At 47.2% G+C, this 144179-nt stretch overlaps 1 protein-coding gene across 1 annotated transcript; it reads left to right on the plus strand.

The window, feature by feature from the left end:
* Nucleotides 1-19728: 19728 nt before the first annotated feature.
* Nucleotides 19729-89109, plus strand: LOC119164790 (carbohydrate sulfotransferase 5-like). Its single transcript, XM_075873783.1, has 5 exons — nt 19729-19879; nt 24281-24416; nt 25674-26551; nt 85277-85525; nt 86608-89109. The coding sequence occupies exons 2-5, from the start codon at nt 24383-24385 to the stop codon at nt 86875-86877; spliced, it is 1431 nt and encodes a 476-aa protein (XP_075729898.1). The 5' UTR covers nt 19729-19879; nt 24281-24382; the 3' UTR covers nt 86878-89109.
* The last annotated feature ends 55070 nt before the right edge of the window (nt 89110-144179 follow it).

A 144179-nucleotide genomic window follows, 5' to 3' on the forward strand; every position in this document is an offset into this window, starting at 1 on the left:
CGCTGTCGAAATGCTCAAGTCCTCGGACATTGCCGTCGAATATTGTCGAAGTTTTTGTAGAAGGTACTCGAGCATATGCTCTAGTGGATACTGGTGCTGCCGTTTCCGTGATAGACGCTAAACTTTGCCGCAAGCTCCGTAAAGTGACGACGCCTCTTAATATGATGTCCTTGCAAACAGCGAATGGGGACCCGGTTCAGCCTGTAGCCGCCTGTACTGTCCGACTGATGATCGCGAAGGACCACTACACTGTTGAGTTTATTGTCCTGTCGTCATGCTCACACGACATCATCTTGGATGGGATTTTTTATCGCGTAACCATGCCGTTATTGATTGTGCAAGATCGGAGCTTGAACTTTTCCTGTTTTACGACCAACCAACCAGCCGCATTCAGCCCGCCGTACACAAACTCGTCGTCAAAGAAGGCACTGAAATTCCTCCGACAGCAGCTGTGTTGCTCCCCGTGTTCTGTGACGGCATTAGGAACGAAGCTGCATTCTTTGAGCCATCAAGCCTCTTCCTTAGTCGAAGATCACTTCTTCTGCCTTATTCAACCCTCTCTATTTCTGAAGAAAACAGTGCTCTTTGCCTCATCAATCCCCTTCCGTATCCCGTTGAACTGTTTCAAGGTGAATCTCTTGGACACGTGCATGCCATTGATAAAGAACAAATTTTTACCATGCCGCCAGATTGTTCCGGTGACTACGACGCCATAAGTGCCCTCAACCCTTCCAATATACCACCTTGCGAGCTTTTCGATTCATCGATTGCCGACGGACTATCGCCATCTGAACGCTCTGAGCTCCTTCAGCTGCTCTACCAGTTTCGTGAATCCTTTGACGTTGCTCAACCTACTCTTGGCCGAACTCCCAGTTTCTTCCACCGCATCGACACAGGTTCCAACGCGCCAGTACGACAGCGACCATACCGTGTTTCCGCCACAGATCGTCAGGTTATAACCGAACACGTTGACGATATGCTCAAGCGCGACGTTATCCGACCTTCCCAAAGTCCATGGGCATCACCTGTCGTTCTTGTTAAGAAGAAGGATGGTGCAATTCGCTTCTGCGTTGATTACAGGCGCTTAAATAAGATCACTCGCAAAGACGTATACCCTTTGCCCAGGATTGATGACGCCCTTGATTGCTTACAAGGTGCCGAGTTTTTTTCGTCGTTAGATTTGCGTTCGGGGTATTGGCAGGTGCCCTTAGCAGATGGTGATCGTCCAAAAACAGCATTCGTGACACCGGACGGGCTATATGAGTTCAATGTCATGCCCTTCGGCCTCTGCAATGCGCCGGCCACATTCGAGCGCATGATGGACTCGGTTCTGCGGGGTTTGAAATGGAACATATGCCTCTGCTACCTCGACGATATCGTCGTCTTTGCACCCGATTTCGCAACACACCTTGTACGCCTGAAACGTGTCCTCACGTGTCTGAAGAATGCGCAGCTCCAACTGAATCTAAAGAAATGCCACTTCGCTGCTCGGACGCTCACCATTCTCGGTCACGTCGTATCAAAGGATGGTGTTCTTCCCGACCCGGCTAAACTACGCGCTGTTGCTGAATTCCCCAAACCAACGACTGTAAAACAGTTACGCAGCTTCGTAGGATTGTGCTCCTACTTTCGTCGGTTTGTGCGCAACTTTGCCTCCATAATTGCCCCTTTGACCCAACTTTTAAGCAGCGCCAACGACATCTCATCATGGTCTTCCGAATGTGATCACGCATTTACCACTCTTCGCCGTCTCCTGACATCACCGCCTATATTGCGCCACTATGATCCCACGGCTGCAACTGAAATCCATACAGACGCCAGCGGTGTCGGTCTCGGTGCAGTTCTCGCTCAACGCAAGCCTGGATCCCCTGAGTATGTCGTCGCCTACGCCAGCAGAACGCTCAACAAGGCTGAGGTAAACTACAGTGTTACCGAAAAAGAGTGCTTAGCCATACTTTGGACAATTGTGAAATTTCGCCCATACTTATATGGCCGCACCTTTGCTGTAGTTACAGACCATCATGCCTTATGTTGGTTGTCGTCGCTGAAGAATCCATCAGGTCGCCTTGCTCGTTGGGCTCTGCGACTTCAAGAGTATGACATCCGTGTCGTGTACCGTTCCGGCCGCCAACATGCTGATGCTGATGCGCTCTCGCGATCACCACTGTCGACTGAGGCTGCCTCTATATCTTCTATGGAACACGCGCTGTCCGCTCTTGACATCGACACAATGACCTCTGCACAGCGCGACGATCCATGGATAACTTCGCTTCTGGACGTCTTATCTGGGGTACCGACACTTCCCATCACTCGAGCAATGCGACGCCAGGCTTCGCACTTCACCATTCGAGGTGGCCTCTTGTACCGGCGCAATTACTCACCAGACGGCAGGAAGTGGCTGCTCGTTATTCCCCGAAAGCTGCGCTCTACAATCTGTGCATCATTTCACTCCGACCCGCAATGCGCTCACGCCGGTGTCTTCAAGACCTACGAGCGTTTAAGGAAGCGGTACTACTGGCGTGGGATGTTTACTTTTGTTCGACAGTTTATTCGCGGCTGCCACGAGTGTCAGCGACGAAAACAGCCACCGAATGCAGGAGCAGCTCCACTACAGCCGCTTGCGTGCCCTGACCGCCCATTCGATCGCGTCGGAATCGACCTTTATGGACCACTGCCATTGACCACAGCAGGTAACCGGTGAGCTATCGTTGCTGTAGATCACCTGACACGGTACGCCGAAACCGCTGCTCTTCCTACGGCGACCGCTCAGGACGTCGCATCTTTCATCCTTCATCGGTTTGTGTTGCGTCACGGCCCTCCTCGCGAGCTCCTCAGTGACCGGGGCCTTGTATTTCTATCCGACGTAATCCAAGCACTTCTCCGTCAGTGCCATATTGTACACCGGATGAGTACTGCTTACCACCCTCAGACGAATGGCCTGACTGAGCGGTTTAATCGGACCCTGGGTGACATGCTCGCGACGCATGTGGCATCTGACCAAACGAACTGGGACCTGGTTTTTCCGTTTGCGACCTACGCGTACAACACCGCTACCCAAGTCACCACCGGCTTTTCTCCATTCTACCTTCTATACGGACGTCAACCATCGCACACAATTGACACTTTGCTGCCATACGCACCAGATGTATCTGAGTGCACGACCGTGTCTGAAGCCGCCCGTCACGCCGAAGAATGTCGCCAACTAGCGAAGCAGTTTACTACGGCTGACCAGCAACGCCAGAAAAAAACCCGCGATGACGACCACCCTCCTGCCGCCAAGTTCGCCCCTGGAACCCTTGTATGGCTGTATGTACCACCCTGTGCACCTGGTTTGTCTACCAAGCTACTTTCAAATTACCATGGCCCATACCGCGTGGTAGAGCGCACATCGCCCGTCAATTACGCCATCGAACCACTTACGCCACCCGGTGACCATCGTCGGCGTGGACACGATATTGTTCACGTGGACCGCTTGAAGCCGTACTTCGACCCGCTCGTTCCTACTTGTTAGATCGCCAGGATGGCTTGATCTTTCTCGACGGGGGCAATTATAATGAAGGAATGATGATAACAAAAGGAAACAGAAAGCATCATCGCAGAGTAAGGCACCACGAGATCGGCGCTCGAGCTCCTCCATCTTCCTCGTCCTGTCGCTATCTCCAATCTCCCACCTGCCCGTTTGGTTCGCCCAATAAACCTCTTTACACTTGTATGTTTTTACCCGCCTTACTGCGAGGAATTTTATGGCCCTTATACAGCCGCTAATCCCAATCATTGTCCACATTCCTTGTCCCATCAACTGGCACTCTTTGGCCATCAAATGGCCCTTGCGCCAAAAACACCATATATCATCATCATCCGTTTACTTCCAAATTTTCTGGCGGCGAGGGTTAACCCTGTGTTAACCTTGGGTAGTTATATTCGGTTATAGCAGCGATGCATGGCTGGCGCCTCCAAGTGTTCACTATTCAACCTTGTAGCGTCCCTTTGTTGGGCTCGGTGGTGGGTGGCCACCATCGCCACCGAATTTAAAATGCTTCTTATGGAAAATGCTTTTATTGCACTCCCTGATCGCCGCCTGAAAAGGTGGCGCACCGATGACAGCTTCTTTACTGCACAGCTTAAACAGACCTTCCGCAAGTACCATGTAATCCACAGCCAAAATGAGAAGAAAACAGTTCGATCTATTTCACCATTTATTGTCTCGAAAACGCTCGCAGATGCAATTGGCCCTGGCTATAAAGTAACTAAGATGGGCAAAGGCGATCTCCTTCTAGAAGTTCGCGACAAGACTCAGTACGACAAGCTCACAAAACTCGTATCATTTGATAACATCCCAGTATCAGTGGGCCCACATAGGTCGATGAACACAGTGCATGGTGTCATACCTGATGATGACTTCCTCGAGCTGTCTGAAAGTGAATTACTCGAAGGCTGGCAGGAAGAAAATGTAGTGAAAGTGCAAAGAATAATAATCAGGCGAGATAATACACACACCCCAACAAAGCACATCATAGTTACTTTCGGTACAAGCAACCTTCCTGACTCCATTGAAACTGGTTACTGCAAGCTTCGTGTCAGACCTTATGTACCAAATTCTCGCCAATGTTTCAAGTGTCAGCGCTTTGGACACGGATCCCAAACGTGCAGAGGGCGTGCTAGGTGCGCAAAGTGCGCATCTTGTGAACATGTATCCGAAAAGTGCCCTTCAGAAGCCTGTTGCGCTAACTGTGAAGGAGATCATGCTGCCCATGCCCTGCATGGAAAAAAGAGAAACAAATATTAAAACTTAAGGTCAAGTTCAACCTGTCATTTCAAGAGGCACGTCAACGTTTTTCTACACGCTATCATTCTGAACCTTCCTTCGCCGACGTGGCGCGCCGAGACGCCATGCCACGTCTTTGGGCACCCGCGAGATTCACGCCAAGTCTGACTGCGGTCGTGCCAGAAGCGCCTCCAGCTGGAGCAGCCTGTACTGCTCCGCCACCTTTTCAAAAGCGCCAGCAGACTTCAGAGTCTGCTGGACCACGGACCACAGCAACACTACAGTCAGGTCACTGCAGTCAGGACACTGCAGTCAGGACACTGCAGTCAGGTCCGAAACTGCCATCAACGTCCCTGCCAAGCAGGCACCATCCGCCACTTTAGAAGAGGTGATGGACACAAGCCATACTCCTCCGGCGCCCCAGACGCCGAAGGAAAGGCGCAGCTGTTTGGAGCGAACCATGAAAGAGAAACGCCGTACTACAGGGCTTTGCGGCTCTTAAAGCAATTCTACGATCCCTGCCACAAGCAGGGTCTTTACCAGAAGTGAAATTGCTGCTAGATGTAGAGCATCTTCTCTTGTCGTAATCTTGGCTACTGGACTATCTAACTGGTACAAAAGAAGTGCAATATTCCAGTGAAACTGCAACGGTTTGCAGAATAAGAGTGGAGATCTTCGGAAATTCGTCACTCAGCACGGGTTTTCGATTTTGTGTATTTCCGAAACAAGAGTATCCACTAATTTTCGCTTGTCCAATTATGCGGTGTACCAAGCAGAACGTCTTGCTGCAAAAAGCAGAGTGATGTTGTGTGTGAGACGCGATATTCCATCGACACTTGTGGCTACTTCAAAAACAGATGCGCCGGAATTTGTTAGATGCAAGGTGAAGTTTGGTAACGTTACTGTAACTGTAGTTAGTGTTTACGTGCACCCTCAAGCAAATGTTTCATACGCAGAGTTGGCTGCAGTGTGTAGATCTGACCACGATCCCATACTTATATGTGGTGATTATAACGCGCACCATGAATTGTGGGGTAGTGAGCGTTGTAATGTAAGGGGATCTGCTATAGTAAAAATATGCGAAGGGCATGGTTACACTATACTAAATGATGGTTCTCCGACGTTTCTACGGTGGCATAACTACTGCAGCGTACTAGACATCACTGTGTGCTCCTCTGAATTAGCGGCTGGAGCAGACTGGACTGCAGACGCTGATACAAGGGGAAGTGACCACTTGCCAGTATTCATATATCACCCAAAGTTGAAGAAAACGAGAAGTAACCGCACAATAAGAAATACAAATTGTACAATCTTTTGAGACCTACAGAGACAAAATCTTGAACCTTGTTCTGACACAGAAACGTTTGCATCGAAGATAAAAAATTTCTAACAAAAGCAACTCGTGCAGTACCCATTCCAGATGGGTATTCGGGTGTTGACGCTGAGTATGAAAGGCTTCGGGCAATACGACGCCGATCTGAAAGAAGATATCGCAGGTCGGGTAATTTAGAAGATTTCAAGGTTGCACAGAAAGTACATTCTGCAATGCATAACCAACTGCAGAAGCTTTCAACCAAAATGTAGCAAGATTTATGTGCCTCACTTTCTCCATTTACCTCGGCGACTCAACTGTGGAACATGGTACGCACCCTCCGACAGCCAGTAGTCCACTCGAGGCCATTACAGGCTCTAGCGCTGTCTCGAGGAGTTAGCGAACGTGTGATTGCCGAAGAATTTTGCGATCTTAACTGAGAAATGGAGAGACCGCTCAAACTAGCGAATATAAATCCTCAGCAGAATCAGCTTCGTCGGTTGTAACAAAGTTCTCTGCGATCAGTTCATCAGGTCTGGATGACAGCTTCACACCAGAGGAGCTCCAATATGTGCTGTCTTCAGTAAAACGAAGAAGTTCACCAGGAACAGATAGAGTTACATACGCTGCTCTTGCTAATTTGTGCAAGAAAGGAAAATTACACCTGTTGGACATCTATAATAAAAGTTGGCAAGAAGAAAAAGTTCCGGAAAGTTGGAAGACATCAAAAGTAGTACCGTTGCTAAAGCCAGGGAAGAGCCCTATGCAGTTGGACTCGTTTAGCCCGGTTAGTTTGACAAGTTGTTTTTCAAAAGTGATGGAAAAAATTATCAATGAACGAATTTTATGATGGCAGGACATGAAAAAACTACTACCAGAAAGCATAGCCGGCTTCAGAAGAGGTAAATGCACAATGGACTGCATTCTAGGTTTGGTCACAGATGTGGAAAACCAACGAACGCAAGGAAACATCACTGTCGCTGTATTCCTTGATGTTCACCAAGCATACGACACAGTGAGTCACGTTCACGTTCTGGAAGGCCTGGCGTTACAGGGATTGAAGGGCAAGATACTGCGTTAGATCGCTGACTTCCTGAAGCACCGGAAAATTTTTGTAGTTACGCAGGAGGGCCCAACGTCAGAACGTGTCGTCAACCAAGGAGTGCCACAGGGCAGCGTGCTAAGCCCTACTCTCTTCAATGCAGTCATGGCGCAGCTCCCGTATAATCTTCCACCTAACATCAGATGTTCAGTATATGCTGATGATATAACTATAGGGACGTCTGGTCCATCGCTTTTGGATGTACAACAAACTCTACGAGAAGTATTGGATTATGTAGACCGTTTTCTAAAAAAAGAGGTATGGCACTGAGTCTGGCTAAAACAGCCATACTTCCGTTTACATTAAAAAGACCTGGAAATTTCCAGATTATTCTGCAAAATCAGCCTATTCAAATGGTTAAAACTCATAAAGTTTTGGGAGTAATTTTAGACCGGAGACTAACATGGTCGCCTCATGTCCAGTCCCTGGAACAAAAAGTGAATCAGGCCATTCGAATCCTCCGGCATCTCTGCGGGGCCAAATGGGGTGGTACTACAGAGTCATTATAAGCCCTACATGTTGCCTGGATACGCCCCATCGTAACTTACTCACTGCCTCTGCTGCACGGACTTCCAGCCTCTTTCGAAAGGAGACTTCACTTGTTATTGGCAAGGAGCTTGAGGGTATGTCTGGGTTTACCACGGTCAACTTCCAGTGCTTTAGTGTAAGCGGAGGCTCGAGAGCCACCTTTGGCAGTACTTCGAACTAAAGAAACATCTCCAAATTTATTTAGAATTTTCACGCTACATGAAAGTCATTTTTTATCTGGTGCACTAACACAAAGGACGGCAACGAGACTACAGGATACTATATCATCATTTGAAGCACTAGTACCAGAATTGAAACAATGGAAACCTTCAAAACCACCTTGGACGCTGCCACTTCTAAACGTTATCCGTGAAATAGACGGCATAGAGAAGAAAGCAGACATGGCACCTCTAGTAGCGGCATAGTTGGTACTTCATCAGCTTCATGTAATGCATTATGAAAAAACGAAGATATATACAGACAGATCATGCACAGAAGAAGTGTCAGCCTGTGCGGTCTTTATACCCGAAATTCAGAAAAAGATGATGTACAAATTATCGCACAAATCTTCATCGATGACAGCAGAATTGGTGGCTATCTTTGAAGCAGTTAAGCTTATCTGCGAGAATCCTGAGCCACGAAAATGGGTGATATGCACTGACAGCAAACCTGCTCTTCAGCTAATCAGAAATTTGAGATCACCTTACAAAATTGGTGAAATAGCACAATGTATCGCAGAAACTGTGGAATATGCCTCATCGCAGGGTCACAACATCGTATTCCAATGGATACCCAGCCACATTGGAATAAAGGGAAATGAAGATGCTGATAGCCTCGCGAAGAAAGCATTGAAGGAAGGACGGGATTGCGCAATCCCTATGTCTGGGGCGGATATTCGACATTTTATATCGCAAGGAGCTAACCATTGTTCGATGGAGAGGTGGTTTGAGAGCCCTAAATCAAAGGAAACGGTACTTTATTAAGTTGATCCACACAGAAAGTTTTCCATAGCAACAGACCTCCCACGACGCTTAGAGACATTGATTCACCGACTTAGATTGGAAGTAGCATACACAAACAGCTTCCTGCACAAGATACATCGATCCAACTCACCGGAATGCCATTGTGGTCATGCAGAAGAAAATTATCGCCATATTCTTTTGGTGTGCGTTAAATACGCGAATGAAAGAGAACAATTAAAGAACAAATTAGCAAGTTTGGACAGACGGCCCCTCACAATAAAGAAACTACTTGGACCATGGCCTGAGATGCATCTCGAAAAAAAGGCAATAATCCTCCTGACAGACTTTTTAGTGGAGACCGGACTGGACAAGCGCCTATGACAGACAGCCAGAGATGGGTATTATATAAAATGTGGTCATATATATACTGACATTAAATTAGTGAGGTGTGCGTGTAAGTAGTTTATGACTGTGTGAACTGCGCGAAGAAAACTGTGTATTGGCATGATATTTGAACTGGTTTCAGTGTGGTATTATGTTTTTTTCTTTTCCGTATTGTTGATTTTCGGGTACCGTTATGTATTATTATTTTATTTTTCGCTGCATAACTTTGTGATATGGAGTAGCCGAGGCAATAGGCACCTCAACCTCTCCACAGCAAAACAGTTGAAACGGAACAGAACAGTATTACAGGGCCCCACACATGCCCTGTAACTTAAGGCAACGTTTCTGTACACACAGCACTTAACTACAATTAAAATGAAGAAACAAATTTTACAATGGAACGTCAGAAGACTCCTGAGAAACCTTGACGATGTTCAAGAACTTTTACATGAACAGTCACCAAAAGTGCTGTGTGTACAAGAAACACACCTAAAACCCAAAATCCCTGATTTTCTACACCAGTATATCACTTTTCGAAAGGACAGGAATGAAGTCGCCATGTCATCTGGTGGTGTGGCCATTAGAGTCAATCAATTGATTGCATGTACTCATCTACCACTCTAAACATCTCTTGAAGCAGTGGCTATTCGTGTAGTTCTCCTGAACAAACTCGTCACCATCTGCTCTGTCTACATACCTCCACACTACAACTTGAAAAGCGTGAATGCCAGTCCCTAATAGATAAACTTCCAGAACCTTATATCCTCCTTGGAGATTTCAATGCACATATCAATCTATGGGGTGACTCTCGCTGCGATGCTCGAGGTCGCCTGATTGAACAGTTCCTTTTTACTTCTGGCGCGTGTCTTTTAAATCGCAAAGAGCCCACATACTACGGCCTCGCCAGCAATACCTACTCGTCAATAGACCTCGGTATCGTCTCACCATCCATCCTTCCTTTACTGACATGGAATGTCATCAATAATCCTAACTGAAGTGACCACTTTCCCGTAACGCTAAGCACACCGATATCAAATGAATTTCGCCCACAGGCCCCCAGATGGATCCCTGACAAAGCTGATTGGGAACAGTTCTTGCAGATTACTCACTTAAGTTGGACTGACCTATCTGGTTTAATCATAGATGCAGCTGTACAATACTTTTCTGCTTTTGCCCCGCCGCGGTGGTCTAGTGGCTAAGGTACTCGGCTGCTGACCCGCAGGTCGCGGGTTCGATTCCCGGCTGCGGCGGCTGCATTTCCGATGGAGGCAGAAATGTTGTAGGCCCGTGTGCTCAGATTTGGGTGCACGTTAAAGAACCCCAGGTGGTCGAAATTTCCGGAGTCCTCCACTACGGCGTCTCTCACAGTCATATGGTGGTTTTGGGACGTTAAGCCCCACAAATCAATCAATCACTTTTCTGCTTTTCTGACCGACGCTGCGATGAAATGTATCCCACAAACTTCTGGACTACCTGGCGAGAGACGTGTACCGTGGTGGAACACTGAACGTCGCAATGCACGCAAACAACAAAACAAAGCGTGGAGATTGCTACGGGACTCGCCTACAGCAGAGAATTTTGAAAGCTTTAAGAAAATCAAATCCCAAGGCGCCGGCACAACGCGCCGGCAGGCTAGGAGAGAAAGCTGGCATAAGTTTTTATCACACATCACTTCATACACACAGGAAACTAAAGTTTGGAACATGGTTTGCAAGGTAGCAGGACGACACGCATCTTCACTACCTCTCGTAGACACACAAGGGGACACCTTGGAAGACCAGGCGAACTTCCTCGGTGCCCACTTCGAAGAGGTGTCCAGTTCGTCGCATTATACTGCAGCTTTTCAATGACACAAAAGAAAAATCGAAAAAGAGAAACTACAGCGAAAATCCTGTAAACATGAGTCGTACAACAACCCTTTCAGTTTGGCCCAGTTACAAGCATCGCTACATGTTTGCAATAAAACAGCTCCAGGTTCGGACCGTATAGTATACGAAATATTAAAACAACTGCCTTCTGAAACACAAAAAATCCTGCTTTCCCTGTATAACTCTATCTGGTTTTCCGGTGAAATCCCCTCTGCCTGGAAAGAAGCCATTATTATTCCGATTTTAAAGCAAAGCAAGGATCCATCTTCTGTTAGTAATTACAGGCCAATCGCACTTACAAGTTACATGTGTAAACTTTTTGAAAAAAATGATAAATCGCAGACTTGTACATTACCTTGAAACGAACAATCTGCTCGACCCATTCCAATGCGGGTTTCGGGAGGGTAGATCCACCACCGACCACCTCGTACGTATCGAGGCACAGATCTGAGACGCCTTCGTTCACAAACAATACTTTCTTTCTGTGTTCCTCGACATCGAAAAAGCCTACAATGCGACATGGAGATACGGAATATTAAGAGACCTGTCCAATCTTGGTGTGCGTAGCAGGATCTTTACTATTATCGAAAGCTACTTGTCCAATCGTACATTCTGTGTCAGAGTCGGCCGCATTCTTTCCCGAACATTTGTGCAAGAAACAGGAGTGCCGCAAGGTGGTGTACTTAGCTGTACTGTTTTTATTGTCAAAACGAATTCATTGCGCCATTCCATCCCACAAACTATGTTTTACTGCACATATGTCGATAACGTCCAACTTGGATTTAAGTCTTGTAACCTAGCAGTTTGTGAGCGGCAGGTTCAGCTTGGCTTGAACAAGGTCTCCCAATGGGCGGAGGAAAACGGATTCCAATTACCCCCCCCCCCCAAAATCACGTGTGTCTTGTTCTCTAGAAAGAGAGGCACTCACCCCGACCCTGACATACAAATGCATTGTCAACGCTTGTCTCACTCTGGACACCAAACTAACCTTTGAACCACACATTAAGTATCTAAAAAACAAGGGCATCAGAACCATGAATGTTCTAAAAGTGCTGTCACGCACTACGTGGGGGAGTGACAAGAAGTGTCTTATGAATTTGTGCAGGAGCCTCGTACGCACTCGCTTGGATTATGGAGCAATATCCTATCAGTCTGCGACACCTACCGCCCTAAAAATGCTTGACCCTATTCACCACCTAGGCATTCATCTCTCTACTGGTGCCTTTTGCACCAGCCCCGTTGAAAGCCTGTACGTGGAATCAAACGAATGGTCACTCCACCTACAGAGATGTTATAATATGTCTTTTCTATATTATCTCAAAGCAAAGGCAGACAAGGACCACCCTTCACACTTCACAATTGATGACATGTCTACTTCTGTTTTGTTTGAAAACCGGCCATCTTGGAGACAGCCCTATTCACTTCGTGTGAGGGGCCTTTCTGAGGAAACCGTTGTGTCACTCGAATATCGTTCGATGGCTCCCGCAGCATATCTGCCACTATGGTGGTGGCAATTGATAGATTGTGATGTGTCCTTTTTAGAGATTACAAAGCACGCACCCATTGTACATATCCGCACATACTTCGTAGAACTACAACAAAAATACACATGCCCTGAGTTCTTTACGGATGCCTCAAAGTCCAACACTTCTGTTTCATACGCAGCCATTGGCCCCGCCTTCTCAGATACTGGCGTCCTGCATCCTGAGGCAAGCATTTTCACAGGATAAGCCCACGCAATACTTGCAGCTGTTAAACACATTGCACATATAAAACTACAAAAAGCGCTAATATACACGGATTCTCTGAGTGGGGTGAAAGCCTTGAAAACACTTACAAAACGCAAAAGCCCAGTTCTTGAGTCCCTTTATTCACTCTTATGCACAGTCTACTCATCCAAACAGCATGTTGTAGTCCGCTGGGTGCCGGGGCACCGTAGTTACAGGGAAACGTTTTGGCAGATCAGCTGGCTGCATCTGCAAGCAACGATGCCGCTTATGCATCAATACCATTCCCTGCACTTGACATGAAACCTTTCCTGAAACTAAAACTCAGAGGTTATTGGCAAAACTTGTGGGATAGACACACAAGTAATAAACTAAATGTTATTAAGCCACAACTTGGTCATTGGCCACCCCTATCAAAATCGTGAGATACAGAAGTGACACTCACAAGGCTAAGAATAGGGCATACATACTCTACACATTCATATATTCTGTCCGCCAGCAATCCACCGTTGTGTACGAGATATGGAGAACCGCTTACGGTTCTCCACATCCTCGTCCAGTGTAATGAGTTGGACGCTCTAAGGAAAAAGCACTTTTTACTGCCCTACCGACAGCAGCTCCCAATACACCTTGGGATGCTTATCGGTAGGGATCCAATTTTTAAAATTCACTCATTGTTTACGTTTTTAAATGATGTACACAGTTTTCACTGCATATTTCAAGGTGATCTGTAGCAGGACCTGGGGTCACTACATCTCCGCCAGTCTTATTATCATGATCTTTTGACATTACTCTCACTGCATATATTTCACGCCACTGTCATGATTTTAATACTTAAGTGTTTACCCGCATTAGCGCGAGGAATTTTAAGGCCCCTATACAGCCACTTATCATTTACAATATTATTGTTCATATCTCTTTTCTATCGAAATGGCACTCTTTGGCCATCAATTGGCCCTTGCACCATAAAGCGCCACACATCATCATCATCAAATCCTACAGCGGGTTTGGATGGGCTCTTGTTAGTAATCACCTGAACGTAATGCAAAAAAAAGGGCTCATGCGCAATTATAGTTCGATAAAAATTTTGGTTTACTATACGTATATAGAAAGAATAAATATAGACAAAAGCACCAAGGTCAACCGGAATCGTTGCTCTACTCTAGGTTACTTCTAACGATATGATGCGCTTAAAAGAGGAGGGAATGGGGTATTTGATTTACCTAGAAATGCCCGCAAGAAATTCGGATGGCTCTGTCCCACCGCGGTGGTCTATTGGCTAAAGTACTCGGCTGCTGACCCGCAGGTCGCAGGATCAAATCCCGGCTGCGGAGGTTCCATTTCCTAAGGAGGTGGAAATGCTGTAGGCCCGTGTGCTTTATTTTGGGTGCACGTTAAAGAACCCCAGGTGGTCGAAGTTTGCGGAGCCCTCCACTACGGCGTCTCTCATAATCTTATGGAGGTTTTGTGACGTTAAACCCACACATCAATCGAATTCGGATGTCTCGCGAGCGGGATGTCACTGTGCGCCTTTTTGTAATAATAGACCCGAAATCCTCAGTAAACCCAAACTAACTGGCATCCTTGTGCATTCAAAGCGAATGAATGAATTTGAAATTCGTAGGCACTAGAAGCACCCACCATATCATACAGGGGAGTCGTCCAAGATTACATGACTTCTGCAAGACAGGCTAGCACTGACGAGATTGTTCTGGAAAGTTTCGTGCTACCAGGATAGCTCAATAATATGGCAAGCGACTCCATTTCCGCAAAAGGTGCGTTACGCTTGTGCTGCAGTCTGAAACAAAGGTTCACGCAAACTTTACGATTTGCATGACAACTCATCCATCTGGCTCCGATTCAATCTAGGACGCTTGGCGGTCGCATTTCAAAAGAGGCAAAAGGCTGGAGGACCGTGCATTGTCCGATGTCAGTGCACCCTAAAAAATGGCAGAGTGCTTGAATTCGGAGCTCTTCAATGCGCTGTGGCTCATAATTAGATGCCTGTTTCGGCACTCAAGTCGTCAATTATATTGCTATATGTGTTATCCATCTGTGCTGAATGTCGCCCTGTGCCGCTGCTGAGTATAGATTCTGTGCAGATCTATCGCGGTAGTTTGTCGCTGGCAAAACTTTGAAGCCTGACATTGCTTCTAAGGTAGCACGCATCCGACATATATATCCAATCTGGAGCGTCCTATTGAGGAGATCACAGGAAGGGCTGTAGAGTGTCCACTGCTTTAGCCTCATGGAGGTGCAGTCACGCCCGCGAGCCGAGACCAAGGACATCGAAAGGTACAGAAACGATAACATGTTCATTGCCGGCGTCTATCAGGCTGTGGACTTCTCCGACACCAAGACAACAACACATCTCGTGGACACAGTGCGTGACTCGACGCACGTGACCATAATGCAGCAAGGTGGAGACGTGGGCGAGTTGGATTTGATTTACCTTGTACAAAGACACTGCAAAAAAAGGAATCACGAGAAAAAAAGGACAAAGTACGAGCACTGTATAACAGCTGAAGTTTGATTAAACAAAAATAGACCCAGTGAAAACCAATGCGTGTATAAGCAGAAAACGTTTAAGGTGACGTCAAAGAAATTGTTCAGTTTGCGGACCTCGCAGTCGGACCACGCGCCCTTTCATTTGAATGGTTTGTTTGCCTACTAGATTGTGTGGTTCGCAAAATGAACCATTTCTCTGACGTCAGCTAATTTTTTGTATGCATGCGTTCATGTTCATTGTGTTAATTCTTGTGTCATTAGACTCTACTTGTCAGACAGTGGTCGTACTGTGTCCCCCCTTTTTTCTCATGCTCCGTCTTTTTGCGCTGAGTTTGTACAAGGTCAGCGAATTGTACGCGCAGAGAGTTGAATATGATAAAAATTCACACACGTCTGGCAGGCGGAGGAGTCACTAAACAAGTTGTCCCAAACATTTGTGCAAGAGACGGGAGTACCGCGGTGTGTGTGTGTGTGCTTAGTTGTACTCTTTTTAATATCAAGATCAATTCTTTGCGTCTTTGCTTTCCAAGAATTACGCTTTATTGTACATATCTCATAGACGTGCTAATCAGTGTTAAATCATGCAATATTTCAATGTGTGAGTAGCAGGTACAGCTAGGTCTGAACAAGATCACAAAACTGGCAGAAAAGAAGGCTTTCAGCTTTAATGCTAAAAAAAGAGTACATGCGCCCTGTTCTCCTGGAAGCGGGGCTTTTATTTTGACCCAGATATGAACCTGCATAGTCAACATCTCTCCGTAAAGACGGAGCACAAGTTCTTAGGCCTAATTTAGGAGAGTAAACAAACATTGAAATCATGCATGAGGTACTTGAAAAATAAATGCAAAAGCAATGAATGTCCTAAAAGTATTACCACACACTAAGTGGGGCAGGGACAAGAAGTGTCCAATAGATCTTTACGAAAGCGTCATACGCACTCGCATAGACTACGGGGCAAAAATCTATCAGTCCGCCACACCAAGTACTTTGCAGATGCTCGATGCTGTCCATCATCTGGGCATTCACCTTTTTACGGGCGCCTTTCGCAGTAGCCCCGTAGAAAGCCTTTACGTTGAATTGAATGAGTGGACACTTAATATACAGAGATGCTATTGTTCATACATGGATTGCTGTTAAAGAACTTCAAAGAGAAAAAAAAAACGTTTATGATGACGAATCACTGTTTCGCATTTTTCAAAATCACCAATCTTGCCACTAATTGATTTATGGACCCAGCAGATGATTACAGCTAAAAAGTAAAGCTATAGCCTTCCTCATAATCTACCCCTCTCTTTCTCTCACTCTAGTCAATAGCAAACACCACAGAAGTTTAGGTGCTTACAGTAAGAAGAGATGCATAAACTTTTGTAAGTCAATTTTGCCTTGTCCACACCAGTACACTGTGCTCTACAACCTGCAGGCTCAGGTTTCAAAACTTGTCCTCTCTATAAACCAAATTCTTTACACTCTCGCGTCCATGTTTATAACAAGTTGACCTAATATTTAGGCCGGTTGTCATTTGTTGTCATGACAAGCACCGGGGACTTCGGGCTCAGTTACATCATAACTGATAGCCAGCTGACCCTTGCTGCCATCACAGTTAACTTGCAATAGGAAAGATCGGGTATTATCGTCGTCTTCCGTTGCATGGGATCAAAAGTCCTCCAGAAAAGATGGCTCTTCTTGCAAGAGAGAGATAGAGGATTGATTTATTGTAGAGTTGGAGAAGTTTGCTATAATTTTCACCGGACATGCTATTCCAGCGACAGAGTTATGACTCTGATATATGCAGGCATAAACACATAACACATACTGTCATCCACACGCACTGCACTATTTACAACGTTTCGTTCAGGCCTTTGGGCCACAAGAATGTGAGTAGCGCATTTGTGGCATGTAACGCAATGTTGCTGCTCTGGCATGGCCCTAGAATATCTGTCAACTTCGATTTTTTTGTCCCGTTGTAGCTTTAAGGCCATTTTCAGATGCTGTCTCCCGGATGCGTGTATCGTGCACTCACAGAGGACGGGATACATGTCTTCTATGACGTTGCATTGTGCACTCTATGGTGAGTATGACAGTCCCATTTTGTTTCTGATGTAATGGTATAAGCTACGTTTATTCGGATGTGGTGTAAACATGTTTCGTCTTGCCTGTTGAGGTCTCGCGGCATACTAAAGGTACACGATAGATCGAACATGTACAGAGGCCCATACTGGTGGCTAGGGTCTCAGAGGGATCGCTGGAAGCGCCGAGCATGTGCCGTCATTAGTGTTGCTGCGCCTTGATTCGAGAAGAGTATCCCAACGATTTCTGCCGAAGCATGGTGTCCAGATTTGGCACATCGTCAGCCCGGACTTTGCCTTGTGTTCCACAGTGGGCATGTATCCACTGCACAACAATTCAGTGATAGAAGTCGCAGGCTTTCTTGCGTAAGCACTCGATGTCTGTGACAAGTTTGTCCTGCGTGCATGGACACTTAAGCGACTGAATCACTGCCCTTCAGTCAGTAAAGATGACCCAGTACTCAGTTGTCAAGTCCACAATGTAGTTAAAGGCAGCCCGTAGTGCCGCCAGCAGTGGCGGTAGATGAGGTGCAGTGACTGTGGCAGAAGATGGTGACATTGCTAGATGGAATCCAGACGACAATGACAGTTGATGTAGACGTAACAAAACCGTCAGTGTAAATATGACGGTGAGCTCTGTAGCTGTTTTCCAAATACTCTAGAGCGAAATACGTGGGTGCTGGTCCGGGAGTGCGTCCCTGGCTCTTGAACCCAGGCACGAAGGTGACTATAGTCCACGAAGGAGTTTTTCAAGATGGCTTCATATGCATTGATGCGATTTGATAGTGTAGCGGGAGGAGGCTGTCTTAAACAAGCGGATGATCACTGCCTGAAGGACCACTGTCTAAAGCAAGCGGATGATCTGGCACAATGGTGGCATAACGCAAGTGGATTTGACAAAACTCCTGCAGCAGAATAACATGAGCTGAAAGGCGCCTACTTTCAGCAAGGGTTCCGATGCTTGATGTTTTCTTTAGTAGGCCAAGACACACCCTCAGGGCATTTGCTTGAGCTCCAGTCGGTGATGTATATTGGTTAGAGAAATTGCCTGTATCGCGGGAAGGCTGTAACTTCGAAGACCTTCGCAGAGAATCCTATACATTCGCAACATTGCGTTAACAGAGTAGCCACCGGCATTGCTTGATAAGTGGAATATGCTTGGTAACAGTGGATAGCAAGTGAAATATACGCAACTTTTTCCTTGAGTTTCCGAACGTGAGGAGTCCACATCATTAGCTGGCCGATAGTCACTCCCGCAAACTTGACTTTTGAGGTACTAAATGGGAAAATGTGCTACCTTTAATGTATATCGTGAGACAACACGCCTTGTAAAAGCAATGGCGGCACACTTTTCTGGTGACATCGTTAACCCTCGTCCGAGTAAGAATTTTACCATTGAATTGAGAGCTTTCTGCGATTTCGCTCGTAGAACATGCCTGTTGCAACCACTGCTCCACACATAAACGTCAGTGTATAGTGAGATCTCAACCTATGGAAGGATACACTTCTCTAGTCCAATAAGAGATATGTTTAATAAGGTCGGGCTTACAAAACCACCCTGGGGAACTCCTTTATGCACTGTGTGTGGATCTGTGTCACCTCCTTTTGTGAACATGTAGACTAACCTATGTGTGAGGTAGTCCAAGATCCAGCGATGCGTATGACTCCTTACTCCTAAAGACTTGAGGGCGTCTAAGATAGACTCATGAGTCACGTTATCGAACTTTCCCTCGATGTCGAGGAATACGCCAATAGTGATAGATAGACTGATGAGTCACGTTATCGATTGCTCCCTCGATATCGAGGAATACGTTGATAGGGATGTTGCTGATTACTTTGTTGAATTTTATGTAGCTGACGACATTGACTACATTGTCGATGCTGATGCGGCCTTTTCTAAAGCCTGTATGAATTCTTGTTCATAAGCAACCAGTCTAGGCATATCGGCACCATCTTCTCCATGAGCTTCCCTACGCAGCTGAAAATAGCAATGGGAAGATAAGAGTTGTGTCCTGTGGGAGACTTGCCGGACCTCAGAATAGGAATAACACGAGCTCATTTCCAGGAAGATTAAAGACAGCCCCTTTCCTAGCTGGCATTGAATATGGAAACATTGTTACAACTGATATCTGTTACTGTCGATGAAACGGTGATGGTGTATCCGACTTCAGGCAGTTCGTATACGAGCACGACTTTCCTGTGATCGCCCTCTCAGAGTGCCGAGTGCACACCGGTATACGTCTTCTTGCAACAGATAGAAATTCCGGTCTATTGGTTTACTTTGTCTGTGGCATTGACTTTGTCTTCGACTATCACAGACGTTAGCTTGAGGCAAAAAGAAAAAAGGTTAAACATTCATCGACGTGTTTCCTCGTCTTTAATTTCGAATGATCCGTTACTCAAAGGCGAATAACAAAAAATGAAACCAAATTTGACATTTTTACGCAGAGACATTTAAGAAACAGCTGCGGTGCCAGACGCGAGATGTTTCGCACGATGACTGGACCTTCTGTCACGTTTCCAGTTGGATCGCGATCGAGACTAACAGGTGCGCCCTTTTGTCACCGGATAGGGCTGTTGACATCATGAACGCGATTCGTATTATGATGATCAACCCCTATGGTGTGTGATGCCGCCAAACGCCACCTCCTCTAGTGGTGAGTAATTGAATTCACGCAAGTTTTTGTGGCACACACCTGTTTTTAGTAGTAGTAGTAGTAGTATTTTTATTTACAGTAAGCCGGATACAGAGCTCACTGCAGGGGCAAAGGGCTAAAGGCGAACAGCCTGACAAAGGCCCTTGTCCCTCCGTAGTCCGTGACAGTGCAAAGCTTAAACAATATATATATTCAATACATTGGTTTCAAGCAACCTGAAATTGTAAACACAAAATTCAAACATAAATAGCATAAGAAGTTTACATAACACATTTTAAGAATTAGAGGTCACTCTCGTTATAATTCACAACTAAACAATATCAATAAAACAACTCAAAAACAGACACAAAAATGCATGTGGATACAATGAATTCCGCTGTATACACTCGTGAAATTGACATAGAAGTTTATGAACAATTTAATCATTTGCAGAGGCATGAGACTCCATTACGTAGTTTCGATAGTGTAGACCGGTGGTTATGAATAAGTTCTTTATTTGTTTCTTGAAAGTCGCACTACTAGCCCTAAAGTTCGATTGATCTGCAAGGGTATTTAAAACCTGAGGTACCTGGTAAGCAATACTTTGTTTTCCATACTTGGTTCTTGTTCTAGGAGCTCGTTTCTTTTGTTCTCGCATACTGTAGTGTGGTCTTTCTGTGCAACTTTCTTCATATAGGATGATAGTTTCTTCATTTTGAGGATGATAGTTTAATGATATGAGGTACAATGAACGATTCGCTGAACAGCTTAAAACATCCCGTGACGGAGCACCTACGCATAAATTGCTATGACGCTGCTTCCACGCTTGTGATCTGTGAATCAGGTTTCTTGCAGAGTATTATGGGCGAATTATAGTCTCGGCAGCGCCCGGTGGAAAGCATGACTTTCAGTCATAATTCAAGAAAAACCGAAGGCGTCAGCCTGAGCCACACACACAAAAAAAAACACCACTGCTTCCTCATGGCCTCAGTTACCAACAAGTTACGTGGTTGATAATTCTAGTTATATATAAATTAGTGCTCACAATGGTCTCCTGATGATGATACATATGACAGAAGAGAAACAGGAAACAAGGGAAGGCGAGGCAGGACGGCTAGCTAGACTATGCGGATTCGGCAGCTTAGCTATACATAATGCCCTCGTCTTGCTGCCCTAGCTGTGAAGAAAGGGGAAGAGTGAAACACACGTTTCCAGATCAATGCACGTGCGCTAAGAACATACGTTTCAGATCAATGGATGTCCACTATCTACGGCGCATGTTGCCTGAGTGCCCAGTATGTAAACAGCCAATTGAGGGAGATTATTTTGAAGACTCATTTCTTTGTTCGGCACAACATTGGTTAAAATCTGTAGATATTCAAGAAAGGAAAGTATAGGGGATCTTAATTATATTGTTTTAAGTGTGCTGTTGTTTGTCATGAAGATTGAAAAAAAATCGCAGCATATCTACGGAGGGAATGATGATGAGTGGGGCGAAGCTGCGAATGGTTTTATCGGCAAACCGTGAATCATACGCTGGCCGTATCCATCCATCCATCCATCCATCCATCCATCCATCCATCCATCCATCCATCCATCCATCCATCCATCCGTCCATCCGTCCGTCCGTCCGTCCGTCCGTCCGTTCGTCTGTCCGTCCATTCGTCCGTCTCTCCGTCCAATCGTCCGTCTGTCCGTCTGTCTGTCCGACTGTCTGTCTGTCTGTCTGTCTGTCTGTCTGTCTGTCTGTCTGTCTGTCTGTCTGTCTGGCCGACTGGCCGGCTGTCTGTCCATCCGTCTGTCCGCATGTCTGTCAGTCCATCCGTCCAACCGTCCGTCACTTCATCTAGTGAACATTTCAAGTAACCCCATCTCGCATGTTTTCATCATATACAAGTGCCGACATGCAGCGGACATTTCAAGAACTAAAACAAAAAGGGGCTAGTGCATACATACAATATTACGATTTTAGCGAAGAAAACTGTCTGCAGCTCCATCACATGTGAAGTTAAACACATATAACATAGTAGTGAGGCCGCTTATTGAGTATGGTAATATTGTGTAGAACCCACACCAAAAAGAAATTATACAAAAACTAGAAAGTGTACAAAATAAAGCATTAGGATTTATATTATCGAAGTACTCTCGACACCAAAGCGTAAGTGCACTTAGAAAGGAGGCTGCATTGTCTACGCTTGCGTGTCGGCGTGTTGTGGCAGCACGGAAGTTTTTTTTTTTTTTTATGGTCTATCATGCTCGACCACATAAACATAAACAAACAAGACTACGTGCAGACACTGCACCGTCACACCATCAGAACCTGTCACAATAAACACATCAGGCCTTATCAGGCCAAAGGCGACACGTTTAATCATTTTTTTCGATGGGCTTTTGAAACTTGGAATGCTTTACCAAGTGAAATTGTGGAATGCCGATCTGTGGATGAATTTATTACAAAACTGGAATTCTTTCTTGATTGTACGTAGGCATGTACTTCATGAGGTAAATTTTTGCAGAAGCTTGTCAAATGTATGGTGCTTCTTGATGTGTGATCCAATTTCTGCATTTTTTGCGTTGTTCTTGATCTATTACTGAAGCAGTATCTACTGAGGCATTGTGTGATCTGCTTTCGTTTTGTTTATCTTATTATGTTCATGCTCATGTATACTTTTCTAACCACTTTCTGTATGGGCCTGTACAAAGGCCTACAGTATAGTTAAAAAAACCGGAGACCCACGTCCTTGAGAGACACTAAAGCAAATAACAATTTACGTCAGAGTAAAGGCTCAAAGTATGACATATAAAACGACACATTTGTCAACAACAGTGGCCTACTTATTGAGAAATTAAGGTAAATGCACACGAACGCAAGCGCCGCAGTAGGACATATTCAAAATGATCCCGATGACATTAGACGGACCACCTACAATTAATCACTATTAATGAATGTAACTGCACTAAATAAAGAACCTTCCGTGCATCGAATGACGCAATAAAATGCTGCTTGTTCGTTTCTGTTTGATTCAAGGATAAAAGAACCACTGGACCTTACTATAGGAAATGGCGCGAGTGGTTCAAAAAATCAATTTTTGCGTGGTTATTCTGGACAGGTGGTGCCATCTAGCGGGACGCAGTTAAAACAAAGGCGCCTGCTATCTCGAAGCCAATAGCGGGAAATTGATCAATGGCCGTTGTTGCTGCTGTGGCCCCTGATGCTTTTGATCTGCTGCTACTAGCGAAGCAAAGCTCGGCAACGTTGTGCTTGGCAACAGAGACGTGAGTCGGTCCGGTTGGTCCGCTTCTTGAGGCGGATAATTTGAAGTGCATTAATCCGATGCGAAGCCCTAACACGTGATTTCGTTTCAAAATAAGCCCTTACTTGTCACAAAAGTAACCCTACAAGGTTTCTGGACTGCCATTTCAACAATCAACGCCGACCTAATAGTTGACTTTAGTGTCTTTTTAGGAAGTGGAGGAGAAGACAGTTTGCCCCAAGCGGGTACCACACCTGCTAACCCCCGACTACGCGCCTGACACTCCCACCGAGCAAGTGACATCTGTTAGAGAACACGCAAAATGCTCGACCAAGACTCTTTGACTTTCTTACGGATGCTCAGTACGCACAACAGGATGAATAATCCTTGGACAGGGGGTCTTCCTAGAGTGGTTTTATTCTCTTCAAGTGCAGCACAAGATGCACATCACCTTGTGCTGCCGAAGGCCGCGCCGGCCGCACAAGATTTTCCGTTTCATCCGCTGGTTGAAATGTAGGATCCAGCGAAGCCTTCAGTTGCTGTTTTTTTTTCATCCAGTCAAGCCTTAATCTTCTGAACTCGTGCTTTATTATGAGAAAACATACGTATACTGAAGAACTTAAGGACTCAAAAAGCAAACGTGGCATTTGTTTCATCGATTAATGTGGCTGTCGAATACGTATAAGAATCAGAAGTTCCGTGTTTTTTTTTCTCCGATTATGAAACTCGCACCGTAAGTTTTCAAACTTAAGTCATAAATGCCCTGAAACTGCTGACTTGAAACAAAACGTAAATTTATATCATAAATATATACATTTCACGGATGACAGTATGAACAGGCTGATGCATAAAGAACTATTAACGCATCCACAAAGAAATACCGCGAAGCCTTTTCATTAATTTACAACTTCGCTCTGCATAGGCTGCAAACGCATCGTACTAACCATATGATACTGGTGTTTCGTTCTGCATATTCTACCGATATTAATGCAGTGACATATGTAGGTTCAAAAATATATATACGGAAGTGAGCTCCCACGACATATGTAGGGTCTTTCTTCCCATGACAGTTCACACATTTTAGATTAAAAGTTTGCGTCAAGAATGACGTAGATATTCTCCGTCATGCTTGTTCTCCCTCATGCGTCTTTTTTTTTTCTTTCTACAGCTCGCGATAGGAACATAGCGCTTTTGCGTACAGTCACATGATTTTCATCAATTCAAAGCGTCTGTTAAGCCGAAAAACTCCCTGACTCCTTCCATTGCGTACATGACAAGCAAATACAGCCAAGTGCGTGCAAAAGGTGAGTGGTGAGTGAACAGCCATACACGAAACGTTTATCGCTAGTGCCTCTATTAGTTCCTCGGACTTGCTTCTCCTTTCTTCGCCATGATGTTCTGTATAAGGACCAAATTGGTTACACCTGCCAAATAAATCAACATGAGAGAGGAGACAAAACACAAAGTACCGCCGGATCAGTGCTGAACCAACTATCTTGGTGTTGTTGTAGTGCGCCTTTCGTTCTGTCTTTGGGGCTTATTATTTGCCCAGACAAAATCACTCCTAAGCAAAATTGGTAATGCCTCCCCGAGCATCGTATTTTTTTAATGTAGAATTAAAAGTGCTCTAGGAAAGTCTGTCGCACAAGGAGATCATGGTGAAGTTTCAGAGGCACGGCTCCGAGTATGCAGAAGGAAATGCGCACTTTGGCCAGCCGGCCTTGGTCGTGAGCATCGTATGTTTGCATGAGATTAGCCCATGTTTTCCGCGTGTTACACTGCAATCGCAGTTTTCATCGAAGCCATAGACAGCAAAACACAGTGGTCTTTCCTTTACATTGATGAACTAATGGAATAAAGCGGACAAGGCATTCTGTGATAGAGTGGCCATAGCATTGTGAACGTAATATTGACCATGCTGATTATTTGCCTGAATAAAATAGAGATGCCTATGTAGACGCCCTAGTGATACACACCATATATTCACTATCGTTTATATGCTCTATAAATTCATTCACTCATTCATATCAAAACTTAATTGACAATATTACTCCTGCCAGTCTTTTCAGACCGAGGTGGGCCGTGTTCATTGTCGGGCCGAACTTCAGGGTGCCCCTGCGGACCCTCTGGACAGCTTGTAGTTAATCTTAATATCATAAGCTTCATATCATCTTCTGCCAGTTAAGGCAATTATCTTAGGGGTCGGCCACAGTGACGAGACAGCCCACAGGCATGTGCCTCATTTTAATGATGCCATCGTGTGTGTAACATTATTTCGCAATTTTACTTTCTTGTTGAATTTTATTTGAACATTTTCGTGGAGTAAATAATCCTAGTGCATAAAAACTGGAGGTAACAGAAAATAAATATCTAAAATTCATTCACATTCACCACAGCAAAAAAAAAACACTTTACTTTGTCAGAACTTGAGTGCATCGAATAAGAAAACTTACCAATTGCTTGAGTTGCTTATCGTCCTACAAGTAAAAGGCATTGATAGCTGCTGCAATAAGACAAGCTGATATGATAATCAAAGTTCTAACGTCACCTTCTCATTTTAGCATGGATTCGACTGCTGTGGCTGCTGGCTGGAATCCTATTAGGGACAATGGTCTACCTCTTTGGGTACGAACCGAAGTATGGCTCTTCGTACCCCTCTCGGAACAGCCGCGTTCACACGATTACAGAGGTCGCTACCCTCGATGGTCATCACCTTCATCAGCCTACAGAAGAAGAAGAAATAAAATACGTCCCGACGCCCATCGACGTTTTCACAAGCCCCACTCCACCTTCGAAAAAACCCGACCGTGTGACCAAGGTTACTCTAGGACATTCATCTGTGATCGTGACTACAATGCCTTCGAAAATAGTTGAGTCAAACACTACAACTGCCACCCCGATCAGTGCTAATGTGACAGCGACCCATTTATTAAAACATCTATCAAGACATAGTGCACATGACCACTCTAATACTACATCACTGTCCACAGCTTCATGGAACAAGACAAACACCTCATTTCACAATAACATAACGAAGTCTGTGAAAGCCATGCTGCTGAAGCAGTTCGTAAACACCTACCCGCAACAAAAACCCTCGAAAGTTCATAGGATACTGGAAGTCGCCTACTTCCGTTCTGGATCCTCCTTCTTAGGCCAGCTGCTGTCGGCGAATCCTCGGACGTTCTACCACTTCGAGCCGCTGATGACGTTGCCCATCGGTAACCGGCTCTACGGCGAACAGGTGCCGCGAGGGCTTGATTACATCACGGATTTCTTTAACTGTGATTTCACCAACCATTCGGACCACCTTCGGCGGGGCATGCAGAACCTGCACCCGTTCAAGCAGAACACTTACCTGTGGAGCGTGTGCAAGGGCGTCAAACGGGTCTGCCTCGATCCCGAATTTCTCAACGCTGTGTGCAAGGTGGCAGCGATGCAGGTAAGGTGAGGTGGTAGAATTCACTGACAAGAATTTTCATTAATGGTACTCTGTCAGGCATGTCACCTTCCCAATTCAAAGGGCCGAGGGACCGCACAACAAGTCGGCTAATGTTGGCAGTAGCACTGGTAACTTTGCCCAAGTTAGTTAGCTATGTATAAGTCAATAGTGAAATAGATCAAGCCCAAGTTGGCTAAGTTTTATTAAATTGGCCTGCAAACATAAGTTTTAACCACTCTAAAACCTTTGTTTTGTTAAAGGTCAATGAATAGGTTACCACCTTGAATGGGAAAGTGCTTTATGCCAGTTTCCACCAGGACAGCAGTGACATATTTCTGTCGCAGAATGACGTCGAAAGCACACACACGTTCAAATGGCAAACGAAAATTTTCCTCAATTGGACTTTTGCCGTTACCGTCACACAACACACACGCACACACACACACACACACACACACACACACACATATATATATATATATATATATATATATATATATATATATATATATATATATATATATATATATATATATATATATATATATATATATATATATATATATATATCAAGAGAACAAACGGCGGTAATGGATATCATAGTTGAAATCGAGAAGAGGAAATGGAAATGGGCCGGGCATGTAGTGCGTAGACAGGAGAACCACTGGTCATTGAGGGGTAACTAACTATATTCGCAGAGAAGGCAAGCGGGTTAGAGGGAGACAAAAGGTTAGTTGAGCAGATGAGATTAAGAAGCTTGCGGGTATAAATTGGCAGCAGCGAGCACAGGACCGATGATGATGATGTGTGGCGCTTTGTGGCGCAAGGGCCAATTGATGGCTAAAGAGCGCCATTTCTATGAGTAGAGATGCGGACAATGATATGTTGCGTGGCTGTATAGGGGCCTTAATATTCCTCCCGATAAGGCGGGTAAAAATATAAGTATTAAGATCATGACAGTGGCGTGAAATGCATAGTAAAAAGGGTGACAAAGGTTTAGATAATAAAAACATGTAAAAATATTTGGCACTAGCACAAGTGCCTCATCAGCGCCCTTGTGTCCAAGGGCTGCGAGGCAAGTGCTTTTAAATGTAGTCACTGCAGCAGCAACCTCTCTTGAGAAGTCACGCTACGCAATGCCTGGGTATATCACATGGTAAAAACCGACATCCCTTAAAAAAGCTAGCAATGATTTATGGGTGAAAAGTGGTTCCCTACCGACAAACACTGCGGGGTGCAAGGGTATATGTTGTCGGTAGGGTAATGGGAAGTGTTGTCTTCGTAGAGTGTCTAATGATTTACGTTGGATTAAAACGTGAAGAACTGTTAATGCCTCACCACATTTGTCACACAATGGTGGATCGCAACCGGACAAAAGATGTGTGTGTCGTGTATGTGTGTCCTATCCTGAGTCTTGTTAGTGTTACCTCTGCTAGACGTGATTTTGATACTGGTGGCCAATGGCCAAGGTGTGGCTTGATACGTGTAGCTTGTTTTGTGTGTGTCTATCCCACTTGCTCTGCCAGTAGTCCCTGAGCTTTCGTTTGAGAGACGGCTTAAGATCAAGGGGCGGGATTCATATGGGTGTGGTGGCACTGATTTCGTGGACGGATGCAGCAAGCTGATCCACCATAGCGTTGCCTTGAACCTCACGGTGCCCTCGCACCCAGCACACTACAACATGTTGGTTGAGTGTGTAGAGTGTGCATAAAATGGAGTAAAGTGAGACGAGGACAGGGTTTTTTTTTGTTTTTTAAGACTGTGCAGAGCCGTTACCACACTGAGGGAGTCTGTATAAATTACTGCTTTTTGTATTTGTAATTGTTTGATGTGTTTAGCTGCCACAAGTATCGCATAAGCTTTCGCTGGGAAGATACTTGTGCCTGGATGTAGAGGGCCAGCATCCGAAAAGGAAGGGCCAACAGCAGCGTAAGACACAGAGGAGTTGGACTTAGAGACATCTGTAAAGAACTCAGGACGTGTGTATTTGTGTTGCAGTTCCAGGAAGTATGTTCGGATATGGGCAATAGGCACATGTTTTGTAACTTCTAGGAAAGACACATCGCAGTCTATAGTCTGCCGCTGCCACGGTGGCGGGTATGCTGCAGGAGCCATTAAACTGTGTTCAAGTGACACAGTGTTCTCGGCTAGACCATTCAGGCGAGCTGAGAAGGGCTGCTTCATCGAAGGCCTGTTTCGAAACAGAATGGAGCTCGACAAATCAATAATAGTAGAGTATGAGGGGTGCTTCTTGTCTACTTTCACCTTAAGAACATAAAAAAGGACATGTAGGTTCTCTGCAGATGAAGCGACCACTCATTTGACTCAACGTAAAGGCTTTCTACGGGGCTGGTGCGAAAAGCACCCGTACAATGGCGGATGCCCAAATGGTGCACGGGGTCCAGCATCTTCAAAGCACTTTTAGTCGCAGACTGATCGACAACGGCCCCATAACCTAAGTGGGTGCGAATGAGGCTTCTATACAAATTCATGAGACATTGCATGTCACTAACCCACGTAGTGCGTGACAACATTTTTAAAACATTCATGGCTTTTAAACATTTTGTTTTTAAGTACTTGATGTGCGGAACGAAGGTCAACTTGTTGTCCAAGATTAGGCCTAATAATTTATGCTCGGCATTTACAGACAGACGTTGACCGATCAGTTCCATGTTGGGTTCTGAGTGCATGCCTCTCTTTCGGGAGAACAAGACCCACTTGCTTTTTAGTGGGTTCAGTCGGAATCCGTTTTCCTCTGCCCATTTGGAGACCTTGTTTAAACTTAACTAAAGCTGCCGCTCACACATTGCCAAGTTCCATGACTTGAAGCCAAGCTGAACGTCGTCGACATATGTAACAATAAAACATATTGCGGGGGATGGACAGGTGCAAGGAATTCATTTTGATAATAAAACGTGTACAACTAAGTACACCACCTTGCGGCACGCCTGTTTTCTGGACAAATGTTTGGCAGAGAACACTGCCCACACGGACACGGAAGGTCCGATTGCACAAGTAACTCTCGTATATGGAAAACATTCTACCACGCACGCTTAGGCGGGACAGGTCTCTTGGAATTACAAAGCGCCATGTTGTATCATAAGCCTTTTCGATATCGAGAAACACAGAGAGAAAGTATTGTTTAAGGATGAAAGCGTCTCTGATATTTGCCTCGATACGAACAAGGTGGTCTGTGGTGGATCTACTCTCTCGAAACCCCCACTAAAATGGGTCTAGCATATTGTTTGTTTCAAGGAAGTGTACAAGTCGGCAGTTTATCATTTTTTCGAAGACTTTGTAGAAGCAGCTTGTAAGTGCAATAGGCCTATGACTCGAAGCTAATGAAGGGTCCTTGCCCTCTTTCAAAATGGGAATAATAATAGCCTCTTTCCAGAAGGTAGGAATAGTGCCAAAAAAACAGATAGCATTGTACAAACAAAGTGAGGTTTTTCGCGTTTCGATTGGTAGGTTTTTTAACATTTCATACACCACACGGTCAGAACCTGGGGCAGAAGTACTGCAGGAGTTTAGAGACGTTCGGAGCTCAGCTAGGCTGAAAGCTTGGTTATATGCCTCGTATCTAGTGGATTTGTGTTCTAGTTTCTGCTTTTCTATTCTTGTTCTGTATTTTTCGAAAGTGTCAGTATAGTGGTACGGGCTGGACACCCGTTCGATGTGTGCACCGAGGAATTTTGCCTGATCTTCCAAGGTATCACCCTGAGTGTTTACGAGTGGAAGTGTGTGTACTTGTTTTCCTGCTATCCTACCAACCATGTTCCAGACTTTAGCGTCGTGTGTGTGAATTGATCCCTGACCAAAACTTCTGCCAGCTTTCTCTTCTGGCCTGCCGACGCCTTCTCCTGCCATGAGACTTTATGTTCTTGAAGGTGTCAAGATTTTCGGCTGTCGGTGAGTTCCGAAGCAACCTCCATGCCTTATTCTGCTCCTTTCGCACATTACGACACTCAGTGTTCCACCATGGAACATGCCGCTTGCCGGGCTGTTCAGATGTTTGTGGGATGCATTTGGCTGCTGCGTTAATAAGGAGAGCTGTGAAGTACTGCACAGCTTCATCCATGCTTAGCCCACATATGTCAGTCCAACATAACTGAGCATTGTTATGAAACTGTTCCCAGTCGGCTTCATTTATAAGCCATTTGGGAACTCGTGGAGGACATTCGTATGATGTTTGTGTACTCAAAACGACAGAAAAATGGTCATTTCCGTAGGGATTATTTAGAACTATCCATTGGAGTAATCGTACAAGTGAAGGAGATGCGATGCTGAGATCTATGAAAGAGTAGGTTTTGTTGGCAAGGTTATAATATGTTGCCCCTTTCCTATTCATCAGACAGGCACCGGAGGAAAAGGAACTGTTCAATGAGACAACCTCGTGCGTCGCAGCGAGAATCACCCCATAAACTGCTATGAGCATTCAGGTCACCAAGGATCAGATAAGGTTTGGGTATTTGGTCTATTAAGGACTCGAATTCTAGTTTTCCAAGACGATGGTGTGGGGGTATGTACAGAGAGCAGATGGTGACGAGATTGTTGAGAAGAACTGCTCGAACAGCCACTGCCTCTAGTGTTGTTTGCAGTGGTAAATGTGTGCATGCTACTTTATAATTAACAATAATGGCTACACCGCCGGATGATGCCGCAGCATCATCTCTGTCCTTTCGGAAGAGAACATACCGACGCAAAAAATTCGTGTTTTTAGATTTTGAATTAGTTTCCTGTACACACAGCACTTTCGGCGAATGTTTGCAAAAGAGCTCTTGAACATCATCAAGGTTTCTAAGCAGTCCTCTGACGTTCGAATGTATTATTTGTGTTGCCATATTGGAGGTAATGTAGTGCTGTGTGTAAGGAACAATGGGTGTGTCTGCTTCTTAAGCTAAGCGTTAAGACTCAAAGAACAGGGCCGTCGCCGGGCCCCGTTATTGGCTTTTTATTTCTTTTGGCGTGCCCCAGGGAGCTACGCCGATCTTTCGGCACCAGGGGTACCGTGGTGTCCATTGCCTCCTTAGAGGCACTGCGTGCCCGCATTTGCGAGCTGATTTTTCGGGCTTGGGGCCTCGCCTGGTGAGACCAGGCCTTCATATCAGCGAACCCTGGGGTCTCCTTCCCCTCGGGGGGCGAAACCTTTGGTCCTCTCGGGCTAGAGGTCGAGGGTACCTCCTTTGCTGCTCGGATACCCTGGCTGCTGCAAGAGCTTGCAGCGGCCGTTGGTGTGGCCGTGGGGACGAGTGGCAGGGCAGCCTTGGCTGTTCCCACCATGGGTGGGGGCATTGGCAACCACCTGGGCACACTGTGCCAGGCATAGGCAGTTGCCGCAGGCCGTTGTAGTGCTGCCCCCTGTTGCACTACATCGGCGAACGATGCTTTGTTTGTGAAAAGACCAGATGCTTGTTGACGGGCTTCTCGGAAAGTAATGTTTTGTGTGATTTTGATTGTAGGAATTTCTTTTTCCTTTTTCCTTGTTGGACAGGTTCGGGAGTATGCAGGATGGGTACCATCACAGTTTGCGCAGTGGGCCCCATCCTCCACCTTACACTCGTCCGTAGCGTGTCCTGTGGCACACGTTCCGCAGGTGAGTTGGCCGCGGCAACTCTGAGAGCCGTGACCAAAACTTTGGCATTTGAAGCAACGTTGGGTCTGGAATGTAGGGTCTCACATTCAACTTCAAGTATCCTGTTTCGAGATGTTCAGGCATGGTACTGGTGCAAAACGTCACAATTATGTGTTTTGTTGGGACTTCCTTCTTATCACGCCTAATTTTGATTTTTTGTACTTGTGTCACCTGCTGGTCCTTTCAGCCCTCGAGGAGCTCACCTTCAGTCAGGCCAAGCAAGTCTTGATCAGATACAAAGCCTCGGAAAGTGTTGAGTGAGCGATGTGATGTAATTGAGATAGGAATGTTTCCAAACGATTCTAGTTTCGAGAGGTTTTCATACTCGCTCTGACTTTTTATCTCGAGGAGGTGATCCCCACTGGCCATTCTTGTAGCCTGGTAACCTGGGCCAAGTGTAGTGGTGAGGCATTTGAAAACAACGAAAGGCGAAATTGTTCTGGCGTTCTTTTAAGAAGTTTCACAGTGGATTACATGGTAGCGGGGAAAGGTTTCTTTCGGTTTGCTGAAATAGTTGCAAAAGTCTTAGGTGTGCCCTCTCTTCGAGCGAGGACGATCGTGGAATGAAGGGAGGGAAGAAAAAGCCATAAACTAAATATCAGTTCGGCAGCCATGCCAGCCGCACACCATGGAGCCCAACACGGGGACGTGACAAGTCCTAAATATATATGAGGCCTGTCAACGTCAGCTGTACAAAGCCGCTATAACCAAATATATTGTGCCCTAGACAGAGCACATACAGAATGTTAACCCTTGCCGCCAGGAAAAATCGGAAGTAAATGGAAGAGAGAAGAAGACAGGATAGATATAAAGACGAGAAAAGACTAAGATGTAGAGAGAAAGAGAAATAGGAAAAGGAGACTACCGATTTCCCCTGGGTGGGTCAGCACAGGGGTGCCGTCAACGTGAAGCCGGGGCCAAAGCGGTGTGTTGCCGCCACTGGGTGGCCTTAAAGTTCCAATCACCCAGCATTAGCTCAACCCCCAGGACCCCTTTTCCCCGGACATGGCAAAGCCACGCACGGCTAGGCGTGGGAGGGAGTCGAAACCCTGCCGTTAGCTCGGGTCCGTGGTGTCGCTACACACCAAACGCCTGCTTTCGCAGATGCCCCTGCGGGGGAGCACAGTACCGAGTTAACTGGCGGAACATGGCAGAGGCCTTTGTCCTGCAGTGGACGTAGTCAGGCTGATAATGACAATTAGATAAATAAATAATATATATATATATTGTAACAACGAGCTGGGATAAGATGGTTTTATTTACTGGAGGTGAACGATGGTCGCTTGCGGCAGCACACTGCGATCGTGCTAAGACTCTTCGTCTTCTTCTCCTTCTCTTCTCTACTTTTTACTAGTCTTCTACATTCCCCCGCAAGCAGACGAAGCCCTAGGGCGAGTTTTGATGCACAAAAAGGGTAGAAAGGTTTCAGGCGAGCAACGTGAGTGAGCTGCGTTCTGCTCGATCGTAGACCATTGGACAAAATACAAGCTATTACGTAAGTGAGCTGGCTTAGGCGGTCCAAAACTACAAATGGGCCTGAATATCGTGACAGAAGCTTTCGACGCAATCCACGCTTGCCATGTGGTGTCTAAAGTAACACCAAGTCACCTTTTTCGAATAAAACCGGTTCGTGATGGTCGTAGTATCGTTCCTTCGAACGACGTTGAGAGGCCAGAGTACGAAGACGAGCGATTCGACGGGCTTCTTTTGCGAAGCACAGGGTGCTTGATACAGAGTCGTCATTGTGTAGAATGAAGAGTAAGAAAGTGTCTAGAGGGCTTAGTGGCAACCTGGCGTACAACAGATAAAATGGACTGAAGTTCGTTGTTTCATGTTTTGCCGTGTTGTACGCGTTCATGATAAAAGGCAGCACTTCATCCCAGTTCTTATGATTGGAAGAAACGTACATGGCAAGCATTTTGGTCAGTGTTCTGTTTGTTCGTTCAACGAGGCCAATCGTCTGCGGGTGATACGGTGTGGAATGACGGAACTGTGTCGTGCACATGCGTAGTAATTTTTCAATGGCATCAGTAGTGAACTGGCAGCCATGGTCGCTGATAATAACACGCGGTGGGCCATGGCGAAGGACCACGGAGTGAAGCATGAAGTCTGCGACGGATGCAGCGGTAGAAGAGGGAATAGCTGCGGATTTGGCATACCGCGTAAGATAATCTACGCAGACGATTATCCAACGTTTCTTATTGTTAGATAACGAAAATGGACCCATAATGTCAATTCCAACTTGTTCAAAAGGTGTGCTGGGTGATGTTAACGCCTGAAGGGGAGCTACAGCTGATGTAGCGGTGACCGGGCGCTTGTGACGTTGGCACGTCTCGCAGCTGGCGACGTAACGCTTCGTCGTTTCGTACATCTTGGGCCAGTAAAAGAGTTCCTGCGTGCGGTTCAGCGTTCGTATGAAGCCGAAGTGACCGGACGTCGCATCGTCATGCATGGCACGTAGAACATCGGAGCGAAGGCTTTCGGGGACAACTAGAAGAAAACGTGCTCCCGGCCTGGAGTAGTTAGTTTTATAAAGCAACTTGTCTCGGACCGTAAAGCGACCGCTGTGTTGGGAGGCACGTGCGGCGGCAAAAAGAGGAGGCAAGTTGAGATCGTTGCGTTGTTCTCTCTGGAAATCAGCCGCGTTGGGGAACGTGCTTGTAACAGCAGCAAGGCAGCCGTCAAAATTCTCAGCATCAAAGTCGGTAGTCGCAAGAAGAATCCGGGAGAGGCAGTCTGCGTCAGCGTGACGACGGCCACTCTTGTACGACACCGTAAAGTTGTACTCCTGAAGTCGCAGCGCCCAACGTGCGAGGCGGCCAGAGGGGTCACGCAAACCGACCAGCCAGCATAACGAATGGTGATCCGTAATTATCTTAAATGTTCTCCCGTAAAGATAACCACGAAACTTCAGTATGGCGAAAACAGCTGCCAGGCATTCCTGTTCCGTAAATGTGTATTTGCGTTTTCAGATTTGCCCAGGCAACGGCTGGCATATGCCATGACATGCTCTGCGCCATTGTGACGTTGTACAAGCACCGCGCCTACACCGACACCACTAGAGTCCGTGTGGACTTCAGTCGGGCAAGATGGATCGAAGTGACGCAAGAGTGGTGCTGACGTTAATACAAACTTAAGTTGTGAGAATGCGGCGTCCCACTCTGGTGTCGAGTTGAAGGTTGCATCCTGTCACGAGATTTTTGTCAGCGGGTACACGATCTCCACAAATCGTGGAACAAAATGACGAAAATATGAGCATAGGCCGACAAAGTCAGCGAAGTTCTCGTGCGGACTGCGGTGATTTAATAGAGCTCACTGATTCTATCTTGCGAGGATCGGGTCTGACGCCATCCTTGTCGACCAAGTGCCCCAGCACGAGAGTTTGACGTTCGACAAAGCGACATTTTTTTAGAATTCAGAACCAGCCAACTTTTTCGATGCAGTCGAGAACAAGACTGAGACGGTCGTTATGTTCCTCAAACGTACGTCCAAAGATCACAACATCGTCAAGGTAGCACATGCATATCTTCCATTTTAGACCACGTAATACTGTGTCCATAAATCTTTCAAAGGTGGCTGGAGCATTACAAAGGCCAAAAGGCATGACAATAAATTTCAATAAGCCATCCAGAGTTATGAAAGCACTCTTTTCTTTGTCGCCGGGTTCCACAGGTATTTGCCAATAACCTGACCGCAAATTAAGCGTTGAAAATAGGAAGTGGCATGCAAGCAATCTATGACGTCATCAATCCGCGGTAAGGAATATACATCTTTCTTCGTCACAGTGTTTAGACGCCTGTAACCTACGCAGAATCTTCAGGAACCATCCTTTTTCCTGACAAGAATTACCGGAGTTGCCCTTGGGCTGGACGACTCTTGCACGACACCTTTGTTCAGCATGTCATTTACTTGTTCGGCGATAACTTTGCGCTCAGAGGATGACACTCGGTAGGGCTTTCGGCGGATGGGGTGTGCGGAGCTGGTGTCTATTCTCTGACGAGCGTGGGACGAGGGTAACTGAAGGGGTGCATCTCTATGTTTGAAGTCGAAAGCAGCAACATGCCGGGAAAGGACCTGCACCAGCGCTTGGCGTTCCGTCGTAATGAGAGTCTTGCTGATCATAGCGAGCATTAGATCTTCATTATGGCGAATATCACAAGGAGAGGAGGAGGTGGGGAGGTCCGTAGCTATTGCTGCTATCGAGTTGCATGAGGCTTCATCAAAGAGAGCTATCTTCATGCCACGAGGAAGCACAACTGGCGTGGCAGAAGAGTTCAGTGCCCACAATGTTGCTACTCCTTTTGTCATGCACACAACAAAACAGGGCACAAGTATGTCCTTCTTAAAACAGTCCTTGCGTAGAGGCCCTACTACGAGGTCAACACAAGCATCATCAACCGCTGTGGAAGAGACTCGAATGGGTGTCAGGCACCAAGATGGTGCTATCACTTCATCAATCACACTGAGTGTGTTCCTGTCTTCGCCACGGTAGTCTTCTTCGGAAAGTGACGGTAGAAACAAATTGTTTAGTGCTATTTCCCCCTACCACAGTCAACGGAAACACCGCATTGCTCCAGGAAATTGATACCAAGAATGACATCGTGCGAACAACGAGATAGAACCAGAAATTCTGATACAAATCCTTTTCCAGCCAATGAAACACTGACAACACATACACCAAGAGGATTAAGCCACTCGCCGCCTACACCACGAAAGGTAATTGTATCGTCCCATGAAAACATAACTTTGCGACCTAAGCGGTTTCTGAAGGCGAGGCTCATCACAGACACACTCACCCCAGTGTCAACTAACGCCATCGTCGGTATTCCATCAATCAACACATTCACTTTGTTTTTGATGATAACAATAGGCAGAGGTATATCTTGCAAAGACCATCCGGCGACCTCACCTCCATTGGCCGCGGATGCTACTTTCCTGGTGGCGGAGAAGAACGACGCAGAGGAGACGGCGAGTGACGAGAACGGTTGGATGGTGGTGTCAAACTCCGCTCGGATGCTGGCGAATCACTGCGTCAGGTCTCACGCGAAAAACGGTTCCTTGGAAACAAGTCGGTTGTCCGCAGGTCATATGAAACACAGGGTCTTGGTGACGAAGACATGGATGATGTACTTCCTGATTGGCGGCGTTGTTGGCGGCAATGCCGAGCGATATGCCCAGTGAAAACACAGTTGTAGCACACGGGAGGGTCACGGTTTATACTATATTCATTGTAACGAATCCTGGGCCGCAGCTGTCGGCGAGGAAGTTCGTTATCACGCGAAGAACGGGTTTCTAACACTCTCTGGAATCTATTGTATTCGTTGTAAGTTACATCTTGGTTGTAGAGGTTGGTACTGTCCTTGCCGCAGCGGGACGTAGTCCGACTGAGAGTCCTGAGTATAAGAATGCGGCTGTGCTCGTCGTGATCGTGCGTCATAGGCAGGGCCTCTATCGTATAGACGCGGCTGATACTGAGGTGTGGCATCAGAATCCTCAAAGCCCTCCGCCACTCGGTACGAGGAGAATGAAGCAACGTTTCGCTCGAACTCTGGTGGCTTGTAGGGGGAATGAGTGCTTCGGTGGTTTGCCACTTGCGCGTACAGGTCGGGCTCTTCACGTACTATTTGCCGGATTGTTGATGCAAGATCAAGCGCCTGGTTGCTGTCTATACTCGCGATGGTCGTCACATTGGGTAGCCTGCCGAACTTCGGCGTGATGGGCCTCGTCTTTAGTTGCTCAAAAGTGCGGCAATGGCGAATGACATCGGTGTCAGATTTCAAGGTCTCTTTCGCGATGAGGAGACTGTAAACATCCTCGGCGATTCCTTTTAATATAAGCCCGACTTTGTCTTCCTCAGACATTCCGGAGTCAATGGTCCTACATAGCTTTATAACTTACTCAATGCAGGTCGTGCAAGTTTCACCTGGCCCTTGAGCACGTTGCATTAGCGTCTGTTCTGCTCTTTTCTTTATTGTTGTTGGGTCGCCGAAACGCTCTTTGATTTCAGAAACAAATCTGTCCCACGTCGTTAGCGTTTCCTCCCGATTCTCGTATCACATTAATGCAGTATCCGTCAGAAAGTACGTGACGTACAAAAGCTGAGAAGCGGCATCCCATTTGTTAGCGGGACTCACCCGTTTGTATTGAATGAGCGAAGCATCGACGTCTTCATCTGGTCTGCCGGCAAAGGAACGAGCATCTCTCAGTTGTGTAACCGAACTGGTTCATTTGCGTTGTGTTGTGGTGTTCATTTGCGTTGTGGGACATGTCCAGCCCAAATGTGTTCGGTGGAAGTCCAGCAATGCGACGGCTCCGTCGAAAAACTTGCGGTTCACCCTCTGTCTTCGGGTATCGATTACCCAGCACCCCCACCACAACTCTAACAGCGAGCTGTGATAAGATGGTTTTATTTACAGGAGGTGAACCATGGTCGTTTGCGGCAGCACACTGCGATCATGCCAAGACTCTTCGTCTTCCTCTCCTTCTCTTCTCTCCCTGTTACTAGTCTGCTTCTACCAATTGTCGCTACCTTCTGACGTCATATATATATATATATATATATATATATAGTTATATACTTCGAGAATAGTGCAGTATAGGAAACAAAACAATAAAATACTTATTTAATGCTAACAATATATATATATATATATATATATATATATATATATATATATATATATATATATATATATGTGTGTGTGTGTCTGTGTGCGTGTGTGTTTGTGTGTGTTTGTGTGTGACGTCAGAAGGTAGTGACGGTTGGTAGAAGCAGAGGAGGAAGAAGTGACAGTAGAATAAACATGGGGTATGAGCCAGGCCACGTCTCCCATTTATCATAGCGTCACACAAGTCGACAGGATGGAGACCTGCCTGCCCCTTCATCAGTCACTCATCATCGACGCATTTCCCCAGAAGACGCCCTGACCGTACATTGACTACCGAATCATCGCCTAGGAGGACAACGACCAGCACCATGACGGAACCATCGGCTGACCTCGACATCCCTAAGTACACCGGACCAGCGGACGATGGACCTGTACAGGACTGGTTCGACCTGTTCGAGCACCACGCAACCGCTGCATCATGGTCGGAACGGGATATGATCACCAACTTCACTGACAACATCTCCGGTGAGGCATTCAAGTTTTACCTGACACACATACTCGAAAACGACGAATCATGGCAAAAGATCAGGGAAGAGATGATTGCCCGTTTTAACGACTACGACAAGGACTTCCTAATTACCGACCATCTGCATACAACCACACTCGGCCGTCACAGTCCACGCTTATTTCTCAAGAAACGTGGCGTTCCACCAGGTTTCTCTTTACGAAAGTCGGTATTTTTAAAGTCGTGGCACCAACATACGACACGAGACGTTGCTCACCCTACTGATGCCTTTCATGCTTCGTCTCGCATACATGGTCCATCACCTTGTGTTCTACGACGCAGCTCTTCAAAGGCTCCTAACGGTCACTATTCGTGTCATAAGGACGCCTTGTTCATGGTAGACCAGCTGACACATGGGGAAAATACCAAACAACGCCAAGATGACTCAAAGAGTGAAAATCAGTCTTCACGCATTGGAGAAGCTTACTCCCCATCTCGCAGACTTGGCCTGCCTCCTGGTTCTCCATCGCTTGGCTATTTCGTGACTCATAATGTCCATCTCACATCTAGCACGCTCACGATGGTCGAGATAGAGCTGCGGAGCTCGGACGATCCTACGCCAAGCCCTAGACTTACTACCCAGATTCATGCGCCAGAACAGCTCGCATCGTTAGTTGCACAGAAAGAGGACCATTCACAACTCAAACTTTACCGAACTACCCCTGTTGCGGTGTTGCCGTCCAGTGCGCAGCCACCAGAAACTCCAAACACAGAAGGCTCAGACGCATCGAACGTCGCATGCTACCAGGCGCAAGAACCACTCATTGTGAGCCGCGAAGAAGAAGCCCCTGATGAACTATCTGTCAACTCTGAATGCTTTTGTCGCAAGAGTTCATTTCCACGACACCGCAGACTTGCCAAAATTTGCACTTTCAACCTGGTGATGCGACGTCACATGTGGTACCCTCATGCAGTGGTCACCAATCCAAGAATCGAACCAATTCAGAAGCAAATAATACATCAAACCTCGTACACAGTTGTCTTTCAGAAGCGTCCGTAATCAACCACGTCACAGAAGCCTATGAAGAGTAGGCTAGCAACGATGGCGCACCACCAACCATGCCCGATAAGCAAGAAACCTGTTCACCGTGCATCAGCTGTCTACAGGACGCGTCAAACCTCAAAGTAAATGAATGTCCCATTCCGGAAGGCTTGCGACTACAGCCATCTCCTGAGCAGCATCAGCAAAGCAAGCATAGCCAAGCGCGCAACCTAATGCGACAACAAAATAGACTGCAACGAAGGCATCGACAAACGCGAAATTCAACGGAAGCACACTCACCAATTGAAGAACAGCGGAAAATAAGATCTCTAACCCAAAAAGTATTCCAAGACGTCAAATTTTCTCGCACAGAGGAAAGTCGCCAGAGACGCTCCCGGCGTTCGCAGTTACACAGACCACAACACCGCGGAAAACGCCAAGAAAGATGCGGAAGCACTTCTTGCATACCGCCAGCCCGCAGGCACCACGCCGTCACAATCCGTCAAGAAGCACGCATTTTAGAAGCAAAGCGTCTGTTGCAGCCACGACTCAGAATCCAACGCATGAGACATCCGACCTTCCAATGCTACAAGGACTCCCAACCTTGTTCGTTCCTCAATACTAACCAGGTTGTGCCATAATCATTTTTAACGCTGAAGGCATGGTTATGCTCTCCAGAACGCAACAGCCAACCTCGCCCACCTGAGGTCTCCTAGATATCACCGGACAGCCTTTCCTGTTAACATTTTGTGCAAGTGTATGGAACCACCGTGTGGCATGAAACTACTGCATTTTCTGGCATTATTTTTGTATTATAAGACTTCATTTGTTCATGCTTTCTAGAATGTAGCTCGCGCATTCTTTCGGGGGGAGGGGGAATTATGTGACGTAAGAAGGTAGCGACGGTTGGTAGAAGCAGAGGAGGAAGAAGTGACAGTAGAATAAACATGGGGTATGAGCCAGGCCACATCTCCCATTCATCATAGCGTCATATATATATATATATATATATATATATATATATATATAACATCTGGGTTGAGACAGTGTTTATTAAGCCCAAGGGCTCAGCAGTGAACGGGCAGTCTGAGACAGAGCGTGCACGTGCACACACGTACCCGATGATGATTGTGGTGACATCCAGTGAAGATGAGGACAGGGACCCAGACGGATGATGATGATTATGATAATGCATATATAAAAAGAAGCACATGACGAATGCCCACACTAATTCCCCCCACATCGAAGCGGTCAACCTGGCCGTAGCAAGTCAATGTAACAGAGAACGTCGCCCGAAAGGCTTCATGCGAGACACGTGCACGATCTCTGTAGTGCGGTGACGGTAGTCTCTTGGGACGAGAAGTGGGGTCACATCATAATTAACGGGCGAAATCTGCTCGATAAATATGTAAAGCCCAACGAAGTGTGGCTGAAACTTGTCACACAGACCAGGTGTACGAATAGGTGTGAACAGGAGCACCTCGTCACCTGATCAGAAGAATACAATGCGATGGGATGCGTCATAAATGACTTTTCGATCTTGCTGTCGCGCTTCCGTGTTTATGTGAGCACGATCGCGACACCGGGCTAGTCTTGAATTGTATTCTCGCTGGAAGACGGAAACAAGTTGACGTCACTTTTAAAAAAGGAAACCTCGAGGAAAACAGTAGGGGAACGTCCATAAACGAGGTAGAACGGCGAATATCCTCTGGTGCTCTGAACGGCCGTGTTGTAGGCAAAGGTGAGGAATGGCAGAAGAGTATCCTAGTTTTTGTGGTCTTGACTAGTGCAGACGGCTATCATATCAGCAAGAGTACGGTGAAACCTCTCGGTGAGACCGTTGGTCTGAGGGTGGTAGCTTGAAGCTGTCTTGTGTGTTATTCCAGAGGCGCGCAATACTTCATTTAGCACTTCAGACAGGAACACCCGTCCACGGTCACTCAGCAATATATGAGGGGGCCATGGCGCAGTATGATGGCGTGCGGAACGAAGTCGGCAACTTCCAAAGCAGATGCAGTTGATACAGACGTTGTCTCCGTGTTGCGTGTCAAGTGGTCTACTGCGGTCACTATTCATCACTTGCCAGTAGATGTGACGGGAAGAGGGCCGTAAATGTCGATACCTACAACCTCAAATGGCGTTGTGGGGCAGGGAATTGGCAGCAGAGGCGCGGCCGGTGCAGTTGTCTGGATTTTACGACGCTGGTACGGGACACAGGAACCAACGTAGCGCGCGATGCTAGTAGAAATACCAGGCCAGTAGAAGCGACTTCGACTGCGATCGTAAAGTTTTTTTAATACCAAGACGTCCGGCACTCAAGTCGTCGTGGAAGGCTTTAAGCACGCCAAGTCGAAGAGAGCGTGGTGGCACGGGAACCCAGCGTTGACCATCTGGGTGGTAAATGTAACGGCACAGAACTCCATTTTCCAGCTTAAATGGCAAGAGTTGACGACGATGTCGTCTGTTAGGCGGATGGGAGCTGGTCCATAGTACGCCTACAGTACGGATCAGACAACTGGCAGGAGTGAAATGTGCGCTTGTCATCCTGAAAATATCTGGTCTATTAAGGCGAGCGCGGGCGCTGCAGTAGAAGTGATGGCCGACCTTTGACCGATGCCGAGCTGGGTATTTGGTAGCGGGCAGCGCGTAAGGGTGTCGGCGTCTTGTTGTTTTCTACCTGACTTGTAAGTGATAACGAAGTCATACTCCTGTAAACGTAGAACCCACGACCCAAGTGTCCAGACAGGTTTTTCGGCGTGGAAAGCCAGCATAGGGCTGGTGGTCCGTAACTATCGTAAAATGACGGCCGTGGAGATAGGGACGGAACTTTTGCACTGACCAGACCGCAGCCAAGCACTCCTGCTCAATTATGGTATAGCTCTTCTCGGTCGCAGTTAGAACACTATTGGCATATGCAACTACTCTCTCTTGTGAAAAGGTGTCACGTTGGAGCAGAACAGCCCCTATACCACGGCCACTAGAATCCGTATGTAGGATGGTCGGTGCGGACTCATCAAAGTGGCGGAGTACAGGTTCGGACGTGAGGGCACTCTTTAAAATGTCTAATGCTGTTTGACATTCTTCCGACCACAGAAAGGGCACGTCGGAAGCAAAAATCTGGTGCAGTGGAGCCGCTATTGATGCAAAGTTGCGTAGAAAACGGCGAGAGTAGGAGGCGAGACCAAGAAAACTTCGCAACTCCTTCGGCCTTTCGGGGTGCGGAAGGCGAAGCTCCGCAATATTTTGTCCGAATCCGGCCGAATTCCGTCTTTAGTCATGACGTGGCCCAAAACCTTGATAGCTCTTGTGGCGAAACGGCATTTTTTGTGTTGCGTTGGAACCAGTGGCGGCAAGACACCTCAGAACGTCATCCAAACATTGTAGATGCTGAGGAAACGTTGACGAAAAAATGACGATGTCGTCCAAGTAGCAGAGGCAGGTCTTCTATTTGAGGCCGCGCAGCACGGTATTGATTATGCGCTCAAATGTAGCGGGCGCGTTGCACAGCCCGAATGGCATAACGTTGAATTCATATAGCCCGTCCGGGGTTGCAAATGCCGTTTTCTTTTTATCCTCTTCGTGCATAGGAATTTGCCAGTATCCGGAACGCAGGTCGAGGCTGGAAAAGTATTTCGCGCCTTCTAGAGAATCAAGGGCGTCGTCAATGTGAGGCATAAGGTACATATCCTTGCGAGTGATTTTGTTGAGCGTCCTGTAATCAACGCAAAAACGCACGGAGCCATCTTTCTTACGAACCAGAAGCACAGGCGACGACCAAAGGCTAGATGAGTGGTGAATTACCTCTCGCTTGAGCGTGTCAGCTACGTTTTTACATTATTACAATGTTCTCTTAATCGATCATTAATGCAACGGCCCGTCTGTCCAATATACTCTTTACCACAAGAAAGCGGAATACGATAAACAGCGCATATGATGCAGGGAACATAAACAGTTCGATGCTTCTTACTACAACCTTTGGGTTTTCCGTCACGGTCATGAAGGCCACAAAGGCTGACCAACTTCTTGGGAGCAGAAAAGACAACCCTAACTTCAGAGCGCTAACTAATTTGTTTAGGTTGTGCGATATCTTGTGATAGTATGGTATGACGACTAGGTGCTTCGGTTTCTCGGCATGACGACTCGCTGTACATCCTGGGTTGCGAAGCGTACGAAGCAAGCCTTCTGCAACTGAAGTTTGGACGTGCATAGGATAACCTGCTTTCAACAAACGGTCTGACTGATTATGAAAACTATTGCCGATTTCGTGCTCACAAGATTTGCTTAAAGCATGACAAAAACAATGACTGATGATGCCTATTTTCACTAGTTTGGAGTGAGCTGATTGGTAAGGAAGGACCGGTTTGTTCAGACGTGGTTGGTATGCCCAACATATGCGGTTAGGATGAAAGGTGAAGAGGACATCGAGGAATTTTATGGTATTGCTCTCAGGCAGTTCGTGTGTGAGAGTCAAGGGATTAAAACACTGAGAAAAATGTGAAATTATTTTTGCCACACCTGCCTCGTCCGCTACCGTGTCGTTAATAAAACAAGAAAGTCATCGACATACCGGAACACTTTTTTATCTTCAAATTATCAAGATGTAGGTAAATCGATCTGTCAATTCTACTTAAAAATATGTCGCTTAAAATGGGCGCAATGCAAGACCCGATACAGATTCCGTCCTTTTGAATAGAAGGCTTGTCATCACCATGAAATGTAGGTCATCTTGAGGTAAAATGATAAAAGTTCTAAAACCCGACTGAGAGGAACACCACACTCGGTTTGAAATCTAACAGAGCCAAACAAATCTATGCACTCTTCAACCGCAGGAAGCAACTGATCATGGGGAATAGAATAATACAAATCAGTCACGTCGACTGAAAAACCATAAACATGCTCATCGACACAAGTTTTCACATAATCTAAGACTTGATCAGAACTTTTTACTATGAAAGGATCATCAACGTCAAGCCGGTTTAAGTGTTCTTGCAAAAAAGTAGCAGTCGATTTTTGCCATGTATCACATTCTGAAACAATTACCCTAAAAGGCATACTGCTCTTGTGAGTGTTTGACTTAAAAAACACTTTTAAAAAGTCATGTTTACTATTTGTGATGCCACCGACAACTCGAGAGAGGTTAAGGTCTTTGCATAGCTTTTTTTGCTTCCGATTTAACTTTTTCGTTGTGGACGTCCTCGCGAGAGGAGAAAACAGAGCTTACGGCAGTGTGAGCCTTAGAACCAAACAGTCCCAGAGTCAGGATGGCGAAGCCTCCTTCCTTATCAGCGGGAAGGACGGTAAGAGAGTGCTCCTTGAGAAAAGCCTCAACTCTCCTGCGAGAAATTTTGGATCCAGCTTGTCTGTAGCGCGAAACGGTGTCGACGCCTTCTGAGACGGAGTGTGGTTGCTCTTGTTCGGGCACATGGCGCGAAACTTGTCGCACCATGGCTAGAAGTTCCGGTGGAGACGTCTTAGGTTCTACCGCAAACTTGGGCCCGAGGCTTAAAGTCCGGAGGATGTCGGGAGGCAAGGTGATCTGTTCAGGCACGTGAACTGTCGGCTTTTGATCGGTTACTTTTTTGGCGACGCCTGTGCGTAGCATCGGCAATTGTCGAACCCAGAGGAATTCCGTGCTTTGGTCGGCGAGGCGCTGAAATTGTCGAAGCTGCTGCATGGCCACAGTATCTTCGCGACGATCAAAAGGAAGGGCGGACAAGTATTGTTTATGTAGACGTGCTTGTCTATACCATTCTGCCTTCAAGAATTTGCACACCCTAAGCCCAGGACCAACTCAGGGGGCAACGTTGCCGAAAAGGCGCTTGATTTCCTGAGGCATTATGCTGTGGCGAATGCAAAAAGCAAGGGATCGAGCTTGACAGGGTGCAAGAGCGATGTAGGCGACTGTGGCACATGGGTTTGAAGATGAACATAAAGAAGGGCCCGTTGTATGAGAAATAAAGTTCAACACTGTCGAAATTTGGGCTTGTTGGTGCATTGTGACGACTGAAAATAGCGCTAGAGAAATTATTGAGGCTGAGGCTATCGCTTCACTGGGGTCTAAGTGCGTCAGCACTCCTTCTCTTACGCTCAGTGATAAAGAATTGTATTTTCTAAGAAATTAATTTTTTGTGCGCATCATTCATGTCATGTGATGTTATTTTTTTGGTGATATGGGCGAGCGTGCGGTGGTAATAAATATTATGTTGGAAGTTAGCGCCTGTGTCGTGTGTCCTCTTCTTGTGTCCCCGTTTCTTAGCGCTATTTTCAGTCGTCACAATGCACCAACAAGCCCAAATTTCGACAGTGTTGAACTTTATTTCTTGTACAACAGGCCCTTCTTTGTGTTCATTTTCAAACCCATGTGCCACAGTCGCCTACATCGCTCTTGCATCCTGTCAAGCTCGATCCCTTGCTTTTTGCATTCGCCACAGCACAATGCCTCAGGAAGTCAAACGCCTTTTCGGCAACGTTGCCCCCTCAGTTGGTCATGGGCTTAGGGTGTGCAAAATCTTGAAGGCAGAATGGTATAGACAAGCACGTCTACATAAACAATACTTGTCCGCCCTTCCTTTTGATCGTCTCGAAGATACTGCGGCAATGCAGCAGCTTGGACGATTTCAGCGCCCCGCCGACCAAAGCACGGAATTCCTCTGGGCTCGACAATTGCCGGTGCTACGCACAAGCGTCGCCAAAAAAGTAACCGATCAAAAGCCGACAGTTCATGTGCCTGAACAGATCACCTTGCCTCCCGACTTCCTCCGGACTTTAAGCCTCGGGCCCAAGTTTGCGGTAGAACCTAAGACGTCTCCACCGACACTTCTAGCCATGGTGCGACAAGTTTCGCGCCATGTGCCCGAACAAGAGCAACCACACTCCGTCTCAGAAGGCGTCGACACCGTTTCGCGCTACAGACCAGCTGGATCCAAAATTCCTCTCAGGAGAGTTGAGGCTTTTCTCGAGGAGCACTCTCTCACCGTCCTTCCCGCTGATAAGGAAGGAGGCTTCGCCATCCTGACTCTGGGACTGTTTGGTTCTAAGGCTCACACTGCCGTAAGCTCTGTTTTCTCCTCTCGCGAGGACGTCCGCATTAAAAAAGTTAAATCGGAAGCAAAAAAGCTATGCAAAGACCTTAACCTTTCTCGAGTTGTCGGTAGCATCACAAATATTAAGCATGACTTTTTAAAAGTGTTTTTTAATGCAAAAACTCACAAGAGCAATATGCCTTTTAGGGTAATTGTTTCAGAATGTGATACATGGCAAAAATCGATTGCTACTTTTTTGCAAGAACAGTTGAACCGGCTTGACGTTGATGATCCTTTCATAGTAAAAAGTTCTGATCAAGTCTTAGATTATGTGAAAACTTGTGTCGATGAGCATGTTTATGGTTTTTCAGTCGACGTGAATGATTTGTATTATTCTATTCCCCATGATCAGTTGCTTCCTGCGGTTGAAGAGTGCATAGATTTGTTTGGTTCTGTTAGATTTCAAACCGAGTGTGGTGTTCCTCTCAGTCGGTTTTTAGAACTTTTATCATTTTACCTCAAGACGACCTACATTTCATGGGATGACAAGCCTTCTATTCAAAAGGACGGAATCTGTATCGGGTCTTGCATTGCGCCCATTTTAAGCGACATACTTTTAAGTAGAATTGACAGATCGATTTACCTACATATTAATAATTTGAAGATAAAAAAAGTGTTCCGGTATGTCGATGACTTTCTTGTTTTATTAACGACACGGTAGCGGACGAGGCAGGTTTGGCAAAAATAATTTCACATTTTTCTGAGTGTTTTAAACCCTTGACTCTCACACACAAACTGCCTGAGAGCAATGCCATAAAATTCCTCGATGTCCTCTTCACCTTTCATGCTAACCGCATATGTTGGGCATACCAACCACGTCCGAACAAACCGGTCCTTCCTTACCAATCAGCTCACTCCAAACTAGTGAAAAAAGGCATCATCCTTCATTGTTTTCGTCATGCTTTAAGCAAATCTTGTGAGCACGAAATCGGCAATAGTTTTCATAATCAGTCAGACCGTTTGTTGAAAGCAGGTTATCCTATGCACGTCCAAACTTCAGTTGCAGAAGGCTTGCTTCGTACGCTTCGCAACCCAGGATGTACAGCGAGCCGTCATGCCGAGAAACCGAAGCACCTAGTCGTCATACCATAGTATCACAAGATATCGCACAACCTAAAGAAATTAGCTAAACGCTCTGAAGTTAGGGTTGTCTTTTCTGCTCCCAAGAAGTTGGTCAGCCTTTGTGGCCTTCATGACCGTGACGGAAAACCCAAAGGTTGTAGTAAGAAGCATCGAACTGTTTATGTTCCCTGCATCATATGCGTTGTTTATCGTATTCCGCCTTCTCGTGGTGAAGAGTATAGGACAGACGGGCCGTTGCCTTAATGATCGATTAAGAGAACATTGTAATAATGTAAAAAATGGCCAGGGGAGTTGGTTGGCCTTACATTGTAAATCCTGCGGCTGCGCGCCGATATTCAATGCATGCACAGTTATCAAGAGAATGTTTGAAAAGCTTACTAGAGAAATTATTGAGGCTGAGGATTTCGCTTCACTGGGGTCGAAGTGCGTCAGCACTCCTTCTCTTACGCTCAGTGATAAAGAATTGTATTTTCTAAGAAATTCATTTTTGTGCGCATCATTCATGTCATGTAATGTTATTTTTTGGTGATATAGGCAAGCATGCGGTGGTAATAAACATTATGTTGGAAGTTAGCGCCTGTGTCGTGTGTCCTCTTCTTGTGTCCCGGTTTCTTAGCGCTATTTTCAGTCGTCTGGTGGAGGAATATCAGTCCTAATTTGGAATGCAGTTTTTCCCCCAGAAATTGCATCACTTAGTTTTCCGAGTGACTGGCAGTGGCGAAATAGGCAGGCCAAAGTGGGGAGAAGGAGCGGCGAAAGGGTGAAGGTGAATGGCGTCTAGAGTTCCGGCTGTTCCGAGGTGCACTCGATGCGGGCGGAGAGGGAGACCGGAGCGGAGGTGATGAATGGCGTTGACCTTGATAGTACGAAGTATCTCGTTCACGCATGTCGTAACCCTGACGCTCATGTTTCTGGCGTTTTCCGCAGAAACGAGATATGTGGCCGCGATAGCCGCAGTAATAGCAGACAGGGTGGGATGAGCGCCAGAGTGGGGAGTACAAGGCATTAGGGGCAAGTGGAGATAGCGCGCTCAGGTGGGCCGAAAAATAGTCAGGTGGCATTGAACAGTAGTTGACAGGGGGAGTGGCAGCAACCGACGCCTAGGATGGTTGCGGCAATGTCACGTGTACGTTGCTCGGAGGCGCGTCAGAGACTTGAGCATAGGTTCACGCGGGGCGAGAAACAGGTGGTTGTACGAGATCAGGGCCTGTCAGGGGCGTAAGTTCATCCCTAACGAGTTCACGCAGAGGAACTCACGAAGACTGTGTTGAACGCGGTGAAGGGGGTGTGAAGCCCATAGACTGCTATTCTCGTATAATGCCCCGGATGAGGTCACGCAGATGGCCATAGGACGTGGAGTGGTGGTCGCCACTGTCCAGTTGGAGACGAACGCAGTCCAGCGAATCCAGGCGCTGGCATGTCGGGACGACGTCATTGATGACAGCTGGATCTTGCGCAGCGAGGGCTATAAAAGCAACAGGTCCAATGCGTTTCCAGATGTGGCGTGCTTTGTCTGATTCGGGCATAGATGAATTGACACGCCGGCACAGTGAAAGCACATCCTCAATGTAGGAAGTGCAAGATTTGCCGGGATGTTGTCGGCAAGTATCGAGGGTCCTCTTCGCGACGGCGGAACGAATGGCCGGTGTCCCGAAAGCATGTCGCAGCTGGTGCTGGAAGGTCTCCCGTCGGGTAAGTCAATGACGTGGTTGAAATACCATGTCTTCGCCACACCGGTCAAGTAGAAAGAGGCGTACCGGAGCTTGGCGCTATGGTCCCAGTGATTAGCAACACCCATGCGGCTGTACTCATCGAGCCAGTCCTCTACGTCTTCCCCGCGAAGACCGGCAAAGAGAGGGGGATCACGCTCATGGCTGTGTACGTAAACAAGAGGCGTGGCTGAAGATTGCGGGGCAGAGATGGCAGCAGCGATGCCAGCAGCGCCGGCAGACTCGTTCTGTGACATGCTGCCAGACAGTGGGGGCAATAGGCGGCCCGCACGCAGCTCCAGGGAGTCGAGCGAAGTGGGAGAGGACCGAGGACTTAAATACCATATCCACCACGTGTGACGTCTGGGTTGAGACAGCGTTTATTCAGCCCAAGAGCACAGCAGCGAATGGGCAGTCTGAGACCAAGCGTGCACACACCCGATGAGGATTTATTTATTTATTTACTCTCAGGGCCAAGGGCATTAGAGAGAGGAGTGGGGGGTAAAACACTCTACAGGTATACAATGCAGCAGGAGTGTGATTACACATATGAAACCTATTTGAAATATCCGCATAAACTGGAAAAATAAAAAAACAATAACAGAAAGGAAAAATCAAAAGGCGCGAAAAACATTTGCCGTACACGGGAACAACCGAGCAGGATTTACACAAAACCGCGGAATTCGCGAAAAAAAATCAGGTAATATGGTCTCTAATAGCCACCTTGAAATTGGCTGGATTAATTATTGAAGCAATGCAGGTGGGGAGGTGGTTCCAGTCCGAGCTGGTTTTAAGAATAAATGAGTTGAAATAATAGTTTGTCCGGCTGCTGGGTACGCCAACCTTGAACTGATGGTCGTTTCTTGTCGAATGATAAGTGGAAGGAAAAAGCATCGAATCTTTGAGCGTTGAATTGGCGTGATAAATTTTATGAAAAAGACAAAGTCGTGATATTTTCCTGCGAACAGACAGATCAAGTAGGTTAAGGTAAGATTGCAAGGACGAGACGCTAGCCGTACGAAAATAGTTTGATAATATGAAGCGTGCGGAACGATTCTGGATAGCTTCGATATCATGAGGAACGAGTTGATATGCGGGTCCAAGATCGACGACGCATACTCCAGCTTTGGCCGAACTAAAGTTTTGTATAAAACGAGTTTTATATCTGCTGAAGCAAGAGCAAAATTTCGTCGTAAAAAACCGAGCATGCGGTTAGCGTCGCTTGTGATATGATCGATGTGTGTTTGCCAAGAAAGGTTATCCGAGATGTACACGCCAAGATATTTGTAACATGACACTTTGGTTAGGGGGTCGTGGTTGAGTATGTAAGTGCACGCTGTAGTATTATGTTTTTGACGTGTTACTCGCATTACTTTGCACTTATTTGTGTTCAGTTTCATTAACCATGTATCGCACCAGGTAGGAGGAGGAGGAGGAAGGGAAGAAATGAAAGGCAGAGAGGTCAACCAGACGCACGTCCGGTTTGCTACCCTGCACTGGGGGAAGGGGTGAGGGGATTAAAGGAGAAGAGAGAGAGAAGTGAAGGGCAACGTGTATGTTGGTGGGACCTTGTCCATTGCACGCTTATGAGCGGTCGCGTAGTCCGGTCGTCTTCAGAAAACTTAGCAGTGCCCGCGTCGCTTTGTTGGCCAGCGACGCGTAGAGCCATGAGCCAAGTATCTTCTCTTCGGAAAAAGGTCTACTGTCTAGTGTCTCCAACGTTTCGCGTAGCAGATTGCGTTCGCTCGCAAAACGTTCACATGAACACAGTAGATGTTCTATTGTCTCGTCAGTGTCGCACGAATCACATCGGGAGCTATCCGCCATTCCTATGCGAAAGGAGTACGCCTTTGTAAAAGCTACTCCTAACCACAGGCGGCACAGTAAAGTTGCATCCTGGCGGGAGAGGTCCGATGGAACTTGAAGCTTTCTCGATGGGTCCAATTTGTGTAGGCGGCGGTTCGTGACACTGGGGTCACTCAGCCAAGTTTCCGACACGGTGTTAGCGAACGAGTGAAGGCCCCTTGCAGCGTCGGTTCTCGACAATGGAATTGGGGTTGTCTGGGCGTCCGCGTGGGCGGATCGGGCAGCATTATCAGCAAGGTCATTACCGACAATACCACAATGTCCCGGTAACCACTGGAACACCAAGTCATGTCCTTTCGATAAAACTTCGTGAATCACTTCTCTTATTTCATTCACTAGTTGTTGGTGCTTCCGCTGTCGTAAAGCTGATTGCAAGCTCTGAAGGGATGCCTTGGAGTCACAGAACACAGCCCATTTTTGAGGTCGGGCTTCCGCGATATAAAGTATAGCAGCACGTAAGGCGGCAAGCTCCGCTGCTGTTGATGTTGTCCTATGCGACAGTTTGAGCTTTATAGTGACCTGGTACGCCGGGATGACAACAGCACCTGTGGAGCTGTCAGCCGAGACCGATCCATCGGTGTAAATGTGGGTCCTCTGGCCGTATTTTTCGTTGAGTAGCGACAATGTCACCTGTCGTAGGACCACTGTTGAATGATGGCTCTTGTTCGTTATTCCCGGAATAGTGAGGCACACCTGTGGTTGTTGTAGGCACCACGGGGGTGACGCTGGTCTTGTTGCGGGAGTGAAGCCAAAAGGGAGGCATTCTCTATGGACAGAAATAATCTTTAAAAAGATCGCGTGTGGTCTTTGAAGTGGCAACACTGCAACATGGTGACCAGGAACTCGGCAGAGGTGTCTTATGTGGGCTCTCAAATTGTCAGTGGTGATGTATGTTCGAATTGGATGCTCTCTTGCGAGCATAATTGCCCCGTAGGTTGAGGTGCATCGCGGCAATCCTAAGCACACGCGTAGTGCTTGTCCTTGCAGACTTTCTAGAGTGCGGATGTTCGTCTTGCACGTACTTGCCAGTAACGGCAAGCTGTGGCGCAAAAATCCCAGAAACAGTGCTCTGTATAGCTGCATCATTGACCTTATCGATGCGCCCCAAGATTTTCCGCAGAGGAACCGCATTATATGGACAATGGAAGTTAGCCTTCTCTTCAGGTAATTGCAGTGGGCACTCCACGAAAGGTCCCTGTCAATAATCACACCCAGGAAGCGATGGTTCTTCTGGTATGGAATATTTTGTCCATTGATGGTAACGGGGTATTGTGCCATAGCTCTGCGGGTGAACGCAACCAATGCACATTTCTCCGTTGAGACGGAAAGACCTTGCTTGCGGAGATATGAGCATGTCAAGGTGGCAGCCTGCTGCACTCTTGCACGTACTTGTAGACGAGTTACAGCCGAAGTCCATAGACAAATATCGTCAGCATATATGGATATGAGGATGGTACTTGGCAAAATTTCACGAAGTCCTACCATCACGAGGTTAAATAAAGTGGGACTTAATACGGCGCCCTGAGGGACGCCACGGGAGATATAGTAATTGGTGGTAGGTTCATCTGAGGTTTGTACAAAAAAGGACCTTCTTGTCAAATAATCCTGGATCCATTGGAACATCCGACCACCGATTCCAACAGCTTCCAACGAGTCTAGGATGGCTTTATGTGTTACGTTATCATAAGCCCCTTTGACGTCGAGGAAGAGTGCCAGTGGTATGCGCTTGAGGCTCTTCTGTTGCTGGATAAATGTTGTGAGATCAATCACGTTGTCAAGAGATGATCTACCTCGCCGAAAACCCGTCATGCAGTTTGGGTATACGTTGTACCGCTCAAGGTACCATTCTAGGCGTGTAAGTATCATCCTTTCCATGACTTTTCCAACGCAACTTGCGAGGGCAACAGGGCGAAATGATGTCAAATCAAATGGTGACTTTCCTGCTTTGAGTAGTGGCACAAGTCTACTTATCTTCCAATCCTGGGGAACATTGCCCGCCAGCCATGAGTGGTTGTAATAGCTTAACAACTGTCCCCTTGCCTCCTGTTGAAGGTTGGCTAGAGCGGCGTAGGTGATGCCATCGGGTCCTGGTGAAGATGATCGTCGGGAAGCCGCCAAAGATGCGTCAAGTTCTTCTATAGTGAAAAGATTGTCCATTTCGTAGATGCGGGGTTCAGGGATAACACTCCTAATGGTGCCAGCAGACAAGGCGGACACACCGGCGATTCGCGTACAAAACTCATTTGCCACTTCAAGTTGGGTGTGGCCTGAATGTAGGGCTAAAGCCATGAAAGGATGTCTTTGTTGGGGAGCCGAGCGCAGGCCACGAATAGTGCTCCAGATGCGGGACAACGGCTTTTGGGGATCCAATGATTCGCAGAATGATTTCCAGCGTTCCTGTGCAAGTTTGTCTAAACGTCGTTGGACTTTTTTCTGTATGCGTCGTGCCAGCCTCAAGTCGCATATTGCTTTCGTCCGCCTGTATCTTCTTTCCGCCCTTCGGCGAAGCGCGCACAGTTTTTCCAGTTCAACGTCGAAATCTGAACGCTTGCCGGTGAACGGGAGGAGACAGGAAGCTTCCCTCATTGCCTCTTTGATGACATCCTCCAAGTTCTGGTCAGGGTCTTCACGGCATGTATTTTCCATGAGTCGCTGAAACTTGAACCAATCAATTCTTCGTATTGTGGTCCTAGGAAAGGAGTTAGTAAGACCCCTTATTCGCATATAAGTTGGAATGTGGTCACTCCCATGCGTTTCGATGTCTGAAAACCAGTGCACTTGCGACCGGAAGTTTCTGGATACCAGAGTCAAATCGAGGCAACTGCTGTACGTAAGGCTCCGCAGGTATGTAGGACTGCCATCATTTAAGAAACATAGGTCATGCTTGGAAGCGCATGACACGAGGTTTCTTCCTTTAGCGTTGATCGTCGAACTACCCCAGATTAAGTGATGTGCGTTGAAGTCTCCAGTTATAACCCACGGGCCCGTAGTTGTTGTCAGTATGTCTCGTAGTCGGTCTTGTTCAAATCGTCCGGATGGTGATATGTAGACACCAATGAGTGTGAATGACACTTTTTCCTTTTTAACACGTAAGCAGACATATTGATTGTCATCATGCGGTTGAACTGCATGATGCACATATGTGAAATCTGTGCGAATGTAAACAACCACCTTGCTGCGTTCCTCGCACGTTGAAGAAACGAAAGATTCATACCCTGATAGTTTAGGAGGTTGTTGCACGTTTGGTTCACTATCATAGGAATACGATTCATGAACATATACTGACGGAACGAAGAGATGCGGGATCTCAGGCCTCTCGCGTTCCACTGCATTATCGACGCTTGTCGGACCTCGTTGCGGAAGGAGAAAATTGGTCGAGCCATGGTTGCTACTGGAGACTTGCAAATACTGGACTTAGAGCATCCAGTACTTGTAGTGCACTCTGAGCGAGTGGAGACTTCAGGCTGCTGCACAGCTTTCGCATGGCATCCAGCAGTGTTCGGAACATTCTGATGACTTCTGTGTCCTCCTCAGGCAGCTTGTCAGCGGCTGGCTGGAGTGATGTGACTGTCGATGTGCGCTTGGGATTTGCAGGTGGCTGTGATTTCGGCAATGAAGGCCAAACTGATTCATCTACAACTGTGCTGCTCGTTGTTTTGTTGACCGCGCTGGCCGCCTTAGGTCTGGGAGGCAAGGGCGGTGGAAGAAAAGGGTGGTGGAGTGGTGCTTTCGATGCAGCGTCTGCGGCGTTCTTTGGTGAACTGCGGCGACGGTGACGCCTCTTTCGGACGGTCCTGGCAGCCTCTCGATGCGACGAATTGTCTCTGACCATTTGTTTCAATACCGCTATTTCTCTTCGGATTTTGGGGCATTCTTTTGACGAAGCTTCATGTGACCCATGACAATTCGAGCATTTGAGGGTAGTTGCTTCGCAGTCATCCACAGAATGGGCTTCCGCGCAACGAGGACACACCGTCCTATTTTCGCATACGCTCCTCACGTGGCCCATCTTCATGCACTTATAACACTGTAAGGGCTTCGGTATGAAAGGTCGCACTGAATGCCGAAAATGGCCCACCTTTACGTGTGAAGGAAGAGTGTCGCCCTTGAACATGATCTTCAAGCAGCGTGAGTTTCCCAAACGGACAACTTTTGCGATGACGCTGGCTTCATTTACCGGTTTTACCAGAACATCAAAGTCGGAGCTGGGAATGGCAGTATCCACATCGTAGATGACTCCAGTGACGACGTTAGAGCTCACAGGAATGTAGGAGCGAACTTTCATTCCCCCCAACTCGTTGACGTTGCGCAGTACATTAAGTGCCGCAGCATGCAAAACGTCGATGGCCAATACGTTCTTACGCGTGTTCACTCTGATGTCTGTGATCTCGTTTGGCACGAGTCCTTCCAGCATCACCGAAACAGATTGCCTGTTGAGGCGCTTCATGTTACCGTCCGGTACCTCAGGGACAAAAAGGATAGTGTTTCTCACGGGTCTCCTTGGCACTCTGTCATTCAACGTACTCGATGACGAAGATGTTCTGACGTTCCGCCTCTTCGCTTTACGGCTCAGCACCAGCTTAAAATCGTCGTCGTCAGAAGGCTCTTCGCTGCTCATTGAGTAACCAAGAGTGCCCTCGCTGTCGTAGTCGCTGTAGAGTCCCGTACGCTTCCTGGATACGGCCACCGCCGACGCTGCCGTAACTGGCGGACATCCGTGGGGGTCCACGTCCATCGCCGACGGACACGGATGTGATAATCGCGAAGTTCACTTAAAATTAGGTGAAAAAAGAGAGCACCTACTGAAACTGCGATCTGCTAAGCAATCACTTCGTCGTCGTCCCGCACCAGGTAGAAATCTTATTAAGGTCAGATTGTAGCGCACTTTGGTCGGCGGAATCCACAATTTCTCTGTAAATTACGCAGTCGTCCGCGAAGAGTCTAATAGTTGATGATAATGTATTCGGCAAGTCATTAATATAAATTAAGAATAACAGGGGACCTAAGACAGAACCTTGCGGCACACAAGCCGTAACAGAGAAGTGCGTGGAAATAAAGCCATTAGCAACAACGTATTGTGTGCGGTTACTTAGAAAACACTCCAACCATTTGAGAATATTTATATCTAGATTGATTGAGTTTAATTTCGAAAGCAGTAGTTTATGACAAACGGTATCGAATGCCTTCGCGAAGTCGATAAATACGCAGTCGATAACTGAAGAACGGTCAGCGGCGCAAAATAGGTCGTTAGTGAGGCTAAGTAACTAAGTTTCACAGGAGTAATTTTTTCTGAAACCATGTTGGAATTTGCTAAAAAAGGAATTGTTTTCGAGAAAGCGGACTAAATGGCTGTAGATAATGTGCTCAACAATTTTACATGGTGCACTGATGAGCGATATGGGTCTGTAATTGATGGGATTGTGAGTGTTACCTGTTTTGGGCAAAGGAACCACCTTCCCGACCTTCCAATCCTGTGGTATTGCAGAAGTTTCCAGAGACTGTGAAAAAATCTTAGATAGAATTATAGCGGATAACATTTCAGTATTTTTTAAGAATTTGGGGTTAATACCATCATCTCCGGGGGAGGAAGGTTTCAGATTCCTTATCAATTTGGCAACACCCACCCAGTCTATGATTCATTGATCCATGGGTAAATAATTGCAGGCAGGGAAAGGGGACAAACAGTATGGCGTACAGGTCACAAATACCGACGAAAATACCGTATTTAAGGCTTCGCAGCACATTTCACTTGGGATCATACAGTCGTCTTCAGACATCAGTTCAATTTTCTTTTCACTTTTTCCGTTGATGGTTAGCCAAAATCTACGGGGATTAGTTCTAAGCATAGAAGGGAGGGTAACTTCAAAGAAAGAACGCTTAGCCACGGCAAGCGCGTGCGCATATTCATCGGCTGATTCATTGTACGCAGCCCATCGGTCAGTTGACCTCGAGCATTTGGCTTTCCGAAAAAGGCGCTGCTTTTTATTGCGTAGTCGCTTTAGGGTCGGTGTGAACCACGGGGATTGAACAGTATTCGTTATTCTACGCAGTGGTACATAGTGGTCTATTAACTCAGACACCTTGGATTTGAACCGATGCCAGTTTTCGTCTACAGAACGCTGATCAAAATTTTGAAACAGTTCTTCGGTGAATATTTCAAGCTCCCTATTTATTGCAGCATAGTCTGCACGTTTATAGTCTCTGAATGTTTTGGAGGTTTTCTGTCGTCTGGGATTCCTGTTGGGAATAGTAAAGTGGATTGCTGAATGGTCACTGAGACCAGGTATCACAGAAAGGGATGTAACATGATCTGGGTGAGTTGTGAGGACTAAGTCTAGAATAGTTGAGCTGGTAGTAGTAACACGGGTCGGGTACTTGACAAGTTGTATTTGATTGAAATATGAGCACACACTGATAAAAGATGCGCTTTCAGACGAGCTGGAGCTAGCACTTGGTTGGGGTAAACACCAAGAAATATCGGGCAGATTGAAGTCTCCCAGAAGAAAGAACACTGCAGCAGGAAATCTAATATGTATCTTATTTAGAACATCATGAAATATCTCGGAAAAGCCTGAAGAAGAATTTGGAGGCCGATAGCAGGCCCAAAGAATGTATTCTTTGTGGTGCAGGCGAATGCACACACAAATTAATTCTAGTTCAGAAGCGACATTAACTTTAAAAGACACAAATTCATTTGATACCGCAATTAAGACGCCTTCGCCAGAACGGCTACCTCGGTCGTACCGATAAAGAACGTAGCTTTTTGCACCATGCAAAACTTCCCTGGTATCAATTTTCGCTGACAACCAAGTTTCCGTCAGTATGATTACATCTGCCAGGCACGCATGAACAAGGGATAATAATTCGTCACGCTTGTTCATTACGCTCCTTACATTACAAAGGAGAAAGGAAATTTCCCGCTCAATAGCATCAGCTTGTGTGCGCACATCTAGCTATGTTGAAGACTGACCTTCACTTTTGTTTGGGGAACACGATCCGGCTTGGCCCAGACTATTATGATTACTTCGGCAGTTTTGAAAGCGCCCATCCTTTAGTCCAATTTCAACAACACGATCGGTAATGCTGCAATACACATAGCTCTTTTTGTCGATTACAACTTTGTTGTACTTCAGAGAAAATGGCTGACTGGTGGCCTTCGCGAAATCCAGCAACTTTTTACGTGCGGTGCGCGTTGCCTTACAAAAGTCCTGAGCAACTGAAATGTTTGTACCGTGTAGCTTGGAATTTTGTGAAAAAATTGACTCTTTCGTTTTAAAAGACGCAAATTGGACGATGATTGGCCGGCACTTATTTTCGACAAACGCTCCTAATCTGTGCGCACGATTAATCACTTCATTGGACAATTGTATTTTGAGCTTGTCAGAAAGAATTCCCCTAATTTTATCTTCTGCTTCAGCCCACGTCTCCTCCGCACAATCAGATATTCCATAGAATACCAAATTTTCTCGTCGTGCCCTGTCTTCAAAATCATCTAGCCGTGATTGTAGTGTGGCGCTTTCATTACGCACAGCTGACGTAATCATCGCGTCCAAATTCGCTTCATCATGTAGTGCGTCAAAGGAATTTATTTTTTCTTCAACAGCGGCAAGACGCATTGTTAAGTCGGATACCTTGGTGCCAAAAATTGGTTGGTTTTCTTTTACCTCATTGATAGATTCCAAGAGCTGGTCGTGCCGCTCGTCTAGGTGCTTAGTAAGACGGTTAATTGCAGACATGACTTGGCTAGTTTCAGCTGCAGGGTCCAGTTTTGGGGGACCAGAGTTAAGCTCTACGTCGCCTCCTAGTACAACAAGTTTAAGAACATACACAATGTCATAAAACTCAGACACTAAAACATGTGGGCTCTGGAATAGCAGCAGGCAGATATTATCGGATTGTTATGAGAATATTATATTATCGGATTATTATGAGAATGCATATATGAAAAGAAGGAAGCGCATGACTGATGCCCACAGTATATATATATATATATATATATATATATATATATATATATATAATATAGTGTGTGTGTGTGTGTGTGTATATATAGTTGTGGAGGTGCTTCCAAATCCCTTGGAATGCCATGGTTGAGCCGGAGCTTTATTCCAGCAACAGCAAGATGACACCGGCGACGAAGAGGAACGACACGAAGACTGATGATGGTTATTTACAGATGAGAAAGGTGAAGTGTATAATGAAGGAAGGGTGACAACACCGGGGAACAACAAGCATCATTGCAAAGTAAGGCACCACGACATCGGCGCTCGAGCTCTACCATCATCCTCGTGCTGTTGCAATCTCGAATCTTCGACTTGGCCGTTAGGTTCGCCCAATAAACCTCTTCACATTATGTGGATCGTGCTGGGTAACCACATCGCCTAGAACCTAGAACTCCGATTTCGCACCCTGCCGTCGACCATGCAAGTTGACGCTGCCCAACCAACAGTACCTCTCGTGGCCCCGGCCCAGTTCACCAGCAAGACCCCCGACCTTTGCGGGCACGGAAGAACAGGATGTCGAGGACTGGCTGTCATCATACGAGAAAGTCATAGGACCCAACAGGTGGGATGACGCTACTAAGTTGGGCACTGTCAATTTTTATCTCACCAACGTGGCCAAGCTGTGGTATACGAACCACCAAACCAAGTTCGTGAACTGGTCCGCCTTCAAGGAGGCGACATGTGCCGTTTTTGGTCACCCTGCCTTACGGAAGCTACGCGCCAGACAACGTCTGTGCACACGGGCACAGGAGCCAGGTGAAACGTTCACCTCATATACAGAAAATGTGATCGATCTCTGCCGGCGCGTCGATGCTTCCATAGGCGAGAGTGCAAATATACAGCACATTATGAAGGGCATCGACGATGACGTTTTCCAGATGCTTGTCGCGAAGTCACCTAGCACTGTGGTTCAAGTAGTGACTTTGTGTCAGAGCTATGATGAATTGTGGTCCGCAGGGGCGCCTGCGCAAGTAGGCGTTTGGTGTGTAGCGACACCACGGGCCCGAGCTAACGGGGGAGTTTCTACTCCCTCCCACGCCTAGCCGTGCGTGGCTTTGCCGTGTCCGGGGAAAAGGGGATCCTGGGGGTTGAGCCGACGCTGGGTGATTGGACCTTTAAGGCCCCCCGGCAGAGGCAACACACCCCTTTGGCCCCGGCTTCACGTAGACGGCACCTCTGGGCTGACCCACCCAGGGGAAATCGGCAGTCGCCTTTTCCTATCTCTCTCTCCCTATATCTTCGTCTTTTGTTCTCACTTTACATCTTTCCTGTCTTCTCTTCACTTCATTTTACTTCCAATTTTTCCTGGCGGCAAGGGTTAACTTTGTGTGGCTATCCAAACTAGGGTAAACCATATTGTGTTATAGTAACTGCATACTGCTGGCGTTGCGCAGACATGCCCACATGCTCTGCCACGTCCCCTCGTTGGACTCCGTGGTGGGTTGTAGGCGCCGTTACCGAAAAATACACATTTTCTCATGGGATCCCCGACCCCCTCTTTAACTGATCGTGCTTCGAAAAGGGTACGCACCGATGCAACATTCCTACTTTGGCCCAAAAACAGAGAAACTTTTCCGAAATACCATGTCCTCCACTGCGAACAATCATCTACAAAAGCTAGAGCAATCTCACCCTTCCTTGTGGCGAAGTGCTTGAGAGAGACCATTGGAACCGGTTATAAGGCCACGAAGATGGCAAGTGGAGATCCGCTTCTCGAATTAAAAGACAAAGAACAGTACAATAAACTCTCGCACCTCGTGGCCTTTGGTAACATCCCTGTCTCTGTGAGCGTACACCGTACCATGAATACAGTGAAGGGCGTGGTATCGGACGAAGATTTGATGACACTGAGTGAAGAAGAGCCCTTTGATGGATGGAAGGATCAAGGTGCAATACAAGTCCAGCGCATCAAAATCCGACGTAACAACAATGAAATAGCAACAAAGCAATTGATACTCACCTTCAACTCAACCACTTTACCTGCGACTCTCGAAGCTGGCTATGTTAAACTCCATGTCCGACCCTTCATTCCGAACCCGAGGCGTTGTTTTAAATGCCAGCGATTTGGTCATGCATCCCAGAGCTGCCGAGGACAGCTTATGTGTGCTAAGTGTGGCACAACCGGCCACAGTGCTGATGAATGTAGTCATGACGAGATCCTCTGTGCAAACTGCGAAGGTAGCCACCCCGCATACTCCAGAGCGTGCCCAGCCTGGAAAAGAGAAAAAGAAATAATAACTATAAAAGTTAAGGAAAATATCACATTCAGGGAAGCAAGACAACGAGTCTCGTTATCATTAGCACTAAAAACACCTTTTGCCGAAGTGGTGCAACGAGGGGCGTCACTACAAAGGCCCTTGGCAGTTGCCCGGAACGCGCCTAGCGTGCCGAGGCCAATGCCACAAGCCCCTACGGTTGGGGCAGCCAGCGCTGCCCTGCCCACATTCAGCCTGTCCACACCAGTGACCTCTACAAGCTCTGGCAGCAGCCAGGGCAATCACGAGGCCAAGGGGGCTCCATCAACCCCCAGCTCGGTGGGGACAAAGACTTCGTCGATCGAGGCGAAGTCTAAGCGACGCACAGATCGCTTTTTAGAGCGGGTGTCCAGTGCCTCGCAAGAGGCTATGGACACCAGTTCAAGCCAAACGGCGCAGGAAGCGCCGAAGGAGCGGCGAGCTTCGCTCGACCGCCCCATAAAGGACAGAACGCCGATTACAGGGCCTGACAAGCCCTGTAAAATGAGTTAATCCCCGTCTTCTTTGCACACAGCACTTTTTCTCTTTTTTCCACTATGGACAAAATCATAAAGTGGAACGTAAGGGGAATACTTAAAAATTTAGATGACGTCCAAGAACTTCTGTGTAAGTTTAACGCGAAAGTGCTATGTGTGCAAGAAACGCACTTACCTGCTAAGCACAAGGACTTCCTACGGCAATATATTATTTTCCGAAAAGACCAGGAGGATCCTGTCGTACCATCTGGCGGTGTAGCCATTATAGTCGATCGTAGTATTGCATGCCAGCATTTGAAGCTCCAAACGGCCCTGGAGGCAGTGGCCATTCGAGCTGTACTTTTTAACAAACTCATTACCGTATGTTCTGTGTACATACCACCGCATCAACAGCTACACAGACGTGATCTGGAATCATTAATAGATGAACTCCCAGAGCCATTTCTGGTTCTAGGTGATTTTAATGCACACAATGTCCTGTGGGGCGATGCTCACTGTGATGCGCAAGGACGTCTCATTGAGCAGATCCTTTTCTCTTCTAGTTTATGTCTTTTAAATATGAAGGAGCCTACGTATTTTAGCCTTGCAAGCAACACATACTCCTCCATAGATCTTAGCATTTCATCACCGTCCCTTTTACATGTTTTTAAGTGGAACGTTCTTAAAAACCCTTATGGGAGTGATCACTTCCCAATCATCCTGAGTGCGCCGAACAAAGATCAACTACCCCCGCAGGTTCCTCGATGGAAGATTGACTCAGCTGATTGGGAAGGGTATAGAACTCTTACACACATGACATGGACTGAGCTTTCTGCCCTGACCATAGATGACGCTGTCACGTATTTTACAGCTTTTATACTTGATGCCGCATCTAAATGTATTGCCAAAACGAGTGGCATGTCTTCTAAACGGCGAGTTCCATGGTGGAACGACGCATGCAGGAAAGCACGGACCACTCAGAACAAAGCATGGGCGTTGCTTCGCGATTCCCCTACAGCAGAAAACCTGAAAAATTTCAAGCGGGTCAAATCGCAGGCACGGAGAAAGCGTCGACAAGCTAGACGAGAGAGCTGGACAAAGTTTATATCGAGTATCAACTCGTACACAGATGAGGGAAAAGTGTGGAATAAGGTAAAGAAAATTAAGGGCCAACAAACGTATTCTCTTCCACTAGTAAATAGCCTCGGGAAAAGCTTGGAGGATCAAGCCAACTTTCTTGGCACACATTTCGAACACATATCGAGCTCCACACACTACTCCGAATCCTTCCAGAAATACAAGGCACGAATAGAAAAACAAAAGTTAGAAAGAAAATCCCCAAGAAATGAGGGATATAATGCACCCTTCTGCTTAGAAGAACTGCGAACAGTACTCAACTGCTGTAATACATCTACCCCAGGTTCTGACAACGTAATGTACGCGATGCTGAAGGAACTACCCTCCGAAACTAAAGAAACCCTCCTCTCTCTTTATAATCGCATATGATTTTCAGGTGTGATCCCCTCCTCCTGGAAGGAGGCTGTTGTAATTCCAATTTTGAAGCAGGGAAAGGATCCCTCTACTGTATCAAGTTACAGACCTATAGCGTTAAGAAGCTGCCTCTGTAAGCTATTTGAAAAAATGATTAATTGCCGCTTACTCCACTACTTAGAAACCAACAATTTGCTCGACCCATTTCATTGCGGGTTTCGAAAAAGTAGATCCACCACAGACCACCTTGTTCGTATTGAGGCAAAGATCAGAGACGCCTTCGTCCATAAACAATATTTTCTCTCTGTGTTCCTCGATATCGAAAAGGCTTATGATACAACATGGTGTTTTGGAATTCTAAGAGACCTGTCCCACCTTGGTGTGCGCGGAAGAATGTTTCACATAATTGAAAGTTACCTGTCAAACCGAACATTCCGTGTCCGTGTGGGCAGTGTTCTCTCCCGAACATTTGTCCAGGAAACAGGCGTGCCACAAGGTGGTGTACTTAGTTGCACACTTTTTATTATCAAAATGAATTCCTTGCACTTGTCCATCCCCCGCAATATGTTTTATTGTACATATGTCGACAACGTTCAGCTTGGCTTCAAGTTATGCAACTTGGCAATGTGTGAGCGGCAGGTTCAGCTTGGTTTAAACAAGGTCTCCAAATGGGCAGGTAAAAACGGATTTCGACTTGACCCACAAAAAAGCAACTGTGTCTTGTTCTCTCGAAAGAGAGGCATGCATTCGGAACCTGACATAGAACTGAACGGTCAACGTCTGTCTGTCAATGCGGAGCATAAATTCCTAGGCTTAATCTTGGACAACAAGTTGACCTTCGTACCGCACATCAAGTATCTAAAAACAAAATGTTTAAAAGCCATGAATGTTATAAAAGTGTTGTCACGTACTACGTGGGGTAGTGACAGGCAATGCCTCATCAACCTGTATAGAAGCCTCATTCGCACCCGCTTAGATTATGGGGCCGTTGTTTATCAGTCTGCGACTCAAAGTGCTTTCAGAATGCTGGACCCCGTGCACCATTTGGGCATCCGCCTTTCTACGGGTGCTTTTCGCACCAGCCCCGTAGAAAGCCTTTATGTTGAGTCAAATGAGTGATTGCTTCATCTGCAGAGAACTTACATGTCCTTTGTATATTTCCTGAAGATGAAAGCAGACAAGAAGCACCCCTCATTCTCTACAATTAATGATTTGTCGAGCTCCATTCTGTTCCAAAAGAGGCCATCGATGAGGCAGCCCTTCTCAGTACGCCTGAAGGGTCTAGCTGAAGAAACTGGAGTGTCACTTGAACACAGTTTAATGGCTCTTGAAGCATACCCGCCACCGTGGCAGTGGCAGATTATAGACTGCGATGTGTCGTTCCTAGAAGTTACAAAACATGCGCCTATTGCCCATATCCGAACATACTTCCTGGAACTTCAACACAAATACACACGTCCTGAGTTTTTTACAGATGCCTCCAAGTCCAACTCCTCTGTTTCCTACGCTGCTGTTGGCCCTTCCTTTTCGGATGCTGGCCCTCTACATCCAGGCACAAGTATCTTCACAGCGGAAGCTTACGCGATACTTGTGGCAGCTAAACACATCAAACAATATCAAATACAAAAAGCAGTAGTTTATACAGACTCCCTCAGTGTGGTAACGGCTCTGCACAGTCTTAAAAAACAAAAAAACCCTGTTCTCGTCTCACTTTACTCCATTTTATGCACACTCTACACACTCAACCAACATGTTGTAGTGTGCTGGGTGCCAGGGCACCGTGAGATTCAAGGCAACGTGATGGCGGATCAGCTTGCTGCATCCGTCCACGAAAGCACCGCCACTACACCCACATCAATCCCGGCCCCTGATCTTAAGCCGTCTCTCAAACGAAAGCTCAGGGACTACTGGCAGAGCAAGTGGGATACACACATACAAAACAAACTGCTCGTTATCAAACCACACCTTGGCCATTGGCTACCAGTATCAAAATCACGTCATAGACAGGTAACATTAACGAGGCTGAGGATAGGACACACATACATGACACACTCATATCTTTTATCAGGTGGCGATCCACCATTGTGTGACAGATGTAGTGAAGCATTAAAGTTCTTCACATTTTAATTCAGTGCAAACAATTGGACACTATAGGAAAACAACATTTTCCATTACCATACCGACAACATATACCTTTACACCCTGCAATGTTCGTCGGTAGGAACCCGCTTTTTAGTCATAAATCTTTGTTTAGTCGTAAATCGTGAAGAAATTCATAGTTTTAGTATTATATACCCGGTCATTCCGTAGCACGACCTCTCTAGAAAGGTTTTCGCTGCGGTGGCTACACAAGAAAGCACTCGCCTCACGGCCCTTGGACGCAAGGGTACGAACGAGTGAGGCACTTGTGCTAAAGCCATACATATCCACCATCGTCTTTTATTATCACCAACTTTTGTCATCTGTTCACACCACACACACCTTTCACGGCATTGTCATGATTTTATTACTTGTATGTTCTTACCCGCCTTACCGCGAGGAATTTTATGGCCCTTATACAGCCGCTAATCACAATCATTTTCCACATCCCATGTCCCATGAACTGGCGCTCTTTGGCCATCGAATGGCCCTTGCGCCAAAAAACACCATATATCATCATCATTATGATGAATTGTGGAGGTAACGTGCTCAGACGTGACGCTCATTCCAGACAATCCAACCAGTAGCCGCACTAGACATCATGACTGACCAGACAAACCTCCTCGCACAAATCAAAGATTTTGCGTGAGAGGAACCCAGCAGGGGCGCCTGCGCAAAAAGGCGTTTGGTGTGTACCGACACCACGGACCCGAGCTAACGGGGGAGTTTCTACTCCCTCCCACGCCTAGCCGTGCGTGGCTTTGCCGTGCCCGGGAAAAGGGGATCCTGGAGGTTGAGCTGACGCTGGGTGAATGGACCTTTAAGGCCCACCGGCAGAGGCAACACACCCCTTTGGCCCCGGCTTCACGTAGACGGTACCCCTGGGCTGACCCACCCAGGGGAAATCGGCAGTCGCCTTTTCCTATCTCTCTCTCCCTACATCTTCGTCTTTCTTACTTTTTAAGCTTTCCTGTCTACTTCTCTCTTCTGTTTACTTCCAATTTTCCTGGCGGCAAGGGTTAACCCTGTACAAATAGCCTACCTTGGTCTAGGCGCATTGGGTTATGGCAGTGTTGTACGGCTGACGTCTGCAAGCTTTTAGCACCTGCAAACTTGCAGCGTCCCCTTGTTGGGCTCCGTGGTGGGTGGCCGCCAACGCTGATTAACAAAAATAAGACCAGCATGCATGGAGCATTCCCTCAACTGTCTGATCGTACCGGCCTAAAGCGGGTACGCACCGACGACATAAATTTCTTCAACCAGCCAATAGAAACTTTTCCCCACTTACACGTCATTCACTGTAAAAAAACCGGAAAGCAAGCCAGGACCGTATATTCTTTCGTAGTTGCCAGGTGTCTTACTGAAACTCTCGGGGCTGGATACAAAGTAACCAAAATGGCTAGCGGAGACCTTCTTCTCGAAATTCGGGACAAAGCACAATTTGTAAAGCTAGACAGCCTCTCAACGTTTTGTGACGTACCGATCACCGTAACACCACACAGATCCATGAACATCACTCGCGGAGTGGTACCTGATGCAGACTTACTTGAGCTCACAGAGACTGAACTTTTGGAAGGGTGGAAGAGCCAAAATGTCAATATAGTACAGAGAATTTTCATCAGAAGAGATAATAAGGAAATACCAACGAAACACTTGATACTCACGTTTGCATCCAGTAAACTACAATATTCCATTTAAACAGGGTACACAAAGACATCTATCAGGCCGTATATACCAAACCCTCGTCGTTGCTTCCATTGCCAGAGGTATGGCCATGGCTCTAAAACCTGTCGTGGTCGCCAGACTTGTGCACAATGTGAAGTCCCAGGCCACGTGTCTGAGAACTGCAAACAACCGCCACATTGTGTAAACTGCGAAGGAAACCATGCCGCGTATTCACGCTCCTGCACATACTGGAAAAAAGAAAAAGAAATAATTACATTGAAGGTGAAGGAGAACATTACGTTTAAGGAAGCACGGCGAAGAGTCGCTCCAACCCGCAGGGGCGCCTGCGCAAGTAGGCGTTTGGTGTGTAGCGACACCACGGACCCGAGCTAACGGGGGAGGTTCTACTCCCCCCCACGCCTAGCCGTGCGTGGCTTTGCCGTGTCCGGGGAAAAAGGGATTTTGGGGGTTGAGCCGACGCTGGGCGATTGGACCTTTAAGGCCCCCCGGCAGAGGCAACACACCCCTTTGGCCCCGGCTTCACATAGACGGCACCCCTGGGCTGACCCACCCAGGGGAAATCGGCAGTCGCCTTTTCCTATCTCTCTCTTCCTACATCTTCGTCTTTATCTCTCACTTTTTATCTGTGCTGTCATCTCCTCTTTTCCGTTTACTTCAGAATTTCCTGGCGGCGAGGGTTAACCGTGTGTAGTTACCCAACCTTGGGTAGTTATATTCGGTTATAGCGGCGATGCATGGCTGGCGTCTTCAAGTGTTCAATAGTCAACCTTGTAGCGTCCCCTTGTTGGGCTCGGTGGTGGGTGGCCACCATCGCCGCCGAACCTTATTGTATTTTATGGCAAAATCTTCCTCCCCCCCCTTCCTGATCGCCTCCTAAAATGGTGGCGCACCGAAGATACTTTCTTGCTTAACACACCAAAGCCCACATTCCCAAAGTACCATGTAATTCACAGTCAAAACGAAAAGAAGACAGTCCGAGCTATTTCACCTTTCCTTGTCTCCAAAACTCTCACAGAAGCAATAGGCCCAGGTTACAAAGTAACAAAGATGGGAAGTGGCGATCTTCTTCTGGAGGTTCGTGACAAAGCTCAGTATGAAAAGCTGTCTAAGCTTGTGGCCTTTGGGGAAACCCCTGTTTCGGTGGGCCCACACAGGTCCATGAACACTGTCCGTGGCGTAATTTCTGATAGTGATCTTACTGAGCTTTCTGAAAGTGAGCTGCTCGAAGGTTGGCAGGACCAGAACGTGGTCAAAGTCCAACGAATAACAATAAGACGCAACAACAAACTGACGCCTACAAAGCACGTAATAATTACCTTCGGAACAAGTGACCTACCAGAATCAATCGAAACCGGCTATTGTAAGCTTCGTGTAAGACCATACATTCCCAACCGTCGTCGATGTTTCAAGTGCCAACGTTTCGATCATGGATCGCAGAGTTGCAGAGGGCGTGCCACTTGCGCAAAGTGCGCATCCATTCAACACATATCAGACAACTGCACCTCAGAAACAACTCATTGTTCGAACTGTGAAGGAGATCACGCTGCCTACTCACGATCATGCCCCGCATGGAAAAAAGAGAAACAAATAGTAGAACTTAAAGTTAAATTTAATCTCACATTCCAAGAAGCGCGCCAACGCTTCGCAATACACAACCCATTTTATCCCTCCTTTGCAGATGTGACGCGCCGGGGCGCCGCGCCACATGCCTCGGCACCCGCGAATGCCACACAGTGTGTGGTCGCGGTCGTGCCACCAGCGCCCCCGGCTGGAGCAGCCTGTACTGCTCCGCCAACTGACAAACAGGGCCGGCAGACCCTAGTGTCTGCTGAACCTCGGACCACTGCAGGCACAGTCAGGTCCGAAAGTTCAGTGAATGTGCCTGCCCAGCAGGCACCATCCACCACCTCACACGAGGTGATGGATACAAATCCCTCTCCTCCGGCGCCTCAGACGCCGAAGGATAGGCGCAACTCCTTGGAGCGCGCCAAAAAAAAAAAAACCTCGAATCACAGGGCCCTCAAAAGGCCCTGTAAACTAACGCAAGACCTCTGTATGCACAGCACCACACTAAATTAAAATGACACAAATACTACAGTGGAACGTCAGAGGACTGTTGAGAAACCTCGACGATATCCAGGAACTTTTACACAAACATACACCTAAAGTGCTGTGCGTACAAGAGACACACCTGAAACCGAAACACACCATTTTTTTACGTCACTACATTATCTTTCGGAAAGACCGGAATGATGCCATTGTGCCATCCGGTGGTGTGGCCATTATAGTCAATCAAGGGATTGCATGCACACACCTAACATTACAAACATCCCTTGAGGCGGTGGCTGTTCGAGCAGTTCTATTGAATAAGCTCGTCACCATCTGCTCTCTATACATACCTCCACAACACCGTCTCGAAAAGCATGAATTCGAGTCCCTCATAGACGAACTTCCGGAACCTTATGTTCTTCTGGGAGATTTCAATGCACATAGCAATCTGTGGGGTGACTCTCGCTGCGATGCTCGAGGTCGCCTGATTGAACAGCTTCTTTTTTCTTGCGGTGCATGCCTCCTGAATCGGAAAGCGCCAACATACTACAACATTGCTAACAATACGTACTCAGCAATAGACCTCAGCATAATATCCCCATCACTCCTGCCTCTACTTAAATGGGAAGTTATTAATGATCCTTATGGTAGTGACCATTTCCCTATCGTTATCAGCTCATCAATAACAAATACATGTCCTGCACAAGTTCCAAAATGGCTCACCGACAAAGCTGATTGGGGAAAGTTTAAAAAAATGACTTTATTATCTTGGACTGACATGGTGGCATTGAGCATAGAGGATGCTGTATGCTACTTTACAGCTTTCTTGGTTGATGCAGCAGCAAAATGTATTCCCCAAACATGTGGACCGTCAAGCAAACGACGAGTCCCATGGTGGAATAATGAGTGCCGTGATGCTCGAAAAAAACAAAATAAGGCATGGAGGTTGCTTAGAGACTCGCCCACAGCCGAGAATCTTGTAAACTTTAAGAACGTCAAGTCGCAAGCAAGGAGGACGCGCCGACAGGCGAGAAGAGAAAGTTGGCACAAATTCGTATCGGGCATTAACTCATACACAGATGAGTCGAGAGTCTGGAGCATGGTTGGTAAGGTGGCAGGACGAGAAGCACATTCGCTTCCTCTAGTGAACACACAAGGGTAGAGTTTGGAAGACCAGGCAAACACTCTCGGAGCGCACTTTGAACATGTCTCCAGCTCAACACACTATAGTGAAGCGTTTCGACGATACAAAACCGCAATAGAAAAACAGAGATTAGAGCGCAAGCCCAGAACACATGAGGCATACAACGAACCTTTCTGTTTTGCTGAACTGCAGGCCTCACTTGCCCGCTGCAATAAATCTGCCCCAGGCCCGGATCGTGTGGCATATGAAATGTTGAAACACCTGCCCACTGAAACCCAGAGAGCTCTCCTCTCTCTCTATAATGTGATATGGTCTTCTGGCGAGCTACCCTCAGCCTGGAAGGAAGCTATCATTATCCCGATTCTAAAACAAGGCAAGGACCCGGCCTCAGTTTCCAGCTACAGGCCAATAGCATTAACCAGCTGTATTTGCAAAGTCTTTGAAAAAATGATTAACAGGCGCCTGATGCACTTCCTTGAAATTAGTGGCCTACTTGACCCATACCAGTGTGGGTTTCGACAGGCTCGGTCCACCACTGACCACCTTGTTCGTATCAAGGCACAAATTCGCGACGCTTTTGTTCATAAGCAATTTTTTCTTTCTGTGTTTCTCGATATAGAAAAGGCATATGACACTGCATGGCGCTTCGGCATATTGCGAGACCTGTCACATTTAGGTGTGCGGGGTAGAATGCTGACAGTTATCGAAAGCTACCTGTCCAACTGTACATTCCGTGTCCAAGTTGGCACTGTTTTATCTCGAGTATTTGTCCAAGAAACAGGAGTGCCACAAGGAGGTGTATTGAGCTGTACACTTTTCATAGTTAAAATGAATTCCTTGCACCTGTCTCTCCCACGAAATATTTTTTACTGCATATATGTCGATGATGTGCAGATTGGTTACAAATCTTGCAACATCTCAATGTGCCAACGTCAAGTTCAACTAGGGTTGAACAAAGTATCTCAACGGGCAAACGAGAATGGTTTTATACTCAACGCGCAAAAGAGCACTTGTGTCTTGTTCAGCCGAAAGAGGGGCCTCCATCCTGACCCCGACATTGACCTGCATGGTCAACCTCTGTCAGTGAAGACCGAGCACAAGTTTTTCGGTCTCATATTAGACACTAAGCTAACTTTCATCCCACACATCAAGTATTTAAGGGACAGGTGCTTAAAAACAATGAACATTTTGAAAGTGTTGTCACAAACTACGTGGGGAAGTGACAGGAAATGTTTAATTAACTTATTAAAAGCCTCGTACGCACACACCTAGATTACGGTGCTATAGTCTATCAGTCGGCAACACCATCAGCCTTGAAAATTCTCGACCCTGTCCACCATCTAGGCATTCGCCTCTCTACGGGTGCTTTCCGCACCAGCCCTGTGGAGAGCCTGTACGTGGATTCGAATGAATGGTCGCTCCACCTACAAAGATGTTCCCTGTCCTTTTTGTACTTTTTGAAGGTGAAAGCAGACAAAAAACATCCTTCCCATTTCACAATTAATGATTTGTCTTGTTCTGGCTTGTTCGAGAACCGACCTTCGTTTAGGCAGCCCTACGCGCTGCGTGTAAGGAGCTTGGCCGAAGGAACAGGTGTGCCTCTTCTTGAACCCAGTTTGATGGCTCCTGCAACATATCTGCCACCGTGGCAGTGGCAGCTTATAGACTGTGATATCTCTTTTGTTGATGTCACAAAGCACGCACCACTTGCACACATTCATACATACTTCCTAGAACTACAACATAAATACACATGCCCTGAGTTCTTTACTGATGCGTCAAAGTCAAACACTTCTGTGTCATATGCAGCAATAGGCCAATCCTTTTCTGAGGCCGGCGTTCTTCATCCTAATGCAAGCATTTTCACAGGAGAAGCTTACGCAATACTGGCGGTCGTAAAACACATTAAACAGATAAAATTACAAAAGGCGGTAATATACACAGATTCCCTACGCGTGGTCAAAGCCCTGAAAACTCCTAAAAAACACAAGAACCCCGTGCTGGTGTCACTCTACTCACTTCTGTGCACACTCTACGCATCAAAACAGCATGTCGTTGTCTGCTGGGTCCCAGGGCACCGTGAAATACAAGGGAACGTTTTGGCCGACAATCTGGCTGCTTGCGCCTATGTCACTACTGCCAATTCACCAACACCAGTCCCTGCACTTGACTTAAAAACTTTTATAAAACGAAAGTTCAGGGGGTATTGACAGAGCATGTGGGATAAACAAACAGATAATAAACTCCATGCTATTAAGCCGCAACTAGGTTATTGGCCGCCACTATCAAAATCACGACACACGGAAGTAATACTAACAAGGCCTAGGACTGGACACGCACATTCTACACATTCATTTCTTCTGTCTACCGGTGATCCACCATATTGTGAGAGATGTGGAGAGCCCCTTACGGTTCTCCACATTCTCGTCCAGTGCAATGAGCTAGGTGCTCTAAGAAAAAAGCGCTTTTTACTGCCCTACCGACAGCAGCTCCCTCTACACCCTGGGATGCTCATCGGTAGGGATCCGCTTTTTAAACTGCAAACACTTTTTACATTTATAAAAGAAGTGCAAAGCTTTCACCCGATATTTCGAGGTCATCCGTAGCACGACCTCTATAGAGTGGTCGTGGCTGTGGTGACTATATGTTCATCATGGTTTTATTATCATGACATTTTGCCATCAGCTATCACCACACATATGTCACGCCACTGTCATAATTTTATTACTTTCATGTTTTAACCCGCGTTAGAGCGAGGAATTTTAAGGCCCCTTTACAGCCACGCACCATATCATTGTTCATATCTGTAGTCAATTGAAATGGCGCTCTTTGGCCATCAATTGGCCCTTGCGCCACTAAAAACTACTCATCATCATCAAGAGTTGCTCCATTCTATGGACCTACTTACGCTGATGCGGCGCGTCAGGGGGCACCGCCGCACCAGCCCTCGCCACCCCTTCGGCCCGCGCAGAGCGAGCCGTCGGCTGTGGCACCTGCCCCCAAGGCGGCTGTAGCCCAGGCTACACCGCCTACTCCCAAACAGAGACCGGAGACTCCAGATTCTTCGGGTCTCAAGGCCTCCCCTCACCAGGCGAGGCCCAAAATCCGAACTAACAGCCCGCACGTGCGGGCATCCAGTGCCTCCGAGAAGGCAATAGATACGTCGGCACCCTTGGTGCCGAAAGAGCGGCGTGGCTCCTTGGAGCGCGCCAAGAAAGCAAAAAAGCAAATAACAGGGCCTGGTGACGGCCCTGTTAAGTGAACTCAAAATCCCCGTCTGAACAGCCACTCGCTTTTCGTACACACAGCATTATTTTACATTTACCATGAACACTCAAATTATACAATGGAACGTCAGGGGCCTTCTCAGAAACCATGACGACATCCAAGAACTCTTACACGAACACTCACCAAAAGTGCTGTGTGTACAAGAAACACACCTTAATTCAAAACACACAAATTTGCTTCGTAAATACGCTATTTTTCGAAAGGACCGTAATGATGCCATGACATCATTCGGAGGTGTTGCCATTATAGTGAATCAAGGAATTGCATGCACGCATTTACAACTCCAAACATCCCTTGAGGCAGTGGCTGTTCGAGCGGTTCTTTTTGATAAACTGATCACAATCTGCACTATTTACATTCCTCCCAGCTATCAGCGGCAAAAACGTGATTTACACTCCTTAATTGATGAACTTCCGGAACCTTATGTTCTCCTTGGAGACTTTAATGCGCATAGCAGGCTATGGGGTGACTCTCGGTATGACGCGCGAGGTCGACTGATCGAACAGTTCCTTCTGTCGTCGAGCGCGTGTCTCCTAAACCGAAAAGAACCAACCTATTATATTCTCGCCAATAACACCTACTCCTCCATAGACCCAAGCATAGTATCTCCATCCCTTGTGTTTCTACTCCAGTGGAAAGTCGTCAGTAATCTGTACGGAAGCGACCACTTCCCCGTAGTTTTGAGCACAAAAACAGTAACTGAGTGCCCACCACGTGTTCCCAATTGGCTCATGAACAGAGCCGACTGGGAACAGTTTTATACCATCGCTCGTCTAGGTTCGAATGACATATGTACTTTGAACATTGATGTTGCTGTAAACTTCTTCACAGTGTTTTTGATTGATGCTGCAACAAAATGCATCCCACAAACAAATGGACACCCTGGAAAACGGCGTGTGTCATGGTGGAACTCTGAATGCCGAAACGCGCGCAAACAGCAAAACAGAGCTTGGAGGCTGCTTCGGAACTCACCGACAGCCGAAAATCTTGACACCTTCAAGAAAATAAAGTCTCAAGCTAGGAGAACGCGTCGGCAGGCCAGAAGAGAAAGCTGGCAGAAGTTTTTGTCAGGGATCAATTCATACACACAAGAGGCCCAAGTCTGGAACATGGTCGGTAGGATAGCAGGGAAATAATTACACACACTTCCACTCGTAAACCCTCAAGGTGATACCTTGGAAGATCAGGCAAACTTCCTCGGGGCACATTTTGAACGGGTATCCAGCTCGTCCCACTATACTGGCACTTTCGAAAAATACAGAACAAGAATAGAAAAGCAGACACTCGAACACAAATCCACTAGATACGAGGCATATAACCAAGCTTTCAGTCTAGCGGAGCTCCGAACGTCCCTAAACTCCTGCAGTACTTCTGCCCAGGTTCTGACCGTGTGGTGTATGAAATGTTAAAAAACCTACCTGCAGAAACACGAAAAACCCTACTTTGTTTGTACAATGCTATCTGGTTTTCTGGCACTATCCCTACCTCCTGGAAAGAGGCTATTATTATTCCCATTTTGAAAGAGGGCAAGGACCCTTCTTTAGCTTCAAGTTATAGGCCTATCGCATTTACAAGCTGCTTGTGCAAAGTATTCGAAAAAATGATAAACTGCCGACTTGTACATATTCTTGAAACCAACAATTTGCTCGACCCATTTCAGTGCGGGTTTCGAAAAAGTAGATCTACCACAGACCACCTTGTTCGTATCGAGGCACAGATCAGAGACGCCTTTGTCCATAAACAATATTTTCTCTCTGTATTCCTCGATATCGAAAAGGCGTATAATACAACATGGCGTTTCGGAATTCTAAGAGACCTGTCCCACCTTAGTGTGCGCGGAAGAATGTTTCATATAATCGAAAGTTACCTGTCAAACCGGACATTCCGTGTCCGTCTGGGCAGTGTGCTCTCCCAAACATTTGTCCAGGAAACAGGCGTGCCAGAAGGTGGCGTGCTTAGTGGCACACTTTTTATTATCAAAATGAATTCTTTGCACTTGTCCATTCCCCGCAATCTGTTCTATTGTACATATGTCGACGACGTTCAGCTTGGCTTCAAGTCATGCAACTTGGCCATGTGTTAGCGGCAGGTTCAGCTGGGTTTAAATAAGGTCTCCAAATGGGCAGATGAAAACGGATTTCGACTTAACTTACAAAAAAGCACGTGTGTTTTGTTCTCTCGAAGGAGAGGCATGCACTCGGAACCTGACATTCGACTGAACGGGCAACGTCTGTCCGTCAAAGCCGAGCACAAATTCTTAGGCCTAATCTTGGACAACAAGTTGACCTTCGTGCCGTACATCAAGTATTTAAAAACAAAATGTTTAAAGGCCTTGAATGTTATAAAAGTGTTGTCACATACTACGTGGGGTAGTGATAGGCAATGCCTCATGAACCACTATAGAAGCCTCATTCGCACCCGCTTAGATTATGGGGCCGTTGTCTATCAGCCTGCTACTCAAAGTGCCTTGAAGATGCTGGACCCCGTGCACCGTTTGAGCATCCGCCTTTCTACGAGTGCTTTTCGCACCAGCCCCATAGAAAGCCTTTACGTTGAGTCAAATGAGTGGTCGCTTCATCTGCAAAGAACTTTCATGTCCTTTGTTTATTTCCTTAAGGTGAAAGCAGACAAGGAGCACCGCTCATACTCTACAATTAATGATTTGTCGAGCTCAACTCTGTTTAAAAACAGGCCTTCGATGAGGCAGCCCTTTTCAGTACGCCTGAAGGGTCTAGCTGAAGAAACTGGAGTGTCACTTGAACACAGTTAAAGGCTCCTGTAGCATACCCGCCACCGTGGCAGTGGCAGATTATAGACTGCGATGTGTCCTTCCTAGAAGTTACAAAACATGCGCCTATTGCCCATATCTGAACATACTTCCTGGAACTTCAACACAAATACACACGTCCTGAGGTTTTTACAGATGCCTCTAAGTCCAACTCCTCTGTGTCCTAAGCTGCTGTTGGCCCTTCCTTATCGGATGCTGGCCCTCTACATCCAGGCACAAGTATCTTCACAGCGGAAGCTTACGCGATACTTGAGGCAGCTAAACACATCAAACAATATCAAATACAAAAAGCAGTAGTTTATACAGACTCCCTCAGTGTGGTAACGGCTCTGCACAGTCTTAAAAAACAAAAAAAACCCTGTTCTCGTCTCACTTCACTCCATTTTATGCACACTCTACACACTCAACCAACATGTTGTAGTGTGCTGGGTGCCAGGGCACCGTGAGATTCAAGGCAACGTGATGGCGGATCAGCTTGCTGCATCCGTCCACGAAAGCACCGCCACTACACCCACATCAATCCGGCCCCTGATCTTAAGCCGTCTCTCAAACGAAAGCTCAGGGACTACTGGCCGAGCAAGTGGGATACACACATACAAAACAAACTACACGTTATCAAGCCATACCTTGGCCATTGGCTACCAGTATCAAAATCACGTCATACACAGGTAACATTAACGAGGCGGAGGATAGGACACACATACACGACACACTCATATCTTTTATCAGGTGGCGATCCACCATTGTGAGACAGATGTGGTGAAGCACTAAGAGTTCTTCACATTTTAATTCAGTGCAAACAATTGGACACTATAAGAAAACAACATTTTCCATTACCCTACCGACAACATATACCTTTGCACCCTGCAATGTTCGTCGGTAGGGAACCGCTTTTTAGTCACAAATCATCGTTAGCGTTTTTTAAAGAAATTCATAGTTTTCATATCATATACCCGGGCATCCCGTAGCATGACCTCTCCAGAGAGGTTTTTGCTGCGGTGGTTACACAAGAAAGCACGTGCCTCACTGCCCTTGCACGCAAGGGTATGAACGAGTGAGGCACTTGTGCTAATGCCATACATATCCACCATCGTCTTTTATTATCACCAACTTTTGTCATCTATTCACACCACACAGACCTTTCACGGCATGGTCATGATTTTATTACTTGTATGTTTTTACCCGCCTTACTGCGAGAAATTTTATGGCCCTTATACAGCCGCTTATCACAGTCATTGTCCATATTTTTAGTAAGATGAACTGGCGCTCTTTGGCCGTGAAAAGGCCCTTGCGCCATAAAACATCAAACATCATCATTCTGCGAGAGGAAGTGGCTCGGTAGCTTTCTCTCCTGCCTTTTGATCAACGCCAGGTGCTCTCACAGCAACAGCCACTGCGACACCCACCACCATTGGCTCCCATGCTCCGACATGTGGTCCAGGAGCAGATTACCGAGGCTATGCCGGTACTCTTACAGCAGCCCCCCATCACCGCGTCCCTTACTTACGCTGAGACACTAAAGCGGCAGAGCTACACCAGCCCCCGCCGTTCCAGAAACTGCCGCATACCTCAGTGCTGACTGAGCCATCCACCGCTTGGGTTCCTCCCATTACTACCACAGCCTCAACCCACTCGTCCGCCGCATTGGCTGCTCCCCTCGTCGCCAATACTTGGAGAACACGCGATAACCGACCCATCTGTTTTGCATGTGTGGTCTTGGCCATATCACCCGATACTGCCGTCGTCGCCTGCCGGGATACACCAACGCCCAGATACAGAACAGCTTCATGAACCTTTCTTCATCTCGTCTGGAAAATTCGGATCCTCAGTCAAGCTCGTATCCAGGTCCGCGTACTGTGTCTAGTCGCTCACCTTCACCCCATCGTCGCTTCCTGTCACCCATGCGTCATCGGCCAGCTCCTCAACACGAGGGAAACTAACCGCCGCAGTTCAGGAGGTAAAAAGTGCGCTGTCGAAACTCTCAAGTCCTCGGACATTGCCGTCGAATATTGTAGAAGTTTTTGTAGAAGGTACTCGAGCTCTAGTGGATACCGGTGCTGCCGTTTCCGTGATAGACGCTGAACCTTGCCGCAAGCTCCAAAAAGTGACTACGCCTCTTGACATGATGTCCTTGCAAACAGCGAATTGGGACTGGTTCAGCCTGTAGCCACCTGTACTGTTGGACTGACCATCGCGAAGGACCACTACACTGTTGAGTTTACTGTCCTTTCATCGTGATCACACGACATCATACCTGGATGGGATTTTTCATCGCGCAACCACACCGTTATTGATTGTGCAAGATCGGAACTTGAACTCTTCCCGTTTTACGGCCAACCAACCAAACGCATTCAGCCCACCGTACACAAACTCGTCGTCAAAGAAGGCACTGAAATTCCTCCGACAGCAGCTGTGTTGTTCCCCGTATTCCGTGACGGCATTAGGGACGAAGCTGCATTCTTGAACCATCAAGCCTATTTCTTAGTCGAAGATTACTTCTGCCTTATTCAACCCTCTCCATTTCTGAAGGAAACAGCGCTCTGTGTATCTTCAATTGCCTTCCGTATCCCGCTGAACTGTTTCAAGGTGAATCTCTCGGACATGTGCATGCCATTGATAAAGAACAAATTTTTACCATGCCACCAGATTGTTCCGGTGAATACGACATCATCAGTGCCCTCAACATTTCCAATGTACCACCTTCCGAGCTTTTCGATTCATTAATTGCCGATGGACTATCACCATCTGAACGTTCCGAGCTTCTTCAGCTGTTCTACCAGTTCCGTGAATCCTTTGACGTTGCTGAACTTACCCTTGGCCGAACTCCCAGTTTTTTTCACTGCATTGACACCGGTTGCAACGCACCAGTATGACTACGACCATACCGTCTTTACGTCGCGGAGCGTCAGGTTATCACCGAACAGGTTGACGATACGCTCAAGCGCGACGTTATCTGACCTTCCCAAAGCCCATGAGCATCACCTGTCGTTTTTGTTAAAGAGAAAGATCGTACAATTCGCTTTTGCGTTGATTACAGGCGCTTAAATAAGATCACTCGCAAAGCCATATACCCTTTGCCCAGGATTGATGATGCCCTTGATTGCTTGCAAGGTACCGAGTTTTTTTTCGTCATTGGATTTGCGTTCGGGGTATTGGCAGGTGCCCTCAGCAGATGCCGATCGTCTAAAACAGCCTTCGTGACACCGGACGGGCTATATGAATATGAGTTCAATGTCATGCCCTTCGGCTTCTGCAATGTGCCAGCCACATGCGAGCGCATGATGGACTTGGTTCTGCGGGGTTTAAAATGGAACATATGCCTCTGCTACCTCGACAATATCGTCGTCTTTGCACCCAATTTCGCAACACATCTTGTACGCCTGAAACATGTCCTCACGTGTCTGAAGAATGCGCAGCTCCAAGTGAATTTCAAGAAATGCCACTTCGCTGCTCGGAAGCTCACCATTCTCGGCCACGTCGTATCAAAGGATGGCGTTCTTCGTGACTCAGCTAAACTACACGCTGTCACTGAATTCCCTGAACCGACGACTGTAAAACAGTTACGCAGCTTTGGGATTATGCTCCTACTTTCGTCGGTTTGTGCGCAACTTCGCCTTCAAATTTGTCCCTTTGACCCAACTTTTAAGCAGTGCCAACGACATGTCGTCATGGTCTTCCGAGTGTGATCACGCATTTACCACTTTTCGCAATCTCCTGACATCACTGCCTATGCTGCGCCACTGTGATTCCACGGCTGAAACTGAGATCCGTACAGACGCCAGCGGTGTCGGTCTCGGTGCAGTTCTCGCTCATCGCAAGCCTGGTTCCACTGAGTATGTCGTCGCCTATGCCATCAGAACGCTCAACAAGGCTGAGGTAAACTACAGTGTTACCGAAAAAGTGCTTAGCCATACTTTGGACGAATGTCAAGTTTCGCCCATACTTATATGGCCACACGTTTGCTGTATTTACAGACAATCATGTCTTATGTGTCTTGTCGTCGCTGAAGGATCCATCAGGCCGACTTGCTCGTTGGGCTCTGCGGCGTCAAGAGTATGAAATACGCGTCGTGTACCGTTCCGGCCGCCAACATGCCGATGCTGATGTGCTCTCGCTACCACCACTGTCCACTGACGCTGCCACTTTATCTTCTATGGAACACGCGCTGTCAGCTCTTTACACCGACACAATGTCCTCTGCACAGTGCGACGATCCATGGATAACTTCGCTTCTGGACGTTTTATCTGTGGTACCGACACTTCCAACCACTGGAGCAATGCGACGCCAGGCTTCGCACTTTACTATTCGAGGTGGCCTCTTGTACCGGCGCAATTACTCACCAGACGGCAGGAAGTGGCTGCTCGTTATTTCTCGAAAGCTGCGCTCTACAATCTGTGCATTGTTTCACTCCGACCCGCAATGCGCTCAAGCTGGTTTCTTCAAGACCTACGAACGTTTAAGGAAGTGGCATTACTGGCGTGGGACGTTTAATTTTGTTTGACAGTTTATTCGCGGCTGCCACGAGTGTCAGCGACGGAAACAGCCACCGAATCCAGGAGCAGCTCCACTACAGCCGTTTCTGTGCCCCGACCGCCCAGTCGATCGTGTAGGAATTGACCTTTATGGACCACTTCCATTGATCACAGCAGCAAACCGGTGAGCTATCGTTTCTCTAGATCACTTGACACGGTACGCCAAAACCACTGCTCTTCTACGGTGACCACTGAGGACATCGCATCTTTTATCCTCCATCAGTTTGTGTTGCGTCACGGCCCTCCTCGCGAGCTCCTCAGTGACCGGGGCCGTGTATTGCTATCTGACGTAATCTAAGCACTTCTTCGTCAGTGCTATATTGTACACCGGATGAGTACTGCTTACCACCCTCAGACGAATTTCCTGACTGAGCGGTTTAATCATACCCTGGTTGACATGCTCGCGACGCATGTGGCATCTGACGAAACGAACTGGGACTTTATTCTTCCGTTTGCGACCTACGCGTACAACACAGCTATCCAAGTCACCACCAGCTTTTTCCCATTCTTCCTTCTGTACGGACGTCAACCATCGCACACAATTGACACTTTGCTGCCATACGCACCAGATGTGTCTGAGTGCACGACCGTGTCCGAAGCCACCTGTCACGCCGAAGAATGGCGCCAAATAGCGAAGCAGTTTACTGCGGCTGACCAGCATTGCCAGAAAAAGGCCTGCGATGACGACCACCCTCCTGCATTGAAGTTCGCCCCTGGAACTCTTGTATGGCTGTATGTATAACCCTGTGAACCTGGTTTGTCTACCAAGCTGCTTTCAAATTACCATGGTCCATACCACGTGGTAGAACGCACATCGCCCGACAACTACGCCATTGAACCGCTTACGCCGCTCGGTGACCATTGTCGGTGTGGACACAATATTGTTCACGTCTACCGCTTGGAGCCGTAGTTAGACCCGCTCATTCCCACTTGTTAAATCGCCAGGATGGCTTCATATTTCTCGATGAGGGCAATTATAATGAAGGAATTATGACAACACCAGGGAACAACAAGCATCATTCTACCATCTTCCTCGTCCTGTCGCAATCTCGAATCTTCCAGCTGCCCGTTAGGTTCGCCCAATAAAACTCTTTACAAGTGTAATGATTAAGAAAGTGGAATGCTGGACCAGTTGGCACAACATAATGTGGAAATAATAAGCGCTCATATATTTCCACATTAGGAAGTGTAATGAATTCTTACACTAATTTCCCCTGCGGGTGGAAGCGGCCAGCCTTTCCGCGAATCACGCTGTGGAACGCATACGATAGGGCTTGAGACGCGAAACATGCATTGGTGAGTGAGGACACGAGCAGGTTTGACACGGTAGTTCACCGGTGGTGTCTGTTCTACAAGTTTGTAGGGACCAAGATAGCGCGACTCAAGCTTCTCGCTTAAGCGAGGAGTTCGTGCAGGTTGTCCATAGAAGTACATTGTTACAGGTAGGTGGAAAACGACGCGGTGAGTGGCATCGTAACGATGTTTGCCATCTTCTTGGCTAGCTTCGGTGTTTACACGAGCAAGAAGACTGCATTGAGTAACACGGGACAGAAACTGGTCGCAAACAAATGGCGAAGAGTTGACGGGGCCAGCAAAAAAACGTCGAGTGGTGTTGTCGGTTGGCGTCTGTATACTGAATGGAGGATAGCCTGTGGTTCATTGAACTGACGTATTGTATGCATACATGACAAAGGAAAGAATAGCATCCCAGTTACGATGGGCAGGTGGGATATACATGGACAGCATGCCGCACAGCATGCAATGAAATCTCTCTGTTAAACCATTGGTCTGTAAATGAAAGCTAGATGTTGTTTTATTAACTGTTTTTTATGCTTGAAGAGCTTCAGTGAGCGTGCTTGAAAGAAATGTCTTGCCTCGGTCACTAAAAAGAACATGAGGGACCCCGTGACGTAGGTACATAGCATTCAGGAAAAAAGTCGCTACTTCGGAAGCAGTTCCTGAAGTGATCGAGGCTGTCTCAGCGTACCGGGTCAAGTGATCAACCATGGTGACGATCCATCGCTTGCCGTCTGAGGTAGTTGCAAGAAACCCGAAGAGGTCAATTCCCACGACAGAATATATCTCTGTGTGTGTTCATATATAAGGCCCCAAAAAAGGAGAACAGATTTTAAAAATCAGACTTTAACAAACATCGGGGAATTTGCCACGTACCATAGGAACCGATGCCATGTGAATCTTACAGAGAGACTGTGGTGTAATTTTTTCTTGAGCGAAACATTACAAAGCAATCGTGAAAGCACTCTTTCTGTGAAAGTGCTCTTGAAGTGCAAATCGGCAACTCCCAGAACAATCGACAAAAATCTAGAGCCAAAGCCTTGCTAGAAAAAGCTAAAAATGGGGTGGATGATTGCTCGTTTCTTGCCGTGGAGTTCATGTCCTTTAAACGAGCCTTCACAACAGCACTTATGAACGGTAAACGTGAACTATTCAACTCGGCTTCCACCGACACCACGAAAGCAGAAGTTGCCAAGCAAGTAACCAACCATTGAACTGACACTTTTAGAGCCAAATTGATCGAAGATTCACATGATTCTAGGGCAGCCACCTGAGTATTTGCAAAAGGAGTATACTCTATAGAGGCGTTGGAAATGCTCAAGGAAAAAGCAGTCAAACTGCACATGGCTATCTGGTTTCCTGATGACATGGGAGAAATCAATGGTGCTGTCGTAAACCTGAATGAATCAGCCTACAATTCTGTACGAGGAGTTGAGAACTACGCAGATACAAGGCAACAAGATGCTGAGGTTCCAGAATGCAGGGACCCTCTTCTCGTACGATGAGCTAACCAAACATTTCTACAGAATGCAGGGGTCCTTTCCTTGCAAGATATGCTAACCAAACACTTCTACATAGGACGCAAGGTCTTCTCCCCTTTCACACAGTAAGCTGAACAGAGCTCAGGTCATTACTCTGAGGCTATTACAAACAAGAACTTACCCGGTCCCACTGTTACTTAATAAGGTAGATTCGGATTTCTGTTTTCCTACAACATGAAACAATTGTCGCGACATCATAGATCCCGCTATCGGACGTTGCTCTGCGTTAAGCAAGCGACAAGCGAAATACTGAAGAACAGCGGGACGTTGCTTTACGCAGTTATATATTAGAGGGCAGTTACGGGCAGCTCAAGGGGCTCGCGAAGCGGCTGAAAGGCCAGTTCTTTTGATATCTACATGGGATCGGCCCGCTTCGGGCCAGGACACTAGCGTGACCTTTAGTTCATTGACGACTTTTTCATGTATCCATCCATTTCCTTTTGACATGCGCAGAATATTCTAAGTTACCACGTAAGAATATTAGTTCTTCTTTTTTAATGAATAACTTTCCTTTGTAATGTGTCTGTGCAGGTTATGAAGGTTGTGCGCATTGGCATGGCGGCCATACGCCATTATTTACTGGATGGGCCTATGGCGACCACTAAAAAGCTAAAGGTGGTGCACCTAGTACGTGACCCACGCGCCATCTGGCTGTCCCGTAGGCGACGCAAGTGGTGTCGTGGTAATTGTTCCAGAGCCATAGCACTTTGCAACGATATGAAGCGTGACCTGGATGTGTTCGAGAATATAAGCCGGGAGTTTCCCGGCCGGGCGATACAGGTGAGGATCTAAAGTGTCATTACAACAAGCAAAGTCAGAGGTCATTTCATTGGAAGAGTATTGGTAGAGAGAAATGCATTTAGCGGGTATATGCTTAGAAAATAAACGCTAATTTTTTGGTATCCGGGAAGCATAAGGTGTATAAAAACCACTTCTTAGCGGTACTTGCCCAACGATTGAAAACTGGAGTGTTGCTAAATATATTCAGTTGACATTTTGGACGACGCAGAGAACTATGCAAACAAGATGTTTAAACTTGAAGGATAAAAAATCAGCTGTTTGGGTCATAGGACAAATGAGTGTAAGCCAAAATGAAGAAGAGAATGAGCGGTAATAAGAAACGTATCGGATGTGCATTTAGCGCAGACAGATAGATGACCGGTGATTATGAAAAGTGACAGACATGATTCTAAGAGAATTGCCAAGTACGTGAGAACAAAGCATTGAGTGAGATGAAAGAACCAATCGACAAGTTTGCGGGGGTAACGCGGCTGCTTTAAGCACATGGCAGGGTTGATTCACGAAACACGGGAGTGGCCTTTGCCTTGCAACAAGGGTAGTCATGCTAAGGGCAATGATAGGCTGATTCTCATCACCGCCATGACGCTACGTATGTGGCCCTATGCCATAAGATACCTTGAATATGCCCGCGGGTGCTATGGATTACAGGTTTCCAAAGGAAGTATTGGTTCTTCACACTAAACAGCCCCGACAGTTCGTACATGTAATTTCGTATTTCTCATTTTGCATTTGTGAGTGAGAGTTGCTTGAGAAATGGCAAGACCTTTTTGCAGCTTCAAATATTCGGGAAAACGCCTTGCACAAGTAACGTCCACCTCGTCGCCTATAGATCCTCTCGGTGAGCAAACACACGCCATGTGTGGCTGGTCATGCCTTAAACGTCGTGCTAACTGTGATATTGAGACATTGAACATAAGAACTTGTAGAGAGTTATACTCTCAAAAGTAGTGCCGAAACATCGTTCCCAGATTTATAGGTCGACAAATTCACACGTAGTATCATGTTGTTCCAATATTTATTACCACTCAACGTCCACCTTCGACTGTTTTTCGTTTTCACAGGTGCGTTTCGAAGACCTTGCTCTGGATACTCTAAACGTTACATTGAAAATGTACAGTGCACTTGGACTACCTTTGACAACGTCCGTGAGGCAGTTCATCGACACCCACACAAAAGAGACAAACGTCAAAGTTCAACGCTATCCTTACGCCACCTTCAGGAACTCCAAAAGCGTGGCCAACGCGTGGAAGCGGAAGATAAGGCCTGAACACACTTTGCACCTCAACAGGGTCTGTGGAGACGTGATCAGAAGGCTGGGCTACGAACTCTGAAGATGGTTACTCAGTACCGTAGCTTAGAGCGCAAGGTGTGGTGTTCTATGGCGCTGGTTCGGTTCTAGGCTAATGTACAACATCTTGATGGGCACGAAATAGAAAGTATACCCATGTACTATATTTAGAGTATGGTAAAGAAGAACTAACCCCAGACAGGCAGGCAGGCAGGCAGGCAGGCAGGCAGGCAGGCAGGCAGGCAGGCTGGCAGGCTGGCAGGCTGGCAGGCTGGCAGGCAGGCAGGCAGGCAGGCAGGCAGGCAGGCAGGCAGGCTGGCTGGCAGGCAGGCTGGCTGGCAGGTAGGTAGGTAGGTAAGTAGTTAGGTAGGTAGGTAGGAAGGTAGAAAATTTCATGTGGTCTTGAAGAAGCCATCACCCAGTTTTCATTGAGGGAGTACCATGGGCCGCTCCCTCGTCAAGACATGGAAGCAAAGCCTCACCGCCGCGTCGTGGGCCTTCTGAACTGCCTTCTTAGAACCAGCCGAAGAACCAGTCGTGGAACTTTGTGGACTGCCTTGTTGGGACCAGTCGTAGACTGCCTTGTTGGAAACAGTTGTGGGAACCAGTCGTGGCTATTGAGCATTGAATAAAAATGTCTGCGGGATCTCTTGATCCATATGGTCGAAAAAAACAGAGTGGTATGTATAGGTACAGTTTGAGAAGGATGAAGACTGAAAAGAACAGAAGGGACACCAATAAGTTATTATGCACGACTGAAAAGTTTAATTGAGGAACACATGCACTTTCCAATCAATTTTAGCGGCGTAGATCCTTAGCGCCTAGCCTTGTCGACGTCCGCCACGCCACACAAATCCTAAACTGAAACTCAACATGAGTACAACGAAAAAAAAAGTCAGTTTTGCCCACTTTGTTTCGTCAATAGGACGAAGCAACAAATGCGATAGCAAGAAATCATAATATCATATGGAGAACGAGAAGCAACTGGATATTAGGCCCACCGCTACAACAAGAAGGACACTCGAAAAGAACGCATAGTTATACCCAGGACAAGTGTGAACTAACAAACCACCATAGCACTTCTTTGTATTTGAGGAAGGCGCTGAAAATGTCCACAATCCAGAAGCTATAGTGAACTAGAACCATACATTAGCAGAAGCCAATGCTGTATGATTTTTATTTTAAACAGCGCCACATGGAATAACCCCTCTGTGTTTCCGGCCACGAGTTAGCTCCTGACTACGGAGGTTTTAAAAAATTGCAGGAGTGGAAATTCTTGCCCACGAGCGAAGCTGTGCCAACCGTAAGATCGTGGTTGTGGCAGCCACCTCACTAGGGTATGATGAACTTTTGACGTTCGGCGATTGAGAAGGAGCGTTTTTCTCACACGCCCAATGTGTTTAACGTGACTTAGTGCTCAAAGTGTGTCCTTGTGTTACTTTTTTTTGTAAGCCTCGAACTATGGGCAAATTTTATTGAAGATTAGGTCACGGATACTAGTCTCTGCGCACTTTATCTTTGGAAACAACTGTGTTTTTATTTACAGTTAACGTAGTTTTTAGACTAAAAAATCAAAGACACTTGATGTCTAAGTAGGCACTGCCAGAAAATAGCATGTTTCTGAGATCTCTCGACGACAAAAGCTGGCTTCACTACTGCTGGCAAAACATTGCGAGAGCTTCAACTCCAGCATTTTTTTAATGCTCCTTGATTCTGACGTTTAATGCGTCACGCGCTATTTATATTTTCTACATGATGAGTGGCACAGGAGGAGGGTACATTTTTTAGCGCGTCTCAAGGGCAGTTTTCAATTTGAAAGAAAATTCGAATTGTTCGTAATAGAAATAACGCTCAAGGTGTTTCGAGATCTGCATACAACGAGCGGTAAATGGAGCATATAAATTGCTCTCCGTTATACCACTCGCACAAGCATGGCACGTAGCTGTGGTGGCTAGTGCAGCGGAGTGAGGGGGTCGCTGGTTCAAATCCCTAGTGTGGTGCTTTAGAATTGTTATATACCTTTTTACATATATACGTACACTTACATATTAAGGACATGACAGTGTTGGCAACGGCGATGGCAGGAAGCAGCCGAGAATGTCCGTATACTCACTATCGCAATGAACGATAACATCTATGTAAAAAAAACAACTTTGTGTGTACATCAACCATATATATGATGGCACATGCATGACAAACTGCGCCATTCCTTCGTTTATCCATCCACGCGTGCGTTCGTTCATCCATCTGTCCATCTATGCATCCATACGTTTGTCCATCCAACTAGGTCCCCATCTGTTCATTCGTCCATCCTTTATTCTAGTATGTGACTTTAACACACATATTGGGGGCCTTAAGACCTAGCCTCACTCTGTCAAGAGTGAGGCTAGGTCTCAAGCCCGAGATGAGTAATTGTTTTTAGTTGTGACTCACCGCTCACCCGCACCCTTCCTTATCTGTTCTGTTCCGTTTCCACCCTACTCCCGCTGTACCTAATCATGCTCTTTATCAGCTGGCTCAACTTTCATTATTAGTGAAATATGTTTCTTCTGCACAGGGCTCTGTTTATTGTAATAGCCTTCCTTATCAGTGCGCCTGCGTCAGCAGGCGTTTGGTGAGTAGTGGCACCATGGACCCGAGCTGATGGAGCGGGTTTCTACACCCTCCCACGCCTAACTATGCGTGGTGTTGCCATGTCCGGGAAAACGACATCCGGGAGTTGAGCCGACGCCAGCTGTTTGGACCTTGAGGCTCCTAGAAGGGGCACCACTACCTTTGGTCCTAGCTTGACGTACACGACCCCACTGAGCCGACCCACCCTGGAGAAATTGGCAGTCGCCTTTTCCTATCTGTCTCTCTCCACAGCTTCGCACTTTTGTCCAACTTTTCAATCTTTCCTGTCTATTTCTCTTCCGTTCACTTCCGATATTTACCGGAGGCGTGGGTTAACCATGGGGACTTACTCAACCTTGGGTAGTTTACTTTAGCGTGCCCTAGTTCGACTCCATAGTGGGTCGTATCCATTGCTACAAAAAAAACGTTCTTACTATAAAACACCTGCATGATTGTAAAGAGGGTACGCAACGATGAACGTGCAAGTTTCCGCCGATCCAGACTGTTCTTTTCAAATGTTATGTCGTCCATAGCGACAATCAAGAAAAACAAGCCACATCTATCTCTCTTTTTGTGGTTGCGAAATCTCTGACCGAGTTTATTGGCCCACAGTAGTGATTTACTAAGATGCCAAGCGGTGACCTTCTGCTTGAGCTACCTGAAAAACACCATTTGGCAAAGTGGGCAGTCTCGCAAAACTTCGTAATATTCGAATATCTCTTTCACCTCATCCATCAATGAACACCTCACGTGGAGTCATCTCAGAAACAAACCTTTCTGAATTGTCCGGACAAGGACCTTTAAAAGGTTGAAAAAAGCCAAATGTCACCAACGTCAAACGAATCTTGATTCGACACAACAACAAAGAATGACCAACCAACCATCTAATACTAACTTTCGCAACCAGCGCATTGCCTTTAACTACACAAATGCACTAAATTAATCTATCTGTCATTCCTCACATCCCTAATCCAAGATGCTACAGATGTCAACAATTTGGCCATGGCTTGCTGAACGGCCGTTGTCAGGAAACTTGTGCAACGTGTGGTGTGGTCACGGTCCCCGACACAATAACCGGGTTGCCACGCCTCAAGGCATAGACTGTGACGGTAACCACGCCACGTAGTCACATTCGTGTCCCAACTGGCAAAAAAGAGCAAGCTATCAGTTCAAGTCTGAAAAAAATGCCTCATTCAAGGAAGCCAGCAAGAGGCGCTCTCCTTTTCAGAACGCACCTTATGCTGATGCTGTGCGTCGGGGGCAGTGCCGCAGGAGCTATCACCACCTGCACAGCCCGCACACAGTGAGTTGTCGCCAGGAGCACCTGTCCCTGGGGGGGCAGTAGTAAAGTCTGCTGCACGCTAACAGCAACCGAGTCATTTACCCCAAAGTTGCAGGCTAAAAACCAGCCATCGATGGCAACCTTCTCTATGCGCAGCGAAAGAGCAGGATCGTCAAACGTTCCTGCGGTGAGTGCACTCAAGACTGCCTCAGTCATTTTAGCTCTTGCCTCACTCCTGTCTCACTCCTGCCAGCACCACCTCGGCTGGTGGTGCTGGCAACCACCAGCCGAGTATGAACCCCCAAGAAAACGCCATTGCTCACTGGTCCGAAGAGCGCAAAAGACTCGTCCTCCGAGTCAAGACTGTCACAGCAACAATCTCGCTGGCAAATGTACTTGTCCCGCGCTGAAAAAAAGGCCGCAGTCCACCGAAATTGCATTGACGTATTTCGGTCTCGGAAATGACGTACGAAAAATACGGATGACCAAAAGTCACAAAAAAGGTCAGTCTGTGGGATTCAAACCCATGACCCCAGGGCCCATGTCAACACCTGCCGCGCAAGCTATCCGCTGCGCCATGGTCACTCTTTTTTCTAAATTCGAATGCATTTCTTAGTCGGGCTAGGTCACGCATCCGGCGGCGGCGGCCATGCACCAGCAGGTGTTAACTCTTTTCTCTCTCTCTCCCATAGCAACAGCTATGGGCACGCACGCTTATCCTTGCCCCTAGCAACCGGAGCTCGTGGTAAGAGAGTGTAGGAGAGAGTAGATGCAGTGATTCACTGCTCCTGCTCTTGCCATTCGCTCTCTCTCCTGCCTGCACCCCCTCTCCCGTCCACTCGTGCCTTACTCTCGATCGTTCGCTGGCTGGGCGCCTCGCTAGGCGATGGCAGAAGTCGATAAAGGGGTATGTCTGATGACAACGGTGCCCACTCTCGGAGTAAGAAATGCATTCGCATTTCCTCACGATTCTTGTCGGGCAGGTGAGGCATTTTTTATTGCCGTCTTGACTACAGGTCAAGGTAGTCTAACAATCATACATCATACCCGTTAGATATACATAAATACATCAAAGATATCACGTCGTCATCGCAGTCAATCATCTTATACATGCCACGCACTTTGACAACTGTTTAACCGATACACTCATGAACAGATGGTACTCTATCGTCCCACTATCAATTAGCTGCGCCATACCGAATGTAGATCAAGGTAACAGATAACATTCAAATGCTGAGCAGAATTTTCAAAGGGCAAAAAGCGTTCAACTAAGGGCTTTCAAAAGGTACTTAATTTCAGCACCAATACAAACGTTACATAATGGGAACCGAAAGAAACTTTGTATTTCTTGGACAACCCGTGTTTCAAATGCCGCTCACAGTTCCTCTGTCTTCTTAAGCCACCTGCAATGCAGTAGAAGAGCAGGTGGGACCTCCCTTACCTTCTCACATCCTGTCTTCTGAAGCCAAAGCGATTCGCTCTATTCATATCTGTCCAGTGAACCCCGAGCTAACGGCTAGGTGTCGTGAGGCACCGAATATTTCCAAAAGAAGCAGGCGTGAGATCCCGGCCAAGTGACGTGCCACAAACCAAAACTTTTATCCTTAATCATGAAAGTGCCGCATGTATCGGAAAACCTTTCAGTTATTCTTAATAAAAGGGAGATGCTCTAGGTGCCGACCAGTGCGGACGCGCGAAGATCGGCTCCTGCTTTCAAGAATGCTTTCCTGTGGTATTCACGAATTTGTCGCCGACTTTTCAGTCCCATCGTGTGCCTAAGTTCTCAAGAAATCAGCAGATACCATCTTTGTGCGGGTGAGTGGACTTTTAAACCGTTTTTGGGACATTTTTACACGGCAACGACACCAGGGGTTTAGGCCTAACCAAAGAGGCGATTGTCGCCGACGCGCCGACCCGGCACCAACGCGATTCAACGCTCTGCGCGTTCCAGGATCGGCAACGGAGAATGTAATACCAAATAGATGGAGAGGACATCTCTCCAGAGGATTGCACGGAAGACATGGGTTAGAAGGAAGCCGAAACGAGACGCTCAAGCAATAAGCAAGCCGCGGTTAGCGTTCCTGCTGCCAAGGGTTCGACCAAGGCTGGCGTTGCGGGAGACGCTCGACACAGTCGTAGTAGGTATGACACTAAGCATACAATCGTGCGAGCTGGACGCATGCCGCCACTACCTAAGGACTTCAGCAAAATTGTGCTATGACCACGTGGAGGATTAAATATCTCGAGAATCGGCACTGGAGCCGTGGCAGACGCGATAGTACTGGCGGCCGGCGTCAAAGAGGAGGAGGCCATGCAGGACATCATCTGTTCCAACTTGCAGCGGAACATTATGGTGGCAAGCACTCCGGACCAAGACAGAGCTTCAAGATACCTCAAGGTCAAGCAAATTGACATTGGAGGCAAAGTTTTCGAGGTTAGCGCGTACGCCACGGCACCCCACGATACTTGTAAAGGAGTGATTCGTGGGATCACCGTAAGCGACACTCAGGACATTTCGACCCGAAAGATTGTGAACGCGAACAACCCGCTCGCGCTGCAGGCCAAGAGAATCAAGGACATCGGGACAATCATCATAGCGTTCGAAGGACACAAGGTGCCCAGATTCCTGAGATATGGACCTTCACTTTTGCAGTGCTCCCTTTACCGCAAGAACATCGATATTTGTTACGTCTGTGGAAAGCTGGGACATTGCTCTGACGTCTGTGTCCGAACCCAGCTGAAACAATCTGCAGAGGCTGCGAGATCAAGAACACAGATAGCCTGCACCAGTGCAATCCAAGATGTAGTCTGTGCGACGGTCACCATCCCACGGCAGACAAGGAGTGCAAGAACAAGTTTTAGTGCCATACGTCGTCAGACGCAGACGTTGGGAAAGATCGCGAACTGCCACAGAAGCCCGGGACGCATCAGTCAAATCGAGTCCAGACATCAACGACAAGCAGCTTATTCCAGCCTACGGGACCCAGAGCGTCCAGACTACACAAGAACAGGGAATGCGGCCCCACTCCAGGGGAAGGTCGCGTTCCGGAAGAGGTTCTACACCCAAGGCCCGCTCCCAATCATGGGGGTGCTCGAGTTCTCAAGGTCACCATCAGGGTCGGGATCAGCCTGGGCGGCACCCGAATGGCCAGCTGCCTGGCGTTCAGTTCGAGATCACGGCTTCACAGTGGGGAGGACGCATGCAGTTACTTCGAAAGGCAGCTGGGCTGAGCGAGTGCGCAACGGCAGGGCAGAGGTGATGACAGATAAGCTGCCAGAGCATTATATAATTGCACAGCTAGAGCAAGAAAACGCGAGACTTACAAAATCGAATGAGAGGCTATCAGCTGAGTTAAAGGAAATAAAAATTCTTCTCACTAAGCTAACCAGCGCGCAATCTTCACAGCCAATGCCTCAGCCAGTTGATGTCCCTGTGCCTGAAAACGTGGGGGACTCGAGAACCACAAAAAAGAGGGCAGTCATGGCAAAACACGTGGAAGCCAACCAAACGACCATGTCAGATAAAAAAGAGGTCTTTGACAAGCTCAGCAAAGTAGTAGCCAATCTTAGCGAGCAGATGGGTAGGCTACACTCAAGCGTGGCGGCACTGGAAGAGCATATGACTTTGCGCATTACAAAGGTCGAAACATATCTGCACAACACAGTAAGGCCTCCTCATGCACCAAGCTCCCCCCTTTGGCCACCAATACTAGTGGTACCAAACCTGCGGACAGGTGCAGCATCAGGCTCCGGCTGCCCATGTAATAACCATGATGGCAGCGCTACGTGAAGCATTTCGTATCTGGCAATGGAACTGTAGAGGTTACCTTAAAAAGAAGGCAACCCTGCAGCAGTATATCAGGAGCAGCCAAGAAAAGCCTCATATTATATTATTACAAGAGACCCTTTCACCGCAAGCAACGTTGCCTGGATTCCGGCCTGTATTAGGGGATACTGAAGGGAGGGGAGTCTGCACCTTCGTATGCAACAAACTAACGCACGTAACCCACGACCTCAAGATAGAAGCAGGCCGGTTGGAACACGTCTTGGTAGAGATCGTGCCGGGTACCAGAAACCGTCAGAGCATTTTCATTCTTAATATATACAGCAGTCCAAAGGAACAAAAGCAAGGGTTCAAGACGATTCTAAAGAAAGCTGTTAATATCGCCGGGAAATGTCCACTCGTCATAGCAGGTGATTTCAACGCCCTTCATCACACATGGGGTTACAAGTACAACACTGGGAAAGGAAAACGACTTTGGCAAAGTGCCAGTGAACTTGATCTCACCCTAATCCCAGACCCCAGCCTACCAACAAGGCTTGGTACATCTTGCTGCGGGGATTCCACCCCGGACCTTACATTTGTAAGGAACATCAAGAAGGCCCAGTGGATGAACCTTGCTGTAGACCTAGGGAGTGACCACTGCATTCTTGCCACTACCTTCTCCGTGGAGCGTCAAAAGCAGAGAGAATTCCACTTCACAGACTGGGATAAGTTCAGGAAGATAAGGATGGAAAGGGAACAAGATGGCCACAAACAAGGCTTGGAGCAGTGGGTCAAACAGATTAAAGATGACATCAAATCCGTCTCCTCCACCATTATCACAGATTTTCCGGTTGAAAGAATGGATAGCCGGCTCGCTCATCTTCTTGAGGCAAAACAAGCACTACTGAACCGTTGGAAGGGTCAGCGCCTTAACCGAAGACTAAGGAAGAAGATAGCTGAGGTAAACAGATCAGTCGAGGAACATTGTCGCGCACTATCGAGGCAGCAATGGGACAAAATCTGCAACTCCGTCGATGGTCAGATGCGCAATGGCAAAACATGGAATATGTTAAAGCATCTCCTCAATGAAAACACTACCAAAGCAAATCAAAAGCATGTTATCGCACGAATTTTGCATAAAGAGACACGGCGCACTACAGAACAGCAAGTTGTGCATCGGCTCGTGCATAAGTACCTCCCAATCAAAAGAGGATTGGCACCACCAAGTAGACAGTACCAGGGCACGCCAAATCCAGGTCTTGAGGGCGACTTTAACATCGAGATCAGAAGAGCCTTGCATGATCTCAACGGCAGGTCGGCCCCTGGCCCGGACGGTATATCAAACAAGGCCCTACGTAACCTTGATGACGATTCAATTGAAGCCCTGAGGGATATGATCAATTCAGCATGGAAAGAAGGCAAGGTGCCAGAGCAGTGGAAGCTGGCCAGCACGATCCTTATTGCTAAGCCAGGAAAGCCCCCTAACTTGGACAACATGAGGCCAATATCCTTGACATCATGTATCGGCAAGGTTGCAGAACATGCCATACTGCACAGGATAAACAAGTACTTGGAAGATAATGACATATATACACACAATATGGTTGGATTCAGGGCCTGCTGCAGGGGTATCCACACAATATGCATTGAAGCTTATCAAACACCAGGTCATTGACAATGAAACCGAAGACGTGAGAGCCATTCTGTGCCTAGATCTAGAAAAAGCGTTTGACAACATCCACCACTCATTCATACTCGAAGCAATTCCCAAGCTTGGTCTAGGGAAAGCCTTCTATGACTACGTATGGTCCTTTCTTACAGATCGCAAAGCCGTGATGAAGATTGCAGATATCGAAACCGCAGCAATCGAACTAGAAGCAAGGGGCACGCCACAAGGGGCAGTGATTTCCCCAATGCTATTCAACATTGCCATGATTGGACTATCAAAGAAATTATCGAGCATTGAAGGATTGAAGCACAGCATCTACGCAGATGACATTACCATCTGGTGCACAGGTGGAAGCGAGGGGCAGATTGAGAGCACTCTACAAGAGGCGATTGACACCGTAGAAGAGTACCTTCGCCCTTCCGGGCTCAAGTGCTCCTCGAGTAAGTCAAAACTTTTACTTTATCGGACAGCACGCCGGGGACCGAAGCCCAGGGGATAGAAGCCGTTAAACCAGATAGACATCCACCTCCGTACAAATCAAGGGGATGCCATCCAGAAGGTCGACTCCATCAAAGTCCTGGGCATGCTGATAGAGTCTACCGGCGCCAACAGCAAATCTATAGCCAAGTTAACTCGGAAAACAGACAGTGCGGTGCACCTCATACGCAGAGTGGCCAACAAAAGAAATGGGATCAAGGAAGACAACCTCATCAGGTTGATGCATGCGTTTGTTCTAAGCCACTTCACATACGAGGCAGCAATGCACAACTGGTCAAGAGCAGAGTCCGAGACACTGAATGTGCTCCTCAGGAAAGTTATCAACAAGGTCCTGAGCCTACCCATACATACCAGCACCGAGCGTCTGCTTGAGCTTGGCATACACAACACGCTCGAAGAAATAGCAGAAGCCCAAGAGAGAGCACAGTTTGCAAGGTTATCTACAACAAGGTCGGAATGAATGATCCTGCAGGAGCTGGGCCAACACCCAATAGCAATCAGACACAATTACAATGATATCCCTGACAACATAAGGGAAACTATCACGGTATCTCCTATACCGAGAAACATGCATCCAAAACACAACGTCGGAAGAAGAGTAGCGAGGGCCAGGACTATACTTCGTCAAGTCTCAAACGAGGAACGAAGGGTCGTATTTGTTGACGCGGCTTCCTACGCCAATGGGAAAGCGTTTGTGGCAGTGATAGTCGATGGGGCTGGCCATGTCGTCAACTCAGCGACGGTCAGGACGAAAGACCCAATCATTGCGGAACAAGTGGCCATCGCCTTAGCACTCAAGATGGATAACATTGAAGTCGTCTACAGTGATTCCATGACAGCACTACGGGCGTTCGCCAAAGGGACGGTTTGTGAACAAACGCTGAAAATACTGCAAGGCAAGAACATAACACATCATCTTCTGAGTTGGTTCCCAGCTCACCTTGGACAAATCAACGATTCCCCTCCCAATCTCAACGAAGCAGCACACGAGGCGGCGCGAGCACTCTCCAACCGCGCCTCCCCGGGGATGCGTTCTACCGGTGAAGGGGATAACCGGGAAATTCTTACAACATATAACGAGCTCACTAAACATTTCTACCTGTCTAGAAGGATTTTCCCTCCACCTCACAAAAATCTAACCCGGCCCCAAGCACTTACATTAAGGCTTTTGCAAACGCGGATGTACCCTACATTGAAAATGTTACACATCATGTACCCTGACCTATGCCCAAGTAATCTTTGTACACATTGTGGTGAAATAGCTTCATTAGAACACATGCTCTGACAGTGCACCAAATTCGCTCATTTATCGCACATCACCTCTGCCAGATGGGAGGCGGCAATCTGCAGCTCGTTTTTGGCAGATCAGCTCTGGGCTATCCACCAAGCCCGCGAGGCGGCTGAGGAGCTTGGCATCTCAGTCCCCACGTGAGAGCTGCCCGCAACACAGTGATCTGTGTTTTGGAGGACCAAAGAAAAGTTTATGCAGACCAATTCTTAATAAGAATTGACACTCTCTGTGTCAACAGAAAAGAAGGAATTTCGCAGTGTATGCCGAGACACACTTCGCATGCCTCTAACCTAAACCCTTTAATTCCATTGCTGCTAACGACTTTCCTGCAGAGTGGTTCTAAATATTAAGCAAAACGTCAAGGACTTGAGTCCCACTTCGGCGATTCTTCGAGGTCAATGGATCTCAATGAAATTCACTGGGTACGTTCATTTGCACTTTAGTACCATTCATGCAAAATTGCAGGCTTGAGAGTATAGCAGATTCTTTTCAAATGAATTCCATAGCTTGCCTCGAAACGCTCACCTCACTTGCCAGATTCCCGCAGGGACATTTGTGCAAGTAGGCGCATGGTGTATAGCAACACCATGAACCCAAGCTAACGGAGATTTTGCTGCGTCCGGAGAAAAAGAAATCCTTGGGGTTGAGCTCACACCGGTTGTTTGGACCTTTATGGCCCCCCGGTGGAGGCAACACACCTTTTTGGCCCCAGCTTCACGTAGACAGCATCCCTGGGCTGACCCACTCAGGGGAAATCGGCAATCGCTTTTTCCTGTCTCCTTTTTTCCCTACATCTTCACCTTTGTCTTTCACTTCTTATCTGTCCTGTGATCTTCTCTTTTCTATTACTTCCTTATTTCTTGGCGGTGAGCGTTAATCTTGAGTCGCTCTCCGATGTTTGGTCACTCCATATTAGGTTAGAGTAAGATTGTACGCTTGGCATGGCAGGGCTTGGTACACCGCCACTTCGGCCGTGTCCCCTCGTTGGGGTCGGTGGTGGGCAACTGGCATTCTTAACAAACACAGAACATGTTTTATAGAATCAAGGTCCTGCTTTTCAACTTATCTCCTCCAGAAAAGCGGGCGTACCTACGCACCTAATAGGTTTGTTTGTTTTTTTGAAATCAAGACTTCTTCCCAAAGTACCACGTAATACGCAGTGAAACAGATAATAAAGCACAAAACATCTCGCGTTTCGTTGTATCGAAATGTCTCATTGAGACCATTGGAAGTGGCTATAAAGCAGCCAAGATGGTCAGTGGGGATCTACTTTTTGATGTGAAAGATAAGCCGCATTATGAAAAACTAACAAAGCTTGTGTCCTTTAGGAAAAATGCTGTTACAGTTACAGTCCATAGAACAACGCACACCGTGAAGGGTGTTGCCCCTGATGATGACCTCCTGGATTTGACAGATGAGGAACTCTTTTCTGGTTGGCAAGATGAAAATGTATACGTACAATTTTGTGTCCTCAAAAAAAAACGCTGGAACATGCTACACTGGACGTGAAACTAACTGCTTGCAAAACATTCACAAGACCAGTCTAAAAGTACGCTAGTATCGTATGGTCACCTCCCCAGAAGGTTCTGACGACTAAAATTGAGAGAATACAAAAATTAGCAATTCGTTTCATATGCGGTAAATACCGACGCACACACTCTGTCACGGCCTTGTTAGAGTCCTGCGAGCTTGAGTCTTTAGAATATCGTAGACGCGATCAACTTCTCCAATTTCCTTTTAAGATTTTAAGCGGGCAAACGAAAATGAACAACGATTTATATCTTCAGCCACCTGGAAGGCGATGTGATCGTCTGAATACTGGAGCTATTCAACCTTATTTCACACGCACGAATGCTTTCCGCCACTTCTTTTTCCAGACGCTATACAAATGTGGAATGGCTTTCCTGATTTCGTTGTGCAACAAATGACGTCGGTCAACTTTAAAGATGCGTTAGACAGCTTTCTCTGCAGTGATAATTGCTAACCTCTGTTGCCAGCATTTGTTTCTCAATTTTCAATCGGCATAGTCACTGATGTTTGTTTCTTCTTTTCCTGAAGATGACTATTCATCTTTTATTCCTGTGTGATAATGAATACTGATTTATTGTGTGAATATTCTGTATTATGTGACACCCTCTATGTAATGACCCCAAGCACGGGGTTGACAGCATCAAATAAATAAAAACAAATGAAAAAAATAAAAGTTCAATGGATAAAAACAAAAAAAACCTGTCCTCATCTCAATTTACTTCATTTTATGCACACTCTACACACTCATACAGCATGTTGTAGTGTGTTGGATGCCAGGGCACCTTGAGATCCATGGCAACGTGATGGCGGATCAGCTTGCTGCATCTGTCCACGAAAGCAGTGCCACTACACCCATATCAATCCCAACCCTTGATCTTAGGCCGTCTCTCAAACGAAAGCTCAGGGACTACAGGCAGATGAAGTGGGATAGACACACACAAAACAAACTACACGTTAATAAGCCACACCTTGGCCATTGGCCACCAGTATCAAAATCGCGTCACACAGAGGTAACACTACCGAGGCTCAAGATAGAACACATATACACGACACACTCATATCTTTTCTCGATGGCGATCCACCATTGTGTGACAGATGTGGTGAAGCACTAACAGTTCTTCACATTTTAATTCAGTGCGAACAATTAGACACTCTAAGAAAACAACACTTTCCATTGCCCTACCGACAACATATACCTTTACACCCTGCAATGTTTGTCGGTAGAGAACCACTGTTCACTCATAAATCGGTGCTAGGTTTTTTAAGAGATGTCCGCTTTTACCATGTCATTTACCCAGGCATAGCATAGCGCGACCTCTCAAAAGAGGTTGCTGCTGCAGTGGCTACATTGAAAAGCACTTGCCTCGCGGTCCTTGGACACAAGGGTGCTGATGAGGCACTTGTGCTAGTGCCAAATATTTTTACGCATGTTTTTATTATCGAAACCTTGTCACCCTTTTTTACTGTGCATATCACGCCGCTGTCGTAATTTTTATACTTATGTTCCTACCCGCGTTATCACGAGGAATTTCAAGGCCCCTATACAGCCACACAAGATATCATTGTCAACATCTCTAGTCATTGAAATGGCGCTCTTTGGCCATCAATTGGCCCTTGCGCAATAAAGCGCCAAGCATGATCATCTTCATCAACACAGTGTGACGAGGTGGAAATAAATGATGCCGTACTTCACTTCCGTTTCATGAATATTATATTTGGATGTGTCTTTTCTCTTCGTCATCTATTCACGCCACATGATAACAATCTTAGTATATGTGGAGCTAGTGAAACGGCCGCGAGCACGCTATGAGCATGGTATGTTGTCATATCCTTACATGACAAGCCTGTCATGATTGCCATCTTTGCACCATTCATATATTTCGTCATTCATTGACGTCATGTAACAAGAAACTTGGTAAATGTGGAGTTAGCAAAACGGTCGCGAGCGCGTCACGAAGCGCCCAATATACTTCAATGTAGCGTCGACGCGCGCACAGTGACGCTACGTCAGCAAAACACAAGCACTTTAGAGTCTGGCGCCAGGCGCGACCAGCGTCTGTCGGCACGGCCCGACAGCAACTGGCGCTAAATGTGACATGCTGCATTTCACGCCGATGCGTTACCCAGACAACACTGCATCTCCCTCTTTTCGTGACGGAGGCACACTGGACGTGCTGAAACGCACATGCGTCAAAGCAACGCAGCGCGGCGCGCGCCAGCGAGTATATGGCATGACCTGCACTTGGCGTGCCAACGCCGGCGTGACGCGACGATATGAACGCCTGTGAGCACGCGCACCGCATCACGTCGAAATGTATTCGCGCCTTACCTGTGGCATGTAATCCTGTTCTCACATGGCACGCATCTCATGATTATCATGTTTGTCCCAGTCATATACTTTCGTCATCCATTGGCATCACCTAATACCAAATTTGGCATATGTGAAGCTAGCGAAACGGCCGCGAGCGCATCTGTGCCATGCAGTCATGTTGCTACATGACACGCATGTCGTGATTATCATGTTTGGATGTGTCATTTACTTATGTCGTCCGTTTGCGTCGCGTATTACCGAGTTTGATACAAGAGAAGCTTGCGAAACGGCCGCGAGCGCATCATGAGCGTATCATGTAAGCATGTTGGTACATGACACGCATCACATGTTTATCATGTTTGCACTACTATCATACCTTCGTCATTCATTCACGTCCCGTGATACCAAATTTGATATAAATGAAGCTTGTGAAACGGCCGCATGCACATCATAAGCGTGGAATGTAGTCAAGTTGTTACATGACACCCATGTCATTATTTTCATGTTAGGGTCAGTCGCTTGTGTTCACCATGCAATCATGTTATACCATACCAGCTTCGCAACATGTCATGTGAACGAAACCGCCGCAAGAGCTGCAGGACCATGAAATGTAAATCATCACATTCATGACATCCATGTCCTGATTTTCATGTTATGACTAGTCAAATATGCTCTTCATGCAGTCATGTTATGCCATACGTAATTCGGTATATACCATTATCGAAACGGCCAGGAGAGCTAAACATCGTAGGCGGCTAGTTACATAGATAGATAGATAGATAGATAGATAGATAGATAGATAGATAGATAGATAGATAGATAGATAGATAGATAGATAGATAGATAGATAGATAGATAGATAGATAGATAGATAGATAGATAGATAGGTGGGTGGGTGGGTAAATAGATAGATAGATAGATAGATAGATAGATAGATAGATAGATAGATAGATAGATAGATAGATAGATAGATAGATAGATAGATAGATAGATAGATAGATAGATAGATAGATAGATAGATAGATAGATAGATAGATAGATAGATAGATAGGTGGGTGGGTAAATAGATAGATAGATAGATAGATAGATAGATAGATAGATAGATAGATAGATAGATAGATAGATAGATAGATAGATAGATAGATAGATAGATAGATAGATAGATAGATAGATAGATAGATAGATAGATAGATAGATAGATAGATAGATAGATAGATAGATAGATAGATAGATAGATAGATAGATAGATAGATAGATATGCTCAAAATCGCCGAAGTTCGCTAAGAAATGCTTCGCATTTAAAAGGTATTTCACGGCAAATCCGTACATCGGACCACGAGCGGAAATTCCGCTCAAGTTTACAGAGCTGCCAGTGGTTTATAACAAACAGTGGAATCAATAGGTTCATGCAGTCTAGGACTTGTTTCATTGCAGGAAACAAGCGTAATTGTGACAAATAACACACAGAGCAAAGACGAAGAAACGGAGAAACAGCATCCTGCACGAAAAAATGTAAACGATGGCGTTGCAATCGCGTATACCTAACCAGGTGCGCGGACTGGTTGAAAAGATGGGGGTATTACCTACGCGTGACCAGTTAGCACATTAGGTAGTCGTTACAAATGACCGCAGCTCAAACTGAGGCAAAAGAGAGACGGCCCAACGTGCTCATTTCAGTTCTCGGTGGCGAGGGGTGTCTGGCACATGGTACAACGCCTCTTTGGGTTTCACGTGGCGCGCATGGGAACAGAACGTGGGCTGTTTGCAAGAATGGTCTTTACGGTGACCTTGTGCGTACTGTGGCGGCGACGCTGTTTAGCGAAAGTCCAGCACAAGCCGCATTGAGGAGTATATCCTGCACTAGAGAAAATACGGCTCATTGTGTGGAATTACCTAGATCAGCAGCTGGAAACTCATGGTGAAGAGGCTTTCTTTCGACGATGGCACACACGTTTCTTAAGAGAGGGACAGTTGAAGTTTCCAGTTGTTCCGTACTAGCCATGCGCCCACTCTAGTACGCATACAAGAGTGTTATCCTGTAAAATGGGATTAACTTGAGTCCTTTTAATTTTCATTTGACTTTTACCATTTGGATACCCTGTGATCAATTAGATTTTGGTGCTCATTTGTAAGATGTATACACTTTTTTTACATGTTTTCGATTTTCACTTGTGTATGTACAAGTTAAGTGTACACTAAACTTCCGTTTCTCAATGCTGAGCAAATCAGGGGACGAATCGAAATTCATGATCACTGAATTGGACAAAGAGAGCAGAAAGGTTGATCCTAAAATTAATCTACGAAAAATGAAAGCAGAGTACAACAACCTCGAAAAAGAACAGCGCTTCGAGATAGGTAGCAGTGCACTGGAAGTTGTCAAAGAGTACGTCTGCTTAAGACAGTCAGTAACCACGGAGCCGAATCATGACATGAAAGTAACTAGAAGAATAGGACTGAAGTGGAACACTTTTTCGGTTTGCAATTTGTGGGGCGTGATGGGCGAATAATACATTGGCCATAAAGACCTTCACCCCTAAAAGCTGGCATTGGCAGCGACGAATGCGTACAATAAATATCATGGACCTAGAAGGAATGCAACCTCAGCATTCTGCATGGCAATCGAAAATTCGGCCACAGAGCTACGCTAGGCTTCGCAACTGCTTTTCAAATAGAACGTAATGTTCGTAAAGCGTATTCGGAAACAGGTGAAGGCTATTCAATTCCCCGCAGGGGCGCCTGCGCAAGTAGGCGTTTGGTGCGTAACGACACCACGGAGCCGAGCTAACGGGGGAGTTTCTACTCCCTCCCACGCCTAGCCGTGCGTGGCTTTGCCGTGTCCGGGGAAAAGGGGATTCTGGGGGTTTAGCCGACGCTGGGTGATTGGACCTTTAAGGCCCCCCGACAGAGGCAACACACCCCTTTGGCCCCGGCTTCACGTAGACGGCACCCCTGGGCTGACCCACCCAGGGGAAATCGGCAGTCGCCTTTTCCTATTTCTCTCTCCCCCACACCTTCGTCTTTTCTCCTCTTTAAATCTATCCTGTCTTCTAATTTCTTCTGTTACTTCCCCATTTCATGGGCGGCTTGGGTTAACCTTGTGCAACTAGCCAACCTTGGCCTACGCGCTTTAGGTTATCGTAGCAGTGTACGGCTGGCGTCTGCATATTTCGCGTTTCATGAACCTTGTAGCGTCCCTCCGTTGGGCTCCGTGGTGGGTGGCCGCCATCGTTACTGAATTACATTCCTCTATCATGCAGAGAGGCTTTCCACTCCTCAATGATCGTGCCGCTTCAAAGCGCGTACGCACCGAAGAATTTTCCTTTTTCAGCCGACCCAAAGAAGTATTCCCTCGTTGTCATGTTGTACACAGTGAGAAGCCCAACAAAACAGCCAGAACAGTGTCCCCGTTTATAGTATCGCGGTCCCTGACAGCCACATTAGGTGATGGCTACAAAGTTACAAAAATGGCTAGCAGTGACTTTCTTTTAGAACTCCGTGAGAAAACACAATTTGACAAACTGAAGAACCTTGAAACATTCGCTGACATTCCCATCAGCGTAACACCTCATCGATCCATGAACTCTGCACGTGGAGTTGTTTCTGACACAGACCTCCTTGACCTGACGGAGGCTGAACTCCTCGAGGGCTGGAAAGAACAGAATGTGACCAATGTGAAGCGAATCGTCATCCGAAGGAACAATCAGGAAATCCCCACGAAACACTTGGTACTGACCTTTGCCAGCATTGAACTACCCCAAACAATAGAAACTGGCTATACAAAGACACCGATCAGACCCTACATACCAAACCCCCGCCGATGTTACCAGTGTCAAAGGTTCGGCCATGGCTCCCAGAGCTGTCGTGGTCGAGCTGCTTGTGCCAAATGCGGTGCCCAAGGCCACATCTCTGACAAATGTAATGAAACCCTACATTGTGTAAACTGTGACGGAGACCACGCGTCATATTCACGTTTTTGTCCACAGTGGAAAAAAGAAAAAGACATTATTACACTGAAGATTCGCGAAAATATTTCCTTCAAGGAAGCACGCCGAAGGTGTTCGGCTTTTCACGGCACAACTTACGCTAATGCGGCGCGTCAGGGGGCAGCGTCGCATCACCCTCCGCAACTACCTAGGCCCACGCAAAGTGAGCCATCGGGTGTGGTGGCCGCCCCATGGTGGAAGCAGCCAAGCCTGCTCCACCTACCAAGCCAGAGATTCAGGCGACTCCAGGGTCGTCGGGTCGACCAACCACGTCTCACCAGGCGAGGTCGCAAATACCCAACAGCAGCTCGCATACGCGGGCGTCCAGTGCTTCACGTGAGGCAATGGACACAAACACGGTACCTCAGATGCCGGAAATGCGGCGTGGCTCCATAGAGCGCGCTAAAAGAACCAAGAAACCAATAACAGGGCCCGACAACGGCCCTGCTACTTAAGTTACAACTTCCCACCTAAACAGCCACTTCATTTCCGTACACACAGCACCACTTTCCGTCAAATATGGAAACACAGATTGTACAATGGAATGTCAGAGGCCTTCTCACAAACCTAGACGATGTCCAAGAACTTCTACACATTCACTCACCAAAAGTGTTGTGTGTACAGGAAACACACTTAAAATCTAAACACACCAACTTTCTACGCAGTTACATTATTTTCCGAAAGGACCGTGATGATGCCGTGACATCATCTGGAGCTGTATCTTTTATAGTTAAGCAAGGTTTAGCATGTAAACACTTGAAACTCCAAACGTCTCTTCAGGCAGTGGCTTTTCGAGTGGTTCTTCTAAGCAAACTCGTCACCATTTGCTCTATATACATACTCCACATTTTCAGCTACACAAACACGAATTTCAGTCCTTGATAGATGAACTTCCCGAACCCTATCTTGTTCTAGGGGACTTTAATGCACATAACAGGCTATGGGGCGACTCTCGTTGTGACGACCAAGGTCGACTGATTGAACAGTTTCTTCTCTCTTCAAGCGCGTGTGTCCTGAATCAAAAAGAACCAACCTATTATAACCTCGCTAACAATACCTATTCCTCAGTAGACCTAAGCATAGTATCTCCATCACTTTTGCCTCTACTTCACTGGAAAGTCATCACTAATCTTTACGGAAGGGACTATTTTTCCGTAGTTTTGAGCACACCTACATCAACTGAATGCCCGCCCCAGGTTTCAAAATGGCTATTAAGCAAAGCCAACTGGGAACAGTTCTATAACATCACTCATTTAAACTGGCGCGACATATGCACTTTAAGCATTGATGAGGCTGTCGACTACTTTACAGCGTCTCTGATTAATGTAGCAACAAAAAGCATACCACAAACGAATGGACATTATGAAAAACTACCTGTGCCATGGTGGAACTCAGAGTGCCAAAACGCAGGCAGGCAGCAAAACAAAGCATGGAGGGTGCTTCGGAACTCACCGATAGCCGAAAATCTTGCCACTTTTAAGAAAATGAAGTCTCAGGCCACGAGAACGTGTCGGCAGGCCAGAAGAGAAAGCTGGCACAAGTTTTTATTGGGGATTAATTCATATACCCAAGAGGCTAAGGTCTGGAACATGTTTGGTAGAGTAGCAGGAAGACAAGTGCATTCACTGCCACTCGTAAACAAACAGGTTGACAGCCTAGAAGATCGGGCCAACTTCCTCGGTGTACACTTCGAGCAGGTCTCTAGCTCGTCACACTATACTGAAGCTTTTCAAAGATACAAAGCAAAAATCGAAAAGCAGAAAGTGGAATACAAGTGTACAAAATACGAGGCATACAACCAACCTTTCAACTTAACTGAGCTACAACATCACTAAATTCCTGCAGTAATTCTGCCCCAGGCCATGGCCATGTCATGTATGAAATGCTGAAAAACCTGCCGCTTGAAACACGAAAAACTTTACTCTCCCTATACAATGCTATCTGGCTTTCTGGCACCATACCTATTTCCTGGAAGGAAGCCGTTGTTATCCCTATTTTGAAACAGGGCAAGGACCCTTCCTCTGTTTCAAGTTATAGGCCAATTGCACTAACCAGCTGCCTTTGTAAACTTTTTGAAAAAATGATAAACCGCCGACTTTTATATTTAATTGAAACACACAATCTGCTTGACAAATACCAATGTGGGTTTCGGGAGGGTAGGTCTACCACCGACCATCTGGTGCGTTTCGAAGCACAGATCCGAGACGCTTTCGTCCACAAACAATGCTTTCTTTCTGTGTTTCTCGATATCGAAAAGGCTTACGACACAACATGGCGTTTTGGCATATTAAGAGACTTGCCTCACCTGGGTGTGCGCGGTAGAATGCTTTCCATAATCGAGTGTTACTTGTCCAATCGGACATTCCGTGTGCGTGTGGGAAGTGTTCTCTCCCAATTATTTGTTCAAGAAACGGGAGTACCGCTAGGCGGTGTACTTAGTTGTACACTTTTTATTATCAAAATGAATTCCTTGCACCTTTCCATCCCCCGCAATATGTTCTATTGTACATATGTCGATGATGTCCAGCTTTGCTTTCAGTCATGCAACCTGGCAATCTGCGAACGGCAGGTTCAGCTAGCTTTGAACAAGGTCTGTAAATGGGCAGAAGAAAATGGATTACGACTGAACCCACAAAAGAGCACATGTGTCTTGTTCTCCCGAAAGAGAGGTATGCACTCAGAACCTGACACTCAATTGAACGGTCAACGTCTGTCTGTTAATGCCGAGAAATGCTTAGGCCTAATTTTGGACAACAAGTTGACCTTCGTACCGCAAATTGAGTATCTAAAAACAAAATGTAGAAAAGCCCTGATTGTTCTGAAAGTGTTGTCACGTACTACGTGGGGTAGCGACAGGCAATGTCTCTTGAATTTGTATAGGAGCCTCATTCGCACACGCTTAGATTATGGGGCCATCGTTTATCAGTCTGCGACTCAAAGTGCTTTGAAGATGCTGGATCCCGTGCACCATTTGGGCATCCGCCTTTCTACGGGTGCTTTTCGCACCAGTCCTGTAGAAAGCCTTTACGTTGAGTCAAATGAATGGTCGCTTCATCTACAAAGAACTTACATGTCCTTTGTATATTTTCTTAAGGTGAAAGCAGACAAGAAGCACCCTTCCTACTCCACTATTAATGATTTGTCGAGCTCTATTCTGTTTCAAAACAGGCCTTCGATGAGGCAGCTCTTCTCAGTTCACCTGAAGGACGTAACTGAGGAAACTGGAGTGTCACATGAACACAGTTTAATGGTTCCTGCAGTATACCCGCCAACGTGGCAGTGGCAGATTATAGACTGCGATGTGTCTTTTCTAGAAGTTACAAAACATGCACGTATTGCCCATATCCGAAACTACTTCCTGGAACATCAACACAAATACACACGTCCTGAGTTCTTTACAGATGCCTCCAAGTCTAACTCCTCTGTGTCCTACGCTGCTGTCGGCCCATCCTTTTCGGATGCTGGCCCTCTACATCCAGGCACAAGTATCTTCACAGCGGAAGCCTACGCGATACTTGTGGCGGCTAAACACATCAAGCAATCACAAATACAAAAAGCAGTAATTTATACGGACTCCCTCAGTGTGGTTACGGCTCTGCACGATCTTAAAAAACAAAAGAACCCTGTCCTCATCTCACTCTACTCTATTTTATGCACACTCTACACACTCGAACAACATGTTGTAGTGTGCTGGGTGCCAGGGCACCGTGAGATCCAAGGCAACGTGATGGCGGATCAGCTTGCTGCATCCGTCCACGAAATCAGTTCCACCACACCCATATCGATCGCGCCCCTTGATCTTAAGCCGTCTCTCAAACGAAAGCTCAGGGACTACTGGAAAAGCAAGTGGGATAGACACACACAAAACAAGCTACGCGTTATCAAGCAACACCTTGGCCATTGGCCACCAGTATCAATATCACGTCTAACAGAGGTAACACTAACAAGGCTCAGGATAGGACACACATACACGACACACACATATCCTTTGTCCGGTGGCGATCCGCCATTGTGTGACAGATGTGGTGAAGCACTAACAGTTCTCAGCATTTTAATTCAGTGCAAACAATTGGACACTCTAAGAAAACAACACTTTCCATCACCGTACCGACAACATATACCTTTTCACCCTGCAATGTTCGCCGGTAGGGAACCGCTTTTTAGTCATAAATCATTGTTAGCGTTTTTAAAAGAACTCCATAGTTTTGATACATATACCCGGGCATCCCCTAGCACGACCTCAGCAGAGAGGCTTTTGCTGCGGTGGCTATACAAAAAAGTACTTGCCTCACAGCCCTTGGACACAAGGGCGCTGATGAGGCACTTGTGCTAGTGCGAAATAATTTTACACGTTTCTATTATCAAAACCTTCGTCATCCTTTTTACTATGCATATCACGTCACTGTCATGTCTTTAATACTTATGTTTTTACCCGCATTATCGCGAGGAATCTTGAGGCCCCTATACAGCCACGCAACATATCATTGTCCACATCTCTATACTCATTGAAATGGCGCTCTTTGGCCATCAATTGGCCCTTGCGCCATAAAGCGCCACACATCATCATCAAGGCTATTCATTTTTACAAACATTACATATGTTCTCCTATTACACAGCCATCACGTCGACTTGACGACTATTGTGGTGAAGCGCCATCCGCTGAAGCTCATTTATCTAGCAGTGTCCAGGGTCGCCATCGTCGGTGGAACAAGCGTTACATATCAGCCGAGTGTGCGCGCGTGTGCTGCCTAATGTGCTGTTTTTATCTCTCTTCCCTCTTTCCTCTATATCTTTCATCTCCCCATCTCCCTCCCATGTGCAGCGTAGCGAACCGGCAGCCTATAGGCTGGTTAACCTCCATGCAGTTCTTTCCCTGCTATTTTCCTTCCTTCCTTTCTTCCTCCCTCCCTCCCTCCCTCCCTCCCTCCCTCCCTCCCTTCCTTCCTTCCTTCCTTCCTTCCTTCCTTCCTTCCTTCCTTCCTTCCTTCCTTCTGTAGCGCCTCAATGCGCCACTCGTCAAGGAAGAAGAAGTTGGCATTTGGGCCGCGCGGCGAGTGCAGCGCGATAATAAAAAATCAGTTCGAAAACTGAACGCTCTCAGGGCTGGATCTTTCCCGTGTTAGCTCCGACAGTTAATGGGGACCCGATAGAGAACACACAGCCCCGAGCATCCCGCATGGATCCCGCCGGCTCTGCCACCAATCCTACCGGTCCTGACGCCCAAAAAGACGCCAGACCTAGCGGTGCTGCAGTCGCTGCGATTCAACATGTCAACCTGCCACCACTTTGGCCCAACAGCCCCAGCACATGGTTTCTGCAGGTTGCGGCGCACTTCCGTCTACGGCAAATCACCAGCCAACAGACGAGGTACTGGAATCTGGTGTCCTGCTTACCTCCGGACGTAGCCGACGACTTAGCTGATGTATTAGCGTCGCCGCACCCGAGCCATCCCTACGACACGTTGAAGGCAGCTATCATTTCCCACAAGTCTGAGTCCGAACACAGCAGACTCCAACTGCTCATCACGGCTACAGAGCTCGGTGACCGTCGCCCATCACAGCTCCTGCAACGCATGCACCAGCTCCTTGGCGGCCCCTCCGCCCCTCCAGAGGAGAAGCAGTTACCTGAGTTGTTCCCCCAGCGCTTACCGCAGAGCATGGTCCCGGTCCTCTTAGCTGCAGGAAATGTCCCAGTAGACACACTCGCTAAAATGGCTGACCGAGTGGCGGACTACTCGCGGGCACATAGCCTCGACGCCGTTACCACACCGCCACCGGCCACCGCTGCAGACCCGGCGCTCGCGAGTATCCAGAACCGTTTGGACGCCCTTATCAGGCGCCTCGATGACTTTGTACCTGCGCATCGTGGACCATCATTCAGGTTCCAGATACACAGTCGCTCCTCGACTCCCCCACGTTCTCCGGAAATTCGGCCACCCGACGCGCCGTGAGACGTTTCATCCTCAACCGTGTGATGGTACCACCGCCGATTCGGTGCCTCTGCTCGCAAGTGCACTCGCCCATGCTCCTGGTCGGGAAATGCGACGACCGGCCACTGACGGCGTAAAGTGGTACTGGTCGAAAGTCATACCACCTTTTCTATGTTTCTGATAAGATCACTGGCGCTTGCTTCCTAGTCGACACAGGAGCCCAGGTTAGCGTCATTGTGGCCTCGTGTGCAGATCGCCGTTACAACGAACAGACCTGCCCACTCCAAGCGATCAACAATTCCGCCGTTCGCACATATGGCGAACGCTCTCTTACACTTGACCTTGGACTACGCCGTACGATCCGCTGGATTTTCATCATCGCTGACGTCTCGCAAGCTGTTCTTGGAGCTGACTTCCTCAGTTTCTTCAACCTTGCTGGGGACATGCATGCTCATCGCCTCATTGATCTCAACACTCGTCTCTCCATCAACGGTGTACTCTGTACTTCCTCGCCAACGGGAATGCGAGCTCTCACACCTGCTTCGCCGTATGCAAAAATACTCGACGACTTTCCCAGCATCACGAAGCCGCACACCAGAGAGTCACCGGTGAAGCATTCCATCACCCACCACATTGTGACCACTGGACCTCCCGTTTTTACACGACCCCGTCGACTTTCTGGAGAACGCCTCGCCATCGCCCGCCGTGAGTTTGAGCTCGGCATTGTGCGGCCTTCCTCCAGCAACTGGGCGTCGCCACTCCACATGGTGCCGAATAACGATCCTGGCGACTGGAGACCATGTGGGGATTACCGCGCTCTCAATGGCCACACCTTACCAGACCGCTATCCACTTCCTCACATACAGGATTTCACATCAAATTCGGCTCGGTGCACAATCTTCTCTAAGATTGACCTAATGAAGGCTTACCATCAGATTCCTGTAGAACTCGCGGACATTCCGAAGACGGCCGTCACCACCCCATTCGGTCTGTTTGAATATGTGAGGATGCCTTTTGGATTGCGCAACTCTGCACAGACCTTTCAGCGCACTATCAACGAGGTCACGCGAGGTCTCGATTTCGTATTGGCCTACCTTGATGACCTCCTTGTAGCGAGCTCATCTGGCCCTGAGCATGAAGCCCACCTGCGCATCCTGTTCCACCACCTGGATGATTACGGCTTCGTAATTAATCCCAAAAAGTGCCTCTTCGGCGTCGCTACAATAGAGTTCCTAGGCCACCTTTTCACTCCAAAGGGTATCCAACTACTCGCCAGCAAAGTGAAGGCTATTCAAGACTTTCCATCCCAGAGTTCACTGAAGAGACTCCGAGAATTTCTGGGCCTAGTAAACTTCCATCACCACTTTCTTCCAAAGTGCGCCACATTCCTAAAGCCCTTGACCGACCTATTGGCTAAAAAGAAAGACCCGGCTGCGCTACTGGAGTGGCCCAAGGACGCTGCATCTGCCTTCGACACTGCCAAGAAGGCTCTGGCAGACGCTACCATGCTCATACATCCCGTCCCTGATGCCCCAATTCGTCTCATCACCGATGCATCAAGCGTGGCAGTTGGCGCTGTTCTCGAGCAGCACGTATCCGGTGTGCAGCCCCTTGGGTTTTTCTCGCAAAAACTGAAGCCACCAGAGACAAAATACAGTACATTTGCCCAAGAACTCCTCACGGTATACCGCGCCATCAAAAACTTTCGTCATTTATTGGAGGGCCGGGACTTTTACGTCGTTACAGGCCACAAGCCCCTGACGTTTGCCTTCCATCGCAATCACAGAAATTATACTGCACGGGAGATCTGTCAACTATGCTTTATTTCCGTGTTCACTGTGGATCTCAGACACGTAGATGGGCCGGAAAATGCTGCTGCTGATGCACTATCCCGCATCGATGCCTTGTCGACCCAGCCACCACTAGGCATGGAAGAGCTAGCAGCTACCCAAAGCAACGATCCTGAGCTGCATCGTCTTCGCTCTTCATCCATGTCTCTATCGTTCACGGAGTGCCCGCTTCCATTTTCTACCTCATTAATAACGTGCGAAACGTCTACTGGTGTCCCTCGGCCCTTCGTGCCTTCAGCTTTTCGTCGTGGAATTTTTGATCAATTGCACAACATGAGCCATCCTGGTATTCGTGCGACCCAGAAGCTAGTCACATCTCGTTTCCTTTGGCCAAGCATCAATGCTGATGTCCGACGCTGGGCGCGAACCTGCCTTGAGTGCCAACGCGTTAAAGTTCACCGTCACACTGTCACGGCAACATCCCCGTTTCGGCCTCCAGACGCCAGGTTTTCTCACGTCCGTCTCGACATCGTCGGTCCTCTTCCGTCATCGCAAGGAGCCTGTTACCTGCTGACATGTATGGATTGCTTCACCAGATGGCCGGAAGCATTTCCCATTTCCGACATTACAGCGCCAACAGTTGCCAAGGCTTTCACAAACGGCTGGGTGTCGCGCTTTGGATGCCCTTCTGTCGTCACCACTGATCGCGGTCGTCAGTTTCAATCGGCCCTTTTCACCGCCCTTGCCAATATTTTGGGCATTCGACACGTCCACACAACTGCCTACCATCTTTCCGCCAATGGCATGGTCGAACGGCTTCATCGACAACTGAAAGCTGCCCTCACTGCTCACCAGCCAAGGGAACGTTGGCTAGACCACCTCCCCTTCGTACTTCTGGGCATCCGATCAGCACTGAAAGTCGATCTCGGCTGCTCATCAGCCGAACTAGTCTATGGCGTTTTCCTGCGTCTTCCAGGAGAATTCTTCGAGCCATTATCGCCACCTTCCACTCACGATGTCTCCACGTACATTCGAGAGCTGTTCACCACGTTTCGGGACCTTGCTCCTGTGATTCCTGCCGACCGGCACCCTCAGTCTGTCTTCGTCAGCCAGGATCTGCATGACTGCAGTCACGTCTTCGTTCGGCGTGACTAAATACGGCCACCACTAACACCAGCCTATGATGGTCCATTCCGCGTACTCCATCGTACACCTAAGACGTTCACGCTGGACATCAATGGCCGTGTAGACGTCGTGGCTGCTGATCGACTAAAACCTGCGTATATCGCCGCTCTCACGGCCGCGGGGTTTCAATCTAAAATCTGGATGCCAACATCCAAGCATGTCCACTGGGCGACTCCTCTGGTGATTCCTACGGCTCTCTCTCTACGGGGGGCAGCCCTGTAGCGCCTCAATGCGCCGCTCGTCAAGGAAGAAGAAGTTGGCATTTGGGCCGCGCGGCGAGTGCAGCGTGATAATAAAAAATCAGTTCGAAAACTGAACGCTGTCAGGGCTGGATCTTTCCCGTGTAAGCTCCGACTCTTCCTTCCTTCCTTCCTTCCTTCCTTCCTTCCTTCCTTCCTTCCTTCCTTCCTTCCTTCCTTCCTTCCTTCCTTCCTTCCTTCCCTCCTTCCTTCCTTCCTTCCTTCCTTCCTTTCTTCCTTCCTTCCTTCCTTCCTTTCTTCCTTTCTTCCTTCCTTCCTTCCTATCAGCTTACCGCCTCTGGTCTTGCTAATACCGAATATTGAAGGACTCTGCTAATGCTAATGTTGCTGTTGGCATCTCTACGCAACATAAACATGAAACTGTTTAATATATGCTTGTGCGTACAACATTTGTACATAAATTTAGTGACATTCTGTAACGTTTCGCCCAATAAAAAAATACAATACAGTCATTTTCTCTCTGCATGCTTTGTATTACATCGATTACAAAGGTAAGTGGGATCTGGCGATTTTCTCTTACACTAAACTTCCTTTCAGACAGGTAATCTCTCAAGATGTTAGTCAACCTGCCACATATTCCGAAGGACGACAAGTCTTACTGGATTCCGTACCGCCAGGAGGTGTTCTACGCCTTCTACAGATAAAAAATTGGCAGATCCCACGAACAGTGGGAATCGATCATATGCGAAGCCCGAATGAGAAAGGTTGATATTTCACTTTAATATCAGCACAACAATATGACGTTGAAGCAAGTGATGCCGTGCATGACTTCCGTGTCATGATTATCATGTTTGGATGTGTAGTTTACCTTCGTCATCTATTCACGTCACGTGATACCAAGTTGAGTATGTGTGGAGCGAGCGAAACGACCATGAGCACGCTATGAGTGTGGTGTGTTGCCATGTTCTCACATAACACGCGCGTCAGGATTATGATGTTTACACCAGTCATAGACTTTCTTCACGCACTGACGTCACGCAACACCAAGTTTGGTATATGTGGAGCTAGCAAAACGGCCGCGAGCGCATCATGAAGGGCCCAATATACTCCAATGTAGCATTGACGCGCACGCACACTGGGCACAGTGACGCTACGTTAGCAAAACGCGAGCACTAAATAGTCTGACGACGCCAGGTGCGACCGGCTCGACCAGCGTCCGTCGGCACGAACCGACGGCAACCGGCGCGAATTGCGACATGCTTCATTTCGTGCCGATGCGTTACCCAGACAACACTGTGTCTCTCTCTTTTCATGGCGGAGGGACGCCGGACGCGCTGAAATGCGCATGCGTCAAAGCAGCCCAGTGTGGCACGCACCGGCGAGTATATGGCAGGACCGGTGGCTGGCGTGGCAACGCCGGGGTTACCGGACGAAATGAACGCGGGTGAGCACGCGCACCGCGTCACGTAGAAATGTAATGGCGCCTTGGCTGTGGCAAGTAGTCATGTTCTCACATGACACGCATCTCATGATTATCATGTTTGAACCAGTCACATACTTTCGTCATTAATTGACGTCACGTAATACCAAATTTGGCATATGTGAATCTGGCAAAACGGCCGCGAAACCATCATGAGCGTAGCATGTAGTCATGTGTTTACATGACACGCATCTCATTTTTGTCATTTCTGCATCAGTAGCATACCTTCGTCATCCATTCAACTCTCGTAATACCAAATTCGGTATAAGTAAAGCCAGCGAAACGGCCCCAAGCGCATCATAAGCGTGGCATGTAGTCATGTTGTTACATGACACGCGTCTTATGATTATAATGTTTGCTCCAGTCACATACCTTCGTCATCCATTCGCATAATGTAATACCAAATTTGGTATATGTGACGGTAGCGAAATGGCCGCAAGCGAATCATGAGCGTAGCATGTAGTCATGTTGTTACATGGCATGCATGTCATGATTTTCATGTTAGGGTCGGTCGCTTTTGTTATCCATGCAATCATGCCATACCATATCAGTTTTGAAACATGCCATGTGAATGAAACAGCCAAGAGCGCTAGAGGGCCATGAATAGTAAATTATGACATTCATGACATACATGTCGTGATTTTCATGTTATAACTAGTAAAATATGTTCTTCATACGGTCATGTTATGCCATAGCAAGTTTGGTATTGATACCATTATCAAAACGGCCAGGAGAGCTAAACGTCTTAGGTGGCTAGATAGATAGATAGAGGAGCCGAAGTTCGCTAAGAAATGCTTCGCATTTAAAAAGATCGGAAAGACAGCAGTGGTTGTGTACAAATGCGTCACGCATATAGGACTCAATGAGGGCCAATTATATTTACTGGACCTAGCTGTATAGAAGCCAGATTTGCAAGGGGCGAATATATCATATTATTTTAAATACCAGACTAAATGGTGGTTAATCTTTTTTTTCAAACACTTGGAGTAGACAGCTTTGGATTATGTCTCCTTTCTAGTTGTTTTTTTTTTGCTGATCTGTATAGTGCTTCCGTGCACTTTATTTGGTTTCAAATGGGTAATCATTGCAACGTGCGCAAGTGGTGAGAGAACTCCATTATTACCGGTCATGCGTGAATGCAATGCGTAAACCTTGAAAGAAGTTTGTATTTATTTTGCGGCTTTGACCGGCGCCATATGTGTTTGAAAAGGGCTTTTTTTTGTTACCGTAGGCGCGGAGGTATGTCAGGATAACCTTCCCTTAAAAATTGGCCTTCGTTTGAACTGTAGGGTACGCAATTACAGGAGTGCAGCCACCAACAAGAGTGACTCTTAGAGCTCCGTCTTGAGAAAAAGTGTTTCACAATTTTGAGCCGTTTGTACTCAACTATGGGAGAGCAGTGAGCCGACTCGATAACAGGTCAAGGCACGTGATCCGCGTACGTGTTTAGAGGAAATGTTCAACGATTTAGGGTACGCCGTATTCTACTATGTGATTGCTTTGAGCTGTCCCCGAAGATGCTGGATGGATTTAGAAAAACGTCATTAAGGAATCACAGTACTTGGCACTCCAATATGGGAGATAAAAAGCAGTCCCAGTGTATCAAGGAGAACCCAGGCCAAATATGTTTACAAAAAGTGGTTAACGATATAGAGTACTTGGTACTCCAATGGAGACTGTGTTTAGAAAGAAATTTTTAACGATTTCGTGTTAATTGTACACAACTATGGGAGAACACTAGGCCGTCCCACTGCCACATAATTTACAGGCAGACAACGTTCCAACGTTTGTTTCGAAAAAGGGGGGTAACGATTTAGAGTATGAGGTACTCTTACTATGGGAGAGCGTAAAGCCGTCCCGTTGGCTTCACTCTACCAGTGCGTCGCTTTCAACATAACCAGTGTTCGTCTTTTGTTAGAGCCAACGGCCGAAGGGTAATCATGTAGACTAGGTGGGCTAGGGACATGTGAGAAAGCCGGGTAATGAGCGTTCCTTAAACTACTCTTTGTGTAAGATAATAAATGCAACTTGCACAAGGATGTGTGCGGAGCATGAACTCTAAACAATGCACATAGTTGCTATTCAAGCTTTGCAAAAACACATTCAGTTCATCACAACTTGCGGCTTTGCTCGCGCGTATTATATAAGCCCGGCGTTAAAATCCGCCCCTTCGTGGGAATTCCTGCGAAATATTCTCGCTGAACCAGACTTTTGCACGAAGTAAACTTTAAAATAGTATGGTTATAGCCCCCCTTGGTAAAGGCTAATGCCCGGTTTCTCTGGTTTAGAGAGAGAGAGAGAAACAACTTTTATTGAAACGGCAAGTGTTAGAGGAGTTGACTCCCCTCCCTTAGATGGCAGCTAGGAGTCCTTGGGCCCTAGCGGCATCTTCGGTTGCCTGATGACCTGTAGTTGGTCCTCGATGCTTGAGCTTAGCAGCGCGGTCTCCCACTGCTCCGTATTCATGTATGTGTTTGGCCCCTTCACGATGTTGGGGCAAGCCCAGATAATGTGTTTGAGGTCCGCCTGCTGATTGCAGTGTTTACATCTGTCTGAGTAGAGGTCCGGGTAACAATGATTATAAGCGATTGGGTTTGGGAACGTGTTTGTTTGTAATAGGCGCCACGCTGTCGCCTGCTGCTTATTTAATGAGGAGTGTGGTGGCGGGTAATGCTGCCTCCCTAATCTGTAGTGCTTGGTAATTTCGTTGTAACTGGACATGCGGTCTCTCTCCGCACGCGGGCTCCGCGTCATTACTGCCCCTGCTCGGCTCGCTAACTCTCGAGCTAGGGTGTGTGCGGTTTCATTGCCCGGGAGGGAGGAATGGGCGGGCGTCCATATAACATAAACGTCGCGCTCTCCGCGAAAGTTATTTAAGATTCTTAACGCCTCTTTCGAGACCCTTCCGTTAGCGAAGTTATGAATCGCGGTTTTAGAATCACTGATTACGACGCTGGCCCTTGTGGACGCAAGCGTCAGCGCTATGGCCGTTTCTTCAGCGATTTCCAAATTTCCTGTTTTAATGGTGCCGCTAGCAAGCAGGTGGCCCGCTCGATTTGAAGCGACTATTGCCATGTGTCGACCGTCTGTATATTCGGCTGCATCTACATATACCACGTCCGCGTCATGTTGAAACTTCTTGTGCAGTGCTCTCGCTCTTGCATTCCTCCGCTCCCGGTGATGTTCGGGGTGCATGTTTCTGGGTAACGGAGGTATTATGATGCGCTCTCTGGTTTCTTTTGGGATATCGTATTTATTGCCGCTTTGGCCAGCGTACGTTATTGCAAGTTTGTGCAGGATGTGTCTTCCCGTGTTGCTTTGCGCGAGTCGTTCATATTGCGCTATCATATGAGCCTCAATAAGTTCGTCTAGCGTGTTATGCATTCCTAACGCTTCGAACTTTTCGTTAGACGTGGTGATCGGTAATCCGAGGGCTTGCTTATATGCTTTTTTAATTATGCATTCTATCTTTTGTTTTTCCGCCACTTGCAACTTGAGGTATGGGGTCACATACACTATGCGGCTGACGACGAAGGCTTGGATGAGCTGCACTAAGTTGTGTTCTTTCACGCCGTAGTTTTTGTTGGCGATTCTTCGAATCATTCGAATGGTTTGTTGGGTGTTGTTATCCAGAAACTTTATTGCTTCCCCGTTATGTCCGTTCTCGGATATTCGGAGTCCCAGAACTCTTATGTGTTGTACCTGAGGTATTGGGTAACCTCCTGCTAAGATTGTGATGTTGGGTAGTTCGTGAATGCGCTTGCGACCTCTGCTTGTAGATCTGTAGAGTAATAACTCCGATTTTTGAGGAGAGCATTTTAGGCCGTTGTTCTCCACGTTTCGCTCTACCGTATTTACTGCTTGTTGTAAAATCTCTTCTATGTGACCGTCGCTCCCGCCCGTCACCCATAGGGTGATGTCATCCGCATAGATACTGTGCTGAAGCCCTTCGATGCGTTCCAGCTCTGAGGGTAAACCAAGCATCGCCACGTTGAATAGGAAAGGGGAAAGCACCGAACCTTGTGGTGTTCCCTTGTTGCCTAGAATGAATTCTTCGGATTCCGCTTCCCCGGCCATGATTGTAGCTTTACGGTTGGTGAGAAAATCTTTTATGTAATCGTACACTCTCCGACCTACGTGTAGGTTTTGCAAGTTGCGCAATATGGCCTCGTGGGTGACGTTATCAAATGCCTTCTGCAGGTCAAGGCCCAGAATGGCTTTTGTATCCAGGGTGTGCGTTTCGGCGTCTATGATTGGATTCTTTAGCTGCAACATGACGTCTTGCGTCGAGAGTCTTGGTCGAAAGCCGATCATGGTGTGTGGGTATAGCTCGTTGTCGTCCATGTATCTGACGAGACGCGTTAAAATTACTTTTTCCATGAGCTTTCCAATGCAGGACGTCAATGAAATGGGCCTGAGATTTCCGATGAGCGGCTTTTTGCCCGGCTTGGGTATTAATATGATTTTGGCGGTTTTCCATTGCTGGGGTATGGCGCCCTTCTCCCAGCATTCGTTTATGTACTTTGTGAGAGCAGTCACGGATTCGTCATCTAAGTTGCGAAGTGTTTTATTTGTTATACCGTCGGGACCCGGGGCGGACTTGGGATTGAGTCGTCCGAGTTCGTATCGAATCTCTGCCTCTGTTATGGAGGCGTCGAGGTCGACGTTATCCTTCCCTTCGTACTCTGGGAGTCGCGCCTTTGTGGCATCTCCTACGTATGTCTGGCGTAGCTCGCGTAAGAGCTCTGCTTCTGTACCTGCGTAGCTGTGTAGTATCCGTTGCAGGTTTTGTCTTTGTGTTGTTTTCGTGCCTTCTGGATCAAGGAGGCCTCGGAGAATGTTCCAAGTTTTGGGCATTCCGAACTGCCTGTTCATTAAAGTGCACATGCCTGCCCACTGCTGCTGGGACAGCCTATTTGCGTAGTCTTCTATGTCTCTGTCGAGCGCGACGATTCTCTTTCTTAGACGCCGGTTGTGCTTTTGACCTTCCCAGCGCTCTTGCAGGCTGCGTTTTGCCTCCCACATGTGCAAGAGCTTGCTGTCCATTTCTTCCATTCCTGCCTCTTCGGGAATATGTTTGGTGGCTTTCTGCACGCTACGCTGGAGTGTGTCTGTCCACTTCTGTATATCTTCGATGGTCTCTGTAGCATCGTCCTCTCTTATCTTACGAAAGGTGTCCCACTCGGTTAACATTATTTTTCTACCTTTCTTTTTACGCGGACCTGCTTGTAAAATTGTGCATACAATGTAGTGATCGCTGCCTAGATTTACGTTAGTGTTGGTCCAATGAGGGTTGGATATATTCTTTATGAATGTAAGGTCCGGCGTGGTGTCTCTACTGACGCTGTTCCCCATTCTGGTAGGGTCTTGTGGGTTAGTTATTAGCGTGAGCTCCTCGTGCTGCGCGTCGTTCCACAGGTTGCGGCCTTTAACGTTTTCGATGGTGTAACCCCAGGCGGCGTGTGGTGCGTTAAAGTCGCCCACGACGATCAGTGCTTGTCTGCCCGCTACGTTTAGCACTTTGCGGAAAAGCGAGCCAAACTTTACCTTTTGTCGTGGTGGACTGTACACGTTCAGCACAAACAAGCTTCCCTCCTTTTTTCGAGACGGGAGAATTTCTAGTAGGACGTGGTCTATGTTGCGTACGCCAGTATCGTGTTCTACAGCCGTTACATTACGATGTATCACTGTGGTTACTGTTGCTTTTTCAGCTAAAGTGCTATATGATTTGTATCCTGATAATTTTGCGGTCCCCCCAGTTTCCTGGAGGGCGATTACATCTGGTGCTTGCTTGGTTTTTACGAATTGCTGCAGGTTACCCCGCTTACGACGAAACCCACGACAATTCCACTGCCAAATCGTGTATTCATTAGGCGGCGCCATGTTGGCTACTCGAGTTTTCTATGCAGCTGTTCTCAGCCGCAGGTGGTCTGCTGTACGGCTTGCTCTTGACCAGCCTCGCTCCTGCGGGTCGGGCGTCTTTCGAGACGTTTTCCAGCTGCCCTACCCTACCCTCGAGGGTGTCGAACCTCTGAGACATTTCATCTCGCATCTGCGTTATCTGCTGTTGTAGGTCCGCGCGCATCTGCATGAATTGCTGCTGTAAACCTACGAACATTTCCTGAAACATGCCTTTTACTTCTCCGAGTGTGGAGTCGCTTTGCTCATCGGCGTTTTCCTTTGCCCTTCGTTTATGCGGTGGCGTTTCTCCACTCATCGACGCGGGAACGGGCGTCGCCGGAGCTCGAAGAGGTGTCGACGCCCTAATGGGTGTTGGCGTGGTATGGGTCATCTCTGAGTGTTTTGGGTTCTTAAGCTTAGCGTTTTCTACTTTAAGCATTTTTACCTCTTCCCTTAGCGTCGCGTTTTCTCGCTTTATTTGCTCTAACAACTGTCTGATCTGTGTTATTTCCTGTTCTAAGGCGGACCCCGCGCGTGTAGGTGTAACAGCAGTGCCAGAGACCGCGTCTGCAAAGCTCACCTGTGCCTGAGTTTCTACCGCTCCTCGGCTGGATTGCAATCTTGACGTTGCCCTGGATCTCGATCGGGTTCTCGATCGGGTTCTCGAACGGGTTCTGGACCGGGTCCTCGACCTTGGTCTGCGACCGGGCTGCTTCCGACTGTCCCCCTCGTATGGTCCCGGGGGTGAGCCTTCTGTGCGATGGCCTTCTGATCCCTGGGTGTTCTCGCTCGTTGCTTTGCCAGCTCGTTTGTTGTAGTCGTTGAGGCCGTATGGTGTTTCGGCCTCCGCTTCTTCTCTTCTTCGTCGCTCCCAGCGTCTTCGCCGGACCAAATACGGTATCTTGTACTTTGCCTTGCAGCGTCTGTCTCCCGTAAAGTGAGATTGCCCGCATAGCTGACATCTTGCTTCACACTGGTGTTCTTGCGGCGGGTTGGCCACGCCGCATCCTCTGCATATTTTTTCGTCTGGGTTGGGGCAAACGTCCGCCCTGTGTCCCAGCCTCCCACATTCGTAGCAAATGTCAATGTGTTTTCTGTATAGCGAGCACCGGACGATGAGCGCTCCGTATTTCACGTATCTCGGCACGTGAAGCCCGTCGAAGAGCACGATTACATTGTTTGTGTTGCCCATCCTCTTCGCGTGTAATATGCTTGGGTTTCTTGCTGTCACTAGGTTGTCTATAATATCTTCGGAACTTTCCTCTTGGGATATCCCTCTTATGAGTCCCTTAGATGTGTTTTCCGGCGCTGCTCTGTAGGCGCTGGCTTCGTGTTCTTGCTCTCCCACTCGGATCTTCGTGATGGCTCCGTACCGCCTGGCTCGCTCTTCGGACGGCGTGCTGACGACCACGATATTCTGCTTGTAGTTTATGCATATACTGTCTTCTTCTGCTGCTTCGCGACCGACGCCAGCGGCGTTTCTCAGGCAGCAGTATATGCGTGCCTGCCTGTGCTCCGAAACGCTGAGTCCTCCTCGTGGTCGCACGATCACTTTGTAGTCTTCTGCCGGTAGACGAGGAAGTCTGCTTGCATTAGCAATTTGTCGTATGGTTCGTTCACCTTTCCACTTGCTGTCCCCAGGCGCGCCCGTCGGCGCAGCAGCGTCTCTTAGCATGGTTCTCTTCGGGCCTGAAATCCCTCCAGATGTTTTCGTGATGTTTCTTCTGCGGACTTCACACCATCCGGCGTCGTTGGTAAAGTCCTCCGGTTGCATATCTTCTCCTTCCACGCTTACAACCTCCATCGTGGTACTAGACGCGCCGTCGAGGCGTTCCGGGGTCACCCCAGGCGTCCTCGTCGACGCGTTGGACCTAGCTCTCCCCGCCGCTGCGGCGGCAGACGCAATGTTTGATCTTCGTGGCGACTCAGAATTATCGGTGTCAGTGCCGAAAAAGCGGGCCCACCTTGCAATAGTTGGTATCCAGGTGTTCGGCTGAACTTCCTCCGTCGATTGGCGTAGAGACTTTAGCCAAGTTTTGCAATTTTTTAACAAAAATCATTTGAAAACTGCGGAGCCTACACAACGTGCGTCCGCACTCTGCGACTCCTAGCGTCCAACCCTCTGGTTTAGATCCAAAAATATCTGATAAACACTCGCTTGATAAGTGCTTATGATTTCGGATAAATCTGATAAACTATGATAATGCCCCGTCCATTTCTTACTTTCGTTCTTCCTCAATTCAGTCTAGGCCCGTAAATACTGTCAGTGACGGTCAGCGCAAATCGCGACTCAGTGTTCTAAAGCTTCACCATTGTAATAGATCGTTTCGTCAAGATTATGTGCACAACGAGGACATTAGCATGTTTTCTGGAACTTGGGTGGCCACTGGCAATAGCGATGGAATATTCGACAGCACATGTATAAGTGCCGACGCACGTCACCGTTGATCGACGGGCGAAGCTCAGTTCGCCACTTTCAGTGCCAGTGCGTATTTCTGTAACCTGATATTCGGTTTGCCGGCCGCAAGTGTGGCCAAATAAACAGTTTCGTCTTGGACATACTGACCACTGTCTTTGTTGACGTAACGACTACATGACAATGATAAAGACCGATATGACCCTCCTCATTTCTTTATTGCGAGGTTTTATTAGGGGCCATTGATAGATCAACTGGTTTGACCGATGTACCTCGTAAACCACGCCTATTGCACGTATAACAAAAGGCTTGTTGCGCACAGAGGGTAACAGGTGAATGTATGTGGAACGTGTCGTTGTGGCCGTCGGATATACATTGGTTCCGCGCACTGCCATTTCATTATTCTTTTTGGCTGCTCAAGCTCGTGGAAGCTCAGTGCCGACCTTCATAATGATGATGATGATGATGATGATGATGATGATGATGACGATGAGCCTTTAGCTTTGCTGGCACCCGCCCACAAAGGGTATCGGCCAAGATCCGGGCGGCAGGATCATCAAGTGAGTTATGAGTCAGGCATTCAGGTAGTCTCGTAGCCGGAAATAATAGTAACAATGGACTATCAAGGTAATCTTTTTGCTGTCATTATGTACGCACACAGAAGAGCATACCTCTCTCTGGCTATAATCTGATGAAATCCCTCCGAAGGATAAAATTACTGCCACGTTTATTTTTAAACCTACCTTCTCAATAGGTTCGGCCAGGTATCTCTTTTCCTTTGATATGAATATCGGTGACAGAATAAAAAGAAATGATCTATTGATTATAATTCCTTGCAAAAGAGACAAAACGTAGATGCTGTGAGTCTAGCTTTATGTAGGTAATATTTCAGGGGCGGAAATCTGCATCGTAATCTGGTGATTGTAATTTCTAACTGCCGAAATACACACCACTGTTTGTTCCAGCAAAATCTTTGATGTACGAATTCTCTGACTTTATCCAAAGATAATTTTTCGATTTCCATGCGCAAACAAGCATTTTTTTATCTAGGTGCTGTTGCATTAGCGAAATCAGGTCAAATAGGTAAGAGTGGTCTGCTTAAAGATGCTTTGGCTAATGAGTCTACCATCTCATTTGGATAAATCCCGCAGTGGCCAGGTACCCATAGCAAGTGGAATTTTTTCAGGTTTCCTGGTAATTTTCTTCGCGCTATGGCGTGAAGCACGCATCGAACATTGTCAGCTTCCGCTCGTGGCATTCCCGGGTTTCGAAGTAGTTCTCCCGATTTAATAAACACTTTTAGTTGGGCGTACGTAACCAGCCTACGTAAGCAACACTGCTGCGGGAGAGAACTGTGCACGTAACGTATCGATTACAGAGTAAGCGCGTATACGCCCGCAACGAACGCTTACTAGGTTACGTTCTCACGAGACCTCGAAGCAACCAGAACGAGAGCATATGGTGCATGGCTGCAGTGGCGTTCAATGCTGACAGTAAAAGTGGACCCCATGCAAGGCATGTGTACTTCACAATGAAAGGCGATGTTTTCACGCCAGACAAAGTAAATTCAAGTGGCGCGTACCGGCATCGTGATTATTCAGAAGTAATTGTCTGGCGTCTCACGAAAATCTTCAAGAATCGCCTTGGATGGGTTGTGTGTGGGAACGCGTCTTTTCCTGCCAAGTCTCTCGGCGAATGAACCCGTAAATAACACGGCAGCTTAGTTCGCACTTTTATTCATGGTGCATAATACCACGCCTTGGACGTTGTGCGAGCTTTCAGTCGTTAAATGCGCCAGTACTACATTGTAAAACCAATTGCCAAGAGACTATGGCGAGTCTTTCACCCGCACTTCGGGAATCTTCGGTGTTACTAAGAAAACTGCTCAAAATCACGAATGAGGCGAGATAGCCAAGTTGGGCTAGGAGCTCGCGCTCATTGTGGCCTCTGGCGATCGTGAAAGCAGCAGAGCACACGACCGCCACGTGCAAGACTAAAAGCATGAAGGTCAGCTGCAAGCTTTTCACAGAATGCGACCCAGAGTTTCTGGAAGAAAATCATTTGAATATTCTTCCAGTTTTTAACCTTTGAAGTAAAGTTTTCTTTTGTATGTAAGGTTTGATGAGAAAACAAAGACTGGTTTCAAAAGTTTCGTGTCAAACGCGGTATGAAGTTGTTTTTGTAAATATTTACAAACAAATGCGCAGTTAGAAGATTTTTAGATGGTACGAAAGCGTAAGTTAGGTCAGGAGATGCTACAGCGCTCTATAAGTGCGAATAGAGCTAAAGCACCCAAAGGACCCCAGCGCGCTCTTTTAGGAGCCGTGTGGTAGAGGCCATTGGGGGAAGTCACAGGGCTATTTAGTGGCCTTTCTTAGCATGATATTAAGTTTTTGATATTAAGCATGATATTAGGTTCCTAGCATGATATTACGTTTTTGATATTAGGCATGATATTAAGTTTCTTAGCATGATATTAGCATGATAATAAGTGATATCAAGCCATGGCTGACAATCACAAGTCGTTCCGACAGGAGGTCAGTGAATCGTCGATTTTTCAGTGTAACGCAAGAGGTCTGAGATCTCGCATATCTGAATTTCGCCAGTTCGTTCATCTGTACCAATTTCTTATCATGATTATATCTGAACCGAAATTGTCGCACCCAATCAGACTATCCGGCTACGAGTCAATTTTCTCCGCAAGTGACGCCGAAAGTAGCAAGGTTGTTGTATTTATTCGCCAGGAGCTTACTTACGTCGTCCAGCTGTGCAACCTCACAACGGCAATCAGTATGTGTGGCTGTCAGTAAAAAAGGAAAGGTGACATTCGCACTTCTGGGTGTGTATATATCCCCATCAAGTCAATTCGACGCCAACAAACTAGACCGCATATTAAGGGTACATCCGCGTCCGTGGGTTATCACAAGGGATTTCAATGCGCATCATTCCATCTGGGGAAAAAAGCTCAAGGCTTAATTCAACGGGACGACATCTAGCATCATTGGTTTCCCGCCGTGGTCTCGTCCTTCTGAATGACGCCAGTCTTACGTTTTTGCGAGGCATTACATATAGCAGCTGCCTTGATTTGTTCTTTGTTTCGCGCCGATTTGCTACACTGTTAAAGTGGTTTTTGGACATTTAAACACACGGAAGCGACCACAGCCCGACTAATCTGAAGATTAAAGGTATTTCGAACACGTACTCCTCTACCACAACACCAAGAATAGATTGGATTGTGTTCAAAACTCAACTTGAAGATGCTTGGGAAGAATGCCTGTCACATGGTCTTCAGCAAGCTATTAAGGAAACTGCACATGCGGCTGTGCGCACAATAATGTGCTCTTCGAAGTACTCTGAATTTGACCTCGAGCTGGAGCGACTTCATGCGATCCGCCGTCGTACCGAAAGACGATACCGACGCTCCAATTTCACAGACGATCTACGAACAGCCCGGCGCATCCAAAACAAGATACAATGGCGCCTCGACAAATTAGACACCCAACGATGGAGGAAATTTTGTGCATCTCTAGATCCTCATAAACCACTGTCTCAGATATGGAGAATTGTGTGAGGCCTACGTTCTGTTCCAAATCAGCGTTTTCCTTCAAAGCCCTTGCACTTTTTCATCGCCGGCACGAAATTGGAGTAGCAGAATATTTCTGTGCTATGACCATGGGCCAGACAACGTACACAAGCCTACGTACAGTGAATCATGTTCCTCACTCACGGGACCCGAACATGGATCTACCGTTTACATCACAGGAGCTCGATGCGGCGCTCGTCTTATGTAATAAGTCGCCGTCGACTGACCCGGATGACATCTCATACAGGATGCTGTGCAACCTTGGTAAACGTTCACGAGAAGCACTCCTTAACATCTTCAACGATTCCTGGCAAGCTGGCGTTTTTCCGCAAGTTTGGAAGATTAGCCGCTTGGTACCTATTCTTAGGCCTGGCAAATCTCCCCTGGACATTCCCTGTTACCGACCGATCGCACTTTGAAGTTGCATAGGAAAGGTAATGGAGAGAACGATCTTCGTCAGGCTTGAATGCTACCTGGAATACTATGAGATAAATTCGAACGCCATGGCTGGTTTTCGTCGTCACCTATGTTCGATCGACAATGTTATAGATCTCGTCACATATTTCCAGCATCAAAAGGCATGTAAACGACTATCTGCTGCCATGTTTCTTGACGTAAAAGGAGCATACGACAACGTTCTTCATGAAGCCATCCTCGATGCCATTGAGTCAGTGGGCCTAGGCGGACAACTGTATTGTTGGACACGCAGTTATTTACAAGGGCGGACCTTATTTGTGAACACTGCAGATGGCCCAAACTCCCAACAACCAACGCATCGTGGAGTTCCGCAAGGTGGCATCTTGAGTCCAACCCTCTTCAACCTCGTTCTCATTGGTCTTGTAGAACGACTACCAAGTGTGGTCAAGTTATCCATGTACGCTGACGACATCTGCGTCTGGGAATCTGGCGTGACAAGACCTAAGATACGCGCAAGACTTCAGAAAGCTGTGACGTTGGTATCAGTGTACCTCAAGGAACAGGGTCTGAAAATTTCGCCGGAGAAATGCGCATTGATTGCTTTTACTCGAAAGCCAATGAGAACATACGCTATATCTATCGACGGCCAAGTCATATCATGTGTGAGGACGCACAGATTTTTAGGCGTATTTATTGATAGAGACCTCTGCTGGGGCCCACATGTGGCCCACTTGAAGAAGAGGCTGACAGAAATTGCTAACTTATGCAAGTATCTTGGAGGAAAACATGGGGCACTTTAGTACATACAATGATGCAATTGTAGAAGACGCTTTTTCTTGGCTATTTGCGCTACAGTTTGCCTGTGTTCACCAATACCCGTAGAACCAGCATTCGGACTCTCCAAAGCATCCAGTCTATGGCTCACCGAGTTTGTCTGGGGCTACCATGATGTTAATCAACAGCTGAGACAATAGAGATCGCTAATGACTACCCGCTGAAGACGCATAATATAATGGAAGTGCCCAGAGCCCACGTGAGGCATCTTACTCGCGCCCCTGCCCTGTCTAGCTTCACTGCCAGAAGGCCAACCTCGTGCCTCATTTTGCCAGACAGACTTCTCATATCGCACAAGCATTCCTACGGGATATACAACTCCATCCAGAATTTCAACTCCCCCATGGAGTATGACTTACGCACGTGTTGAACTCATGGTTCCAGGCATAGGGTCAAAAGCCCGACTCTCGTCTCCAGCGCTAAGGCAGCTTTCTCTTCTCTTGTTAAATTAGAAGTACACTGAGCATACTCATCTATATACTGACGCTTCAGCTAAAGTGGATGGGTCTGCAGTGTCGGTGATCTTTCCTGCAACAGCGACAACGGTGAACTTTCGGTTATGCCACCAGACATCATCGACAGTGTTAAACTTGCTGCTCTACGTAGCGCAGTTGAAGTCATTAAACACCAAGAAGCCAAGAATTGGATCATGTTCACGGACTCTAAAGCAGCCCTACAGTGTTTGATATTCGCCTTACGCCGAGGACCTCATGAACAACTAGTGCTGGAAATTAGAGAGCTGCTTCACCACCTCTTCGACGAAGGATACAGAATTACGTTTCAGTGGCTTCCAAGTCACTGCGGCATATTGGGCAACGAACATGCCAATGCAGCTGCTCGATCAGCACACGAAGATGGTGAAGAAGAGTCTATACCATTTTCAAGGACTGATGCTGCAATGACAATCGGAAAAATCGCTAATGCAGAAATAAAATCCCTGTGGAACGCCAAGTGCTTACGGCACACGCGACTGCATAGACTGGACACGTCTCGTCGACTCCGGCCTCCGTCTGGACTCTCTCGACTCGAGACAACGGTGCTTTGCCGACTATGGCTTGGTGTCGCCTTCACCAAAGCTTTCACCTCCCGAATCGGCATGGGAGATAGAGCTGCTTGCGGTCATTGCGGCAGCGTTGAAACTATAGAGCACGTTCCCTGTCACTGCCTTTGTTACAGCGTCCAAAGACGGCAACTAGCTGCTCCGTTAACTCGCCTTGACGACAGACCTTTGTCTGAAGAATGCTTGAAAGACGGCATGATCCGTGTGCTCAATAAAATCAGTGAAGGCCTTACTGAACTTTTTGCGTGGCAGTGGCCTACTGTACAGACTATAGCACCCCAGCCCCCCCCCCCCCTTTTTTTTGCGCGCGTCTGTTTCCATCTTCACTTTCTTCCCCATCTTTCTTCCCCATTCCCTATTTCCCTAGTGCAGGGTAGAAAACCGGAAGCTTCATTTTCTTGTTAACCTCCCTGTGTTTACCTAATTTTATTCTCCCTCTTTCTTGGCATCGTCATACAGGGGAAGTTGGTTGTATGCGTTCCGTAAGTCGAGTGCGCTGAACACCTCACGTCCCGCTAGCATTGCAAATATGTCTTCGATTTTCGGAAGCAGATACTGTTTTGTTCTTGTCACTGGATTGACCGTTAGCTTAAAATCTCCACACAGCCGGATGTCTACGTTCTTCTTTACCACCGGCACAACTGGCGGTGCCCATTCAGCCATGCTCACTGGGGAAGCCCTCCAACTTCCAACGGTCGGTCGATTTCGGCGGATACTTTCGCTCTCATGGCGTACGGAACTGCCCGAGCCTTCAGAAATCAGAATTGAGCACCTTCCTTGAAGTATAGTTTCACCGGTGGTCCCTCACAGCAGTGCTTCGATAAGCACCACAAGGACGTTGTGTTTGAAAGAGGCGAACTTTTGCTCCTCAAGACTCCAACATCTGGTGTGAAATCGACTGATTGATTGATATGTGGGGTTTAACGTCCCAAAACCACCATATGATTATGAGAGAAGCCCTAGTGGAGGGCTCCGGAAATTTAGGCCACCTGGGGTTCTTTAACGTGCACCCAACTCTCAGCACACGGTCCAACAACATTTCCGCCTCCATCGGAAATGCAGCCGCCGCAGCCGGAATTTGAACCCGCAGCCTACGGGTCAGCAGCCGAGTATCTTAGCCACTAGACCACCGCGGCGAGGCATCCGGTGTGGAATCGACCACGTCGTACACTGTTCCTCACAAAATAGCGAAAAGACTGTCTAAATTCGCAGATTGATCTCGCAGACAGCATGGGAAGTGACATGTGCACGTAGAAAAATTAAGACACCATCTGAACTCCATCGCTCACATAGAGCAATCTTTTGCCCCGGACTAAAGATTACATGGGTGCTGTGAAGTGTAAAAATGATTGCTGGTGCTAGTATGTACTTCTGTGTGTGTGAAACTAAAAAGACATTGCTTTGCTTGACTCTACCAAATAGTTAGAAAAAGACTGTTTAGGTTAGTTCAGTTACGTTTAGTTATCTTCTCTTTTATTGTTGCAGTATGTATTTCGCTGTACTACTTACGCCCATAACGTTATATTACACACCTTTAGTTGGACGTACGAAGAAGTTCTGTACATTGTGGAAATTACGTTGGGTACGTGTAAGTAGACACTTGAAGTTGGGCGCAGGGGGAAAATGCGTTCACTATAAAAATTACGTTGCGTGCGCTGCAAGTGCAGCGTGCAACGACATTTTTAGTCAAACGTACCTTGATGCGTTTCACTCAACTAGATAAGTCGTATTCGAGATGCTAGGGTTTGGAATGCTTATAGCGCCACCCACGCTAGAAGTATGCTAAGTCAGTAACAACGTGGCCTCTGTTATCTGCGCAAAACACCTTTTGACGGCCGGGGTAAGGGCCCCAAGCGTACAAGTCAGGCCGCGGAGTTCGCTGTGTGTAGATTTTTAGCATCGTTCCTACAGGTGCACCTAACGTGCACGTTCACCTTTGTTGTTTTGAACTCGGCTGCACAATGCGTCTGATCGGGCACGGGCACACTGGATCGACCCCAGCGTTCTATCCAGTGGTGCTGCGGAAGAGGCTTAGCGTACGTACCCCGCAGCAAGTGGTCACGTTTCAGCTTTTCATGACCTTACCAATTGTTGTGACTCCGGGTCCCGCGGGTCTCAGTTTGGTAGCGGGCCCCCGTCCTAGAGCCCATCGTTGAACAAGTCAGATGAGGCGCTCGTAAAAACGACAACAATTTATTTACATGGTTACTAACTGAGAATTTGAAAAGAGGTGATCAAGTGATCACGTAGAAGTCAAGAACTGTACATGAGAGCTATTGAAGGGTAGAGCTTCAAATACACGAAAGTATTCGGCTTATATAGCGCCTCTTTGTCAACCCTGGGCACATTATCTGGGACTTCCGCCAATAGGGCGCTCGATGGTCTAGGTGCTCCACCCACCAAGGAGAGGAAAGACACCACACAATGCATGCGGAGAGGGCACACGATGCCCAAATATGGTCACCAGAGCGCTGCACCGACGTTTTCGCACACGTCAGCAAGTTTTGCGCACGTCCGATGGTTTTGGTTTCCAAGATTCTTCTGACAGCTGGGTGAGGTTCGAAAAACCGGCTGCTAGTACACGTGTCAAACTTGCCTGATTTTTTGGGTAGGACAATGTAGTGGTGGGCCAGCATATATTCAAAACATTCCACCCCATTCAGCCGAGCCTATGGTGAAAAAAAAGGGGGGGAGGAGGAGTAGTCAACTAATCCCTCGTCGCCGAGGCGAGCTCCGGCAAGGGCTGCAGCATATAGAGCATTATCCTTTTCTTCACCCCCCCCCCCCCTTCCATTCCTGGTTGTTTGCTAGAAGCTGCGGCTTAGCTGCACATATCCCGGGGCTCCGCTTGTCCTCGCAAAATGCAGACACAACCAATTTGGCTTTAGTTTGCAGCCTGAACTGCATATACCATGCTTGTTCCGAGATTTTCAGATTCTCAGTGACCTTGAAAATGGCCCAGCTGCCTCCCTGTCGATCCCGAAAGCCTTGCTCCCAGCAAACACAATGGCCTTTCTTGAGTCGAGCTCACAATGTCCTCTCTTGGCTCGTGCGTTTTCTCTGCGCGAACCAGTCCTGAACCCCTCGTTCAGGTTTTGCCGAGAGGAAATTAATCCGTCTTGACGGCACACCCTCGCTTGGAATGCGTCAAAATATTTTCGTCCCGTTCACAAAGGCGGAAAAACTTCAATAATAATGACGGTCGTAACAGCCTCTCGCGTGGTGGGGTGAAGATCTCGATGGGCTGAGGTTTGCAGCCACAGTTTGGAGAAATCAGCGCTGACGTCTGGCCTGGTGAGGACTGTCCTTGATGAAGCAGTGACCACCTGCTTCATTTTGGCTCAACAGACATCACAAACGCTTATGAAACACAACCACTCACCTAGTGAGCTCCAGACAATTCCGTCAAACCCCACTAGGCATATTTACCCCATTACAACTAATTAAAAGAAGTACCCTAGTTATTCTAAATTCCTCTCCTACGTTTGAGTGAAACAGAATAACAGCACTACAAGCACACCAAACCTGAAACCTTGGATAGCGGTGTCTTCAATGTATTCACCATGAGTTCAACGAACTCTCAAAAGCACAAAACAAAAAAAACCTAATCAATGGCCCTCGTCTAGGTCAGGAAAAAAAATATTGCTAAACTCTCGAGAATGCCGTTCACGTCAGCGACAGCAACTTAAACACTCAGCGTGGCCATGGGGCTTCCCTCTCCTTGAAACGTATGTCAAACGTATACTGTTGCAAAACGAGGCTTTAACGCAGAAGGCGGCCATTCTTAGAGAAAAAAAGCAGTAGCTCCGAGAGAGGACAATGCTCCACCTCGATAAAACTCACCTGGTAATCTAGTAAGCTAGTTTTCCGAGCTGTTTTCACTAGGCTTTACCACCACCTAAACAGGACACTTGCAAAACAACGGAAAGCTTAAACGAAGAATCCTCGCATCAGTTTTGTTTACGCACAAAGAACTTAAGTCTTCGAACGTGCTCTCTGCGGACGCTATAACCCAAGCTCAAACGTTACCGTTATCTACGTCTCTAGTAGGACGCACCTTGACAGAGTCAAATCTTTCAGATTGGATTTATATGCATATTGCCCCGCCGCGGTGGTCTAGTGGCTAAGGTACTCGGCTGCTGACCCGCAGGTCGCGGGTTAAATCCCGGCTGCGGCGGCTGCATTTCCGATGGAGGCGGAAATGTTGTAGGCCCGTGTGCTCAGATTTGGGCGCACGTTAAAGAACCCCAGGTGGTCTAAATTTCCGGAGCCCTCCACTACGGCGTCTCTCATAATCATATAGTGGTTTTGGGACGTTAAACCCCACATTCCAATCAATGGATTTATATGCATCCTATATTTGTCCGAAATGTTGCTCTAACGTCGACTTTGGGTAATGCGTAACGCTCCGCTAAAACTATCGCAGGATACACAGGCATTCTATCAGAACCAGAGGGACAGAACTAAACCTCGCGTAATAGTCTTGTTTCGTTAATGTTACATTATCATGCCAGCTACTTGGATAAAGAGCGCACTGAGTTCCTTTGGGTGCTTTAGCTCTATTCGCACTTATAGAGCGCTGTAACATCTCCCGACCTAACTTACGCTTCCGTACCATCTAAAAATCTTCTAATTGCGCGTTTGTTTGTAAATGTTTACAAAAAAAAACATTAAACCACGTTTGGCACGAACCTTTTGAAACCAGTCTTCGTTTTCTCATCAAACCTTACATACAAAAAAAAAACTTTACTTGAAGGGTTCAAAACTGGAAGAATATTCAAATGATTTTCTTCCAGAAACTCTGGGTCGCATTCTGTGAAAAGCTTGCAGCTGACCTTCATGCTTTTAGTCTTGCACGTGGCGGTCGTGTTCTCTGCTGCTTTCGCGATCGCTAGAGGCCACAATGAGCGCGAGCTTCTAGCCCAACTTTGCTATCTCGCCTCATTCGTGATTTTGAGCGGCTTTCATCGTAACACCGAAGATTCCCGAAGTGCGGGTGAAAGACTCGCCATTGTCCCTTGGCAATTGGTTATACAATGTACTACTGGCACATTTAACGACTGAAAGCTCGCACAGCGTCGAAGGCGTGGTATTTTGCACCATGGATAAAAGTACGAACCAAGCCACCGTGTTATTTACGGGTTCATTCGTCGAGAGGCTTGGCAGGAAATGACGTGTTCCCACACACAACCCATCCAAGGCAATTTTTGAAGATTTTCGTGAGACGCCAGACAATTACTTCTGAATAATCACGATGCCGGAACGCGCCACTTGAATTTACCTTGTCTGGCGTGAAAACATCGCCTTTTATTGTGAAGTACACATGCCTTGCATCGGGTCCACTTTTACTGTCAGCATCGAACGCCACTGCAGCCATGCACCATATACTCTCGTTCTGGTTGCTTCGAGGTCTCGTGAGAACGTAACGTAGTAAGCGTTCGTTGCGGGCGTATACGCGCTTACTCTGTAATCGATACGTTACGTGCACAGTTCTCTCCCGCAGCAGTGTAGCCTACGTAGGCTGGTTACATACACCCAACTAAAAGTGTCTATTAAATCGGGAGAACTACTTCGAAACCCGGGCATGTCACGAGCGGCAGCTGACGATGTTCGGTGCGTGCCTCGCGCCGTAGCGCGAAGAAAATTACCAGCAAACCTGAAAAAATTCCACTTGCTATGGGTACCTGGCCACTGCGAGATTTATCCAAATGAGATGGTAGACTCATTAGCCAAAGCACCTTTAAGCAGACCACTCTTACCTATTTGACCTGATTTCGCCATGTAACAGCACCTAGATAAAGAAATTGTTGTTTTCGCAAGGAAATCGAAAAATTATCATTAGATAAAGTCAGAGAATTCGTACATCAAAGATTTTGCTGGAACGAACAGTGGTGTGTATCTCGGAAGTTATAAATTACAATCACCAAATTACGATGCAGAATTCCGCCCCTGAAATATTACCTACATAAAGCTAGACTCACAGCATCTACGTTTTGTCTCTTTTGCAAGGAATTAGAATCAATAGATCATTTCTTTTTATTCTGTCACCGATATTCATATCAAAGGGAAAGATACCTGGCCGAACCAATTGAGAAGCTAGGTTTCAAAATAAACGTGGCAGTAATTTTATCCTTTGGAGGGATTTCATCAGATTATAGCCAGAGGGAGGTGTGCTCTTCTGTGTGTGCGTACATAATGACAACAAAAAGATTACCTTGTTAGTCTATTGTTATTAATTATTTCTGGCTACGAGACTACCTGAATGCCTGACTCATAACTAACTCCTTTGATGATGTTGACGCCCGGTTCTTGGCCGATCTCCTTTGTGGGCAGGCGCCAGCAAAGCTAGAGGCTCATCATCATCACCATCATCATCATCATCATCATCATGAAGGCCGCCACTGAGCTTGCACGAGCTTGAGCACCCAAAAAGAATAATGAAATGGCAGTCCTCGGAACCAATGTATATCCGACGGCCACAAAGACACGTTCCACATACGTTCACCTGTTACCCTCAGGGCGCAACAAGCCTTTTGTAAACGTGTGATAGGCATGGTTTACAAGGTACATCGGTCAAACCAGTCGATCTATCAATGGACCCTAATAATTGCCTTGCGATAAAGAAATCAGGAGGGTCACATCGGCCTTTATCATTGTCATGTAGTCATGACGTCAACAAAGACAGTGTTCAGTATGTCCAAGATGAAACTGTTTATTTGGCCACACTTACGGCCGCTAAACCGAAAATCAGGTTACAGCAATACGCACTGGCACTGAAAGTGGCGAACTGAGCGTCGCCCGTCGATCAACGGTGACATGCGTCGGCACTTGTACATGTGCCATCGAATATTCTACCGCTATCACCATTGGCCATCTAAGTTCCAGAAAACATGGTAATGTACTCGTTGTGCACATAATCTTGACGAAACGATCTATTACAATGGTGAAGCTTCTAGAACACTGAGTCACGATTCGCGCTGACCGTCACTGATAGTGTTTACGGGCCTAGACCAAATTGAGGAAGAACGAAAGTGATAAATGGACGTGGCATTATCATAGTTTATCAGATTTATCCGAAATCATAAGCACTTATCAAGCGAGTGTTTATCGGATATTTGTGGATTTCAACCAAACAAACGGGGCCCTTTGGCCTTAACCGATTATTTGGTGTGTGGGGTTTAACGTCCCAAAACCACCATATGATTATGAGAGACGCCGTAGGGGAGGGCTCCGGAAATTTCGACCACCTAGGGTTTTTTACCGTGCACCCAAATCTGAGCACACGGCCCTACAACATTTCCGCCTCCATCGGAAATGCTGCCGCCACAGCCGGGATGTGAACCCGCGACCTGCGGGTCAGCAGCCGAGTACCTAAGCCACTAGACCACCGCGGTGGGCTAGCCTTAACCAAGGGACTTACTATAGTTATTATTATGGTGGCATTATTATAGTTTATCAGATTTGTCCGAAATCATAAGCACTCATCTAGCGAGTGTTTATCAGATATTTTTAGATTTAAACCAAACAAACGGCGCCCTAGCCTTTACCAAGGAGGGCTATAACCACACTATCTTTAAGTTTACTTCGTGTAAAAGTCTGTTTCGGCGAGAATATTTCGTGGAAATTCCCACGAAGGGGCCGATTTTAACGCTGGGCTTATATAATACGCACAAGCAAAGCCGCAAGTTGTGATGAACGGAATGTGTTTTTGCAAAGCTTGAATTGCAACTATGTGCATTGTTTAGAGTTCATGCTCCGCAAACAACCTTGTGCAAGTTGCATTTATAATCTTACACAAAGGGTAGTTTAAGGAACGCTTATTACCCGGCTTTCTCACATGTCCCTTGGACACCTAGTCTACATGATTACATTCTCGAGAGAGACTAACACTTCTGATGTTGTAAGCGACGCACTGTTAGAGTGAAGCCAACGGGACGGCTTTAGCTCTCCCATAGTAAGAGTACCTCGTACTCTAAATCGTTACGCCCCTTTTTTTTCTAAACAAACGTTGAAACGTTGTCTGCCTGTAAATTGTGTGGCAGCGGGATGGCCCAGTGTTCTCCCACAGTTGAGTACGAAGCACTGAAAGTCGGTAAACATTTTTTACAGTACATTTTAACTACTCTATATTGTTAACCACTTTTTGTAAACATATTTGGCCTGGGTTTTCCTTGATACACTGGGACCGCTTTTTTTCTCCCATATGGGAGTACCAAGTACTGTGATTCCTTAATAACTTTTTTTCTAAATCCACCGAGCATCTTCGGGGACAGTTCAAAGCAATTCCCTAGTAGAGTACGGGGTACCCTAAATCGTTGAACATTTTCTCTAAACACGTACGCAGTTCTCGTGCCTTGCCCTGTTATTGCGATGACTCACTGCTCTCCCATAGTTGAGTACGAAGGGCTCAAAACTTTTAAAAACTTTTTCTCAAGACGGAGTTCTAAGAGTCACTTTTGTTGGCTGCTGCTCTCCTGTAATTGCGTACTCAGGACTTCAAACGAAGGCCAATATTCAAGGGAAGGTTATCCTGACTTACCTCCGCGGCTACGGTTCCAAGAAGACGCTCTTCAAACACATATGGCGCTTGTCAAAGCCGCAAAACAAATACAAACAAATTTCTGTCAAGGTCTAGACATTGAACTCACGCATGACCGGTAATAAGTGGAGTTGACTTACCACTTGCGCACGTTGCGATGATTACCAATTTGAAACCAAATAAAGTGCATGAAAGCACTCTACAAATAAGCAAACAAAAACAACTAGAAAGGGGACGTAATGCACTCACAAGCTGTCTACTCCAAGCGTTTGAAGAAAAAAAAGATTAACCACCGTTTAGTCTGGTATTTAAAATAATATATATTCCACCGTTGCAAAGCTGGCTTCCATACAGCTAGTTCCAGTAATTATAATGGGTCCTCCTTGAGTCATATATACGTGGCGCATTTGTACACAACCGATGCTGCCTTTCGTTCTTTTTAAATGCGAAGCATTTCTTAGCGAACTTCGGCGCCTCTTTCTATTTATCTAGCCGCCTACGACTTTTAGCTCTCCTGGCCATTTTGATAATGGTATCGATACCAAACTTGCTATGGCATAACATGACTGTATGAAAAACCTATTTGACTAGTCATAACATGAAAATCATGACATGTATGTCATGAATGTCATGATTTACATTTCATGGTTATCTAGCTCTTGTGGTGGTTTCATTCACATGGCATGTCTCAAAACTGATATGTATGCCATGATTGCATGGTGAACACAAGCGACAAACTCTAACAAGAAAATCATGGCATGCATGTGATGTAACAACATGTCTGCATGCTACACTCATGATTCGCTTGTGGCCTTTTCGCTAGCGTCACATATACCAAATTTGGTATTTCATTACGCGAATGGATGATGAAGATATGTGATTGGAGCAAACATTATAATCATAAGACGCGTGTCATGTAACAATATGACTACATGCCACGCTTATGATGCACTGGTGGCCGTTTCACTGGCTTTACTTATACCAAATTTGGTATTACGAGACTTGAATGGATGACGAAGGTACGCTACTGGTGCGAAAATGATAAACATGAGATGCGTGTCACGTAACAACATGACTATATGCTACGCTCATGATGTGCTCGCGACAACTTCGCTAGCTTCACGTGTACCAAACACAGTATTACGTGACGCAAACAAACGAAATAGATAAAAGACACCTCCAAACATGACAATCACGACATGCGTGTCATGTAACAACATGACTACATGTCACACTCATGATTCGCTTGTGGCCTTTTCGCTAGCGTCACATATACCAAATTTGGTATTTCATTACGCGAATGGATGACGAAGATATGTGATTGGAGCAAACATTATAATCATAAGACGCGTGTCATGTAACAACATGACTACATGCCACGCTCATGATGCGCTGGTGGCCGTTTCGCTGGCTTTACTTATACCAAACTTGGTATTACGAGACTTGAATGGATGAAGAAGGTATACTACTGGTGCAAAAATTGATAAACATGAGATGCGTGTCATGTAACAACATGACTACATGCTACGCTCATGATGTGCTCGCGACAACTTCGCTAGCTTCACGTGTACCAAACACAGTATTACGTGACGCAAACAAACGACATAGATAAATGACACGTCCAAACATGACAATCACGACATGCGTGTCATGTAACAACATGACTACATGTCACACTCATGATGCGCTTGCGGCCATTTCGCCAGCATCACATATACCCCATTTTGTATTACATTACGTGGACGGATGATGAAGGCATGTGACTGAAGCAAACATGATAATCATAAGACGCGTGTCATGTAACAACATGACTACATGCCACGCTCATGATGCGCTGGTGGCTGTTTCGCTGGCTTTACTTATACCAAACTTGGTATTACGAGACTTGAATGGATGAAGAAGGCATACTACTGGTGCAAAAAATGATAAACATGAGATGCGTGTCATGTAACAACCTGACTGCATGCTACGCTCATGATGTGCTCGCGACAACTTCGCTAGCTTCACGTGTACCAAACACAGTATTACGTGACGCCCCCGCAGGGGCGCCTGCGCAAGTAGGCGTTTGGTGTGTAGCGACACCACGGACCCGAGCTCCCCGCACGGGGCACCTTGAGTAATCTAGGTGACGGTGAGTGGCGACACCGCGGACCCCGAGCTCCCAACATAAGCTGTGCCCAACCGTGGCGAGGTGTTTATAGGTGAAGGGTAGAAGCCGTAAACGGTGGCCGTCGGAGCCTTGGTCAAGCTCCGGCCGATGGGCTCCCTGCCTGTCTACCAGGCAGGGAGCTCCGGGACCTCTCTCGGCATCAGGGTAAACCGAGCGACGAAAGTACCCCCGTTCCCTGCTTTTCAATCTGTCACATGGCATTTTCCAAACCCCCCCCCAAACTTGATCGGCCCCCGAAAAGGGGCCGCACCGAAGTTTCTTTCCCACCACTACCTAACTTGAGTCCTCCCAAACCGAACAACTTCCCTCGCTTCATGGTGATGGAATCGGTCGACCAATCCAAACCTCTTTCTTCACTGTCGGTATTTCCTGTGTCAAAGTTTCTTGAGAGTGTTGTTGGAGAGTCGTACAAGGCCAAAAAACAACGAACTGGCGAAGTCCTTGTCGAGCTCAGTAGACAGGACCAGGCCGACAAGCTCCTTGCTAAAACCCGCATCGCCGATCTGGCCATTCGAGTCACGCCCCACCGCAGCCTCAACAGCTCCCAGGGCGTGATTTCGGAGCCAGATCTGGCAAACGAGACAGAGGCCGACCTCCTTGAAGGCCTGCGAAACCAAGGTGTGACGGCAGTTCGGCGCATTACCATCAGAAGAGATGACAAGGAAATACCCACTAGGCACCTAATCCTCACATTTGATCGGTCCAATCTTCCAGATTATATTAATGCAGGCTTTATCCGGTGCTCCGTCCGAGCGTACATCCCGAACCCGCGGCGCTGTTTCAAGTGCCAGAGGTTCGGGCATGGTACTAACTCGTGTCGGGGCCAAATAACCTGTGCCAAGTGCGCCCAACATGACCATCCCACTGATAATTGTAGGTCTCAACAACTTCTCTGCATCAACTGTCAGGGCCCACACGCGGCGTACTCCAGAAAATGCGAGAAGTTTCAATTGGAAAAGAAAATAATAAACATAAAGGTCACAGAGAACATCACCTTCCCGGAGGCGCGAAAGAGGTTCGCCTCTTTCCCTCTGGCCGACGCAGCTCGCCGGGGGGCGGAGCGGCGCCTTGTTTCGGCGGGGACCCAGTACCGCGAGTCGGACTTGGTCCCGCCCCCGCCCGCCCCCCCTGGGTTGCCTCTTGCAGCCCAATCTGTCGCCACACCGCTTGCTGAGGCAGCAGCGGATGTGGTGCAAACCAGTTCTGTTGGGACCGGTGCCGCTCCCGCCTCGGCCTCCCCGTCCTCCAGTGCGTTGGAGGGTGCCGAGATGATGGACACCGCGGGCCCCGCACCGGATCCCACCGCCACCGCACCGCCCGTGCCACCTGTGGCACCCCCGGGGGTGGCGGCTCAAACGAAGGGCTCCCGAAAGGGGGCCAAGTCCGGGGGGCCCGGCTCGACGGGCACCCCTCGGACATCTGATGATGACATGGATGTCCGGCCGTTCCTGCCTGCCTCGCAGCGCAAGGAGCGGCCTGTGACGGCTAAGCCTTCAGAAGGGCCTAAAAAGCCCAAGCCAAGAGTAACAGCCCCGAAAGACGACACATGAACACACACAAACACACACACTCCAGTCTTCTTAAATTCAAATAATGGGAACAGAAAACATAATCCAATGGAACTGCAGAGGCCTCCTTAAAAACCTGGACGATGTGTATGAGATTCTGCATGACAGACAGCCAAGTATCATGTGTCTCCAGGAAACCCACCTTAATTATAAAAACACAAATTTCTTAAATAGGTATATGGTATTCAGAAAGGACAGGGTTGGCTGCACCCACTCCTCAGGAGGTGTTGCTATTATCGCACTAAAGTCATTAGCATGCCACCCTATCTCTTTAAACACTGTCCTCGAGGCTGTAGCGATCCGTACAATAATATTTAATAAGTTGATAACGGTATGCTCCGTTTACATCTCTCCGGATTTTTCACTTGTGAGCTCTGACTTCGAGGCGCTGGTCGACCAGCTGCCCGAACCGTACATCCTCATAGGCGACCTTAATGCGCACAACCCTCTTTGGGGCTCCTCCAGAACGGATACCCGAGGTCGCCTAATAGAGAAGTTTCTTACATCCTCCGGATCATGCCTTTTCAACAAAAAACAGCCTACATACCATAACTTAGGACACAATACATACTCGCATCTTGACTTGGCTATTGGTTCCGCAGCTCTCTTTCCATGTCTTGAGTGGGGTGTGGGCACGGACCCATATGGTAGTGACCATTTCCCCACCTCATTAACGTATCTAGGTACAGGCCCAAGCAGTTCATCTTCCCATAAAAGGTTTAATGAATCAAAAGCAAACTGGAGCACATTCACACAAACATCTCAACTACACCACACATCCATAGAACACCTACACGTGGAGGAAGCCGCCCAACTCATCACGGCGCACATCCTTGACGCCGCCGAAAAGTCCATTCCCCTGGCCTCCAGTGCGTCCTGCAACCCAAGGCGGCCCTGGTGAAACGAGGACTGCAGGCGGGCGCGACAGGCCCAGAACAAAGCGTGGGGTGTCCTTCGCCGGTACCCCACGTCGGACAACCTCATTTCGTTTAAACGGGCAAAGGCTTTTGGGAAGCGAGTGCGTCGTGAGGCGAAAAGGGACAGCTGGCGCACCTTCCTCACTTCCATCAACTCATACACTGACACACACAAAGTCTGGACACGAATACGCAAACTAAAAGGACAACAGACACACAGCCTGCCCCTGGTTAGTACAACAGGGGACACACTGGAAGACCAGGCTAACACACTCGCACAACACTTCCAACACGTGTCCAGCTCAGCACACTACACAAACACTTTCATGAAACACAAAACATCTGTTGAAAAAAAGCCCTTACACGACAAAGAGAAATCGAACAATTCTTACAACTCTGAATTCACTCTCTAT

This window comes from Rhipicephalus microplus, chromosome 9, assembly GCF_043290135.1.
Source record: "Rhipicephalus microplus isolate Deutch F79 chromosome 9, USDA_Rmic, whole genome shotgun sequence".
In the NCBI taxonomy this organism is placed as follows: domain Eukaryota; kingdom Metazoa; phylum Arthropoda; class Arachnida; order Ixodida; family Ixodidae; genus Rhipicephalus; species Rhipicephalus microplus.

Coding starts and splice junctions, on each gene's coding strand:
- LOC119164790 (XM_075873783.1), top strand. CDS start 24,383: ATGACAAGCAAATACAGCCAAGTGCGTGCAAAAG. Junction 24,417..25,673: donor CAGCCAAGTGCGTGCAAAAG/GTGAGTGGTGAG, acceptor TTCTCATTTTAG/CATGGATTCGACTGCTGTGG. Junction 26,552..85,276: donor GCAAGGTGGCAGCGATGCAG/GTAAGGTGAGGT, acceptor GTGTCTGTGCAG/GTTATGAAGGTTGTGCGCAT.